This window comes from Tachysurus vachellii, chromosome 18, assembly GCF_030014155.1.
Source record: "Tachysurus vachellii isolate PV-2020 chromosome 18, HZAU_Pvac_v1, whole genome shotgun sequence".
Classification (NCBI taxonomy): Eukaryota; Metazoa; Chordata; class Actinopteri; order Siluriformes; family Bagridae; genus Tachysurus; species Tachysurus vachellii.
This window is the reverse complement of record NC_083477.1, coordinates 6,229,360-6,372,733: the sequence shown is the minus strand read 5'-3', so window position 1 is coordinate 6,372,733 and position 143,374 is coordinate 6,229,360. Positions and strand designations below refer to the sequence as shown.

Genomic DNA, 143,374 nt, shown 5'->3' with positions numbered 1-143,374 from the left:
AGACACGTCAGATTCCTCATGTGCTCTTCAGCACAACGGAGGCCGTGCACGCGCACACACACACACACACACACACACACGCGCACAAATATCCTCCGTTTAGCAAACGTTTCTATCTCACACAAAACGACCAGCGTTACTTTTCAAACGTTTGTATGATGTCAGGTGAGCTAGTGCAGCGACGAATGTCAACGTGCCACCAACACAGCTACCTAGTAATCCTCGTTCACAACAAGCTACAAGCTACTTAGCGTTAGCTATCAAAGCTAACTTAACTGGTTCCGCTTCCGTTTCGACCAAAAATAGAACAAAAACACAAAAAGTACGAAAGCTCACGAGCATCCGAAGCCCTGCGGAGACGTGTTTTATCCGTTGCTAGCTTGGTGTTAGCAGGTTACTTAGCTAAACACGTTTGCGTTAGCTTACCTTGTCAAGACAATTCACTTTTTCCGTTGGATACACGACTCGGTTACATCTACTACACAGCGGATTCATTTTTAAACAATCCTAGAGCGACAGATGAGATGAAAAAGGATTAGAAAAGAGTCCCGAGGTTAATGCTTCGTGATTGTATGTGAGCAAAATATCCAGTGCAGGCGGCGGCTTGAGATGTTTTGCACCGCTGTCTGTCACCGAACGAGAAGACTCGCGCGGAAGCGCGGGCACGACACTGCTCTATCCTGCGCTCCGCGTTCCCGCGCATGGCATACAGGACGCGGGAGCGCGCTGTGATTTTTATGCGTTGCCTTTTATATGTTCCTGAAACCTGAAACCTTCTTGACCCTAATCAAAGGCAAGGTGGAGGAGCTCCAGTTTGTCGGAGGAATATATATATATATATATATATATTTTTTTTTTCTTACAGTGAAAACAGTCTCTGTTGGTAAAGGTGGTTTAATGGTTCTGGAGGATTGTGAATTAAGCAGTCAGTAAATGTGTAGACAAGACTGTGAAAATATTCCTCCCAACACTGGAGCTCCTCCACCAGTTGGCACTGTTTCATTGCCACTGATTAAGCACCTTTGGTAAAACCCTACAAAATTTCTGATGTCTAATATACATTTGCCTAAAATTTTGTCTTAGATTTGTTTTTCCTTGGATAACTAGTAGTATGTTTTTATACCGATTATGGTATAAAATGTATGGGTACTTTGTGGGTATAAAATGGTATTTTACCCCAAAATTGTAAAGACGTTTGTAAGAACTGTAAGCTAACTTTCTATCTCAAATAACGAAAAAAGTATCAAAAGCTTACTTACTTATAGCTAAACTATCAGTTATGTCTAAAATCGTTCTCCCTATGTCATGGGTATAGTTCTGTGGTAGAGCATTTACCTGCAGATTAAGCGATTCAAATCCAGGTTCCCCCTTAGATTGACCTATTAGTCAGTCTTACATTCTAACTATGCTATGAATTACTAATATTATACTATGATACTGTGTAATTGACACTGGGAGCAAGCTAGAGAAAACCGGGGAATACAATATCGCCAACACTTTGTGGACACCTGACCCTCACAGCCGTGCACTTTTTGAGCACCCAATTCCAGATATAGTCCCTTGTTCCTGTTAAAATCTCGGATCTCGACTCTTACCATTCACTCCTAGCCAAGTTCTTCTCAGATGTGACTCCTGCCAAGACTTCCTTCTACAAGGAAAAGCTTGAGGCTTTGGCACAAGACCCTCTGTAGCTCCACAATATCATCTCTTCCCTACTCAACCCCCTGGCTAGGGATGCACCGATCCGATATTTTGGATCGGTATCGACGCCGATCCAAGCATTTTGAGTGGATCGGGTATCGGTGGTGTGTGACAGATCCAAATCCGATACCCGTGGTGGTTGATTAATGAACAGCAAACATCATAGACTATTGCTTGAACTTATAAGAAAAATACACTTATATATTAAATTGCATTAGTGAAAATAAATATAATAAATTTTCTAGAAAATATGTTGCACAACCACCTGTGACAGACAGGCAAGTTTAGCAGGCACCCTTTCCATTTACCTCAGCGCGTTAAACATGTCACTCATTTGGAAGTATTTTACGCTTGATTCAGCAGAGAGTAGCACTGCAACTTGTAATGTCTGTAAAGCCAAAGTTTCAAGAGGTGGATCTAGTATTTCAAATTACAATACGACAAATTTAATCAATCATTTTCAGAAGCATCATGCAAAAGAACACATGGAGTTTGCGCAAGTTAAGCGGAAAAAGGATGATCCGTCAAAGTAGATGACCCTGACGGATGCCCCGGACCTGCCCCCACACCTGCCCCCACACCTGCCCCCGGAAAACTACCCTGAGAGATGGAGAACCGGGTGCAGGACAAAGGGGGACAGGGAAGAGGGAGCGGAGGTGAGTGTCACCCGTGGACCCGGGAGGTAAGCGGCGAAGTCGCTGAAACAGGTTTATGTCATTGGTGACGTCTATATACTTAGACATGGTTGTTCCGTTGGTTGTTGCAATGTTGCATTGCACTTTTTTTGATGAGCGCAAGGTTTACTGTTTAATACATTTTGCATTGTGTTTCAAGAGTTCTAATTTAAGATTCACTTTAAAATATTGCCTTTTCTTCAGAAAATAATTTAATTTAATAATTGCAGTATATATGGTTTAGATTGTTATACCACTAACTGTTAAAAGTACTGTTTGCTAATGCATTAATACTTTTTTAAGGTTTCTTGTGTTTTCATTTTTCATCCAGTAATGGGCATTTTTGTATTTCTTTACCAGAAACAAATAAATATTAATAACTAAACGAGTTGTATACATTCTTTAGTTTTAAAGGTAGAAAAGAACACAGATATCGGATCGGTATTGGTATCGGCCGATACTGGCAAACTCTGGTATCGGAATCAGATCGGAAGAGAAAAAGTGGTATCGGTGCATCTCTACCCCTAGCTCCACCTGCTTCATCCTCTCTGACTGCAGAAGACTTTGCTTCTTTCTACCATGAGAAGATTGAAGGAATCTGCAGGACCTTCACTTCTGCCCCGACTGAACCTACATCTTACAGTCTGGATTCCTCCACTCCTTTGTTGTCACATTTCTCAACTATAGCTGCAGAAGAGATTTTACAACTCATCCAGTCTTGCAATCCTACCACCTGCCCATTGGATCCACTCCCTTCCATTATGCTCCAGACCATCTCACAAGACCTTCTGCCCTTCATTACCACTATCATCAATGAATCCATAGCATCTGGTCATGTACCAACTACCTTCAAGTGAGCAAGGGTTATTCCCATCCTAAAGAAACCTGCTCTGGATCCATCAGACATCAGTAACTACAGACTGGTATCACTTCTCTCTTTTCTTTGAAAAATACTTGAATGCATTGTCTATAATCAACTCTGTCTATCTCTCACAGAACAACTTCCAAGATGCCAACCAGTCTGGCTTTAAAGCTGCTCATTTCACAGAAACAGCCCTTTTGGATGTCTCTGAGAAAACTGTCATCCGTCCTTATCCTCCTTGACCTTTCAGCAGCGTTTGATACGGTCAACCACAAGACCCTCTTGTCTACCCTCAAGAGTCTACCTGGAAGGAGGCTCATATCAGGTAACATGGAGGGGAGTGACATCTGCTCCATGCAGATTCTCCACTGGTGTCCCTGCATAATGATCTGATCTCCCCTTCAGTCACAGCTCGTAACCATGGATAATCCACTGTCCTTTTCCTCTCATCTTGCTAATGTGACACGCTCATTTTGGTTCCTTCTCTACCACAATAGAAGGATTCAGCAATTTTTGTCCACACAGGCTGCTCAGGTACTTGTTCAGTCACTTCTCTTTGCTAGACTGGACTACTGCAACTGCTGGTTTGTCTACCTATTGTATGAATGCAATTTGTATTCTGCAAATGATCCAAAATGCAGCTGCACGACTTGTTTTCAACCTGCCTAAGTTCTCGCATACCACCCCCATGCTGAGATCCCTCCACTGGTTTCCGGTAGCTGCACGCATCAGATTCAAAACACTGATGCAGCTCCCTCTTACCTCAAAGCCCTTATCACCATGTATTTGTGGACCTCACTTTGTTCCCAGTGGCATTGTTGTGCTGAAACCTTTTTGTCAGAGGCCCTTAGTTCCAGGAAAGGGAAAGTTATATGATACAGCATTCAAATACCTCCTATACAAATTGTGTGCTTTTAATTTTCTGGCAACAGCTGGGTGAATTCTCATGGTCAGGTACCCACAAACATTTGGCCATATGTAAACATGAGTCTATGAACCTTACCTAGCCAGCAAGAATCTGGAGAAACTAGACATCTCCTTGTGTGCATAACCGTGGAAGTTGAAATCGGCAAAGTCATAGTGGCATATGATATGAAAAAATTCCCAGACGCTATCTAGTCAAGGGTATAATGTCTTTAAAACATGAAACCTTAGTGGTTATTCATGGTTGATAAAACCTCAGTTACACGCAGACCTCCTAACCAGCAACAGAACTTGCTATTGAACATTGTATACATAAAAAATGGGTACACCATTGTCCAGGTAAACAGTGAATAGTGCTGTCCAGGCAGTAGCAGAAAAAACTTCCAAGTGTGGCATCTTGGGGTGAAGGGAAACATCACATAGATTGCCATGTTACAGAAGCAGTAAAAACTAGCTACAGATGGACTGAAATAGAATAAGGCAGAAGTGATCACTGTTGTGTTTTTCAGGAAATAATGTACATAATTTAATGGTTTCACATATAGGTGGAACCTGAGAGGCACCTCATGCAGAAGAAAGCTAAACAGCATACTGTAGGTAGCTTCAAGAAGACGGCTAAGGAGCAGAACCAGCACAAGAAGTAAGAGAGGAAGATTTCAACTTTACAACTGCTTTCATTAAGACTAATAATGAAGTCAATACAATTTAAAGTATTTTGATAAAATACTCCATTTTTAATATGATTAATATCATCTTGTCTGAAGTGGAAAAGTGCAAAAAATGATGCCTCATTGTCTGTAACATAATACACAATAATATGAAGCTACCAGAAGGTGGCACCAGTAGAATAGAGTTTCCACATGTAGTTGGAAAGGGCACAACATTCAGTAGAATTCACCAGAGATAAACTGGTTATTAACTGTAGAGCATAGAAAGGAAGTATGCCACCATGTTTTTTGTCCTCCATTAGATATTGCTGTGATATGAATATCACTGGTTTTAACTGTTTAAAAATCCACTCTATACTGTCACGGAAGGCTTTTTAACAATGTTATTCTGATCCTTGCAAAGCCCTACAATTGCTCTTTAATAGCCTCACTTATTCATGGCATGGACTCCACAAAATGGTGAATTTTTACAAACATAGTTAAATTGTGGCCATGAAGGCATGCTAATGGTCAGCAATGACAATCAAATTATCTTTGGCTTTCAAGCAGTGATTGATTTGAGGTAAGGTGAACTAAATTGCTTTAGAAAGCTAGAAAGCAAGCTGAAACCTGTTGTCAGTCCAAGCTGCTTGAAGTTGCTTGAAGCTGATTGAAGCGGCTTGAAGCGCGTTGAAGCTGCTTGAAGCTGCCAAAATGCACATGGAAATACAACCTATGATGTTTTATCTTGTCTATAAAGTTGCAACTGTCAACAGGCTATATAAACAACACTCCCCCATAGCATGGAAAGACCTTTACTGACAGAGATTGGTTTCATTGTAAAAAATAGTTAGAAGACATGTAGTTAAGGATCTTGTCTATACACTTACTGACACAACAAAACCTCTTCCACCAGTAGGGATTGTTTTCATTGGTGCCCAGATGACTGTTAAAGCATTTTACTTCAGAGCCTAAGGGCTCCTAAATAACTCTACATTCCCCTTTCTGACTGATCAATGAGCCATTTTTCGAATATGATTATGACAAGTTAAATTGCTTTAGAAAGCTAGCCATTTAAAACACACCTGTTGTCAGTTGAAGCTGCTTGAAGCTGTTGCAACTGGGGGGTATAGCTCAGTGGTAGAGCATTTGACTGCAGATCAAGAGGTCCCCGGTTCAAATCTGGGTGCCCCCTACTGGCCTTGCAACATGGAGGCTTTGTGCTCCTTATACTCTTCACTGCCAAAATGCACATGGAAATACAACAGATACTTATGACTGCTTCATTAAAAACATACTATTCACTGCCAAAATGCATATGGGAATACAACATAAGATAATTTATCTTGTCTATATAGCTGCAACTGAAAACAAGCTTTATAAACAACACTCCTCCAGACCATGGAACCACCTTTACCGACAGAGATTGGTTTCATTGTAAAAATATTCCTCACACAACAAGACCTCCTCCACCAGTAGGAAGAGTTTTCCTTGGGGCCCAGATGGCTGTTAAAGCATTTTAAAACACACCTGTTGTCAGTCCAAGCTGCTTGAAGCTGCTTGAAGTTGCTTGAAGCTGATTGAAGCGGCTTGAAGCGCGTTGAAGCTGCTTGAAGCTGCCAAAATGCACATGGAAATACAACATATGATGATTTATCTTGTCTATAAAGTTGCAACTGTCAACAGGCTATATAAACAACACTCCCCCATAGCATGGAAAGACCTTTACTGACAGAGATTGGTTTCATTGTAAAAAATAGTTAGAAGACATGTGGTTAAGGATCTTGTCTATACACTTACTGACACAACAAAACCTCTTCCACCAGTAGGGATTGTTTTCATTGGTGCCCAGATGACTGTTAAAGCATTTTACTTCAGAGCCTAAGGGCTCCTAAATAACTCTACATTCCCCTTTCTGACTGATCAATGAGCCATTTTTCGAATATGATTATGACAAGTTAAATTGCTTTAGAAAGCTAGCCATTTAAAACACACCTGTTGTCAGTTGAAGCTGCTTGAAGCTGTTGCAACTGGGGGGTATAGCTCAGTGGTAGAGCATTTGACTGCAGATCAAGAGGTCCCCAGTTCAAATCTGGGTGCCCCCTACTGGCCTTGCAACATGGAGGCTTTGTGCTCCTTAAACTCTTCACTGCCAAAATGCACATGGAAATACAACAGATACTTAAGGATCTTGTCTATACACTTAATGACTGCTTTATTAAAAACACTTACACTATTCACTGCCAAAATGTAAAAATATTCCTCACACAACAAGACCTCCTCCACCAGTAGGAAGAGTTTTCCTTGGGGCCCAGATGGCTGTTAAAGCATTTTAAAACACTCCTGTTGTCAGTCCAAGCTGCTTGAAGTTGCTTGAAGCTGATTGAAGCGGCTTGAAGCGCGTTGAAGCTGCTTGAAGCTGCCAAAATGCACATGGAAATACAACATATGATGATTTATCTTGTCTATAAAGTTGCAACTGTCAACAGGCTATATAAACAACACTCCCCCATAGCATGGAAAGACCTTTACTGACAGAGATTGGTTTCATTGTAAAAAATAGTTAGAAGACATGTGGTTAAGGATCTTGTCTATACACTTACTGACACAACAAAACCTCTTCCACCAGTAGGGATTGTTTTCATTGGTGCCCAGATGACTGTTAAAGCATTTTACTTCAGAGCCTAAGGGCTCCTAAATAACTCTACATTCCCCTTTCTGACTGATCAATGAGCCATTTTTCGAATATGATTATGACAAGTTAAATTGCTTTAGAAAGCTAGCCATTTAAAACACACCTGTTGTCAGTTGAAGCTGCTTGAAGCTGTTGCAACTGGGGGGTATAGCTCAGTGGTAGAGCATTTGACTGCAGATCAAGAGGTCCCCGGTTCAAATCCGGGTGCCCCCTACTGGCCTTGCAACATGGAGGCTTTGTGCTCCTTATACTCTTCAACTCCCAAATGCATGTAAAAATATGACATGTAGTTAAGGATCTTGTCTATACACTTAATGACTGCTTTATTAAAAACACTTATACTATTCACTGCCAAAATGCACATGGGAATACAACATAAGATGATTTATCTTGTCTATATAGCTGCAACTGAAAACAAGCTTTATAAACAACACTCCTCCAGACCATGGAACCACCTTTACTGACACAGATTGGTTTCATTGTAAAAATATTCCTCACACAACAAGACCTCCTCCACCAGTAGGAAGAGTTTTCCTTGGGGCCCAGATGGCTGTTAAAGCATTTTAAAACACACCTGTTGTCAGTCCAAGCTGCTTGAAGTTGCTTGAAGCTGATTGAAGCGGCTTGAAGCGCGTTGAAGCTGCTTGAAGCTGCCAAAATGCACATGGAAATACAACATATGATGATTTATCTTGTCTATAAAGTTGCAACTGTCAACAGGCTATATAAACAACACTCCCCCATAGCATGGAAAGACCTTTACTGACAGAGATTGGTTTCATTGTAAAAAATAGTTAGAAGACATGTGGTTAAGGATCTTGTCTATACACTTACTGACACAACAAAACCTCTTCCACCAGTAGGGATTGTTTTCATTGGTGCCCAGATGACTGTTAAAGCATTTTACTTCAGAGCCTAAGGGCTCCTAAATAACTCTACATTCCCCTTTCTGACTGATCAATGAGCCATTTTTCGAATATGATTATGACAAGTTAAATTGCTTTAGAAAGCTAGCCATTTAAAACACACCTGTTGTCAGTTGAAGCTGCTTGAAGCTGTTGCAACTGGGGGGTATAGCTCAGTGGTAGAGCATTTGACTGCAGATCAAGAGGTCCCCGGTTCAAATCCGGGTGCCCCCTACTGGCCTTGCAACATGGAGGCTTTGTGCTCCTTATACTCTTCAACTCCCAAATGCATGTAAAAATATGACATGTAGTTAAGGATCTTGTCTATACACTTAATGACTGCTTTATTAAAAACACTTATACTATTCACTGCCAAAATGCACATGGGAATACAACATAAGATGATTTATCTTGTCTATATAGCTGCAACTGAAAACAAGCTTTATAAACAACACTCCTCCAGACCATGGAACCACCTTTACTGACACAGATTGGTTTCATTGTAAAAATATTCCTCACACAACAAGACCTCCTCCACCAGTAGGAAGAGTTTTCCTTGGGGCCCAGATGGCTGTTAAAGCATTTTAAAACACACCTGTTGTCAGTCCAAGCTGCTTGAAGTTGCTTGAAGCTGATTGAAGCGGCTTGAAGCGCGTTGAAGCTGCTTGAAGCTGCCAAAATGCACATGGAAATACAACATATGATGATTTATCTTGTCTATAAAGTTGCAACTGTCAACAGGCTATATAAACAACACTCCCCCATAGCATGGAAAGACCTTTACTGACAGAGATTGGTTTCATTGTAAAAAATAGTTAGAAGACATGTGGTTAAGGATCTTGTCTATACACTTACTGACACAACAAAACCTCTTCCACCAGTAGGGATTGTTTTCATTGGTGCCCAGATGACTGTTAAAGCATTTTACTTCAGAGCCTAAGGGCTCCTAAATAACTCTACATTCCCCTTTCTGACTGATCAATGAGCCATTTTTCGAATATGATTATGACAAGTTAAATTGCTTTAGAAAGCTAGCCATTTAAAACACACCTGTTGTCAGTTGAAGCTGCTTGAAGCTGTTGCAACTGGGGGGTATAGCTCAGTGGTAGAGCATTTGACTGCAGATCAAGAGGTCCCCGGTTCAAATCCGGGTGCCCCCTACTGGCCTTGCAACATGGAGGCTTTGTGCTCCTTATACTCTTCAACTCCCAAATGCATGTAAAATATGACATGTAGTTAAGGATCTTGTCTATACACTTAATGACTGCTTTATTAAAAACACTTATACTATTCACTGCCAAAATGCACATGGGAATACAACATAAGATGATTTATCTTGTCTATATAGCTGCAACTGAAAACAAGCTTTATAAACAACACTCCTCCAGACCATGGAACCACCTTTACTGACACAGATTGGTTTCATTGTAAAAATATTCCTCACACAACAAGACCTCCTCCACCAGTAGGAAGAGTTTTCCTTGGGGCCCAGATGGCTGTTAAAGCATTTTAAAACACACCTGTTGTCAGTCCAAGCTGCTTGAAGTTGCTTGAAGCTGATTGAAGCGGCTTGAAGCGCGTTGAAGCTGCTTGAAGCTGCCAAAATGCACATGGAAATACAACATATGATGATTTATCTTGTCTATAAAGTTGCAACTGTCAACAGGCTATATAAACAACACTCCCCCATAGCATGGAAAGACCTTTACTGACAGAGATTGGTTTCATTGTAAAAAATAGTTAGAAGACATGTGGTTAAGGATCTTGTCTATACACTTACTGACACAACAAAACCTCTTCCACCAGTAGGGATTGTTTTCATTGGTGCCCAGATGACTGTTAAAGCATTTTACTTCAGAGCCTAAGGGCTCCTAAATAACTCTACATTCCCCTTTCTGACTGATCAATGAGCCATTTTTCGAATATGATTATGACAAGTTAAATTGCTTTAGAAAGCTAGCCATTTAAAACACACCTGTTGTCAGTTGAAGCTGCTTGAAGCTGTTGCAACTGGGGGGTATAGCTCAGTGGTAGAGCATTTGACTGCAGATCAAGAGGTCCCCGGTTCAAATCCGGGTGCCCCCTACTGGCCTTGCAACATGGAGGCTTTGTGCTCCTTATACTCTTCAACTCCCAAATGCATGTAAAATATGACATGTAGTTAAGGATCTTGTCTATACACTTAATGACTGCTTTATTAAAAACACTTATACTATTCACTGCCAAAATGCACATGGGAATACAACATAAGATGATTTATCTTGTCTATATAGCTGCAACTGAAAACAAGCTTTATAAACAACACTCCTCCAGACCATGGAACCACCTTTACTGACACAGATTGGTTTCATTGTAAAAATATTCCTCACACAACAAGACCTCCTCCACCAGTAGGAAGAGTTTTCCTTGGGGCCCAGATGGCTGTTAAAGCATTTTAAAACACACCTGTTGTCAGTCCAAGCTGCTTGAAGTTGCTTGAAGCTGATTGAAGCGGCTTGAAGCGCGTTGAAGCTGCTTGAAGCTGCCAAAATGCACATGGAAATACAACATATGATGATTTATCTTGTCTATAAAGTTGCAACTGTCAACAGGCTATATAAACAACACTCCCCCATAGCATGGAAAGACCTTTACTGACAGAGATTGGTTTCATTGTAAAAAATAGTTAGAAGACATGTGGTTAAGGATCTTGTCTATACACTTACTGACACAACAAAACCTCTTCCACCAGTAGGGATTGTTTTCATTGGTGCCCAGATGACTGTTAAAGCATTTTACTTCAGAGCCTAAGGGCTCCTAAATAACTCTACATTCCCCTTTCTGACTGATCAATGAGCCATTTTTCGAATATGATTATGACAAGTTAAATTGCTTTAGAAAGCTAGCCATTTAAAACACACCTGTTGTCAGTTGAAGCTGCTTGAAGCTGTTGCAACTGGGGGGTATAGCTCAGTGGTAGAGCATTTGACTGCAGATCAAGAGGTCCCCGGTTCAAATCCGGGTGCCCCCTACTGGCCTTGCAACATGGAGGCTTTGTGCTCCTTATACTCTTCACTGCCAAAATGCATGTAAAAATACGACATGTAGTTAAGGATCTTGTCTATACACTTAATGACTGCTTTATTAAAAACACTTATACTATTCACTGCCAAAATGCACATGGGAATACAACATAAGATGATTTATCTTGTCTATATAGCTGCAACTGAAAACAAGCTTTATAAACAACACTCCTCCAGACCATGGAACCACCTTTACTGACACAGATTGGTTTCATTGTAAAAATATTCCTCACACAACAAGACCTCCTCCACCAGTAGGAAGAGTTTTCCTTGGGGCCCAGATGGCTGTTAAAGCATTTTAAAACACACCTGTTGTCAGTCCAAGCTGCTTGAAGTTGCTTGAAGCTGATTGAAGCGGCTTGAAGCGCGTTGAAGCTGCTTGAAGCTGCCAAAATGCACATGGAAATACAACATATGATGATTTATCTTGTCTATAAAGTTGCAACTGTCAACAGGCTATATAAACAACACTCCCCCATAGCATGGAAAGACCTTTACTGACAGAGATTGGTTTCATTGTAAAAAATAGTTAGAAGACATGTGGTTAAGGATCTTGTCTATACACTTACTGACACAACAAAACCTCTTCCACCAGTAGGGATTGTTTTCATTGGTGCCCAGATGACTGTTAAAGCATTTTACTTCAGAGCCTAAGGGCTCCTAAATAACTCTACATTCCCCTTTCTGACTGATCAATGAGCCATTTTTCGAATATGATTATGACAAGTTAAATTGCTTTAGAAAGCTAGCCATTTAAAACACACCTGTTGTCAGTTGAAGCTGCTTGAAGCTGTTGCAACTGGGGGGTATAGCTCAGTGGTAGAGCATTTGACTGCAGATCAAGAGGTCCCCGGTTCAAATCCGGGTGCCCCCTACTGGCCTTGCAACATGGAGGCTTTGTGCTCCTTATACTCTTCAACTCCCAAATGCATGTAAAAATATGACATGTAGTTAAGGATCTTGTCTATACACTTAATGACTGCTTTATTAAAAACACTTATACTATTCACTGCCAAAATGCACATGGGAATACAACATAAGATGATTTATCTTGTCTATATAGCTGCAACTGAAAACAAGCTTTATAAACAACACTCCTCCAGACCATGGAACCACCTTTACTGACACAGATTGGTTTCATTGTAAAAATATTCCTCACACAACAAGACCTCCTCCACCAGTAGGAAGAGTTTTCCTTGGGGCCCAGATGGCTGTTAAAGCATTTTAAAACACACCTGTTGTCAGTCCAAGCTGCTTGAAGTTGCTTGAAGCTGATTGAAGCGGCTTGAAGCGCGTTGAAGCTGCTTGAAGCTGCCAAAATGCACATGGAAATACAACATATGATGATTTATCTTGTCTATAAAGTTGCAACTGTCAACAGGCTATATAAACAACACTCCCCCATAGCATGGAAAGACCTTTACTGACAGAGATTGGTTTCATTGTAAAAAATAGTTAGAAGACATGTGGTTAAGGATCTTGTCTATACACTTACTGACACAACAAAACCTCTTCCACCAGTAGGGATTGTTTTCATTGGTGCCCAGATGACTGTTAAAGCATTTTACTTCAGAGCCTAAGGGCTCCTAAATAACTCTACATTCCCCTTTCTGACTGATCAATGAGCCATTTTTCGAATATGATTATGACAAGTTAAATTGCTTTAGAAAGCTAGCCATTTAAAACACACCTGTTGTCAGTTGAAGCTGCTTGAAGCTGTTGCAACTGGGGGGTATAGCTCAGTGGTAGAGCATTTGACTGCAGATCAAGAGGTCCCCGGTTCAAATCCGGGTGCCCCCTACTGGCCTTGCAACATGGAGGCTTTGTGCTCCTTATACTCTTCAACTCCCAAATGCATGTAAAAATATGACATGTAGTTAAGGATCTTGTCTATACACTTAATGACTGCTTTATTAAAAACACTTATACTATTCACTGCCAAAATGCACATGGGAATACAACATAAGATGATTTATCTTGTCTATATAGCTGCAACTGAAAACAAGCTTTATAAACAACACTCCTCCAGACCATGGAACCACCTTTACTGACACAGATTGGTTTCATTGTAAAAATATTCCTCACACAACAAGACCTCCTCCACCAGTAGGAAGAGTTTTCCTTGGGGCCCAGATGGCTGTTAAAGCATTTTAAAACACACCTGTTGTCAGTCCAAGCTGCTTGAAGTTGCTTGAAGCTGATTGAAGCGGCTTGAAGCGCGTTGAAGCTGCTTGAAGCTGCCAAAATGCACATGGAAATACAACATATGATGATTTATCTTGTCTATAAAGTTGCAACTGTCAACAGGCTATATAAACAACACTCCCCCATAGCATGGAAAGACCTTTACTGACAGAGATTGGTTTCATTGTAAAAAATAGTTAGAAGACATGTGGTTAAGGATCTTGTCTATACACTTACTGACACAACAAAACCTCTTCCACCAGTAGGGATTGTTTTCATTGGTGCCCAGATGACTGTTAAAGCATTTTACTTCAGAGCCTAAGGGCTCCTAAATAACTCTACATTCCCCTTTCTGACTGATCAATGAGCCATTTTTCGAATATGATTATGACAAGTTAAATTGCTTTAGAAAGCTAGCCATTTAAAACACACCTGTTGTCAGTTGAAGCTGCTTGAAGCTGTTGCAACTGGGGGGTATAGCTCAGTGGTAGAGCATTTGACTGCAGATCAAGAGGTCCCCGGTTCAAATCCGGGTGCCCCCTACTGGCCTTGCAACATGGAGGCTTTGTGCTCCTCATACTCTTCACTGCCAAAATGCACATGGAAATACAACAGATACTTAAGGATCTTGTCTATACACTTAATGACTGCTTTATTAAAAACACTTATACTATTCACTGCCAAAATGCACATGGGAATACAACATAAGATGATTTATCTTGTCTATATAGCTGCAACTGAAAACAAGCTTTATAAACAACACTCCTCCAGACCATGGAACCACCTTTACTGACACAGATTGGTTTCATTGTAAAAATATTCCTCACACAACAAGACCTCCTCCACCAGTAGGAAGAGTTTTCCTTGGGGCCCAGATGGCTGTTAAAGCATTTTAAAACACACCTGTTGTCAGTCCAAGCTGCTTGAAGTTGCTTGAAGCTGATTGAAGCGGCTTGAAGCGCGTTGAAGCTGCTTGAAGCTGCCAAAATGCACATGGAAATACAACATATGATGATTTATCTTGTCTATAAAGTTGCAACTGTCAACAGGCTATATAAACAACACTCCCCCATAGCATGGAAAGACCTTTACTGACAGAGATTGGTTTCATTGTAAAAAATAGTTAGAAGACATGTGGTTAAGGATCTTGTCTATACACTTACTGACACAACAAAACCTCTTCCACCAGTAGGGATTGTTTTCATTGGTGCCCAGATGACTGTTAAAGCATTTTACTTCAGAGCCTAAGGGCTCCTAAATAACTCTACATTCCCCTTTCTGACTGATCAATGAGCCATTTTTCGAATATGATTATGACAAGTTAAATTGCTTTAGAAAGCTAGCCATTTAAAACACACCTGTTGTCAGTTGAAGCTGCTTGAAGCTGTTGCAACTGGGGGGTATAGCTCAGTGGTAGAGCATTTGACTGCAGATCAAGAGGTCCCCGGTTCAAATCCGGGTGCCCCCTACTGGCCTTGCAACATGGAGGCTTTGTGCTCCTTATACTCTTCAACTCCCAAATGCATGTAAAAATATGACATGTAGTTAAGGATCTTGTCTATACACTTAATGACTGCTTTATTAAAAACACTTATACTATTCACTGCCAAAATGCACATGGGAATACAACATAAGATGATTTATCTTGTCTATATAGCTGCAACTGAAAACAAGCTTTATAAACAACACTCCTCCAGACCATGGAACCACCTTTACTGACACAGATTGGTTTCATTGTAAAAATATTCCTCACACAACAAGACCTCCTCCACCAGTAGGAAGAGTTTTCCTTGGGGCCCAGATGGCTGTTAAAGCATTTTAAAACACACCTGTTGTCAGTCCAAGCTGCTTGAAGTTGCTTGAAGCTGATTGAAGCGGCTTGAAGCGCGTTGAAGCTGCTTGAAGCTGCCAAAATGCACATGGAAATACAACATATGATGATTTATCTTGTCTATAAAGTTGCAACTGTCAACAGGCTATATAAACAACACTCCCCCATAGCATGGAAAGACCTTTACTGACAGAGATTGGTTTCATTGTAAAAAATAGTTAGAAGACATGTGGTTAAGGATCTTGTCTATACACTTACTGACACAACAAAACCTCTTCCACCAGTAGGGATTGTTTTCATTGGTGCCCAGATGACTGTTAAAGCATTTTACTTCAGAGCCTAAGGGCTCCTAAATAACTCTACATTCCCCTTTCTGACTGATCAATGAGCCATTTTTCGAATATGATTATGACAAGTTAAATTGCTTTAGAAAGCTAGCCATTTAAAACACACCTGTTGTCAGTTGAAGCTGCTTGAAGCTGTTGCAACTGGGGGGTATAGCTCAGTGGTAGAGCATTTGACTGCAGATCAAGAGGTCCCCGGTTCAAATCCGGGTGCCCCCTACTGGCCTTGCAACATGGAGGCTTTGTGCTCCTTATACTCTTCAACTCCCAAATGCATGTAAAAATATGACATGTAGTTAAGGATCTTGTCTATACACTTAATGACTGCTTTATTAAAAACACTTATACTATTCACTGCCAAAATGCACATGGGAATACAACATAAGATGATTTATCTTGTCTATATAGCTGCAACTGAAAACAAGCTTTATAAACAACACTCCTCCAGACCATGGAACCACCTTTACTGACACAGATTGGTTTCATTGTAAAAATATTCCTCACACAACAAGACCTCCTCCACCAGTAGGAAGAGTTTTCCTTGGGGCCCAGATGGCTGTTAAAGCATTTTAAAACACACCTGTTGTCAGTCCAAGCTGCTTGAAGTTGCTTGAAGCTGATTGAAGCGGCTTGAAGCGCGTTGAAGCTGCTTGAAGCTGCCAAAATGCACATGGAAATACAACATATGATGATTTATCTTGTCTATAAAGTTGCAACTGTCAACAGGCTATATAAACAACACTCCCCCATAGCATGGAAAGACCTTTACTGACAGAGATTGGTTTCATTGTAAAAAATAGTTAGAAGACATGTGGTTAAGGATCTTGTCTATACACTTACTGACACAACAAAACCTCTTCCACCAGTAGGGATTGTTTTCATTGGTGCCCAGATGACTGTTAAAGCATTTTACTTCAGAGCCTAAGGGCTCCTAAATAACTCTACATTCCCCTTTCTGACTGATCAATGAGCCATTTTTCGAATATGATTATGACAAGTTAAATTGCTTTAGAAAGCTAGCCATTTAAAACACACCTGTTGTCAGTTGAAGCTGCTTGAAGCTGTTGCAACTGGGGGGTATAGCTCAGTGGTAGAGCATTTGACTGCAGATCAAGAGGTCCCCGGTTCAAATCCGGGTGCCCCCTACTGGCCTTGCAACATGGAGGCTTTGTGCTCCTTAAACTCTTCACTGCCAAAATGCACATGGAAATACAACAGATACTTAAGGATCTTGTCTATACACTTAATGACTGCTTTATTAAAAACACTTACACTATTCACTGCCAAAATGTAAAAATATTCCTCACACAACAAAGACCTCCTCCACCAGTAGGAAGAGTTTTCCTTGGGGCCCAGATGGCTGTTAAAGCATTTTAAAACACACCTGTTGTCAGTCCAAGCTGCTTGAAGTTGCTTGAAGCTGATTGAAGCGGCTTGAAGCGCGTTGAAGCTGCTTGAAGCTGCCAAAATGCACATGGAAATACAACATATGATGATTTATCTTGTCTATAAAGTTGCAACTGTCAACAGGCTATATAAACAACACTCCCCCATAGCATGGAAAGACCTTTACTGACAGAGATTGGTTTCATTGTAAAAAATAGTTAGAAGACATGTGGTTAAGGATCTTGTCTATACACTTACTGACACAACAAAACCTCTTCCACCAGTAGGGATTGTTTTCATTGGTGCCCAGATGACTGTTAAAGCATTTTACTTCAGAGCCTAAGGGCTCCTAAATAACTCTACATTCCCCTTTCTGACTGATCAATGAGCCATTTTTCGAATATGATTATGACAAGTTAAATTGCTTTAGAAAGCTAGCCATTTAAAACACACCTGTTGTCAGTTGAAGCTGCTTGAAGCTGTTGCAACTGGGGGGTATAGCTCAGTGGTAGAGCATTTGACTGCAGATCAAGAGGTCCCCGGTTCAAATCCGGGTGCCCCCTACTGGCCTTGCAACATGGAGGCTTTGTGCTCCTTATACTCTTCACTGCCAAAATGCATGTAAAATACAACAGTAGTTAAGGATCTTGTCTATACACTTAATGACTGCTTTATTAAAAACACTTATACTATTCACTGCCAAAATGCACATGGGAATACAACATAAGATGATTTATCTTGTCTATATAGCTGCAACTGAAAACAAGCTTTATAAACAACACTCCTCCAGACCATGGAACCACCTTTACTGACACAGATTGGTTTCATTGTAAAAATATTCCTCACACAACAAGACCTCCTCCACCAGTAGGAAGAGTTTTCCTTGGGGCCCAGATGGCTGTTAAAGCATTTTAAAACACACCTGTTGTCAGTCCAAGCTGCTTGAAGTTGCTTGAAGCTGATTGAAGCGGCTTGAAGCGCGTTGAAGCTGCTTGAAGCTGCCAAAATGCACATGGAAATACAACATATGATGATTTATCTTGTCTATAAAGTTGCAACTGTCAACAGGCTATATAAACAACACTCCCCCATAGCATGGAAAGACCTTTACTGACAGAGATTGGTTTCATTGTAAAAAATAGTTAGAAGACATGTGGTTAAGGATCTTGTCTATACACTTACTGACACAACAAAACCTCTTCCACCAGTAGGGATTGTTTTCATTGGTGCCCAGATGACTGTTAAAGCATTTTACTTCAGAGCCTAAGGGCTCCTAAATAACTCTACATTCCCCTTTCTGACTGATCAATGAGCCATTTTTCGAATATGATTATGACAAGTTAAATTGCTTTAGAAAGCTAGCCATTTAAAACACACCTGTTGTCAGTTGAAGCTGCTTGAAGCTGTTGCAACTGGGGGGTATAGCTCAGTGGTAGAGCATTTGACTGCAGATCAAGAGGTCCCCGGTTCAAATCCGGGTGCCCCCTACTGGCCTTGCAACATGGAGGCTTTGTGCTCCTTATACTCTTCAACTCCCAAATGCATGTAAAAATATGACATGTAGTTAAGGATCTTGTCTATACACTTAATGACTGCTTTATTAAAAACACTTATACTATTCACTGCCAAAATGCACATGGGAATACAACATAAGATGATTTATCTTGTCTATATAGCTGCAACTGAAAACAAGCTTTATAAACAACACTCCTCCAGACCATGGAACCACCTTTACTGACACAGATTGGTTTCATTGTAAAAACATTCCCTCCTCCACCAGTAGGAAGAGTTTTCCTTGGGGCCCAGATGGCTGTTAAAGCATTTTAAAACACACCTGTTGTCAGTCCAAGCTGCTTGAAGTTGCTTGAAGCTGATTGAAGCGGCTTGAAGCGCGTTGAAGCTGCTTGAAGCTGCCAAAATGCACATGGAAATACAACATATGATGATTTATCTTGTCTATAAAGTTGCAACTGTCAACAGGCTATATAAACAACACTCCCCCATAGCATGGAAAGACCTTTACTGACAGAGATTGGTTTCATTGTAAAAAATAGTTAGAAGACATGTGGTTAAGGATCTTGTCTATACACTTACTGACACAACAAAACCTCTTCCACCAGTAGGGATTGTTTTCATTGGTGCCCAGATGACTGTTAAAGCATTTTACTTCAGAGCCTAAGGGCTCCTAAATAACTCTACATTCCCCTTTCTGACTGATCAATGAGCCATTTTTCGAATATGATTATGACAAGTTAAATTGCTTTAGAAAGCTAGCCATTTAAAACACACCTGTTGTCAGTTGAAGCTGCTTGAAGCTGTTGCAACTGGGGGGTACAGCTCAGTGGTAGAGCATTTGACTGCAGATCAAGAGGTCCCCGGTTCAAATCTGGGTGCCCCCTACTGGCCTTGCAACATGGAGGCTTTGTGCTCCTTAAACTCTTCACTGCCAAAATGCACATGGAAATACAACAGATACTTAAGGATCTTGTCTATACACTTAATGACTGCTTTATTAAAAACACTTACACTATTCACTGCCAAAATGTAAAAATATTCCTCACACAACAAAGACCTCCTCCACCAGTAGGAAGAGTTTTCCGTGGGGCCCAGATGGCTGTTAAAGCATTTTAAAACACACCTGTTGTCAGTCCAAGCTGCTTGAAGTTGCTTGAAGCTGATTGAAGCGGCTTGAAGCGCGTTGAAGCTGCTTGAAGCTGCCAAAATGCACATGGAAATACAACATATGATGATTTATCTTGTCTATAAAGTTGCAACTGTCAACAGGCTATATAAACAACACTCCCCCATAGCATGGAAAGACCTTTACTGACAGAGATTGGTTTCATTGTAAAAAATAGTTAGAAGACATGTGGTTAAGGATCTTGTCTATACACTTACTGACACAACAAAACCTCTTCCACCAGTAGGGATTGTTTTCATTGGTGCCCAGATGACTGTTAAAGCATTTTACTTCAGAGCCTAAGGGCTCCTAAATAACTCTACATTCCCCTTTCTGACTGATCAATGAGCCATTTTTCGAATATGATTATGACAAGTTAAATTGCTTTAGAAAGCTAGCCATTTAAAACACACCTGTTGTCAGTTGAAGCTGCTTGAAGCTGTTGCAACTGGGGGGTATAGCTCAGTGGTAGAGCATTTGACTGCAGATCAAGAGGTCCCCGGTTCAAATCCGGGTGCCCCCTACTGGCCTTGCAACATGGAGGCTTTGTGCTCCTCATACTCTTCACTGCCAAAATGCACATGGAAAATACAACAGATACTTAAGGATCTTGTCTATACACTTAATGACTGCTTTATTAAAAACACTTATACTATTCACTGCCAAAATGCACATGGGAATACAACATAAGATGATTTATCTTGTCTATATAGCTGCAACTGAAAACAAGCTTTATAAACAACACTCCTCCAGACCATGGAACCACCTTTACTGACACAGATTGGTTTCATTGTAAAAATATTCCTCACACAACAAGACCTCCTCCACCAGTAGGAAGAGTTTTCCTTGGGGCCCAGATGGCTGTTAAAGCATTTTAAAACACACCTGTTGTCAGTCCAAGCTGCTTGAAGTTGCTTGAAGCTGATTGAAGCGGCTTGAAGCGCGTTGAAGCTGCTTGAAGCTGCCAAAATGCACATGGAAATACAACATATGATGATTTATCTTGTCTATAAAGTTGCAACTGTCAACAGGCTATATAAACAACACTCCCCCATAGCATGGAAAGACCTTTACTGACAGAGATTGGTTTCATTGTAAAAAATAGTTAGAAGACATGTGGTTAAGGATCTTGTCTATACACTTACTGACACAACAAAACCTCTTCCACCAGTAGGGATTGTTTTCATTGGTGCCCAGATGACTGTTAAAGCATTTTACTTCAGAGCCTAAGGGCTCCTAAATAACTCTACATTCCCCTTTCTGACTGATCAATGAGCCATTTTTCGAATATGATTATGACAAGTTAAATTGCTTTAGAAAGCTAGCCATTTAAAACACACCTGTTGTCAGTTGAAGCTGCTTGAAGCTGTTGCAACTGGGGGGTATAGCTCAGTGGTAGAGCATTTGACTGCAGATCAAGAGGTCCCCGGTTCAAATCCGGGTGCCCCCTACTGGCCTTGCAACATGGAGGCTTTGTGCTCCTTATACTCTTCAACTCCCAAATGCATGTAAAAATATGACATGTAGTTAAGGATCTTGTCTATACACTTAATGACTGCTTTATTAAAAACACTTATACTATTCACTGCCAAAATGCACATGGGAATACAACATAAGATGATTTATCTTGTCTATATAGCTGCAACTGAAAACAAGCTTTATAAACAACACTCCTCCAGACCATGGAACCACCTTTACTGACACAGATTGGTTTCATTGTAAAAAATAGTTAGAAGACATGTGGTTAAGGATCTTGTCTATACACTTACTGACACAACAAAACCTCTTCCACCAGTAGGGATTGTTTTCATTGGTGCCCAGATGACTGTTAAAGCATTTTACTTCAGAGCCTAAGGGCTCCTAAATAACTCTACATTCCCCTTTCTGACTGATCAATGAGCCATTTTTCGAATATGATTATGACAAGTTAAATTGCTTTAGAAAGCTAGCCATTTAAAACACACCTGTTGTCAGTTGAAGCTGCTTGAAGCTGTTGCAACTGGGGGGTATAGTTCAGTGGTAGAGCATTTGACTGCAGATCAAGAGGTCCCCGGTTCAAATCCGGGTGCCCACTACTGGCCTTGCAACATGGAGGCTTTGTGCTCCTTATACTCTTCAACTCCCAAATGCATGTAAAAATATGACATGTAGTTAAGGATCTTGTCTATACACTTAATGACTGCTTTATTAAAAACACTTATACTATTCACTGCCAAAATGCACATGGGAATACAACATAAGATGATTTATCTTGTCTATATAGCTGCAACTGAAAACAAGCTTTATAAACAACACTCCTCCAGACCATGGAACCACCTTTACTGACACAGATTGGTTTCATTGTAAAAAATAGTTAGAAGACATGTGGTTAAGGATCTTGTCTATACACTTACTGACACAACAAAACCTCTTCCACCAGTAGGGATTGTTTTCATTGGTGCCCAGATGACTGTTAAAGCATTTTACTTCAGAGCCTAAGGGCTCCTAAATAACTCTACATTCCCCTTTCTGACTGATCAATGAGCCATTTTTCGAATATGATTATGACAAGTTAAATTGCTTTAGAAAGCTAGCCATTTAAAACACACCTGTTGTCAGTTGAAGCTGCTTGAAGCTGTTGCAACTGGGGGGTATAGCTCAGTGGTAGAGCATTTGACTGCAGATCAAGAGGTCCCCGGTTCAAATCCGGGTGCCCCCTACTGGCCTTGCAACATGGAGGCTTTGTGCTCCTTATACTCTTCAACTCCCAAATGCATGTAAAAATATGACATGTAGTTAAGGATCTTGTCTATACACTTAATGACTGCTTTATTAAAAACACTTATACTATTCACTGCCAAAATGCACATGGGAATACAACATAAGATGATTTATCTTGTCTATATAGCTGCAACTGAAAACAAGCTTTATAAACAACACTCCTCCAGACCATGGAACCACCTTTACTGACACAGATTGGTTTCATTGTAAAAACATTCCCTCCTCCACCAGTAGGAAGAGTTTTCCTTGGGGCCCAGATGGCTGTTAAAGCATTTTAAAACACACCTGTTGTCAGTCCAAGCTGCTTGAAGTTGCTTGAAGCTGATTGAAGCGGCTTGAAGCGCGTTGAAGCTGCTTGAAGCTGCCAAAATGCACATGGAAATACAACATATGATGATTTATCTTGTCTATAAAGTTGCAACTGTCAACAGGCTATATAAACAACACTCCCCCATAGCATGGAAAGACCTTTACTGACAGAGATTGGTTTCATTGTAAAAAATAGTTAGAAGACATGTAGTTAAGGATCTTGTCTATACACTTACTGACACAACAAAACCTCTTCCACCAGTAGGGATTGTTTTCATTGGTGCCCAGATGACTGTTAAAGCATTTTACTTCAGAGCCTAAGGGCTCCTAAATAACTCTACATTCCCCTTTCTGACTGATCAATGAGCCATTGTTCGAATATGATTATGACAAGTTAAATTGCTTTAGAAAGCTAGCCATTTAAAACACACCTGTTGTCAGTTGAAGCTGCTTGAAGCTGTTGCAACTGGGGGGTATAGCTCAGTGGTAGAGCATTTGACTGCAGATCAAGAGGTCCCCGGTTCAAATCCGGGTGCCCCCTACTGGCCTTGCAACATGGAGGCTTTGTGCTCCTTATACTCTTCAACTCCCAAATGCATGTAAAAATATGACATGTAGTTAAGGATCTTGTCTGTACACTTAATGACTGCTTTATTAAAAACACTTATACTATTCACTGCCAAAATGCATATGGGAATACAACATAAGATGATTTATCTTGTCTATATAGCTGCAACTGAAAACAAGCTTTATAAACAACACTCCTCCAGACCATGGAACCACCTTTACTGACACAGATTGGTTTCATTGTAAAAACATTCCTCACACAACAAGACCTCCTCCACCAGTATGAAGAGTTTTCCTTGGGGCCCAGATGGCTGTTAAAGCATTTTAAAACACACCTGTTGTCAGTCCAAGCTGCTTGAAGTTGCTTGAAGCTGATTGAAGCGGCTTGAAGCGCGTTGAAGCTGCTTGAAGCTGCCAAAATGCACATGGAAATACAACATATGATGATTTATCTTGTCTATAAAGTTGCAACTGTCAACAGGCTATATAAACAACACTCCCCCATAGCATGGAAAGACCTTTACTGACAGAGATTGGTTTCATTGTAAAAAATAGTTAGAAGACATGTGGTTAAGGATCTTGTCTATACACTTACTGACACAACAAAACCTCTTCCACCAGTAGGGATTGTTTTCATTGGTGCCCAGATGACTGTTAAAGCATTTTACTTCAGAGCCTAAGGGCTCCTAAATAACTCTACATTCCCCTTTCTGACTGATCAATGAGCCATTTTTCGAATATGATTATGACAAGTTAAATTGCTTTAGAAAGCTAGCCATTTAAAACACACCTGTTGTCAGTTGAAGCTGCTTGAAGCTGTTGCAACTGGGGGGTATAGCTCAGTGGTAGAGCATTTGACTGCAGATCAAGAGGTCCCCGGTTCAAATCCGGGTGCCCCCTACTGGCCTTGCAACATGGAGGCTTTGTGCTCCTTAAACTCTTCACTGCCAAAATGCACATGGAAATACAACAGATACTTAAGGATCTTGTCTATACACTTAATGACTGCTTTATTAAAAACACTTATACTATTCACTGCCAAAATGCACATGGGAATACAACATAAGATGATTTATCTTGTCTATATAGCTGCAACTGAAAACAAGCTTTATAAACAACACTCCTCCAGACCATGGAACCACCTTTACTGACACAGATTGGTTTCATTGTAAAAATATTCCTCACACAACAAGACCTCCTCCACCAGTAGGAAGAGTTTTCCTTGGGGCCCAGATGGCTGTTAAAGCATTTTAAAACACACCTGTTGTCAGTCCAAGCTGCTTGAAGTTGCTTGAAGCTGATTGAAGCGGCTTGAAGCGCGTTGAAGCTGCTTGAAGCTGCCAAAATGCACATGGAAATACAACATATGATGATTTATCTTGTCTATAAAGTTGCAACTGTCAACAGGCTATATAAACAACACTCCCCCATAGCATGGAAAGACCTTTACTGACAGAGATTGGTTTCATTGTAAAAAATAGTTAGAAGACATGTGGTTAAGGATCTTGTCTATACACTTACTGACACAACAAAACCTCTTCCACCAGTAGGGATTGTTTTCATTGGTGCCCAGATGACTGTTAAAGCATTTTACTTCAGAGCCTAAGGGCTCCTAAATAACTCTACATTCCCCTTTCTGACTGATCAATGAGCCATTTTTCGAATATGATTATGACAAGTTAAATTGCTTTAGAAAGCTAGCCATTTAAAACACACCTGTTGTCAGTTGAAGCTGCTTGAAGCTGTTGCAACTGGGGGGTATAGTTCAGTGGTAGAGCATTTGACTGCAGATCAAGAGGTCCCCGGTTCAAATCCGGGTGCCCCCTACTGGCCTTGCAACATGGAGGCTTTGTGCTCCTTATACTCTTCAACTCCCAAATGCATGTAAAAATATGACATGTAGTTAAGGATCTTGTCTATACACTTAATGACTGCTTTATTAAAAACACTTATACTATTCACTGCCAAGATGCACATGGGAATACAACATAAGATGATTTATCTTGTCTATATAGCTGCAACTGAAAACAAGCTTTATAAACAACACTCCTCCAGACCATGGAACCACCTTTACTGACACAGATTGGTTTCATTGTAAAAATATTCCTCACACAACAAGACCTCCTCCACCAGTAGGAAGAGTTTTCCTTGGGGCCCAGATGGCTGTTAAAGCATTTTAAAACACACCTGTTGTCAGTCCAAGCTGCTTGAAGTTGCTTGAAGCTGATTGAAGCGGCTTGAAGCGCGTTGAAGCTGCTTGAAGCTGCCAAAATGCACATGGAAATACAACATATGATGATTTATCTTGTCTATAAAGTTGCAACTGTCAACAGGCTATATAAACAACACTCCCCCATAGCATGGAAAGACCTTTACTGACAGAGATTGGTTTCATTGTAAAAAATAGTTAGAAGACATGTGGTTAAGGATCTTGTCTATACACTTACTGACACAACAAAACCTCTTCCACCAGTAGGGATTGTTTTCATTGGTGCCCAGATGACTGTTAAAGCATTTTACTTCAGAGCCTAAGGGCTCCTAAATAACTCTACATTCCCCTTTCTGACTGATCAATGAGCCATTGTTTGAATATGATTATGACAAGTTAAATTGCTTTAGAAAGCTAGCCGTTTAAAACACACCTGTTGTCAGTCCAAGCTGGTTGAAGTTGCTTGAAGCGGCTTGAAGCGTGTTGAAGCTGCTTGAAGCGGCTTGAAGCTGCTTGAAGCGGCTTGAAGCTGCCAAAATGCACATGGAAATACAACATATGATGATTTATCTTGTCTATAAAGTTGCAACTGTCAACAGGCTATATAAACAACACTCCCCCATACCATGGAACGACCTTTACTGACACTCCCTAATCACTTTTATAACATTTTTGTTCAGAGTTCGTGTTATGTTTCCAGCAATTAGCTCAGGAATGGGTGTTTTTTTAAAGTTTACTGTTGAAGAATTGGCTAACTCCTTTGTGTAGGGCTCCTGCAATTCTCCCTCTTCTCGTGGTTGTTGCTGGTCTGAATTTTCATTCACTCTTTTTTGTGTGCAATTTGTCCTCGTTGTAGCACAGAGATCTTAACTGGGTTGTCTCCCACTGGCTCCTTTTTCCTCGTAAAGAAGTATTTTGCACTGCAGGAAGGGAATGTACAAACTGCTGTAATATTTAAATACGGACTACGAATTTTACGGCTGTGAGGAGTTTTAATATGCTGGCGTTTGAAGGAAAGGGTACAACAGGGATTTTTCTTTCTGAAATTAATTCTCATGAATTGATTAATTGTGCCATTTTATTTTTTGATTATTTAATCAAACTAAATTAACAGTAGATGGACTGCCCCATATGAATAGGCTACATATATAGAGCACATGTTTTAAATTCACAAATCAATATCCCTAATATCCCTCAGTCTGAGCAGCTATATAGTTATAATTACTAACTAAACCATAGGCTACAGTTAAAATATTATTAAATGCAAAACAAAACATACTTACATGTAGGCCTAACAACGGGACTTGACCAGAAGATAAAATGACAGATGACTCTCCCGATCGTAGGTTTTACAAACTAAAACATGATGGCATCTATAGACTTCGCCAGCTTATCAGGAGCAACATGCATGTCTGCATGCATAATTAACAGGTTAAATGTAAGTTGCTGAATGTCTACTGACTTAGTCACACCCTGCATCCATAATTTGATTTTTTAAAGGCAGTAGCCCCTAGACAACCATGCACAAATGTATATACAAGTCTCTTTTAAAATCTAGAAAAAAGTTTTGTCTTCACACTTTTGCATGTATGAAGAAATTACACAGAATCAACATTATATTAATGAAAAGTATGCATTCTAAAAAATTTACATTTTACATTTTGGACAGTAACTTGATCTTTGTCTCCAAACAATAAGCAAGTGTGGGGAGAATCTGAATGTAACCTAGTTCCATACTGAAATTTGAAAGCTGTATTTAATTTCAGTTTTACATATTTTTTATATCATTTTAAAGGGGTGGTAATCCAGTAACATCCACATTACTAAAGGGATTAATTTTACTGTAATTTATTTCATTTAAACATTATGTAGTCTGTAACAGGCAATTAATGTAAACAGCAGTTGGTGATTCTCAAACTCTGGCAGTCTGCTGAAACATTCTAATCTATAGATACATTTGTATAAATTTCTGCTTATAAGGTTCATAGCCCTGTCAGAATAGGCAAAACTCATAAAAATGCAACATTAATTTTTATTTTGGACAGTCATGAATAAACAATTTCACATAATAGATAGAGAAAAAAACTCCAAAATACAAAATGTTTTTTTCTGAATATTTACAAAGTTATTCTGAAAAATCCTCCAGGTCCTGCAGATTCTCAGATTTTCCAGTATTTTCTTCTATCCAGCAGTGACTGTATGATTTTGAGATCCATCTTTTCATAAAGAGCAAAATTAAGGGACACTTAAATATTACAAAAGGTAAAACATTTACAGATGCTCAAGAAGGAAAGAATTCTAAAGTATTTAGATTAAGTTACAACACTGCTAAACTGGTGTAAGGTAATGAAACACGTTACAAATAGCTATTTAAAGCATATATTTTGTAATCTGTAGTAAAAATCAGTTTTAAAATATCCTTCTAAACACTGTCAAAATGACAGATTTTCCAAAAACAAAATGTTCCAGGGAAAAAAAATGGTATGTTTTGTTTTCTGGTTACAAGTTCTTATAACTTAAGTTATAAGTTCATTTATTTATTACAATTACTATTTCTAGCATTACATATGAAGACTTCAGATGCAAAAACCTCTAAGTGCCATCTCAACTTGTCTTATAAAATGAGCATTTTTATCAAGCTTGTATGTTTAGGTTTAGTAATTTTACTTTAATGACAATTAATAGGTCCTTTTCATTGCCATGAAAGTGAAATAAGTGAACATAAACACACGCTTCATAAAAATACTAATTTTAGAAGAAAAGTTCAGATGGCACTCTTCATATATTCTACAACCAATACATACAAGAAATAAAATAAAATATAAATTAAAAATTTATATTCAGTCAAGGCAATATCAGCGATGGAGGCAATGTCAGTGATGGTGGTGCCAGAGGTTCAGGTGCAAAACATCTCTCGTTCTCTTCATGTTCCAGCATTTTATAGACAATCGGACCTCTTGAGGTCATCTTCGGAATTTCTCTGAATTCTCAGTTTAAAGGCTTTTGCTTTTGTTCCCAGACTCTTCTCTTTTGCATGCTCCTAATAAAATCTTGAAACAACAGTTGTAGTGTCTTTCTTTATAAACTACATTCTTATTAAAGTACTTACAACAACCAGTTGTATTGTCTTTCTTTAATAAACAGTTATCTTATTAAACACTTTTACAAAAACATAGTTGTTTTGTCTTTCTTAACCCTGTAAAGCCCACTGTTGTAGAATTACAACATCACTTTTAACAATTTATTAAGAAGGCCTGCCATTTTTTTTTCTCAAGACTCCATTTACATAGTTAATGGGTTCTATTGTTTGTCCTCACAATGCTAATGGATAGAAGTGTTTATTTGTCCGGTCACCTGGCCATGAATTCACTCTACCTGCAAACTTCGCGTCAAGCTCATCTCCTTTTTTTGCATGACTGGATATGTCAAGATTCAAGTAAGTACAAATCCTTACATTTTTTTTGTGTTTATTACAATGTATAGAACACAGATATATTTAGTTATTTTGGAAAACATTAATAAAATTTGATTTAGAGCTTGTTAAGTCCATGTTGTAATTCTACAATGTTGGGCCAGAGTGGTAGTCAAAATAGCCTGTGCACCTTACACATTACATAACGACACTGCATTTCTCACATGATCACAAATGCATTTGTTCCTTTTAGTATGATAAGTAGATAGCATAATAGGCCATCCAGAGAGTATTGTTTGAATGTAGTAGTGGAATTTTGATTGGCATTTGCATTGAACTGATAATACTTTGATGGATAATACGTATATCTATCTTTTAGTTAGTCTATTCTTTCAGTTTATCTACTACAATATAAGACCCATATGTATTATTCACTTTTTATTTATTTATTTATTTATTTATTTTTACTTTTTCCATTTCAGAATCTCTGGCATGCTGTGTGACTTTGGTGTGGACCAAGGGAGTGTAGATGGAATACGACAAGCCAAATCTAAACTTGAACTGTCAGGTGATGTGATGAAGCTCGCCTCCACACTTCCAGAGGGTGTGATCTGACTTTGGGAAAACCATTTCCCCAAAATAAGTGTTGTGGTATAACTATCAGGACATCAGTGATGTGTGATCTGAGTTTGGTGACAGTATTATGAAAAATCATAAAAAATAAACAAAAAAAACATTTCCCCAAAATAAGTGTTGTAGTATAACTATCAGGACATAAGTGATGTGTGATCTAAATTTGGTGACAGTACAGTGTATTACAGTGAAGTTATTGACTGTTTTTTGTATTCGCTTTTCGGGTTTTGCACTTTGCAGACGGTCCCTTGGAATCTGTCTCTTAGGTGTTCGCACATAGAGACTTATGTATTTTGTCCAACGTGGAGGAAAGCTGATATTGAGGAAAATTGGGTTGTAGCTGTGTTGTAGCTGCCTCTCTACATTACTACGATAAAAAAGAGGTGTTATTTGTGTAATAAGAGCGTTTAGCTCAGGAGTTATTGACTCGGGAAACTCGAATCTGTGAATATGCAGCTTTACTTAAGTCTTTTGGATAAGAGGACAAAGATGTAAGGTGTTTAAGGGAAAAAGGGTAAACATGATTGATGTTAGACCCAAAAAATCGGATTTAAAAGAAAATGTTTGTTTTTGGTTTCATACCAATGTTGATAAGTTAATGTTTGTAAAATATGTGAGGATGCATTCATGTGAAAACAAACCTTTGAAGAATATAAGGCTTAAAGTTATCCAAATGTGGATATAACCTGTGCTTCAATACAAAGCAGACAAAAATAACAGAAAATGATTCATGATTGCAGATGCAAAGTTGAAATGAAGTTAAAAATAAACATAATCTGTGTTACTGGATAATGAGCAACAGTTGTCCTGCATCGCTGATTTCTCAGGAATATTTCTAATATTTTCAGTTTCAGGATTATCTATATATCTGTCAGTGGGGACCTAGCCGGGACCCGCTACACATTGATGTTGTGAATGACTGCTAAAGTGCATGCGCTGCTGAAGACTAGAGACCTAGCCTCCAGAACGGGACATGGCGGCCCTAAGAACAGCAAGGGTCAAACTGTCCTGAGACATCAGAGAAGCAAAGCATGCACAAGCCATCAGACACCTCAATAACTGAACTGAACAGTATCACAACAGTACAGAAGCACAAGACACACACACACACACACATATGCACATTCAAGACTGCAATGACCCACACCAATATCACCAATATCACTTTGCTGTCATATCAAACAGTTTACATGCTGTTTTGCACACTTTTTTGCTCTTTGCACATGCTGTCTCACATTTTATTTGATTGCTGATTTGCACAATACCTTACAATACCTCATGTAACTGCTGCTATAATACTAATGTGTTCCTTCCAGTATTTCTGCACACGAAATATTGATTGAATATACAGTATTTACACTGGTCACTGTTTTTTTTTGTATTGTCTTTTGTGTATTCTCTTGTATTTTTTGTTTGCACTGTCTTTTGTCCTGAACTGTATTTTTTGTCTTTTGTCCAGCACTGTCTTTTGTCCTGCACTGTCTTTTTTGTCTTTTGTCCTGCACTGTTTGCACCAGGTGCACTTTATGTACAGTATCTAGGACTAACTTACTAAGTCCTTCGCTCTGTCTTTGTTCTATGTAGCTCCATGGTCCTGGAGAAACGTCTCATTTCACTGTGTACTGCAACAGCTATATACTGTATGGTTGAAATGTCATTAAAAGCTTATTGACTTGACCTGGTGTCATTCTTCCTGTCACTGATCCTCCTTAACTGTATGCTACAGTATATAGAGACAATAAAACAGTCTAGAACACATTAGTGTGTAGGTTTTATTTCAGCATTTACACATTCATTAGACTTAGAATTAGATTTAGAACTGGATGTTTCAAAAATGTTTAATATTGCATTAAATTTTTGCCTTTGAAGCATCAAAGCATTACATTGTGGTTAGAATATTAGAAGTAAAATATAAACAAAATTAGCACTCAGTATGATATATGAATAATTACGCGGATTTTTTATTTTTTTTTTTTCAAAACACGGAGCAAATAATCCAAAACACTGTTACACTGTTATGGCCATAGTTACATTTTTCTCAGGTTTTAGTCTGGATGAGACAGAGAGCGATGCCTGCTCATATACAGTAGAGGAGATCAGCCACAGACGGCCTCTTTTAATCCTTGTTCAGGGTTACAGAACTTCCTGGTCCTGTCCTTTGAATGGAAAAAATAAAGCTCAGTTGACAATACATCAGTTTTAGATATTCTGTTTTCTAGTTGTTCATGTTCTTCTGTTTTTACATGTTAGCACATACAGTAAACTCAAATTTGGACTTTGGTAATATGTTAATTTTTTAAGCTAACAAGTATTAAAGTCTTACTCTCTGGTGTGCTGTTAGTACATAAAGTACAGTCAACACTGTCGGTATGCAAATGACCACGGTGACCAACATGACCACAATTCTGAAATCTGAGAGAGAGAGAGAGAGAGAGAGTGAGAGAGCAACTGCTCATATAAAGCAGATCATCAAGTAAAATCAACACACACAGAATGGGCTAATACACACGCTGTCCAATTTAATAGGAACACCTGGAAATATGTGGCAGCGCCGCAGCAGGTAAAGAACATCTCTTAATGTTCACCTATTGATCTCTATGACTTTGTTTCTCTATGGCATTGTTTTTACACCTTGATGAGAGATGTAGAGACTGTTGTATGTAAAATTCCCACAAGATCTGCAGTTTATGCAGCTCATCTGGTACCATCAACAATGCAACAATAAAAGTCAAAGAAATCAAACACATGATTGGCTGATTAGATAACTTCATGAATGTCTACAGGTGTTTCTAATAAAGTGGATGGTGCAGGAAAGTAAGAATTACTGCACAATAGTGATAGTGATATTTATTATTAAAGGTTTTACAGTATTAGATTAATTTGTTACTTAAAATCACAGACTCACCAGTACATTTCGAGAGTTTAATGGAATTTTGGTCACGACTGACGTCATTTTCGACATGACAGGTGACTGTATCATTATGCATTTTATACAGTACAAGAGTTTTGTTGTCATCTTCCAACCGAGTGAATGATGCTGAAGTAAAGGTCCAGCTGAAGTGCAGGTTGTCTCCATCAGCAGAACAGAACACTTTCATGACTCCAGAGAACAAGCAGCCGTAGGACAATTTCACTGAGAACACCTGAGCTGTAGGTTAGAGATAAATATTTCAGGATTAATTACTACAGACGCCATAATTAAACAGTGAATCAAAGCAAAATTATGAGAAGAAATAAGAAGGATTAAATCAAAGGTTCAATAAAAAAATTTAAATCATACATTTTGTTTGGTTATTATGTACATTTCTGCATTTTTTAATTAGATGGAGCCTCATTTGCATAAATAAATATTAAAATATTAAAATAAATTTTAATAGAGACTATAGTGTGGATGAATGTTTATGTTTTATACAATTATGAAATAACTTGTAGTGTGCTGTGTGATGTGATTAGAGGTTGTGTGGTCCTACCTTCAATGGTCACCTGGAAAGTAGAACTGCCTTTACTTTTCTCATCTCCATCAACGATGTTTAAAGTGTATGTTCCAGAGTCGCACCTCTCTGCACTGGTTAGTATCATAGTTTTACTATCATTAGCAAACTGCCATCTTGGACAATCTGTTGTTGGTGGGGAACTTTGGGTTTTTCTATATCTTAAAATTAATGTATCAGTCTTTAGGAGGTCAAACCCATCCTCCCAGGGCATTTGCAGTTGCAGTCGTTGTCCCACAGCCACATAACACGGTTTAATCTGATTAAATCTACAGACAACATGATCCTGAAACAGTGAACCTGCAGAGGAAGAAAAAATCTTCAGCATTCTGTTAATATTACAGCAAACTGAAAGACATCTCTGATATGTACAAACTTCAAAAGAATATATTCTCTGATTATTGACTTATTTGTTCAATTTTATCTACAATTAAATGGCAGGAAAATCATTCTAACAGCACAGCAAACATCATCCAAAAACTATTTTCATATACAAATTATGTAAAATGACATAAAATAGATGATGCACCATTTGCATAAACACACATAAAATAACCCCCACCGCCCCACCACCAAATTAAAAAATAAATATTGGATGTTGTAGAATCTAATAATAGTAGTAATAATAATAATAATAATAATAATAATAATAATAATAATAATAATAATAATAATAATAATAAATAATTCTGTATTACGTTTTAACAATAGACAATAGAATTTATGGTGTTTTTTTCTAAAACATAATTTGATTGAAGTCATTCACAGAAATTCTCTACTATTGAAGTGTTCATTAAAAGCTGACAGATTTACTGATATCTGATCTCACAGGTTTAAACTACATTTAGACCATTTCTCATTTCATAAAGCAGAAACTGTACAACTGCACATGTAGTAAATAAATGAATCATGCATTATTAGAAGATAAAACTTACCCATGACAACGTGGGTGTAAATCAACAGGACTCCAAAAATGACCTGTATTCTCATTTTGTCCAGAGAACAGTCCTCTCTCTGTACTTGATGGAGATCTTGGACCTGAGTGATGAACGACTACAAAAGCAAGACGGAGCTTCTTTTACAGAACTATTCAATTCAATTCAATTTACTTAAATTTAATTACATTTTTTTAGCACTTTTTACAATTGACATTGTCTCAAAGCAGCTTTACAGAACATAAACATAGAACAAAAGGTTATTATAAAGAATAATATAAAGATTAATAGAATACAAAATTCAAGATTAATATTAGACTATTAACTAATACCACTTTACTAAGAGACAGTTCATACACAATCTACACCCCTTGACTTGAAAGTGGTAAAGCAGCACTCTGGTTTGTTTGCCTTGTCTGAGGAAATATTTTTCTCACTCATACTTACATGGTCATACAGGGTCTAGTCTTGTCTTGTATAGTCCATGCTAAATGTATAGTATAGTGTTATTTATGTCTGTACTTTTAAGAGTCACAAACAACTGGAACTAATTTCCTTGTATGTGTCAACACACTTGGCCAATAAACCTGATTCTGAGGCTGATTCTGATTCCATGTTACCCTTTCTGATTGATCAATGAGCCATTGTTCGAATATGATTATGACAAGTTAAATTGCTTTAGAAAGCTAGCCATTTAAAACACACCAGTTGTCAGTCGAAGCTGCTTGACACTGTTGCATCTGGGGGGTATAGCTCAGTGGTAGAGCATTTGACTGCAGATCAAGAGGTCCCCGGTTCAAATCCGGGTGCTCCCTACTGGCCAAAAGTTGTCAGTCAAAGCTGCTTGAAGCTTTTGCAACTGGGGTTTAGCTCAGTGGTAGAGCATTTGACTGCAGCTCCTTATACTTTTCACAGCCAAAATGCACATGGAAATACAACAGATACTTAAGGATCTTGTCTATATACTTAATGACTGCTTTATTAAAAACACTTATACTATTCACTGCCAAAATGCACATGGAAATACAACATAAGATAATTTATCTTGTCTATATAGCTGCAACTGAAAACAAGCTTTATAAACAACACTCCTCCAGACCATGGAACCACCTTTACCGACAGAGATTGGTTTCATTGTAAAAAAATTCCTCACACAAGACCTCCTCCACCAGTAGGAACTGTTTTCATTGGGGCCCAGATGGCTGTTAAAGCATTTTAAAACACATCTGTTGTCAGTCCAAGCTGCTTGAATTTCCTTGAAGCTAATTGTAGCGGCTTGAAGCGCGTTGAAGCTGATTGACGCGGCTTGAAGCTGCCAAAATGCACATGGAAATACAACATATGATGATTTATCTTGTCTATAAAGTTGCAACTGTCAACAGGGTATATAAACAACACTCCCCCATACCATGGAACGACCTTTACTGACAGAGATTGGTTTCATTGTAAAAAATATTCCCCACACAACAAGAACTAAGCATGAATCCATGTTACCCTTTCTGATTGATCAATGAGCCATTGACAAGTAAAATTGCTCTAGAAAGCTAGCCATTTAAAACACACCTGTTGTCAGTCGAAGCTGCTTGACACTGTTGCATCTGCGGGGTATAGCTCAGTGGTAGAGCATTTGACTGCAGATCAAGCGGTCCCTGGTTCAAATCCAGGTGCCCCCTACTGGCCTTCTAACATGGAGCCTTTAATCCCTTTATACACTTCAACTCCCAAATGCATGTAAAAATATGACATGTAGTTAAGGATCTTGTCTATACACTTACTGACACAACAAAACCCCTACACCAGTAGGGATTGTTTTCATTGGTGCCCAGTTGACTGTTAAAGCATTTTACTTCAGAGCCTAAGGGCTCCTAAATAATTCTACATTCCCCTTTCTGAGTGATCAATGAGCCAATGGTCGAATATGATTATGACAAGTTAAATTGCTTTAGAAAGCTAGCCATTTAAAACACACCTGTTGTCAGTCGAAGCTGCTTGAAGCTGTTGCAACTGGGGTTTAACTCAGTGGTAGAGCATTTGACTGCAGCTCCTTATACTTTTCACAGCCAAAATGCACATGGAAATACAACAGATACTTAAGGATCTTGTCTATACACTTAATGACTGCTTTATTAAAAACACTTATACTATTCACTGCCTATACTATTCACTTATACTATTCACTATTAAATGCACATGGGAATACAACATAAGATGATTTATCTTGTCTATATAGCTGCAACTGAAAACAAGCTTTATAAACAACACTCCTCCAGACCATGGAACCACCTTTACTGACAGAGATTGGTTTCATTGTAAAAATATTCCTCACACAACAAGACCTCCTCCACCAGTAGGAACTGTTTTCATTGGGGCCCAGATGGCTGTTAATGCATTTTAAAACACATCTGTTGTCAGTCCAAGCTGCTTGAAGTTCTTTGAAGTTGGGTTCCATTTGCGCTTACGGGCCAAATGGCAGTGTAGAGTACCCAACCTTCTTGGCATCTCTGGGAGGGGTGCTGGAAAGTGCTCCGACCGGGGACTCCGCTGTTCTACTGGGGGACTTCAACGCTCACGTGGGCAGCGACAGTGACACCTGGAGGGGCGACAGTGACACCTGGAGGGGCGTCACCCCCCCCCCACCGACCTGAACCCGAGTGGTGTTCTGTTATTGTACGTTCCATAACGAACACTATGTTCAAGCATAAGGGTGTCCATCAGTACACGTAGCACCAGGACAACCTAGGTCGGAGGTCAATGATCGACTTTGTGGTTGTTTCATCTGACCTCCGGCCGTATGTCTTGGACACTCGGGTAAAGAGAGGGGCGGAGCTGTCAACTGATCACCACCTGGTGGTGAGTTGGATACGATGGCAGGGGAGGAAGTTGGACAGACTTGGCAGACCCAAACGTACTGTGAGGGTCTGCTGGGAATGTTTGGCAGAGTCTCCGGTCAGAGAGACCTTCAACTCCCACCTCTGGCAGAGCTTCAACCAGATCCCGAGGGAGGTTGGAGACATTGAGTCCGAGTGGACCATGTACTCCACCTCCATTGTCGACGCAGCCGCTTGGAGCTGTGGCCGTAAGGTCTACGGTGCCTGTCATGGCGGCAATCCCAGAACCCGGTGGTAGACCCCGGAAGTAAGGGATGCCATCAAGCTGAAGAAGGAGTCTTATTGAGCCTGGTTGGCTCGGAGGACTCTGGAGGCAACTGATAGGTACCGGAGGGCCAAGCGAGCTTCAGCCCGGGTGGTTGCAGAGGCAAAAATACAGGTCTGGGAGGAGTTTGGTGAGGCCATGGAGAAGGACTATCGGTTGGCCTCGAAGAAATTCTGGCAAACCGTCCGCCACCTCAGGAGGGGGAAGCAGTGCCCTGCACACACTGTTTACAGTGGGAGTGGGAATCTGCTGACTTCAACTGGGGACATCCTCGGACGGTGGACGGAGTACTTCGAGGATCTCCTCAACCCCACTGACATGTCTTCCACTGAGGAAGCAGAGGCTGAGGGCTCAGTTGTGGACTCGTCGATCCCCCAAGCTGAGGTCACTGAGGTGGTTGAGAAGCTCCTCGGTGGCAAGGCACCGGGGGTGGATGAGATCCGCCCTGAGTACCATAAGTCTCGGGATGTTGTGGGACTGTCATTGGCTGACACGCCAGGGAACAGTGCCTCTGGACTGGCAGACTGGGGTGGTGGTCCCTCTGTTTAAGAAGGGGGACCGGAGGGTGTGTTACAACTATAGAGGGATCACACTCCTCAGCCTCCCCGGAAAAGTCTATGCCAGGGTACTGGAGAGGAGAATTCGGCCGATAGTCGAACCTTGGTTTCAGGAGGAACAATGCGGTTTTCGTCCCGGTCGTGGAACACTGGACCATCTCGTATGCGGCATCAGTACAACCCACATGCTAAGACACTACCTAAGCTTGTTCCAGGATCCACAGTACACATGCAGACCAGACATGGATGGAAGCCTGCTGTAGTGGTGCACCAGAGAGTGGAGTCTTATACAGTGCAAACGCTTTTGCAAAGACTTTCAGGAGGAAAGTCTTTCAGGAAAGACTTGGAAAGACTTTCAGGAGGAATCGACAGCACTTGAGAAAGATACATCCAAGTCTCTGCAAAGGTGTTGATCCTGATGAACATTCGGATGACATGTCCACTCAGACACCCAGACCACATGACCTTCCACCTGAAAATTCTCCGGTGAGAATGGCTGAACATCCAACTCGCCACACTAGAAGTGGCAGGGAAGTAATACGTCCAACAAGATATAATGATTATGTTATGGACATGTGATATGGAAGTGTCTCAAAAAAAAATAGGGGTGAACAGTATTCTGTAACAGATTAAGCAAAATATTGTCAAAAAGAAATTTGAAGGGACTGATGTTTACAGAGAACACTTGTGAGTAAATGTTTACAATTGTGTTTTGGTTAGTTAAATTAGTCAAGTGTTTAATTAAAGTCTCGGTCTGATAGAGTTGAATATGCACATAAGTAGATTTGACTGGATCACCTTAAGTGTAAGTTCAATATTTTAAGTTTGGCTAAAAAAGGGGATGTGGTGGATTTGGTTCGACACTCTGTATTCGATTAAGTTGACTTGTGTGTCGGACCGATGTTCTATTGATTGCTTATGCCTGGCAGTTGTGGAAGTCAGCAAAGAAAGCACACGGCTCAAAAGCACATGTCTCGTGTCGTTCATTAAAATATACATACAGTATACAACACTTGCTAATGTTATGAACATCTGCTTCTCTTTTTCTACCCATTCCCAAGGCATCCAGAGATTGTACCAGCTCCAGTTGTGTTCTGTGCCATGAAGATTTTGGACCTTCATTGAGATTAGGCTAACCCTGTGAGGATCCTGAAGCATCTAAAGATGTACCAGCTTCAGTTGTGTTCTGTGTCATGAAGATTTTGGACCTTCATTGAGATGAGGCCAACCCTGTGAGGATCCTGAGGCATCTAAAGATGTACCAGCTTCAGTTGGATTCCACTTCATGAAGTATTCAAACATTCTAAGAGGAGATGCGAACAACATGTTTTTTGAGGACAACAACCTCCTAATTAATACACAGTTGTCGGACTGTATATTTATAATCACACCCTCCAGTGTCACCAAAATAACGATGAGGTTCCCCCTTGAGTCTGGTTCCTCTCAAGGTTTCTTTTTCATCCAATGGAGTTTTTCCTTGCCAGCGTCACCTCAGTCACCTCAGGCTTGTTCATTGGGGATAAATACAAACATAAATATAAATATAAGTGTAATAAGTGTTTTTATATTAATCTTTTTAGATTTTTTTTGTATTATGTTTATGTTCTGTAAAGCTGCTTTGAGACAATGTCTCAAATTGTTAAGTGCTATAGTGCTATACAAATAAATCTGAATTGAACTTAATAATAATAATAATAATAATAATAATAATAATAATAATAATAATAATAATAATCAGGCAATTTGGCAGATGCCCTTATCCATAACGAACAACAACAATAATAGGTTTGATAATAACAAGTCTGTGTCTTTGTCAGGCTTCGTGACACCGCCCTTTCCTTGATTATTTACCCATAAACTCAAAATAATTTAAAGTCTAAAATTATGTTGTGACTATTTTTTTCCTCTCACATTAATCACTTTTATACTTTAAAAATCCTCTTGATATGAGCCATGTATCATCGCCGGCTAACGTTAGCTCAGCTACACGCGTTAGCTTTCGGCTAGCTCTGTTAGCTAAACTACACGCCAGATCTGATCCTCTTTTTATCCTAGAAACACACAAAATAAGTAGTAAGTAAGCTTTTCCTACAGTGAGCAGCGTCACGATCAGCAGCTTGAAGATCTCTCACTTCTTCGTCGTCGTCGTCGCTTCTGGATTCAATCCTCACTATCGCTTTTCCCGTATTTATACATGTACAAAGGTCTAGAACGTTTTAAGAAGACGCGGTACATTTAAAAAAAAACAGCGCGAGCTTCATATTTTGCATATTTATATGTTAGCATTAATGTATCATGACACTATTGTATCATGAATGTGTTTAAATAATATGCTTTTGATAATAAAGGATTAAAAAAATAAGCTGTCCAGTAGAGGGTAGAGGGCAGTAGTTAGCCGCCGTTGATATGTATACAGACACGTCAACGCGTCCGCCATATTGGAAAGGGCAGTCTTACAGAATCTGATAAAAATGCATTGTTATTGCCTACCTTGCAGATGGCTATGTCAAATTATTTGCCAGATACATTACAGCTCATCATTTGGAACATACCTGAAAGTCTTTGTATGACTAATTCCTCTAGTTTACCAGTAAAACACTTCTTTGAAATTAAACCATTTAGACTGTTTATTTCGCAAACTTTATTTGTACAAAAAACAACCAAAAAATATAATATGATTAAGCAGCTTTCAATTTCAAAATGTCAATACTTGTTTATTGGAATTAGGTCCATCAAACACAAGTAACATCCTATTAAATATCTGAAGTAATGCTTGAAGCATAAAAACTGAGCACCAACATCCATAAGAATTTATCACCAAATACTATTGGGCTGTGCTTGGGCAGTGGTCCGTACTCTCAAGTAGTGTAGTTGTGCCACAGGCCAAAATTCACAGTTCTTTCGGATTTCATAAAATCAGTGCAAATTCTCTCACACTGGACAACACAATCTGTTTGTAATGTTAACAATGTGACCTCTAAAATGAAGACATAACTTGCACACATGTACATGTCAGTATAAAGACATATATGTCGCTTGTCCAGGGTTCAATCCACCTGTAGTTGAAGTTGTATGGTATGTCCAGGTGGTTAAGTTTGAATAGGGCTCTGAATAAGCCGCAACATCAACTCTGAGAGTTTGCTGACACTGTAGGCACATATGGGACAGAAACTCTGGCCCTGCAGAGTTACTATGAACTTCTTCCGGCCTAATTTGCTACAACCCGGGAACGCATCCAGTCCAGACTAGCTGGTAAACTAGAGAGGGGAGAAAAAACATTCAAGAAATTAGATGCCATACCATAGAAATAGAATCTAGGATAATAGGAAGATAGGATCTAGAATAGATACTAACCACACTGAAAATACTGAAATACATGCATAATGATGTTAAAAACCACTTCAATAACTGCCTGTCTTTACTCAAAGTCACGGTTATTTGCACTGATCTTACATCAATACCACTGACCAAAAAATAAATAAACAAAAAAATAAAAAAATAAAAAAATAAAAACACACACACTTACCCCTCTCCAGTTAAGGCACAGCAGGCCTGGACATGCCAGGAGTGAGCTGTGAGAGAACTGAGAGTAAGACTCTGGGAAATCTCTGCTGCTGTCATGCTGTTCTTCATGTCCTGCTTATTGGCTAACACCAGCACTGAAGCATTCTGCAGATCCTGGATTGGGAGTTTATATTTAATTTATATATTGGCAGTTAATCATGTCATGGCAACAGCACATCAATGCCATGAAGAAAATAGTGTAAATTAATCAGAGGTGGGTAGTAACGAATTACATTTTTTGGGTAACTTGTACTTTTTGAGTATAATTAAAGATGCGTACGTTTACTCTTACTTTTAGCGGATTTTTAGCGGAAAAACTTTACTTTTACTTCGCCTGATTTTAGTTTGAAATCAGGGTTTGTGCTTCATATCAATCAGATGAGAAGTAACTAGTAACTAACTACTTGAGTAGTTTTTTCATCGGATACTTTTTACTCTTACTCAAGTAACTATTAAGATTGTTACTTTTACTCTTACTCGAGTAAATATTTCCATAAGTACTTGTACTTTTACTTGAGTACAGATTTTGGATACTCTACACACCTCTGAAATTAATATCTGCTCACCTCATGCGCAAGCATTCTATGTAGTTCCTCTTTTGTAAGAGTCAAACGCTCCCGATCTGTGCTATCTACTACCAGAATCACAATCTGCAAGTTGGAAAAAGAGTGTAAGTCAATCACTTAGTTTTAGCCAAGCAAGAATTAAAAGGACTGATACATCTGTCCGTCTGTCTGCATGTCTGTCTGTCGATCACTTACCTCTGTATTGCAGTAATACGTGTTCCAGCTGGCTCGAAGAGTCTCCTGTCCCCCAATGTCCCAAACAAGGAAGCGTGTTTTCTTGACAGAAATTTCCTCCACATTACTGCCAATAGTAGGAGAGGTATGGACAGCTTCTTTAGTCAAACTAAAATGAGAGAGAGAAAGAGAGAGAGAAACATTTATACATACATTACATAAATCACCTAAATATTGTAGCTCTAAAACAATAGACCATTAAAACAAAGCTCTCTAAGTCATTTTGACTAAAATCTGAATATTTATTTATTGATAAAAAACACTTACAACTGGTAGAGAATCGTAGTCTTTCCTGCATTATCCAAGCCCACAATGATCACCTTGTGATCTGGAAGATATTACATTTACAGTTTACATTTATAGCATTTTGGCTAAAATGTATATCAATATGAATACTGAGCAATCAAAAGTCAAGGGCCTTTCTTATCCTGAGTTTCTAAAACCCACAACCTTCTGGTTGGTAGTCCTACACATTAGCCACTACGCTACCACATGGTTAATGTTTTGATCTCAATATTATGAATACAACTCACCATAGTTATGGTGAACGGCATAAACCTATGACTTAGTTTTTAGTTAGTTTGACTTAAACAGTAAACTATCATGCAGTTTCAATGTGACATTGTTATGTAGATAAAAAAACAATAACTTATGTAAGTGACTTGATTATCTGGGTTACACAGGTGAAGAGAACAGAACATCTTATCTGGGTTGCACAGGTGAATACAACAGAAAAATACCCTGTACTGATAATTGTGTATGACAGAACATTGCGATTGAGAAATGCCAAATAATTTTTACTGACAATGATTTACTAAAGTCTCCTGGTAGAGTTAAGGAGATTCAATTTAACTGGAAATTCCTCTGTCAACTTTATCCTTGAGCTCTAAACTTTAAAAATAGTTCAAGAACTAGTAGGAAATTGTCCTATAAATAAAAAAAAAAATACAATGATAATGACTACCACAACAACTATAAGTTTATTTAAAAAAAAAACAAACAAACAAAAAACTAGTTTATTGCAATGATGATGCCAAAAGCAGTATTTAATCAGTTTATTTAGTTTAACTTCTTGCAGCCATGGAGGGCTTTTAATTGTACTGACTGTATAGGCTCATTGTTTAAATATTTACTAATATGAATTAAATTAAATATGTAATTAAATACATAATAAAATTAAATTAAATATTAAATATTTTCAATTCCTGAAATCTAGTTGACTTATTTCTTCAAAATGAAACCAAATTATTTAATTCCTAAGAGCAGTCATCATATAGTTAGTTCAATTTTAGGATTAAATAAGAAGCACTTGGTAATGGTGGGTTGTCATCTACACTACTAGATGAAAAACAAACAAACAAACAAACAAACAAACAAGGGGACCCCTTAGCAGTGCTTCACAGACCTCAATCTAAGAGCCACCAGATTAAAAACAAACATTTAAAAGCCTTACCTCTGTCTCCGAACACAGCCATCAGCTTGGCAAAAAGAAGTCCCATTTTCTTGACAAAATTGTGAATCAAAATTGTGAATCACGATTCAGTTCCAATTTAAAACTTAGAGCTCTTTTGTCTAAATATCCTTCTTGTTAATAAATTCTTCAAGTCTGTTCGACGTCTGTTTCGATACAGACGCTGGTATGTTTCCCTGCGCTTCCAGGTCCAGTGTGATTAAACACACGAAAGCAAAACCAACATGTTACGTGGGTTTTGGTTTTGGTGACGAGAGACTCACCGATTTTCTACTGATTCATGAAGAATTCTTTCCATTTCTGTTGGGCGGGGGGCAAACTTGACGCACAACGTGACGCAGCGCACAGGATACGTAAAAACATCACGTCCGATTGGGCCATCTATGGAAATGACGCCCTGACTTCAAAGGGGAAAAAATCTACTTCCATTTATGGGCGGAGCGCCGGATGTTGATTATAAATTGTATGGGTTTTTTTGCGCACGTGAGGGGAATTCACGAGGAACTGAGAGTACAGAATAATCTAAAGTGAAAGAAGCATGTCCTGGGATTCCCGGTACTCTTAAAGAGTCAGGCATACATTTCACAGAATTCCCCATAAACACATTATGTTTATGATCACATCACCAAGGGCCTGTTTCAGAAAGCAGGTTAAGTGAAAACTCTGAGTATGTTAACACTGAAATGAGGGAAACTCATGAGGGTTTTCCGTTTCAGAAAGGGAGGTAAGCTAACAAAATAAAATTCTGTTCTTCCGGTTTCACCTCTGATATTATAACAGTTGGGAATTTACTCTAAAATAGTTCTTAACTAACTACAAATTACATCTTCAACCAGTCTGATTAGATTCATGTAATAATTACTATCTCTAGAAAGTATTGGTCTACTTATTAATTTGGTCTACTTACTTATTAATTACTTTCTATATCCCAAATCAACATCAACCACTTAAACAATAAGGAGAGACAAGAAATGAACAATATACAATTGCATGAATTATCCTTGAATTGAACAAATTAAAACATATAAACTTAGAACAAATTTCTTGTTTTATACAGCAGTGTTGCTATTTTTTTTTTTTTTTTTTTTTTAAATACGTGTTAAAATTCTCCATATGCTTGCATAAGCACTTCTGGTTCTGCTGGTGAGAAATATGCAGACTTTTCTTTTGTCTGACGCTTTTGCCATAGTGAATCGTTATATCTGCGATCCATTGATAATGGCTTTTTATAGTTGTGGTGCTCGCGCTTAACTGTTTTTGATGGGACGTGGTAGCCTAGTGGTTAAGGTGTTGGACTACTAATCAGAAGGTGATGAGTTTGAATCTCTGGTCAACCAAGCTGCCACTGTTGGGCCCCTGAGCAAGGCCCTCAACCCTCCACTTGTATAAATTGAAATAAATATGTCACTCTGGATGAGGGTGTCTGCTAAATGTTTGAGTTTACTGGTTCAGTTGAGATGACGAGTTTGATGTTCCTGTATCTGAAATGCTTGAGTTCTCACATGTCAGATGACTGCAATAGTCATCTTTTGACATACATTAAAGACATTCGGCCAATTCTGCCTTTAGTTGATTGTGATTACAGTAAATCCCCATTCCCATTTATTTTGTTATAGACTTGGCACACTTGCTGACTAATGAAACATTATTCCATTGTAAATTACATCGAGTTCTTGTCTTTAATTTTGGGTGTTATGTACCTGCTTAACCACAATGGTTATTCTGGGTGTGACAAATATAGGGGAGTGGAAAAACAAGATGACGTTCCTTGAAACAAATGTCAAACTACGAACTGATGCAGATTTTGATGCATTGCTTGATGATGAATGTCCTTTAAGTGGCATAGCTAAAATGTTTTCAATGTTCTATTAAACTATATGCACAATAACAATAATTGTTGTCAGAAAAAAACTGGCTGAACTAGAGTTTGAAGTGAAAGTACTCTGTTTGGAGGTACAGGGTTTCATAAGATGTTAGCTACAAGTTGCTCCACATTACCTCTATCACTTCCTGATAAAGAATTGGACGAGTTAGACAAAGCTAAGCGGGTGATATTTTTGTAACCTGCCAAACCCTTCAGTTATGCGCTTGTGGGAGAAGCATGCATTAGAAGGATGCTGGCCTGTGCTCTAACCATTGAGCTGGCCTCTCAGATCAGATGAACTGGGCAAACTGAAGAAACTGAAAGATGTGCATCAACAAAAAATGTGCATGTTTTGTCAGTTTTCGTCAGTGGAAAATTGAGAAATTTGGATTTCTCTTCTGTCCATTTACTTTCCATTTTGTTAATTTATCCATTTTACACTTCAAATATTTTTGAAAGCATTCTTAGATTACATCATTTGCAACACCCCTGTATACATAAAAACAGAATAATGCAAAAGCTTTAGGTATATTTGATACAAACATTTCTCTGCAACTGACACAGCCCATACACCGTGTGAAAACCACAACAACACACACACACACACACACACACACACACACACACACACACACACACACACACACACACACACACACACATAAACAAAACATGTAAACCTCAGACAGACAAATAAGACAGGTTCAAAACAGCACTGTGACGCAATGCTTCACCACTGTGTTGCCCCTGTTTAATCTGTATGGTTTACTAGAGACTGTTGTGGTTAACACTACATGTATGAACACTTGATGTAAAAATTTTTACATGTCAACATCACTGTACTAAATGTTCACTTTCACTAGTCTGAAAGATAATTGCTTCGCCTTTAAATGTGCTATTAAATCCTCTTTACATTAAATTGTTTTTGTGCCTAATCAGCACATGTGCTTTCTTATTGCATAAGTGAACCTCAAAACATTCCTGACTTGAGTCATTATGCAAAAACAAGATACAAAATGTTCAATAGACTTGACCGCACACAGTTTAAAAGTGACTGTGTATGTTTGTGGAAAAAAAGACAAAGATTATGCAGATAACAATCCCAGCCTCAGCATGTGTAATCACCCACGTCTGCTGTTTAAGCTGAGTCATGGAAAAGGTTTAAAATGATATCAATCATAATAGATTTTTTGTTTTGTTTACTGTTATGTCAGTGTATTACACTTTAACTGATCTCGTCTTGGTCTTGATTTCTTGTCATTCCACTTTATTTCATTCAAAAATTTTTATTGTCCACAATTGTTAACAAGATCTAAATTTTTAGATGATTTGGAGAAATCAAACCTAGATATATGACTATAAATGTATATAAACCTATATAAGATTATAAACACCTTTCCAGGATCCTTTACAGGATCTATGACAGGAGTAACAACAGGTAATTTATTATTTATTACAGCTATAAAGCTTTTCATTCTAAGCTTTCCACTGTGGGAACACCTTAGATCCAAGCTGACATTATAAATAGGCTTGTTGTACATTAGCTGTTTTAGTTTAACCCCAGTTGATCGGCAGACAAAAGGGCAAATAACTATAAAATCTTAAAAATAAATTAATTTTGTTAAGTTTGGGTTACGATTTTCACTACTTTACCTAAATAAAAACTTAGAAGATCCCAGACAGAATGCTTATACTTCATGGACACATGAGAACCACTGATCCAAGGTGTGAGCCTGTAACCTGGGAATGACTGTGTGAATTCACACATTCAGCAAGTTGACTTCAAAACACAAAGAATTGCTTCTTCTCCCTTTTCACACCAATCTATGCCTATTCTGGTTTTCAGTTGAGAGTACTTTTGTTCTTCTCTACAGGACTTTACACTTGTTTGTTCTCACCACCATGGTAACAGGACATGTTTTGTTTTGTTTAAATGAACCGTCTACTGTATGAGTCCCTTTAAACTTGTCCCCTCTACTTCCTCTCCATTACATATTAGACTCAATGAAACATTTCAAACGTAGAATTGAGTTCTGATTGAAATTTTTAATTAAAATACAGATTTACCCACAGATTAAAAACAGAAGGCAAAAAAGCAAAAAGGAGCTACAATCTTGCACCAAAGATTACATGATTATGTTTTGTCATATATTAACAATTGCAATAACGCAACAATAACATTCATTATTAAGCTATTTTCTGGTACAGTTTCTGAATTTCATCATTAGCATGATGTCCTTTTGCAACATGAATAAAAACAGGCTCATCAAAGATATTCACTGACACTCTTCCTGCACATTAAAAGCTGCTTGAGAGTCCCCCTTTACATATACACAGACTCATGCATGTGCTCAGACAGACAGATAGAAACACACACACACACACACACACACACACACACACACACACACACACACACACACACCCAAACCCTTTTCCTTTTTTTTTTTTTAAATGCCCACAAAGATAGTGACATAAAAGGCAGAAGCAGGAGAAAAAGGCAGTATAAGGTTTACCGTGTTTGTTTACACCTGTGTGTATGTGTTTTTGCCTGTGCATTTCTTTGTAAAATAAGCGTGATCAATCAGTCAGATTCTTAAAGCAACAAAAATAACGGTAGACAAAGAAAAAGGGTGACACTTCTATAGCACATCCACACAACAAAAACATGTGTGGCACAGAGTTAAGACAACCCACAATTTGTCGTGGGTGTAACTTTGTGAAATTTTCTGGCACTTATCATTTGTTATGTGATTGGCATGTATATGAGACAGCTTTTCGTTCCCACAGCAGTAATGCATCAGAAAAACTTTGATGAACACAGGAGTCAGGACAATGCCACATAAGAAATTCTACATGGCAAATATCAGAGTCTCCTTTTTTAGCCATTGATGGAGGTCTCAAAGTGCTTTAGACAATGAATTACCAACTCATGTCATGGAGGCTCATCACTCTTCAATGTTTCCCTACTGCTTACAACAAATAATCCAGAAAGGAGGTTGTGAGAAGGGAAACTTGAAATTGTTTAGGCAGCAAACCTCCAAGACCAAAGCGGGAAAAAACCCTGTTTTAGACCTTTGTTTTTAGTTGTTTAAGGTCATTCTCATTTGAAGGTAGGGAAAAAATCACATCACGTTTAATAAAGCGGATTTATAATTTAGTTTTCTTGCATAATAATACCTGTTATCACAAATAAGTTAACATTGGTCGGCTTTATTAATGTGTCAGCCACATTACTGAAACTGTTCGTACCACAAACGTGAGTTTTAGAACAGGTTACTGTACAGGCTGGAAAAACACGTAGCAGCAATAAAGCTATATCAGGCAAATGATGTAATACAGTTTCTAGCATTATAAGCATAATAAATAATATCTAAAGTAATAGAGAAAGTATATACATGAAGAATATTGGCAGTTCTTTGAAGAGAATTTTAGACTGGGAAATCCTGGCCTTTGTTAACTGGTGATACATTTCCTGAATCCATGGACATGGTATATCTGAAGGTTAAAAGTGTAACAATTGTTACTTTTAATCTTTAATTTATATAATACAGTTCCATAATAATTGTTTTGTATTGTATCCAGTCTAAGGAACGAAAGAGATTTGAGGCCCAGAATATTCTAACTGGGGATAAAGAGGCCCAGATTAAGACAGTAATAGGACATGTTACATACACCCATGCACTCACTCGCTCTCACTTCCACTCATACATACACACAAGTTTGTGGTTATATATTTTCTTAGTTTTACTGCATTGCCATTGGAAAAAGGAATTATCATTATAGTGATAAGGGTTCATGCAAGACAGCACAAAGAAAACAAGAAACAAAAATAAAATGGAAACAAACATGTCTTTGCTTCTCCCTCACCCTGAAAAAAGTTTAGCTAAATGAAATATGAGTGTAAGCTTGGTTGGCATAATGCGCATGATGGAAAATGAACTGTACAGCATTTGCCTGTGATGGTTTTTATGGATTGTAAACATATCCAGCTTTAGACATAAACAATTGTCAACCTAAATTTCAATCCCACTAAATCCTTCATGTAATATCCGTGTCTTCCCTGTCCTCCTCTCTGGGTATTGGCTCTAGCGGATGTACACGTCTCTGTTCCACTCCTCCTGGTTTTGGTTGCGGCCTACCATGGTCTCACCAGCCTCTACATCTTGACAGTAGCGCTCCCTCAGGTGGGCCCGCCCACGATGATGTTGATTGGTCATTGGAGGTGCAAGGTTGAGGTTCTCCTGATCTGGTTCTGCCCCCTCATCCTCCCAGGATGCCTGCCGTGGAGCATGGTGGGCAGGGTTTAACCGGCTGCGACAGGATTCTGGCTCCTCGTATGGATCCGTTTCCATGTCATCTGTGTAGGCCGAGTCACGACTGCCCTGTGTTTCCGAATCGAACGTGTCCTGTCGTGATAAGCCACGCCCCCCGGACTGTAACTGACTGCGTGAAGTGCGCAGTGGCTGCTTTCCACCCATCTCGGTATGATAGTCCTGGGGGCAGGCCCGTTCCACGACAGGCCCCTCTCTCTTTGGCTCACTGTGCACAAGAAAAGGCCCCTGTGCCAAGCAACGCCCCCAAATCACACAATCCAGGCCAATCAGCATGCAGAAACAAACAAAGCAGAGCAAGCAAGAAGTTAGTACAAGAATTAGAATTTGAGATCAAATGTCAAATATATTAAAACACCACATTCCCACCATACACTAGCATGCTTTTATGCTTTATTTGTCCAATGACACTAAAGAGCCATTTACAGAAAAAATATGTCCTCAGGTCCCCAGTGAAATATAACATACAATCATTAGTTGGCCTTCTTTATACGGGTTGATCGTGGGGAATTGAATAAGGCCATTAAATGTGTATTTTTAAGCAGCAGGAATGAACAAAGTATTCATAGTGCATTAAAGGGGCTCTTTGTATGATTAGCCATTCCTTCATGTAAAGAATTGTTTGCACCTAAAATATCAGGCCTTTGTTTAGTAACATGTGTAACAAATCACTACCTTATCTGAAATATTTCACACATTTGGTATGAGCGTCTGGATTATAAAGGATTTTGTATTGTTGCTTTAGCAGCAGGATTACAGCATTTGTAGTAACAACATTTAAAGCATCCTATTTAATAGAAGTACTTCAACCACAAACAAAACTTGTATTTAAAAAAAAGATTATTTTTATTTTTTTTAGGAAGTAAATTACCTGGGCAGTGACTCTGACTTCATCAGGTACCAAATGGATAACAAAAACTACTTAATGTAAGTTTGATATATCTTATATATGTTTATATCAGTTATTTATACTGTAAATCAATAAAAAAAGTTAAGCAGAATAGTCTCTCCCTGTTGTTGTACACTAACATTTTGTTTTGGTTAAGTACATATTGTTTAACTGCCAGTCTCAATGTTAGAAACGTGACATGCTCATGCACCTAATATGACTAGAATAACCTAGAGAAAATCATTGGTCTTACCAGACTTATATTGAAATATAGAAAGAAGAAATATAGCTAAATTAAAATTAATTAATTACTTAATTATGTTAAAAAATAATTATAACATTATTGGATAAGCTGCCAAGTTCATAAATGACACATTTGACTAATCTGAAATAGCTCCCTGTTTGAAATATAGTGTCATTTAAACGGTGTAAAAGGCATCAAGTAGTGCACTATTTTGGTAATAGGGATTCATTTAGGATTCAGCCATAATAAGATGCATGGACACAGAAAGACATAATGTCATTACTGTCCCCTTGTGGCCAGCATTTGTGAAACATGATTGGCCTGGAAAGAGAATTTCACCTTTCGGCTTTTTAGTTTTTTCCCCTTATACTGTACATGTTCTATACATGTTAGGAGTTAATATCAGGGTCTGCATATTTACATGATCTCTTGTGAAAGTGTGTATTTGCGTTCTCAAAGTATTTGTGTATGACTTTCTAATTTAAACCAAGATTGTTTGATAGTGATGTGTTGGTGCTAGATGTATATGATCACATCTAACATCCTTTATCAGAGGATTCACATATCTTGCTGCCATGACGACAGCTCTCCTGTCTCCTTGACAACTGTTAAGGTGGAGACTGGGCACAGGGCTTTGTTCAAACTGCAGTCAAAACACACACATGGCGATTTAACTTAGCAACATTGTCATCCACATGCAGATAAGACTGAAAACATGGTGTTAATTAGGTAAAGAGATAAGCATGTTTTGTAAGGCTGAAGCTATGGCAACTTGGATAGGGGCAGGGATCGAGTCCATGTTTCCCAGGCGGCAAAAGAACATTGGACAGTGGTTGGGAGGGGCAGAGAGATGAGAATTTATTGTTGTGGGCATATTTGCATGTATTTGGGGTACAGAATGGGCAATAAATGCATACTGATTGTAGGACTACATAGTAGTTCAGTGTTTTTGTGTGGGGGGTATGTGCATATTCGAGCGATATATGTCAATAAGATCCTGTGAGATTCATATGAAGGAAGCACAGATAATTACGATTGCACTTATAGATTCCTATCTGTTGAGCAGCTATCTGTACTTTGATCAGTGTGTACTTTTCTTCATGCCACTGAGGAAGAGACTGCTTCTCCGACCTCTCCTCACAGCTGTGTATTAAGCCCCACAACCCTTATTAAAAGGCATGTTCCTCCTCTTGGCCCTCCTTCTCAGGGTTAGAGCCATCCAGGAGCTCCAGGTTACGGCGGAGCGAGGTGAGCACCTGTACCTGCAGGTTGGAGACAGGCTCAGGTGAAGCAGCAAGTGCTGCGGTGGCCATAGTGCGGTTCAACAGTGGGTTTGGGGGATTGCTGCTTGGGGGGTGTGTAGCCTTCCAGTATGCCTCCAAATAATCCGCCAGGTGTTCACATGCATCCTCCAGCTGGTTTTCATCTAATATGATGTCAAACAGCTCCTAAGTGGAAAAAATATATTTTGTGAGAAGTAGAAACAAACAAATTGAAAGATGCATATTAAAAAAAAGACAGATAGAAATACTCACAGGGGGACATTGTGCTAGTTTGTCTGCTGCCACCATCTGAACATTGAGATGTTTGGCCTGAGATTTACCTCTGGACTTTATCAGCCTTTGCAGTACCTTAAAAAGAAAAAGCATGTACATAAAAGACAAGGAGAGAAAGGTGCATAGATAATGAAACATAAAAATGTGTACCAGTAAGATACAATTTTTGTTTGTGTTTGAATGTAGCTGAGAGAAATGTGAGTACCTTTGGAGAAGCAATCTTAATGTAAACTATTATAGGAGCCAGTGATGTTTTGGCAAGTTGAGATGGATGGTTAATAGTGTCGGCATCCAGAGCCACCAGCTGCAAGGTTCGAGCCAACTCAAAGATTCTCTCTATTTCACTCTGCACCTCGGCTAAGAGAGAGAAGGAGATTTTTAAAAATGCACATTCACACGCAGATCAACACACACCCACAACCCTACAAACACCTGTTAATCAAACAAAACATTTTAGTGGGAAAATATGGTAGTTGGTAGAGAAATATATCAAATATTTTCTACCCATACATTCAGAAACTGAAAAGTAGTGCCATGTTAGTATCATGCACATGAAGGTTATTATGGCTGTTAGATCAAAGGCCCCAGATGCTGTCCTCGGCAACACACAACACTGCTACACCTGTTCTTACATCCAAAACAACCAAGCCATATATATGTATGTGTGTGTGTGTGTGTGTGTGTGTGTGTGTGTGTGTGTGTGTGTGTGTGAGAGAGAGAGAGTGTGCGTGAGAGTGAGTGTGAGTGTGTGAGAGACCTATGAATGTGTTGCCTAGTGTTGGGCTACCAATCGTTTTACAATTGCTCAGTTGTATAAATATGAGATAATCTTAGTCGCTCTAGATAAGGGTGTCTGCTAAATGCTGTAAATGTAATGTAAATGTTGCCTGTTTACCATTTAAGAACAGAAATCTACAAAAGAGCCAAGCCACTAAAAACTCATGGAAAGTAAACAAAAAAATGCATACTCTATATTTCCAAAGTATTACAAACACATCCAGTGTGTGTTATTTAGGGTCCATATTGTGGAAATTCCCTCTCAGTTCAATACAATCAATATATAAAAACAGCCCTTTCCTTTTTCGATTAAGTGTGATGATCACTATAATAAACTTGTTATATATGAAGTTGGTCATTGTAATAAAGTAGATGTACATTTCAGTGTCCAAAAAGCAAAATGTAGTGTCAAGATTTCTTTAAAAGGTTTATATATTGGACCAATAGCAGTACCATAATTGTCCACTTTTTTTATACAGTACATCCTAACATTAAAATGGATATTTCTTATAATTCTGCCGACATAAAGAAAAGAAAAACAACAAACAATTTAAAGTTTTGTAGCATAATATACTATATGGTGCTATATATATATATATATATATATATATATATATATATATATATAAACTATATATAGTTTTAAATGATAAAAAAAAATAAAAAATACAAACAGCTAATTGGAGAAAAGGAAAAGTGTTTGATGAGGTTATTTAAAAATGTTTCCCGTATTTAAAACCCACACAAATATTATTAAAGGATGTCTAGGAGCAAAATAAAATGCAAAAAAGGTATACAATATGGACCCTTTACTTTTTTCACTCTCAGGTTAAGCATGCAGTAGACAGTATCCGAGCCTCAAATACAGTATAAGAGTAAATTGTTAAGTGATGTGGATGGGCAAAGGACGAAGTCAGAGGAAAGGTGAAAGAGATGAGAAGATACGTACCCAGTACGTCTGAAGTGAAGAGAGAAGGAAGGAGAAAGGGGTAGAGTGTGTGACGGAAAAAGAGACGTGCATGGAGAGAGCCAGAAAGATAGAATGAAAAGAAAGAAGAAGCCAATCAGGCACAATAGCTCACAGGGAAATGTTTCAGAGAATGTTTAGGACACATTGATAGAATGTAAACAGAGCAACCATGATACAGTCTGAAAACCATGAAAATGCTTTAAGTGAAAATAAACATAGAATTGAGACATTAACCGATTTTGCTGTCAGATGTTATGTGTGTGTGTGTGTGTGTGTGTGTGTGTCTGTGTGTGTGTGTTTGATTATTGTACCCAAACTGGATCTGGTGCTGGAACGCTCAATGATGGTGTGTTTGCTGGGATTGTTCAGGACAGAACGCTTGGCAAGTGAGATATCTGCTGTGACCCTCGTGATAGATATCCTGCAATACACAACAGCTAATAGTATAATTTATAGTATAATAGTCTAATAGAGTATTGTTTCATAAGATGTATAAAGTATCAAGTTATTTATAAGGCATGCCATCACTTTCTTAATATTCATGTTATCCAAAAACTTTGGCACTTACCTGCCCTCAAACTTGTGTTTCAGGAAGTCAAACAGAGCTTTCTGCATCATGTCAGTTACCTGAAATTGATTACACAAAAAATAAACAGAAAATAGTAGACAGGAGGAAATCCTTCCTCTGTCACATCTTAAGAGCAGCAATCTCCAACACGTATCAAGTGTTTCTGCTTTGTGGCCTGATTATTTGGAAACATTTAATTTTACCTACTAATTTTAGAGAAAGTGACAATGACAATGTCTTGTGACACTGACAAAAAACATTAATTTTTAATGGAGCTGTATGAGCTATAGCACCTTGGGGGCTGAATGCTGTGAGTCCTTACCTCATAGCCTTTGAGTGATGGCCCGACTAGTATGATGGGTCTCATAGAAGGTACTACATCATAAGGAGGAACATGTTCCATCTGATGGATTACACACACCCACACACACGCACACACACACAGCACACACCATTTAGGATTTATTATGATTTGGTGAATTAGGGCAGCCGCATATACAGTAGGAAGTTCCGTAATCAAATTAGTAGTTGAATGTGAAAATTACTTTTAATTTCTAGAAAATCAAAGTTTCAAGGAACAACCAGCTGTCTAGCAATCCTTTACAAAATATGTTGTGAGTCAAGTTCATTTGTTCAACGTGGCTAAAACATTCTTTCTATTAATAGCATTGTTCCTGCTACTGAAATACACCCATAGAGTTTACAATAAACCCCTCCCACTTCAGATACATAACAATCTTGTTTCAAATTTGGGTTCTTTTACATATGTTAAATTTTTTAAACTGGATTATTTCCTGTTTCCTCAGAACATTTTTTTTAATTTACTAGTTAAAAGACAGACAACAATTGTGCTCGGATACATTTGTTTTTCAGAGAAAGTTTTTTTTTTTTATGAGAAATCAAAAGGAAACATTTTAATGTGCACATACAGTACAGTATGCACATAAATTCATTTAAAAATGTAAAACAGGGTCTAAAATGACCAAGAAGCAAGCCACAACAGGGCTAAAATTACAGTATAACATTGTCATGTTATACCATACAGTATATACATAATTTTCATAATGGGTTAGCATACCAGTTAAAATGATTAATTTGTCTCAGATTTATCACAATCATTGCAGTGACAACTTACAAGTTTTTTCACAGAAATCCTGTATAACTAAATATTTGACAAGGCTGTACAGAATTTAAACACTTTTTTGCCGCTTACTATTTTTTAAATATTCACACCTAATTTTAGAAAATCTGAAAGTTGTAACACTTGCTTTGTCCAAAATGGTAAGTCACCATAATGGAGAATGGGAGTTCAAGTCAACAAATACATAAAGCTCCAAAACCTTTGCTACAACAGGAAAATAAAGCACACGGGGTTATAAGAAATGGGGCGGAAATGTTAAAGTTAATTGCTCTGATGACTCACCGACTTCTGTTTCTGTTTAGCTGGGCCACCTAGCATTCCATAAACACCAAGAGAGAACGTGCAAACACAAACAAAGAAATAAAGAGAAGCACAATGCAGGTGATGCTATTGACAAGCTGTTAATACATCCAGAGAATTTAAATCAGGTATTCAGATTTGTGTTAGAATTTTAGATCATGCTTGCATGTCCAAAACCTGGGACACAAAGAAGTGATAAGAAACAGGAAATGTGAAAATCTTGCAAAGGAGATATTTGGTTAGAAGAGACTTCAGGGTATTAGCTTGAAATGGTGAGTGGTATTTCCTGATGCACTCTGGCTTGAGAACTATCACTATGGTTACCTTCTTAAAGAAAGGCAGACGAGGTATATTGCCCTGAGGGGAGGTGACACTGCTGGCCACGCCCTTACGATCCCGGGCATCAATATGCTCCACCTCCTCAACATCCGATGTATCATCATAAAGTGCTGACATATCAGCTATACAGGGGGCCGAAACAATTGGAAGGCGAAGGAGATTTGGTAAAAAGGTGGAGAAAAAGAGACAGAGAAAGACAGGAAGGCAGAAATCATATCAGAGACAGAACAAAAGTGATGGTAGAAGGAGAGAAAACAGAAACGTAATGTACACTAAGTGAAGATTATGAGATAATAAAAAACATAGATGAAAACAGAGATTAAAGAAGAATAAAGAGTTACAAATCGAATTACCGTATAAAAAGGTATGACAAAATGTACAACTTAAAAGAGGTGTATCTGGAGAGAACATAATGTGTGAAATGGGAAATAGGGTAGGATGTAGGCAGATGATAAGATAATAAAGTAGGGCACAGTGGGCTATACAAAAGTCAGAACCCCAAAGATCGCCTTGAATATTTGTTTGCAAGGTAAAACTGATCCTGGGGGTAGGAAAGAAATGTACCAGCACAGAAGCCTAAACTGCGATTTCATTTCCTGTTTGAGCATACCTGTTCCAGGTGGAGTGGGCCTACGAGTTCCTGAGGCAACATCCAAACTGGAGCTCCCACCAGACTTACTGATAGAAGAATGAAATGCATTAGTTAAAAACAGTGACTGTGATGAAAGACATTTCATATTTTTATTAAAGGCTTATCTATGCTGTGCCTGTGAAATGTTGACTAATAAAATCCAGTATGAATGAAAGTAGCTGGCTACTATGTGGGGATGAGATTGTTTCCTGGTTGTCATGTATACCTGGAGCTTAAGCGGTTCTGTCTACTCCTCTGCTCCTGTAGCTGACGAGTGCTCTCCAGCTTGACTGGACTGGGGATGAAACCCACCTCACATCCTTCCTTCACCAAACGTCCTATCCACCAGTTATTATTATATTTCTGTCAGTAGAAACACACACACACACACACACACACACACACACACACACACACACACACACACACACACACACACATTACTTTTATCCCCTCTGATCAGACTTACGTATATGCAGACACTATTCAGTTCTCACTGAAAGAGAAAATTTTGGAATCAAATGTAGCTCACAATATTTTTGCTATATTGTGTTGTCCATAGCAGGGAACTATGCTAAGGGGAAAATAGGCATGTAACAACTCAGTACTCTCAGCTGGTATGCACTGTGTCATTTTGTTTATATTCATCATTGACCTTTTGCACATTATCTCTTTAAACATGATCTAATGATCTAAACTATGGGTGATCGAGCTTTTTCTTCTTTGGCTCCCAAACTGTGGAATTCCCTGCCCTCAGAGATTATGATATGCAGAATCCTTGGGTGTTTTTAAATCCCATCCTAAAACGTTTTTTAGGGTAGCTTTTATGTGAACTACTTTGTTTGTTATTTATTGGCTTTTTATTTTTGTATGGTTAGTTTTAGTGTCTGTAATATTATGTGTATCTTTTTAATTTCTTTTAATTTCATCTTTTATGTCAAGCGCTTTGAGAAACTTTTAAAGGCGCTATACAAAATAAAGTTTATTATTATTATTATTATTATTATTATTATTATTATTATTATTAATTTCCTACATTAGTGTAGTCAACCCCTTGTACTGTTTTAAAGGATTTTAAATTTAAGACTGGTAGCGTTTAAAAATCTTAACACTTGGGAAACAACCACTGAAGTATTCATATAAAATATAGTGATAATGGAGACAAAATCTTATTTGCTGTAAGTTGTTCCAATAAAATTGATAGAAAAATCTCTAATTGAAATTATAATTCTGTGCATTTTCCAAAGCTTTACGGCGCTGCCTTGCATAAGATTCATTTATAAATGGAAAAAGTGGAGCTGATTTGATTGCACGCCTAATCACACCACTTAGCAATTATTGCTGCACTATTATATTACCATGGTTACAATGGTGATGGAGATACCAACATGATGCAATGGGCTGGGTATATATCTTGTTTTTTGCATCTTGCAATGAACAAATACATTCCAGTTCATCCCAAAGACATAAATAGATGCTGGTGATGCCAATGTTTTTAAATGGAAAATCACATTCAAATCACACACCTATTCTAATTACAATTACAGGAGAACTTCATTAGAGTTGTTTTAGTATAGAAAGTGTAATTCACAAGCAACAAGCAATCAATTTGTTAAGCACTTCCATGAATTAAAGATTTACAGGACATGTCATCCCAGACGATAATCGGAAACTGACCTCTTTGATATGCAGGAAATCTTTGGCTTCAAATGAGATGGCCATGCCCTGCACTGGAACATCATCATTAGGACCCGGATTATAACCAACATTAGTCCTCACTGCAAATGCAACTGGCTTAGTCTAAGACAGAAAGTCAGAAGATAGTAATTAAAAAAAAAAGAACAAAATGTAATCGAATAAGGTTTCAAATACACATGAGTGATAACAGTGTCTAAAGATACTGCACAAATTCCAAATTATTTCCTTTATAAAATAATAGTCTGGATACTACAGACCTTTCTAACTAAATCATAATATTCAAGGACAACATAAAGGTGAATGAGGTTAAACATGAGCTGAGATATTTTGTAGTATCTCTGTAAATGATTTGCTTTACTACTGAAAAGGTTGTTGTTGGAAAATCCACTTCACATGATTTAACAGTGAAATTGTATCAGAGGAAGACGTCAATTTAGGCAACACATGGGAATAAGATTAGTCATAGGAACATTCATCAGAGAGAGAGAGGGAGAGAGAGAGAGAGAAAGCTGGATGAGGGAAAAAAGGACAACAGGAAAGGCAGTAGATTTTTGAGAAATTAGTAAAATATGGTGGGGAATGAGAAGAAAAGAAGCAATAAGAACACATACCTTGGCTTTTTCAAGGGTTGCCAGAGCCTGTCTGTCTGCCTCTTTTCTCAGAGCCTCTGGATCCTCCTCCAGAGACACGTCAGAGTCTGAGGGACGACTGGTGTAGGAGTCCGCTGAACCCTGAGTAAGAAAAGGAGAAAGAGGAGGCGGAAGGACAGAAGAGGTACATTCAGTACTGTGCATTCAAGCAAAGTATTCAAAGTTCTTTTCTTCATATACTGCATTAAATCAACAGAAACTTCATTCAATCAGAAAACAAAACAATGCTGCCAATCATCTTACTAATCAAATAACTACAATAATTGAAGTGATCTTTTACATTATTCACTACTATCAGGAAAATGTCTTAATTTTCGATCAATAAGCTATAAAATCAATCGTTTCGCAAGTTTCCCCCACAAGATGAGCTCAGCCTTTTGCCTTGACCGCTAGCTTATATTTTACATGTAGTTCAAATGGAAGCAGCTGCAAGGCGATCAGAATGTGGGCAGTTTCAGAAAGCGCTGTCGGCGGTGTTTTTTCCCCAGAGTTAAGCCATTCTTTCAAAAGTTGAAAGAAGTTAAACTTTTCAGGAGAGCTCTGAGTTACATTAAGCTGTTTTTTTCACCAGACCAAACCGACTGCAGCTCAGGGACCAGACGGAAGAGAGTGTGGAGAGTCAGTGAGAAAATTAGTAAGTAAATATTATCAGAGATTATCAGAGACTTACAGTATTATAAGGCAGTTGTGAAGAAATGTTGTAAAGTAAGTATGCTTTCAAAAATATATATTTTAAATGTTTATTTTGATCAATTTATAAAATCAAATCAATATTTGGAGTGATTACACTTTGGTTTAAAAACCAGCATCGATTCTTACACTTGTACACTCTGTACATACAAAGTCAGGGATTTTGTAGAGTCAGAGTCAGGTATTATTAACCAATTATACCAAGCAGTTGCTCATCATCATCAATTATATACTGTATGTAGATTGAAACACAGTCATTAACTAAAACAGAAACAGTTGTGTAGGAGCTTAAATCTGGTTGAGGAGCAGCAAAACTCTGCTACTAAGTTGAGGTTGTGGAAGCCAGTTGATATCACAGGTCATACACCATAGCAAGACTGAGCACAGCAACAAGACACATGCAGAACATCTGCAAGCTCTCTCCCAAGCAAAGACTAGGGTTTCAATATGTGCTATTTTGAAGAAGCACAAAGAAACCGCCAATGCTGAGGACCGTAGACACAGGACCGGCCTGCAAGGAAACTTAATGCAGCCGGCTGGCCAGAGGTTCTTCATGGAAGAACTGCGACCAAAACGCCATACCTCCAAAGTGGAAAGAAGATAAAGTGACTCGACTATGCACGGAAAGCTGGTGTGCAGAAAAATGGCAGCAGGTGCTCTGGACTGATGAGTCAAAATTTTAAATACTTAGGAGGCAGTAAAATAATAAATGCTTGCAGGCAACAGTAAAGCATGGTGGAGGTGGAGTTGGAGATTTGGTCAGGATTAATGGTGTCCTCAATGCTGAGAAAAACAGGCATATACTGTACTAGACTCCAAATTTATTCTGCAGCAGGACAACAACCACAAACGTACAGCCAATCTTAATAAGAACCTGCAGCAAAGCAAAGAACACAGAGTCCTGGAAGTGATGCATTTGCTGCCAGTGAGCACTGATCTTAACATCATAAAGTGTGTCTGGGATTACACGAAGAGACAGAAGGATTTGAGGCAGCCAACATCCACAGAAGAGCTGTGGTTCGATCTCCATGATGTTGGGAACAAACTACCTGCCGAGTTTCTTCAAACACTTTGTGCAAGTGTACCTAGAAGAATTGAAGCTGTATTGCAGATAAATGGTGGTCACACCAAATATTGATTTGATTGGGATTTCTCTTCTCTTCATTTACATTTTGTTAATTGATAAAAGTAAATTATTAACACTTCTATTTCTGAAAACATTCTTACTTTTTATGGCATTTTTACACACATGCCTAAAACTGTTGTACAATACTGTATATAATCAGAGATACTTTAACTTCAACTCTACTGCAACACACACAAACACAATTATTAGCCACGTGCTTGCATGTTTTTTGGGAGATGTAAGTAAAGAAACCACAGAGAACCAAGAAAAAAGAAACTATATGTAGATGGGAAGAACGATGACAGTAACGTGAGCACAAGTTCAAATTATTTTTATTCATGATAAGTGTTGTCTAGGTAACAAAACTATCTTCAAACAGATCTAAATGAGACAAAGAGATATTAGGCTTCAGGCTATTTCTCTGCACAAAAACACCTACTTTGTGTACAGTCAGACTACATGCACACACACTCTTTCTCACATACACACACACGCACACACACACACACACACACACACACACACACACACACACACACACACACACACACACACACACACTTACAGGTTTTGTATGTAATTTCCCTTTTAATCAGTATTGAGTCAACAGACAATAATAATTAACACAAATAATTTGCATAATTAAAACATGGTCATACTTTTTTGGTACTTATCCTCTACTCCCTGTTTTCCTTCTCAGATACATACTGCTGAGCTGGTTCTAATAGTTTTCAATGCAGCAGTATAGATCATGTACTGTAGTTCATCTTTATATAAGACACCCACTCCTCTGTTTTCCCTGTTAACTTCTTTTCCCCCTTTTTTCCTCTTGCTGTAGTCAGGTGTCAGGCACGCTCTAAACCGTGGGAGGTGCAGACAGGCATGAAGATATCTGCAGAAACTGAGTGAGTGTGACTGTGTTGAGGTTTAAATAGAGGTGAGAATTCACTATGATGACATATGTCAAATGAAATGTTGTTAAATTATTCATAGCAAAAAAGAACCACACAAGCAGCACTTAATTAAGATTAAAAAAAAATATGGTAGTATATATTATCTTATTAGTGCACATATTGTTTTGAATTTCATTTAGATCATTTAGAAATCCATTGAATTTCTGGACCGTTAAAAAGGTGAAAAAAAAATCTCTTCTTCCACAAAGACATCTTATTGATTAACTAGCATTGTACCCTTGCTCATACAAATACAGCAGCTTGTTTTATACAAATGAAAATTAGGAAAATATCTTTAAGACAAGCCTGACACATGAGTCATGGTCTTCAGGGTGGGGCAGTTAGCTTGCCAATGTACAGACAGTTTTTTTTTTAAATACTTAATTAAAAATCTTAAAATGTGTACTGATAACATGTTGGCCTTAAAATCTGGAGAATTGAAGAAGTTTCAAATTAATTTATTAGTCTTTGACTGAGGAAGATCCTGTTGCTCATACAAATTCTAATTGTTCTGGAAAAACACAGTTAACTTGGGATTACTGAAAGGCCTCATGCCAATTATTCCCGCAACTGCTTAAGACGTTCCATGAATTATTGTTTTAATAAATGCAATACTTTTGTTTTTTAATAAATGCAACAGCCCTCTGGAATACTAACGGATGTCTTCTGGTATATGTGGGCAATTTGCTGTTACCTTACTGATAATGGGTCATTTGCTGACACAATCATATTAATTAATTATGCATTGTGTACACTGTTTTTTGTTTTTTTTTATTATTCAAATGCATTGTGTTATATCTATTATTATCTATTATAAGGCATTTGAATAGTTATAAGTAGGGATCATAACACATTATATTAACAATATCAAAGAATCTGAGCTCATTTTGTATAGTGCCTCATGAGGCCTGTTCTTGTCAGAGTGTCTGTGAATGAACATTAAGCAAACTGGAGCTGAATGTATATAGCAATAGTATATTAATGTGTCATAATGGCTATTATATTTTAAGAATATATTGTAATGTCATGAATCTATTTGATCATGATAAATAGAAAATGTTTACTCTTATTTTTATACCAAGATTGAGCTCTTCATATTATGCAAAATCTGGATTAAGATTTGTGAATTTGTGAATAAATAATCTGTTTTAAGAGTTGTCTATTAATTGAACTTTTACAGACCACTGATGTCCTTGCTTAGCCTATTTGGTGACTTTGTAAAACTTTAAAAAAATGTCTGACTTAAACAAGATTTAAAATTATGAAAGCAGACAAAGATTTTTATATTTTTAAACTATATTATAATTTAGTAATTAATTTTTTTTAATAATGTTGTATTAGTTCTATTTGACTCAGTGTATTTATGCAAGTGGTTTCAACGGATTATAGCAACAAAGTGCGTTGTGCTTATATTATTTGGTTCACTTACTGAACTGCAACACAAATTGAAGTCTCAAGAGTGACAAAAAATTTACATGATCTCTTGAGAGATTACATGAGAAATTATTGCAGGTTCATTAGACAAATGCCCACAAAAAACTACTGATTATTTTACATTTATAAAATAGCGATTATAACACCAAAACAACCACCAGCAATTAATAGCTGCAACTATAAGTGTTATAAGATTCATTTTAAATGTTTTTTTAATTAAACAGCAGAATCTCTTAAAGGCACAAAACAAAAACACTCAGCGAGATTAGTGTGCTCAGCTATGGCCAACCAGTTCATCCGTATATATTTTAACTGTGAGTAAATATAGTCACAGAAGATGAATATGAGATGACAGATCAGATCAAATAAGATCAGATTGGATTATTATCTGATATTTATATCTAAATTCAATGTTAAACAACTTCAAACATCTCTTTTGGGTATTATACTTTTAATCCTAAATCCTAAACTACATTAAAAAAACACACACATAACATGCGGTCGCCAGTGACCCACTGACCTCACCAACATTTTATAGTCTCCTACTCAGAAGGCGAAAAGCATGCTCAGTTGTCTTAAACTCTGGTGATTTTCTTGTCTAGTCTAAAACCTTCCCTTTTTCCCCCCTGATTAAGTTGAGGGTGTGTTGGCAGTGTGTTTTGGGTAGAACTGAATTAGATTGGATGCATTTGTCTGTAAACTGGCAAGCAAGTATGTTAGTATAAACTTCTAAATTCAATCTGCACTACCATCATGATTTCCAACATCAATAAAGATTAGCCCAAGCCATCACCCAATCCCAATCCCAATCCCACTTCAGGAAAGTTAGGAAATTGAAGATATTTGATATTCATCTTTTGATCTCAAACCCAAATGTCTTCAGTGTATAGCAAATACAATATAACTATATATATACACATATCTGACTCTCATTCAGTTGAATGTCACTGTACAAACCGTAAAAATCTGATTTACATAAAAAAATTATAAATTATTTTACATTGTTATATAATTATTACATTTGAACAAAATACCATTCCACCATCTCATCTATTTTCTTATTTACACATATTTCTCTCCTTACACATGCTATTAAATATATCCAAGCCCTACAAATAGCAGATGTAGCATTTCACTTCACCAACCGTCATCTCTTCACACTACCACAGCCCTGCCAGGAACCCAGTAGAGTCAGTGTGAAGAGTGACGAACGGAGTAAAAAAGAAGCTAAAAAAAAATAAAAGATCATTTGCGATAGAAGGACACTGTCTAGAGTTAATACACACACTGACAGAAATATGATGGGAAAACCCCAGTGAACACCTGACTTTCTATTTTGGTCAACGAAAGTCAGGATCTAATTAAAAAAAATAAAAGGAACATTTAACAAATAGATAATTTTAATGTCAGAAACACAATGCAAAGGCTAGGGACAATCACTTAGGGCATTTTAAAGATTTTTTTTGACTCACATGAGAGCAATGGGGTCTTCTGATAAAAAGAACAACAGAAAAATTTCACATAAAAGAGATAAGGGGAGGAAAATAGGGATGACAGTTATGTGCCAAGTCACAGTTTGATTATACTAATCATCTATTACATCTGAACTCAACTCTCAATAACATAGTCAGTCATTTTCCATTCTGAACCAGTTTCAGTGCAATTCACAGAAACAGTAAAATACCAATCCATCAAAACAGGGAGCAGTCATTATTTTATCTGAACTTAACACACTCCACACTGTCACTTTCTATGCTTAAAACCATCATCATATCAAAACCATCACAGATGTATAAACGTGCTATTAATACAAACGCTTATAACTGAATCTTGTACTTCTGCAACATACGTAGTGACAAAAGTAAATCTACAGATTACAAATGATTTCATGACATAGCACTTAATTTGAATTACACATTAATGATCAGGTTACCAAGCTGCTATTAGAAAGTACAATAGAAATGTGGAGTTAGTGGTTTTATACATATACTGTATATATATATACACACTGTATGTGTGTGTGTGTCTGTGTCTGTGTGTGTGTGTGTGTGTGTGTGTGTGCAAATTGTTCCTGTAGGGACCCTGTGTAGAGCTGGAAGTCTAATTTAAACTCACAGGACCAATGCAGCTGCCCAGCCCAAAATGGAATCAAACGCACCAGCGAACGATAGAGTCCACGAGAAAGAGGAAATAGACAACAATAACTTGAATGTGAACCCTGGCCATTTCTTGGAAGCCATTTCTCTGATATCAAGCCATATTAAAAACCATATGTACACACCCACACACACTGAATCATTTCTAGATCTTTCTTACCACTATGGGCCTGTGAATCCGTTCATTTGTCTCCATGGCACTCTTTCCTCGCCACGGCAGCCCCGATTCACGCCCAGAAGTCCGAGTCCAATCCAAATGTGATATGTGTGTCACACAAGGGTATGTGTGCCTGAGTATGTCCAAAAAGTTTTAAGTGTGCTGGAGAGTAGGGCCAAAAGCTCTGCTAACCTCAAGCCCCCAACCCACATTCCTCTTCTGTCTTTCTCCTTCTCTCTCTCCCGCTCTCTCTCTTTCTCTCAACTCACATACACACACGCACAGAGACCTGGAACCTGAACTCAGTTCAGGGATAAAGATGGGGGGGGGTCGGATTGCAGGACTTGTGCTACATTTGCAAACTGGGGGTTAAATTTAGCTGTCACAGGCAGGGTCAGAACTCTCTCCCTCTCTCGCGCTGTCTCTTCCTCTCTCTCACCCCTCTCTCACAAATTTAGGAGTGGTATGAGGTGGTGTGTAGCAAAATATGACTGAGAATGCAGTCGTCAGCCTGAAGGGTGCATGTGTACGTGTTTGTGAAGTTCGGAGTTAGAAGGAGGAAGTGAGAAAACACCCATTTTCAGTGTTTGTCACAACAAATTGACAACTGACAGTGACATGTACTATTCTATGACCAACACAAACTCTCCTACTCAAATGTTCTCTCAGTGAACTGACTCACAATGTCATACAACTGAAAATAAATCCACAAACTCAATTTTACTCTTTTAATAAACAGACACAAATATGTAAATACCATCGATAAGGAGACAATACATTTTTTTCAAAACTTGACCAAAATAGGGGACGCATGTCCTACAGTTTTTATAGTCAGTGATCAAACATTATTATCATATAAGTATATATATATATATATATATACTTATATATATATATATATATAAGTATATATATATATATATATATATATATATATATATATATATATATATATATATATATATATATATATATAATTTATCATAAGTATATCCAGTTTACTGGAAACTTTATTCAAAACCAAACCAATAATAAGGATAATATCAACTTTAGTTTCATTGAGATTTCAGTGTAGTATTATATATTTAATTATTATGAATAAATATTGTTCATATGCTGTGAAATGTTTCAATACACTTTAACAGTCTAATTGGTTTTGGTTCTGTGTGTATAAAGTAGGGAAAAAAAAGGATAAAAAGCTCTAATGGTTTATATATGTGAATATAGTGGCTACACATTTGCATAATAATCTGCCTACTATTTGAATAACTGGATAATTTAAAAATCAATCTGGCCTATAATCATAAAGGGATCTGTTATTTCTAGGATTTGTCTTTTTATATGGAAATGATAAATTATATAATGAATTCTAGTAAAAGTGACACATACGTAGTACCAAATCAAGTAGGAAAGACATTTTGAAGTGCCAAGATAACAATACTGGATATTTAGTAATATTAGTAACATTGAAAACTAATCCTCACCATATGCATATGAAGCATTTTTATTAGATGGATTACTGATAAAGGATGCAAATGCATGAAATGTACCCTGAGCAAGAAAGAAATACCATGTAATTTTGATATTTGATATGATTAAATATGCCTCAAATATTTGGGATCTCCCAAATATCTTTTTAAATACACACAAGCATGAGCGCTGTTATTAAAACTGCGAGAGAAAATTTCTCACCTCTTTTCTCTGCCTCTGAAAATAACTCTGATCAACCACATGGGTAGTCTCACTTGTTTTCTTGTCCTTTTTCCCCAAGTCTTTTAGCCTAACTGTTTGCGTCTATCCATCTGTTTGTCTGCCATCTTTTTCAACATTCAAGACTTCAGTCTGAGACACCTCCTGGTGGGTGTAAATGTGCCAGAGAAATAAATATTACACCATAGTTAAGGCTACGCATTCTGGATAATTATCAGATAGGGATGCGTTGATACGCTGAAACGATGGTATCTCCTGATAAAAAAGTCTGAACTAGTTATGTTGATGTTTTGTAGAAAGGTATTAATTATATCATCACATATATATATATATGTATGATATAAGTGTGGATATTGAAATGTAATACAATAATGAAATATAATATAACATTATAGTAAAGAAAGAAAAAAAGAAAAATGAACAGAAAATCTAAATGAGAACATAAAAGAACAAAAATTCCTGCCAGAAATAATTATATTCATTTATATATAAATATTTCATTGTAGGCTACATGAAATTCTTTTAATAGTGGTGCTTTTAGTATATTTAAAGTACATTTAAAATATTCTGGCAATGCCTAATAAAACAATTAATTTCTTCACAATTAAATAATGACTAAGTTAAATTTCAATGTATTATAACAATAGTTATTTTAGAGTTTGTTTTATTTAAACAGCTGTAAGAAAATAAAGATATAACATATACCAGGATGCCCTGAAGTGTAGTTAATATCGTAATTAATATATTTTAATATTTTTATATGGTTACTTTTAAAAACAGGATAAAAAAATCTTTACAATATATATATATAGGATAATGTCATGATAACTTTTTGTTTTTGGTAATTGCAATTTTCCATCTTGTTTCTTATAAAATAGATTATTTTCGTGATGTTTTAATAAAAGCAGCATTGGACAATGTTGGATATTTTCCATCTGTGGCACTGCTGTTTCACTTCATAGCCTCAACAAACTAAGTAACCTCAACAAACTACATACACTGATATGGTATTTATCGAGTGTCACTATCTAAATATTCCTGTTAATCAACAACTAGAATGAACTTTTTTGATTTGTGAAATGTTCAGGGAGGAGCACAAATACAGTATATAATTTACACAAAACATTCTTCCTCTGCTCAATTTCTGGCTTTCTTTGACCTTACAATGGTCATGAACCAGAAGGTAATTTTGTGGTATCAGCTTTGCCTTGTGGTATAAACACGGACATGATATTTGGTTGTGCAGCTGCTGTTTAACGGCTGTAATTATTCAACAGCCTGTCCTTTATCTGTCTCTTTAGAAAACCTGTACCACTGAATAGGTGTGTATATATATGTGTGTGTGTGTGTGTGTGTGTGTGTGTGTGTGTGTGTGTGTGTGTGTGTGTATGTGTGTGTGTATGTGTGTGTTTATATCTTGGTGGGGACCAGGTGTCCCCAAAAGGATAAAATATATGACAATTTTGACTTTGTGAGAACATTTTTTTCTTTTGGTTACTAAGGTTATGCATGGTCAGGGTTAGATTTAGGAGTAGCATAACATTAATGACCTGCACTTATAATTATATCAGTGGGAGGTGTTCACAAGGGTAGTAAGAGACAAATGTTTGTGTGTGCCTTTGTGTGTGTGTGTGTGTGTGTGAGAGAGAGAGAGAGAGAGAGAGAGAGAGAGAGAGAGAGAGAGAGAGAGAGAGAGAGAGAGAGAGAGAGAGTGTCTTTAATTGTGATGTATAACCCAGGCTGTTTTGGGTGCCCAGAGACTTCCATGTCAAATTCATGGCTCATTGCACACACAAGAAAACACACACACACACAAGCTTAATTTCCCTTTGGCACTTCCTACAGTGCAGCATGGGGGGAAGGCCCTGTCACCATGGCAACCTGGGCCGGTATAGCAGCACTACGGTGAGTCTGTTCATCTCTGTGTACAGACGTGGGTGTGTATTAGACTGGGGCCTACACAATGTTTTTTCTAGGCCATTTGCTGCCAAAGATGGGGGAGCCGCATGTACATACAGTGCACATGCACTCACACAGATCATGAAAATCAATATCCATTGTAACTGTTTAACCACATAATAGTAGGTTTCAGGTCTTATGCAGGAAGAGCTCCACAACCTTCACCAAGCTGAACAAAGCCTTCTCGTATCTTATAAGTTAAGTTGATTATTTTAGATTCATATTAATCCACAGCATCTAAGGCTCTTTTTTATCTTGACAAGAAATGTATAAAACAACGGATTTATTCATGCAGATTTTATATCATTCTTATATAAAATGTCAGGCTATCACAGCAGGGCATCTTATTGATATCCTACATATATTCTACATCAGATAGCACATCAGATACAGTAGAACAACAGGTAGTTCTACATGTAACAACTTTTTAATAATAAATATTACAGAAATTCTCAATCTGTTGATCGAGTGTGAATCATCTGCAGAAGTCTGGTAAGACATATAAGGCATTTTGACTAACATTATGGCATTTCAGATAAACTCTAAGCATACACTGTGGTCATGTTTGTGACATAAGCAACGTAACATTAAGGACAGTCTTATGTATATAAGGTAAAATCAATTAAAGTCCCTTTTTATGTGAATAACAGAAATGTCTATCTTTATTGCAAGTTATGTTTATCCATTAAACATCTAATTGAACTTGTGAAGTTTCACCAGTTGCCATTAATACGATTAACACCAATGCACATAATACAGAGCTGTTCAAAAGATTTCTGTGAATATAAATCAGATAATGATTTAGCATTCTGGACTAATATGTCTTGGTTAGGTGCTTTCCTACATTTTAATCAGTTTGTCCAAAGTGTATTTCATGGCTAGCTCATTTGCTGTCTAGGGCCCTGGAAGATGTGCTACATGAATGTAACAAAATATTAATACGTTATATAGCAGTTATAAAATATAATATGTATTTTAATAAAAATATATATACAAACTGATGTTGGAGTGGTCGGCTTTGCACTCGGGTCTCCATCACTGAATATTTGATGGCATCGGCACGAAGAAATTAGTGTTAAATTAGTAATTCATTCAGAAATTCTGCTGTTTCACAAGATGCTCAAAAGCACCTGGTTACGAAACGTCACTTGACTCTATACACATTTGTATATAAAGAGCATTCTTTACAATTACACTCTCTGGTGTCACCCAGATGAGGATGGATTTCCATTTGAGTTCCTCTCAAGGTTTATTTTCTTATATTGTCTCAGGGAGGTTTTCCTTGTGATCCTTGCCCTAGCCTTGCTCATTTAGAAGTAAATATAATTTAATTTAAACTTTGTAATGTCTATATTTATATGAATTCTTTATAATTTTAAGTTTCAGTCGTTTTTTTAGAAAGTTTATAGAACCTCAAGTTGTGGCTAGAGGTGGGCATCCAGACTGGGATCACACACGTGGGAGGTGTTTTTTCTTTCATGTGGGTGCAAATAAGTTGTTAGTTATGAAGCTCACACGAAAAATACAAAGTTAATTAACGTGAGCCGATAATTGCTGGTCCCGGGTCTCAGTGGCTTTAAAAAGATTACAGGTTGTTTATATTACTGGAAGTGGAAGCATTTAAATTTGTTTTTAAGAAACCATATGTAGGACCCCTCAAAAGAAGACAGACCATGCTGCAAGTGCTGGATTTTTTCAGTGTTTTTCAGGGTTTCTGAGGATATAACGGAAAGGGTAATATTTACTACCACTACTACTAATAATAATACTAATAAACCCTTATTGTTAATATAAACCTGGGGACTAAATCCAGATACTGACACAGATGTCAGATGATACAGGGTCATTGTGTTCCACCCCTAGTATTAGTCACTTTTTAAGCAATGACATATCGTCGCTGTCGGGCGGAAATCTCGTATGTCCAAATTTGGTTAATTTCATATTTTTTCACATATCGATGCTATTGGTCAGTCCCCACGTGGGTCTGTTATTTTTACAAGTTATTAACCAATCTAAAGTCTTGAAAATAGCTTGAGCGCAAATCTCATAACTCCATTGGACACTTCAACTGTCCACCTCTTCCTCACTCCGTGTGAGAGCTTCGCAGGCATATTTCTCCTCAAGAAGAGTCGCAACGAATCAACACGTCTTCTGAGGTAAATGTCTTCAAAACACTGGGCTCAAAGAAAAAAAAATCTTGACCCCCGCTAGTTCTGGTGCTCGTCTGAGGACGGGAATTTAGCGCAAGACAATCCACTGCAACGCGGACTAAACCCTGTGCACTGCAGATAAGGTACGGTGTTTTTTTTTCCTGAAAAATAACGGTTTTGGAGATACGAGGATTCCGCCCGACAGCGACGATATGCAGCATTGTATGTTGATGCCCTGTATACACAACCAAACTTTTGGTAGAAATTGACAATTAACACATTTATTTTAAAATGTAGCTATAGGAAAAATACTCCAGTCACAATCACATATATTACTGAATGAACTAGAATTGTTTGTTGCTTATACTGTATTTGCAAGCAATTCAACAGTATAAATCTCTAAGGGAAATATTCAACTCCAGCATCAAAGGAATACAGCTTCTGGTAGCACAGTCATGGTGCCAAAGACTGCATCTTGGTGTGTTGATGTGTGCTTAGACTGCCATAACCTTTTCTCTTTGTGCATGCATAAAGGATGTAATGCTCCCTGTGCTGTCCCTGTATTAGAGCAGGAGGGAAACTTCTTAGTTTGACACCCCTTGCTGGCGGGCAAATGTCATGCAGCAGGGGCGTGGAAAACAGGACACATAGAAAGGAGGAAGCATTTCAGCATGACACAGGAACCTTTTTTAAAATGTCAAGTCAATGAGAGGGGCTGAGCTACAGGTGCACTCTGTGTGTGTAAGTAAAGGAACATGGTGTAATATGAAACTGAGCATCAAGGATCTGCTATTCAGGTGAATAGAGTAAACAGACATCACTATCTGCATAGACATAATACAGTACAATAAATTTAAACAATACAGTTAATCTTTGGGCTACTTTGATGTAACAATTCAATTAACTTATCTGGCACAAACACCTCTATTACCCCCAAACAATGCTCCTCATTGGCAGTACCAAATTAACACCCCTTGTGTGGTGGAGGGCAAAGGAGCACATGGCTGCAAGATGGGGTGGCAGAAGCACAGATGAAGCTTGTGCAGGTGAAGTACCTGACATAAAGAAATGACGGCCTCGTGGAACAATGCATCTAGACCCTCAAGCAGATGCTATGGAACAGTAGGTGGTGGATGAGGGCGAGAGAGACTGGGAGGAACCATATGTCCTCTTTGGCATCTGAGAGACTCAACCAGCATCAACTGGTCAAGGGATTCACCCTTTCAAGCTTGTCTTTGGACAGGTCCCTCATTGAATATGTGCAAGAAATGCAAGTGCAGATTGACTTAATGACTCTGATCATCCATGGAAGTGGCACACAGAGAGCAGCAAAGAGTTTGTCCAGCTCAGTCACAGGATTTCCAGCTGAGTGCTCCTCCTACTGCAAGATGCCTCCTGCAAGCTTCTGGCTTGCTGACAGAACCACTGACACAATCCTTAAGGGGGTTGGTCTGGTGAACAGTTACCTGCAACAGCCTGGAAAGCATGCAGACACCCAGCGATATCATATCAATTTGCTGAAGAATATGGGTAGAGCCATTGCAAGTGGTGACAGCATCTGGTTCACCTTGAGATCAAAACCCCGTTGGGAGTGGTGCTGAGATGGCAGGTCAACTGAATGCTCAAGAATAGAATCAAAGAAGAGTCTCCTAGCCACAGCCTGGTCCCATTGTCATGGTGTGAAACCTGTCATGGTGCCTTTTTTGTGGTTACAGATATCACAGTTTTTCCATGTTTTGATGTTTGACTGATTTTACCCCATTTTGATAAACTTGACCTGTATCTGCTTAATTTGGATTGCTCTGCTGCCACATAATTGGCTGAGAAGATAACAGCATGAACCTACAGGTGTTCCTAATGAACTGCATGGTGAGTAGATCCTTAATGAGCAAGCCACAGTGATAGTGGTAATGAAAACTTAATAAGACAACATCAGGAATGCAAGGAGATTCAAAAACAAACCCATCCGTTTCTAGGACAATGGATAGTGGGATTATAAATCCTTACTCTTCTACAACTGTATATTCTAAATCAAACATTAGTATGTGTGTTAAAAGGATGTTCAGTATGAGCATCTTATACATATGAACCCTGGGATGAATGCGGAACAATCTTTATCGTTTCCAGATCAACATTCGGAGGCTCTAATTAATTAGCAATTGCTCTTAAAAATGATAGATATTATGATAACATTTGATTATATGTTTGAAGGATACACCCATAAGTGTTTTCTTCTATCCACATATGTGACGCAACATAATCATACCAGGTTGTGCTCATCAATTAACAATTCACTATGTATTATTTTATGACCTGATTGCTTGTGTGTTTATCCAAGCTGCCGCAGTGTGAATATGTGTTACTGTGAAATAACACACACATGGGCAAGATCAATTGTGGAGAGTTTGTAAACTTACCTGCCGGACAAAGCTGTTTGAGGTTGTGTCAGATGAGGTGCTGCCATCAGATCGCTTAAAGCGACTCTTCCTCTTTGCATATTTCCCCTGCGAGACACAAGAAAGAGAATTGGTAAAAGTCAGAAATGATTACTCAACACTCAAACACACAAACACATGCAAAAGCACGGTCTGTACTCCATTTCCTGTCTCCATGTTCAGATATGATTACCCATGATTACTTATGTCTGCCAGTGCACTGTGGGACCCTCTAATCTGATTGGCCTGAACTGTGGCCAATGACCTGCTGGCCCTTGATGAGGCCATGTGCAGCGTTTGCGAATGCTAAGACTCTGTCTCCATGGAGACCTGAGAAAGGCTAATTGGGTTTGGTGGCAATAAAAGACCTTTATGGAACAGACAGTATTGTAGCATCTCTCTCTCTCTCTCTCTCTCTCTCTCTCTCTCACACACACACACACACACACACACACACACAATCACACTTAATAATAGAACAATTACACCATTGTTCTTTCGCTTCCTTCTGACACACTCCCACACCTTCTGGCTTGCTTTTGCACTTCTTGGAATGAATGACATGTAGTATTTATATAAAAATTGGTCAAAATACATTATAAAAGACCAGTAATTTTTAAATTAGAACGAAAAAATAATATTTGTGTCCTTAACTCCTCATGCTAAATCACCCTTAAACAAGTGCAGAACATCTTACAGATGTGATGAGCACACTTACTAGACAACATGCCCCATCGCCCTTTTCCCCTTTAAAATTAGCTTTGGAAGCAAAACACAATGAAGTATGAAATGTGCTTCATTATTAGTATTCCTATATTTTTCCTTTATTACTTTCCCTGCTTTTACACCTAAAATAGGAAGGCTCTTGTTGAGATGATCAGAAATTCTTGATTATCCTCATTCATCAGATTATGTTAAAGCTACACTAAACCATGTCCTTATTTCTCATTAAATAGGAATCTGAATTTATTATGAGATGCATGGTATGCTATATACTTAATGCAGGATGGGTGGAGATGGGTGCTATATATGCACATGGAGATCAGATGGGAAAAAAGGCCAACCAAATGTCAAAGGAAGGAGGAGGGATTTGTCACTATGGCAATAAGAGACTTCCTGTTGACAAACACCCATTGAGGCTATTTGGATAACTGGGAAAGAGGGATGTGGAATGATGGGGAACTTATTTTGAAAGTTATAATGTGAAAAACAGAAAAGACAAGACAATAGGGAAGGAAAAAGAAAATAGACAACAAAAGAAGAGAACCGGAAAACACTGAAGAGATGAGAGAACAGAAGACAAAAGCAGACAAAGGGATCAATTAGAGACTGGATAAGAGAACAGAAGAAAAGAGGAAAAGAAAGAACAGAAGAGGAGTGTGAGCAGACAGTAGGATAAAAGAGGAGTCAGAAGAAGCTCAGAATAAAAGCTTCTTGACTTGACTTGACTTGACTTAAAGAGATTGGAGAGGGAGAAAAATAAAGGAGTGGACAAAGAAACAGGTGAGGCAGGAGAAATAGAGCAGAGATGGGAGAATATAAGGGGTAGGGGAGAGGAGAGGAGAGGACAGGAGAGGAGACAGGAGAATAGAAGATAAAAGAAGAAGAGGCTAAAGAAATTGAAAGGAGAAAGGAAGCAAGAAGAGGAGAAGACAGATTGAGAGGACAAGAAAAGAAGAGAGGAGTAGATAGGAGACAGATGGAAAGTATAAGAAAAAAGGAGAGGAGAGGAGATAAGATGAGAAGAGAGGATGAATCCTACACAATTCTGTTACAATAAAATGTATTTCTTTAGATCCTTGCAAACTGGTCCAACTCCCATACAACAAACAACCCAAACGTAAATGAACATTGTACACAGTTCATAAATTTCTGTATGTGGTGTAAATTTGTAAATGGGACATTGAGGTGTAGGCAGAGAAAATGTGCACAGTGTCCCATTTTCTAATCTTTTATATCATAGCTCATACAGAACAGCACTTATGATTCTATCATCAGATTTCTAATCATGGTTCTTCTGATGATTACAAACCCATCACTTTACTAATACTGGCAATCACACACCACACACATTACATCTTATCCAACTACTTCACAACACACTCACTAATACACAAGCATACACACATACACACATGCACAACTGCGCACACACACATTAACACAACCAGCTTTATAGTTTTTACCACCTCCCCCTCATATCTATGTATAGAAATGATTCAGATGGAGCACCTCTCAAAACACACACACAGCATTATATAACATTTGAGGCATAAATATGGATCTAACAATCAGGGAAATCACTGAATTATGAGCTTATGTGCTGAAAACAGTGTAGTCAGAGAACTAATCAGAGAATCAGCACTTAAGAGGCAGAACACATAATAAGAACATTTTCTATAAACACATGTCGCTTTAGTCTCAACAGTCTCGCCTGTGCAAGTGCATTTTGGCAGTATCATTTTCAGTTCTTCAGACCTTCATTAATTAATGCACCTTTACTCACTTTGGTGGAGTGGAACGATAGGAGATACAGCTTTCAAAATTTAGGCTATGAAATATAATATAAAAGAAGCACTGATATAAGGGGACATTTGTACTTCTGTTGGGTAAATGTGAAAAAAACTCACTGGATGTTTTTTGGTGACACTTAACAGCAGGATCTTTAAGAAAGTGACAACCAAGAGCATCCTGGGATCTGTCAACAAGTAGGAGTCATTATCCGTACATCACCGCCCTTGATCACACAAGGCATAATATTTAATTACGAATCTGCCCATACCCAGAGGAATCTAAAATTTATTCATCACCATTGCTTTTCTGAAGACTTGTTATCTCATGCCTCTATCCAAGCTCCCAATGGCCCTGGAAACAGCAGAAGCTATTTTCAGCAAGGTTTTTTTATGCACTAAAAGAAAATACTCTACTAAAATACTGTTCAGTACATTAAGTTCACTTTGCATGTCTGGAAAGCCTTCTACCAACAGTCAAGCATCAATGAAAATGTCTTCTCAGGGTGTCACATACAGACAAATGGTAAGGTAGAACGCTTGAACCAGGTCATCTTGCTGGGTGTTTTTGAAGTAGTACTAAAGTGAAAAGAAAAAAAAAAGCCAGCCTGGAGTTGGAATACACTTAACATTCGCTCAGTTCTTCTACAGAACTAACTTCATCCCAGTATATTTTGGGGTAGCATCCTCAAAACTTTTTCCATGGTCTGGAGAACTAAGCAAAGTTCCTGACATCAATGAGTGTATAATGAGTAGTAAGCAAACGTTGGAGGCAGTACATGTCCAAACACAATGAGCAGTATGATATCACAAAGCTGATCTGTCACACCAGCCCTGGACACCTTCCTGCTCTAGCTGTCTACTTCTGGACCACTTCCTTGGTTTTAACATTTATTAGATTAGAACATGCAACATTGTAATAGGAAATTTTGTCATTGTTAAGCTCTGATTACCAGATAACATATTTTGACCTTTTTGTTGTTCACTCATCCTTCAAGCTAATTTTTCTGGGTTGTTGTTTCATGCTTTACCATTTTTGTTTTGACTCTTTTCTCCTCTACCACTCTGAGTTTTGGATTATGTTTGTGTGTACCTTGACATAAATAATTTCTTCCTGCACGCAGATCTGAATCTGAATGGATTACTGTTTGTTAAAACCTTTCATAGTGTAATTACAATGAGTCACCTAAATGATCATTTCAAAATCACATTATAATGTGACGGAAATGTATGAAAAGGCTACTTAACATTTTTCTAAATACAACTAATTGAATTATATTTACTAAAATCCAGTTGTTAAATTGTTACAAATCCTCATATTTGGGATGTTTTATATTACTAACAAAATACCAGCAAATGAATGAATTGCCATCACAGAGATGAGAACTTGTCAAGAAATAGAAAAACCTGAACTATCGACTGAAAACGAGAAACGGTAATTACAATTAAATATATTTTTTACGCCTGTTTGTGATACATTGTGCTCAAAAATATCTGTGTGGTTGATTTCAATTAAACAATTAAAATCGAATCTGTGATATATGAAATAAGTTGGTGAATAAAGACATTTGAGTGTATTTGTGAGGCATATTTATGTATATTCTGATTTGCCATTTTACAGGAGCAAGTATTCATTACCTAGTTATTACCGTCCAAAACACTTTGCTCAGGCAGAGCAATCAAAACACTGCTGTAAATTATGAAGAGTATTATTTATTTAAATAATGTATAAACAAAGAGAAGGTGAAATTTTATTATTTGAATGAATCTCAGAGGAGTCACTCATGGACAATGCACCAAAAAGGTGGATGAAGTTGTGTTGTACGTGTGAATCGTGTGTCTCGCTGAGCTGGTGTGGATTGAAATGATGGTTTAAATGAGAAGATTCATTTTACAAAGTGCAATTAAAATGCTTTAGAAACAGTTTGAATTGAATTAGACTTTCTTCCATTTTGTCCATATTCATCATTGACCTTTTGTCTGTTTTCTCATTTATGCCTTTGTCTCTCTCTGTCTCCTGATCCTGGTCCTTTTAAACACATTTCAACAGCCGTGAATTTCGGTCTCTTTAAAATACAATTGCTTCTACTTGTATGCATCTCAGTGTGTTTCTGTCTCTACCACTAATCTTTCTACATACAATCTCAGTGACAGATAAGTACAAAAAAAATAATAAATAGTTAGATGTTAATAGCAATAAATAGTTAATTTAACTGGTATTGTGTCAGACCGCCAGTCATTTCCACTAAAATATCCTCAAGCTTATTGCCTTGTATGAGTGTAAACATCATGGCACGCTACAATTTAGGTCCTTTAGGCAGCAATTCAATATTTGACTGTACCACTGACTCTGTTACAATTTGCCAGGCTCATAAGGTGACGATTCAGTATTTGATGATACCTCTGAATCTGCTACGATGCGATATAATACAATACAATTTAGTATCCTATGATCAATATCTGAACAGGCTATGGGTTACAGGGTAATGGTTACAGGCTAATAATCTAAGCATCGACCCTAATCATCTGCCATCATCAATGGACAAGGAAATATTTTTTTGTGCTTGTGCCATGATCTTTAATAATACAGACTAGGGCTGATATTGAAACTTTCAGAAAATTTTACATTAGTATATTTTTATTAGGTGGTGATATAGGACTGTTGCTTGTCTATGTTAGAAAGCTGGAAAAAGTCAGATTTGGGATGGCAGGTAAAAAAAAAAAATGCGTAAAGTTTTGGTACGTCTCTGTGTGTGCGCGTGCGTGTGCGTGTGTGCGTATGCGTTTGCGTGTGCGTGTGTGTACACAACTACGCTTTCCGGTGCACGTGGGCGTGGTTATAATGAAGCCGAAATAATGAATGACATCATTTCTCTGTCTAGAACAACCAGAATCTCCAAAGGACCATTTACAATATTGGAAAAGGACAAAAAAGTGGAACGTGAAGATCCACATAACAATATGCAGATTTAGATGATAAGGTTTAGAATATCAGCTTGCATATAATAGGCGTATATACAAAGGCGTATTCTAAATATATTTATATATAAAGTATATATATATATAAAAACATATATATATACACACATATACAAATACAGGTTATAAGGAACTGAAAACACGTTGGTTTATATAACGGGTTATGCAACAGGAACCCGAAAAGAAATTAGGAAAAATCTCCACAACTAAGATTTGTAATATTACAATCCCATTTTAAGCATCTTAATATACATATTGCACCACTTTTAACAGATCTGAGTTAATAATATTGGGTGTAAAACACAATGTAGTTTATTTTACACACACACCGTGGATAGTGACTGACTTGACTGACTAATGTCTACCAATATTTTTTGGTTATAACAGCGTATTAAAAGTAAACGACGGATTTAACCCTATTATAAAGACATAAAGTGGAGTCTTTATGCACACGCAGCAGGTGTGATGTATTTTATTCCTGCCCGGTTCCTTCTCACCTGCGCGTGCGATCCGTGGTGGTCGAACATGTCCATCTGGATCTCCTGTGTCGAGGTGGAAGGCGTCCTGGACATCCCTTTCTGTACCATTGATTTGAGCGTCAAGAACGGAGTCTGATGTTTCGTTTACAGTGCGCTACGTTGCCTTTCTTTTATTCATTGTCAAAACATGTTTGTTTTCAGGATTAACCGATGCACTGTATTAGGTAGCTATATCTCCTCCTCCTTATCCTCCTCCTCCTCCTGTAGACTCTCTAAGCTCGAGCCTGCCGTTGTTAGGAGGACTGGCCACGCCCCGTCTTTTCTCCTCCTGTCAATCAATCAAGATGCTCTTCCATCCCTAAATGCACACTGTAGAGATGATGTAAATGCGTAGTGGGAAGGGTTTTTACCGATGATTGGACTCATATAAATTAGATTTGATTCAACTTTATTGTCATTACACATGTACAAGTACAAGGCAACGAAATGCAGTTTAGGTCTAACCAGAGTGCAATAGCAGCAAGTGCAGGATATACAGTTTTTACAAGACTTAGTTAAGTTAAATAAGTTAAATAAAATGGTAATATGAAGTGATTTACAGATGTGTGTGTACTATGAACATAATATACAGATGGCTATAATTATAACTGAAATTTACAGAAGGATATAACAAAATATATGGCTATTGCTATAAACAGTAATTTACAGATGTGTATGTATTATGAATATAATATACAGGTGAATGTATATGTACTATGAATATAACAGGCAGATGGCTATTAGTATAAACTGAAATTTACAGAATGGTATGTGCTATAGACAATATGCTTTATATTTTGACCAATGCTGTAAATGTAAATGTAAATATTTATTTTATGTATATATGAATTTTACACATTAAATCATAGGCAATTTAGCTTCTGATAGGCTAACAACAAGGCTCAAGTTGGTTGCTGGTGACCAAACGTTTGAATCTGTTCTTTGATGAAGGATGTGAACCCTGATGCTGTCTTCTAGTGTTGTAGCCCATGTGCACTAAGGTTATAAAATACTGCTCATTCTGTGATGCTTTTCTGTTCACCACTGTTCCAGCGGTGGCTATTCATGTTACTGTAGCCTTCATAGCAACTTTGGCAAGTGAGTTCTCATTTTCTCATTGTAGACCTTTCTCATTAACAATAATGTCAACAATTAATCTTGCTTACAAAGCAAGAAGTGTCTCTCACTGGATGTTTTTCCCACTTCACCATTCTGTATAAAGTCTAATAGACTTAGGATGACAATCCTAAGGTGTGCACCAGGTACTTAAATATTCACACAAAGTTATCTGAAAGTGGGAGAGGTATAAAGCACATTTTTAAAAATGTGTCTGGAGAAAATTCTGGAGAAAAGGTGTAAACTCACTGAGAAATCCTCTCAGTTCCTCTGAGCTACACCACTCTCATAATTTGTGTTGATTAGATTTTGTTTGTACATCATGTGATATTTTCCAAGCAGTTACGAAGATTGGATGAATGAACATTGCAGATAAATGTAATGAACACTATCTTTTTTTGTGCCTTATGAAGATTAAAATATGACTATATGTGTTATATATAAACAAATTATATATATATATGTATATATATATATATATATATATACATATATATATATATATATATATATATATATATATATATATATATATATATATATATATATATATATGTATATATATATAATTATATATATACATATATATATAAATATAAACAATCAAGATCCATTGAAATACACCATGCTGCAGTATATAAATTTAAATTCTAACATATTTTTCAAATTTTTTTATAAAGATTTATAACATCTTTTTTATAAGACATTATAAAAAGTATAAGAAAAAATTATAAGATATACATGGTCTAAAAATTGCTCCTTTCACATGTATTCAAATTTTAAAAATGGTAAATGTTTTATAATGATATTGGGTTTTCATGGAAAAACTGTAATTTAAAACTGTTAAGAGCAAATATCTCATATATAAAAAAAACATCAACCAAGATCAATTCAAATACACAATGCTGGAGTATATAAGTTTAAAGATGCCCTGCCACACGTATTTCATTACTTTTGTGGTAATGTCTGAAGTTTACCATGGACTCTGTAACATATTTTTGTGGAAAAAATGCCTTGGTTACCTTGTTTCAAGCCATTCTAGTGTGGTATAGAAAGCCTGCAGGAAGACTCAGCTCGATTTGCGCCAGTTCTCATGAATATTCAAATGAGCTATGCTGCTTGGCTCCGATTGGCTAACTGCTAGGATATGAGAGCATGTCTATTCATTCACCCAGCGCAATAGGTAACCTAGGCTAGAGGAAATTTGTTTACAATCACCTTGAATTGCGGCAGAATGGCTTCTTCACAAGCCCGTTAACGTTCAGCCATCCTTGCCGTATAGGAAACTCACTGAGCTACACGAATTCTGGGGGCGCGGTCTCAAGTGGGAGAGCTCATGAATAGTAATGAGCTCAGTCACTCTGACGTCAGAGTGACCAGCTTTTCCAACTGACCTGATTTCTCCCCTTATTTCTTTTAAGTGGCTAGAACTGACCGGGGACAGAGGTAACAGGTCGTTTTCAAATTCACGACACAACACAAACACATATGGATCTAACACATATCAAAAAATACAAGTAAAAACGGTTTCGTGTGGAAGGGCACCTTTAAATTATATTTTCTGGACAGATTTATAACATCTTTTTCATAGGACATCTTTACACCCTTCCACTCACCGAGCAGAGCAAGTGTAAGCGCGCTCCCTACTTTAAACTCACTTTCCCATGATGCTTCACGGCAAACGTTTACACCATTCGTTGTTTGTCTGGGGGTTAAATAGAATTTTCAGCATTTATTATCAATATTATTTTAAACGTGTTCTTTTACGACTTCATCCAGAATAAAAATAGTACAATTTTATCCAAGCTGAGAGTGTTTTTTATTACAAACACAGATATTTAAAAAAGTTCTGAAATCATTTAGGTTTTTCTCCTTACCTCTGGTAATGGTACGGTCTGAGTTCCTGACGGTTGTTTGTTTACGGTTTTGCGCTTATCCTGAAGTGAGAATGAGGTGAGAATAAATATTTTGTAAGATTTGTATGATGTTAAATAATAGAAAGCAGGATGTATAATAGTCTGAACACTCGACTGAATTAGGATTAAACTCCTAAATATCTAGTATAGGACAATTTTACGGGTTCCTGCTGTGTAGTAACTACAACGTCGCCATTTTGTTAGCAAGTCAGTCGTTGCATTGCTTGTTATTGTGCCCTAAAATATATGAACATCAAGTTTCTTCCTGAATTGTTTACTCATGTAGTTAAAAATACTTTATTTATTTTATATTAATCATTTTAATGTTGTTCTATTGTTTTACCAAGATAAATCTAAGCTACAAAACTAAAAATAAAGGCTCAGGCCTTGATCAATAAGTAAACAAAAGCAACCTGATGGCCAACTCAAGGAATTGGCATAAATAAATAAGTGACATTATTACCTTTTGGACATAAGGTACGGTTTAGGTTTAATATCTAATGGCTTCAAAATGATTCTTTGAAGCATTTTTTGAAGAGCAAGAAATCACAGCACTGACAGGCTTCCTGTAACAAATTCAGAGAGCCTTGTAAAGGATATTAGACCCCCTTTTCTTCATAAAAACATTTCTGACTTCTTTAAATTCTTGACTTAGTTAATTGACTTAAAGTCTTATTTGTTTCAAATGAATCACTTAATTCATGTCTTTCTTCAGTATGCTCAGGCTTCAGAAGAGGTTGGCATCCAATGTCTTGCACTGTGGCAAAAAGAAAGTGTGGCTGGACCCAAATGAGACCAATGAAATTGCCAACGCAAACTCCAGTAAGCAAGTCAGACCTTAGATGACTAGTAGATGAATATCCTCACAGTTAAGTGTTACAAGTTGTTACAGCTTAACTGCCTTGTCTCTTTTTTCAGGGCAGCAGATTCGTAAGCTGGTGAAGGATGGCCTGATCATCAAAAAGCCTGTAACAGTTCACTCTCATGCCCGCTGTCGCAAGAATACTCTGGCTCGGAGGAAGGGCCGGCACACAGGCATCGGTATGCCATATTGATAATTTTTACACTGTGTCATAGGAAGCAGCAATTCTGTAATATATGTAGTAGCCTAGTTTTCTCATAAATTTAACCAAACTACAGAATGTTATCTTTAACTGTGCTACAGAGCACAATGTCTTCATCTAGTGGTCATTAAACGCAAGTTCAGGTGATGTATATTAGCACCTGTGCTGTAGGGAACTGACAGATCATCAAAAGGGACCATATGGTGCATTTATATATTATGTCTTTCACTGTGTCTTAAAATGCATAAGTATAAGTTTGAGATGATGTGTAATGAATAGGTAAGAGGAAGGGAACAGCAAACGCTCGCATGCCAGAGAAGCTGTGCTGGATGAGACGGATGCGAATTCTGCGCCGGCTGCTCACACGCTACAGAGAAGGAAAGAAGATCGACAGACACATGTGAGTCTTATTTTATACTGCGAACTAAAGCTCAAACATTTTTTAAATTACTTGTAGTTAAGTTAAAATAGCTGTTTGTTTACATGGGTGAAAACTATAGATCTAGCAGTCAGGCTCTGAAGTGTTTTACATTTTACTGGAATAAAAAAGGATCTTTTAAGATTTTTAATCTAATATTTATCATCATATTTCACGTGAAAGGCTAAATAAAATTCCAGTCAGCTGATTTATATTAAATATCATACAACAGTTAGTTTTCAAATACTTCAAATACTTGTATTGGTTAAAGATGACATCTTGTTGCTTATTTTGGGATTATTCTGAAGTGGAGCATGACATAATAATAATTAGTATTATTGTTATTATACCGATCTATAATTATACCGAGTAATGTTATGACTTACAGTTCATGCTACTTTAAGAAAGTTTATGGCAAACTATCCTTTTATGTGGTAACGTATCATGCATATAATTATTCCTGCCGCTAGATGGCAGACAAAACTAAAAAAAAAAAATTTACTTGTTTTGATGAGGAGGGGATAATTGAAGGAAGCTACTCTACAGACTTGACAAAATGTTTAATTTCCTACTTTTATGCTAACAAGATTGTTTAAGTTTTCCTTTTTTTTTTGTTTTTTTTTAAGCAATTCTCTTGTATGAAAACTATTTTCGTGGAGGGAAAATTGGGCAGATATTAAATATGAGATAGAGGAAATATTTTTTGTAGTTTCTTTTCTTGAATTGACACTTTAAATAACATGAAATATGTTTGCCCTTTCCCCCCTTACACACTTCCTGATTTACTCTATTTTTGTAAAAAACCAAAAAAAAAAAAAACAGGAACATTTGTGGTTTCAGTTCCTTAAATAAAATGTAATTTAAGACACGTAATCTCATTGGGGCTTAAGTCAGATCTTTGATTTGAGCCTCTCAGTGGTGGAGTTTCTCTTGTACTTAGGATTATTTTCTTGCTGCTTGAGCATACGTTCACATACTGATTACTGTGTCTGACTATTGGTGTGATTTTCTTATTGTGGAACGCTGTGTTAGCTTTATGCCAGGATTAACGGGACCCACAGCTTCCAAATTGTTCCAGTATTGACTTCTCAGTCCATACAACATTATCTCTAAAGGCTTGTCTTCAAATTTCTCATGGATACAATTTTTCTTGGTGGACTCATGAACACTGACCTGATCTGAGGTGAAGAAGGCTTTCAATTCTTTTGATATTCATCATGTTGGGTCAGATGGCTTGCCATTGTGCTTGCAGGACCAGTTTGGACTGAACCGCTCTTATACTGAAATTATAGATTTCTTTCAAAAAATTCAAATTATTATCTTTTAAAACTGTATATTGTTTTGTGTTATTATTATCATCATTATTATTATGCAACTGTATGACAATCAAGAAGGGAATAAATAATTTTGCATGACACTGTATACAAGCAGCAGAACACAAGAGGGAGTGTTTTATAAAAGCTAATGTCATGATTGTGGTCACAGACAAGCCAAAGGCACTAACACACTCTGTACCGTGTTCTGTTGCTTAACGATACTCTTAATTTTCTCATTTATCTCAAAGAAATGACCTTATTTTACTTTTCAATAATACAGTGCCTTGCAAAAGTATTCATACCTACTGAACTTTTTTTCACATTTTGACACGTTACAACCACAAAGAAAAATGTATTTTATTGGGATTTAATGAAATAGACAGAAAGAAAGTGGCACATAATTGTGAAGTGGAATAAAAATTATAAATGGTGTCCAAATGTTTTTTTACAAATAAATATCTGAAAAGTGTTATGGGCAGAAATGGGCAGAGCCAAATACAGGGCAATCTTAGATGAAAACCTGTTAGAGTCTGCAAAAGACTTGAGACTGGTACGGAGGTTCACCTTCCAGCAAAACAATGACCCTAAACATACAGCCAGAGCTACAATGGAGTGGTTTAGATAAAAGCATATTAATGTGTTAGAATGACCCAGTCAAAGTCCAGACCTAAATCCAATTGAGGATCTGTGGCAAGACTTGAAAATCGCTGTTCACAGACGCTCGCCATCCGAACTGACTGAGCTTGAACTATTTTGCAAAGAAGAATGGGCAAAAATTTCACTCTCTAGATGTGCAAAGCTGGTAGAGACATACCCCAAAAGGCTTGCAGCTGTAATTGCAGCGAAAGGTGGTTCTACAAAGTATTGAATCACTGGGGCTGAATACAATTAATAATTTTAATACAATTATGTGCCACTTTGTGTTGGTATGTAGGATCACATAAAATCCTAATAAAATACATTTTTGTTTGTGGTTGTAACATGTCAAAATGTGTTCAGTGGGTATGAAGAGGCAACAATATAAATAACCCTTCCTCTTTATTTATAGTATAACCTTTACTCTTTCCTCCCTCTGTTTTCTCTTGCAGGTACCACATTCTGTATATGAAGGTAAAAGGGAATGTGTTCAAGAATAAGCGGATATTGATGGAACATATTCACAAGCTCAAAGCTGACCAGGCTCGCAAGAAACTCCTTGCGTAAGTTTGAATTCCAACAGCGAGAGTTAGATAGAGAGTTAGAGATAGACATGTTTGCAATGGTTTGCACATGGTGGTTAGACACTGGTTACAATAGTGTTGTTACACATTGTAGAATTAAATATTTAAAACTTTTTTTTCTTACTGTACACTTTCAATATAATTTATTCTTATTTTTATTATAAAACTTTATTTTATATGTTGGATCTAATGCAGCTATCAGTAGTAATACTTAACATACAGTTACATAATATATGGGGCCAACAAATTCCCAAGCTATTTTTATCCTAATAAGTGTTAACAGAAGACTAACAGGCAGACATCAACATATAAAGCTATGACGTCTACCATAAAGCCAGATTCCATATTCTGTTTTCTAAAATAGTAACCACATTTTTTGACTATATAATTTTACAGCTTCTTTCTCATTCCCTCTTTCTTTAGTCACCAAGCAGAAGCTCGTCGCTCAAAGACGAGAGAGGCCCGCAAAAGGCGAGAAGAAAGACTTCAGGCCAAGAAAGAAGAGATCATGAAGAACCTATCCAAAGAAGACGAAACCAAAACCAAAAAATAATCTCGGTATCACTTACATTCAACATTTATTCACCTATTATATAAAATAAATCGATTAAAGTAAACACATTTGGCAACTGTTTTCATTTTGGTCTTCAGTTTTAAACGTGAGACTCATGCGCTCGTGTCTTAACCAGAAGTAAAGTTCTAGACTTTAGAAATCTGGTCCTGCTTAGAAATGAAAAGCATGATAAAAAAAGTTAAAGCTTTCAATCCATTTCCACCACATGATTCCACGTCTACTTTGACATTTTTGACCAAATATGGGATGCACTTATTTCCAGGGATTTCAGAACAGCGTAACAGATTGCATCATCGGGGAGGCGTGGCCTATTTGATAATCTAACCCTAACCGTAGTTTTTGGTTTTTTATTTGTTTTCTAAAATAAATCTACCTGTATGACCGAAACCCCTGGAATTTAGTGAATGCCGACCAAATATACTTAATGGAAAAAATCTTATTTCACACTTCCTGTTTGAGCAGAGCCACAAGTTAATTTATTGCCTTACCGTGGCTGTGTGTAATAGCAACAAATTAATCAAATGAACCCTCTAGAAGGAGTATTATAAGCTTGATATCTGTCAAAATACCTGATATTCCACAGTCAGCTTCTTAAATACTCTTTTTATGATTTCTGAGCCATCCAGTCAATCACTCAAGAGTTTGACCAAAGAGCTTGACCAAAAAATCCTCTTTGTTTCAACAATTGAACATTTATTTTTTGTTACCTTTTTTGTACTCTAAAGGGAAAAATTATATAAAACTGTACAATCAGAAATAAACAAAAGCAATAGTAATAAATTGCCCTACAAAATATTTCAGTGCATTTCACAATTACATTCAGTGGTACATAATACTGATTCTTATTTATTTATAGTTCTAACCATTTCCATATCAGTAGTTTATATAAAGGCTTAGTCGGTTTAAGACTGAGCTTAGTGGAAATTTAACAGTTATCCATTAAATTGCACTTCATTCCCTCCTGCTACAGTTACTAGACTATGGTACATCCGCTATAAGAAAGCGGCAAGATAATAAAATAATTTCTCTCTTCAATAATTACACTCCAATTATGCTGATGTAAGAATATACAAAACCTATTGTAGATCACTTACACTTAAGAGCTTAACCACTTAGAAAAGCTGTTAAAATCAAACCCATTTTGGTCATCGCTCTTGATTCCAACTTTTGCTTTTTACATTCAGTAACTTCCTAACTGAAAGGGTTTCATACTGTTCCACAAACCTTCTGCAAACAGGAAATAAACATAATATTGGTTCTATAATAAAACTATTATTGATATACTGTTTCTGAGAAACAAAGTCATATATCATTCATTCATTCATCTTCTACCGCTTATCCGAACTACCTCGGGTCACGGGGAGCCTGTGCCTATCTCAGGCGTCATCGGGCATCAAGGCAGGATACACCCTGGACGGAGTGCCAACCCATCACAGGGCACACACACTCATTCACTCACACAATCACACACTAGGGACAATTTTCCAGAGATGCCAATCAACCTACCATGCATGTCTTTGGACCGGGGGAGGAAACCGGAGTACCCGGAGGAAACCCCCGAGGCACGGGGAGAACATGCAAACTCCACACACACAAGGCGGAGGCGGGAATCGAACCCCGACCCTGGAGGTGTGAGGCGAACGTGCTAACCACTAAGCCACCGTGCCCCCAAGTCATATATCCTTCATCTTTATATAAAGTCTTTAGACCTACCTTCTTCAGCTTTGGTTAACTCGTTAAATTTCACCAGTGATCATTAGGTTGATATTATTAAAGTCGATATTTTTTAAAACGTGTGAACCCCAAAATATACAAACATATTATTCAGGTTTTACAGTAAATCATAAATCACAAATCCAGATCGGAGAAAATGGAGTACTGTTTTTGCTTTTTAAGAAAGCTTGCCAACAGGACAAAACAAACAAACAGAAAAAACAGTTTTAAAGAACAGCTGTGGAAGCTCAATGGGAGGGTTTCCCCTACACCCTAACTACAACAGTACAATAACTAACCCAAAAAATATCAACACTTCAATTTTTCATCTGTTACACATTAACAAAATTTGATTAACAATATTTTTTTCTAATCAGTTTTGAATGATCAATATCAACAATAATCAGGTTACCATTATTCACCTCATTCTATTCTCTTTATATTCTTTAATATTCTCAGACAGTTTCTGTAATATAACGACCACAAAAACACTGTTGTAATACCGTTATTTTGAAAAACAGTTCGTTTGCTCACAATTGATAGAACAGTGCTGTTAAATTTTATTTAGAAATGCCGTAATTGAACACGAGACCCATATGTTGGTGTTCATTAATCCATTGCCGTTGTACAGGATGTCGTTATTTATGCTGTAGCATTAGGAAGCCCATACGTGTTTCAGCATGACAACACCCCTATATACAAAGTTAGGTCCATGAAAACAGTTAGTTATGGTTGCAGTAGAAAAACTTAAGTGTAGGGCACAGAGCCCTGACCTCAACCCCACTTGAACAACACTGGGATGAACTGGAACATCACCTGTGCCCCAGAACTCCTCACCAGCTATCAGTGCCAGATCTCACAGTGCGCTTATGGCTGAATGAGCACAAACCCTCACAGCTGCACTCTTATCTAGTGGCCTAGACTCTAGTAGCGGGACTCTAGCTAAGGCCTTCCCAGAAGAGTGGAAGTTAGGTTTGATGGTTAATTGTCCACAAACCTTTGCCCATATTGTGCAGTTTTATTTGTGCACTCCCCTAGGTGCAGACGGACCACGCCTTGGTTATGGAGCCCTATTAAGGCTTCCAACTCCGCTAACATCGAATGCATTTTCTTATTTGCTGGTTTATCATCATAGTAGTGGTTGCTGAGCTGTTGGTGGGTGTACGGATGTATTCCAAATGGCCAGAAGCCGTAGAGATGGACCTGGTTGCAGAGCTCCAGTGCCAAGCTGACCATCATGATCCCGGTGCTGAGGCGGGCTTCCCGAATTCCATGCTTGTGCCAAAACCCTTTGAGAGTTTTCAGGTAAATCGGATTAAAGAATATAGTTTGTAAGGCACTGATGTTGATTTCCTCCAGCGAATAAACGGCACGCAGGGACACAGCCGTGCTCTGCCGAAATGAGAAGGCAGGCACAAAAACTAGAGCGTCCCCATACAGCTTCATATCTTCCACGAATGGCCGCCTGCGCTCACTTAGCGATTGGTACCTTTAGAGACAGAGAAATAAAGTTTCATGCGTAAACATTGTCACAAAGTGCTTGTGAGTTCTGATCAGGTGTGTGTGTGTGTGTTATGAGCAGAGAAGACAATGCAAACACCCAACGTCTAAAGCCTGCGATCAGCTTTGCCCTGGCTGAATGTTTTTCTCTGTGCTTTAGTGAAGGGAAAACTTTGCTACCTTGCAATGATGATTGTTAAATGTTTAATACTCATACAAATAATGTCCATCCAGCACCATTACTTGTTGGAATTATCTATATTTTCTTTAACTGTTTTCTGACTAGTTTTAAAGAGCTACTGACAGAGTTAACATTATTTCTGGAAATATGACTCCATCCCTCCATCTATCAATTCATCCTAAAAATGCCCCATCAATGGATTTATCAGTTGACCAGGGACCGACTATGAGACACTATTCACGTTAGATTCTATACTTTAAGCCGTAGTTTTAATCTAAATGTTTATCTGTTAAGACCAGTAGAAGAAAAAAAGTTCATATTGAATTCTATTCCACCCTGTGAAAGCTGAACCCCACTTATGAAATAAAGTAGTGTTTATGGAAATTATGTAAAGCGGGTAGCCTCACATACAGTAATTTCCATAAACACACACAAAGAACTGAATGTACAACCGACTCACCTTTGCATAAAGATGCTGGGGTTGGCTGTAACAAGGCTTGTTTTGTTTCCTGTATCTTTCTCATGTCCATTGCTCAGTGGAGGAAGATTACACCTGAGAAACAAAAGGGAGAGATTTGATGTGTAATCGTTGATGTGTCATTTGGATTAGAGTCATTAGTTCATTTGCTGTTTTTTGCTGTGTCGACACTAGACTCTGGGTAAATAGTTTTTTTTCTCCAGAAATGGCTTGTGATAAGAAACAATCAGACCTGATGACATATGAGGAAGAGTCGATTTGTGTTCCACAGCTGCTTTTGGCTAAAATTCCTCCGTTACCTACAACAGCACACGAATCCCATGGTGCTTTTTTGAAGGGGCTTTCCTAAACACATGCGTATACACACATACACACAACACAACATATATTTCAACACATTGTACAAGCCATCATATAAAGTATTTTATTTCTATGATACCATACCTTGGGAAATACTCTGTACAGATCTGGGTTCACCTTCATTATCTTTTTATCTGCATCAAAACTAATATTTGACCCCAATGGTGAGTTTTCCTGGGTAACCACTGCATTGGAAATGGCATTACAACTGCTGCTGAGCAATGACCTGGAAAAAAAAACAAAACACTTATCTCTCTCACTCACTCATTTTCTACCGCTTATCCGAACTACCTCGGGTCACAGGGAGCCTGTGCCTATCTCAGGCGTCATCGGGCATCAAGGCAGGATACACCCTGGACGGAGTGCCAACCCATCGCAGGGCACACACACACACTCTCATTCACTCACACACTAGGGACAATTTTCCAGAGATTCCAATCAACCTACCATGCATGTCTATGGACCGGGGGAGGAAACCGGAGTACCCGGAGGAAACCCCCGAGGCACGGGGAGAACATGCAAACTCCACACACACAAGGTGGAGGCGGGAATCGAACCCCGACCCTGGAGGTGTGAGGCGAACGTGCTAACCACTAAGCCACCGTGCCCTCAATTAAGAATTTTAAGGCAAAATGAGATATTTGCTCTTAACAGTTTTAAATGACAGTTTTTCCATGAAAACCTGATATCATTATAAAAACATTCAACATTTTTAATATTTGAGTACATGTGAAAGAAGCAATTTTTAAAACCGGTTTCAATAACGACACTTACTGTTATTACAATATTGTGTAAAAATGTATAGTGTCACTTGAAAGTTTGTGAACCCTTGTGACCCAAAACAACATCAGATTTAACACGTCCCAAAAGGAGACAAAGTGAACCCAATCAAACAGATCGGACTGTTTTTTATTTATTCAGAAATATAATTTATTTATATTTACCTAGCAGTAAAATAACTAAACTGTACATACAATATTTATGTCTGTAATATGTTCATTTTAAGTATGATTTGGACACAGTTTATGAAGAGGTACATTAAAGTATTTCTAAACCCAGATATTAGCACCTAAGCTTTTTTCTTTATATCCACTCAGATATTAGCTTTTTCTTTTCTTATAACCCTTATGGTATCATGTGTTGTGACCTGTGTGTTTGTTACCTGAAGGATTTAAAGTTCTCCTCCTGCTTTGTCCATTTGTAAGTGTATTTTGATATTAGTTTTTCAATAGTGGCAATTTCCCTGAAAGACAATGCACACACACACACCCACAGGCACGCACACACACACATACACACATATACATACACACACAGACAATAAGAAAGAAGCAACAAGTGACAGAAAAAATACTGGCATTATTTTTGCCTGTAATATTTGTGTGAACAGTTTTTGTATTCTCACTTGCTCGTTGCAGGATTTTGTTTAACTTTGTCTGGATCACTGTGAAGAGACAGACAAAGAATCAAAGTGATTTCTAATGTTTATCAATTCATTAAAACTTTTGAAAACATTTTAAATAACCACAACATGATTAGATTAGATTTAAAACTCTCACAAAATGATTTCTAAAGTTTCTTAATTCAGTACAGATGTAATAATAGCCATTTCTCACTTCACATTATACTTATTCTTGGTTCAATTTTCAGATTTTAAAGAATTTAAAAAGACAAATGTTTGTGCAAACAGTGTTTGTATTCTCACTTGCTCTTTGCAGGATTTTGTTTAACTTTGTCTGGATTGCTGACAGCTGCATCACTGTGAAGAGATGGACAGAGAATCACTTGATTTTGAACAAAAACTATAAGTAAAAGACTCAGAGACAGAACATTTTACTGTTCACTGTCAAAGGTTACAACCAGTGAGATGTAATGAAAACCGTTAGTTCATTCTGGTGTAAGAAACAAACAGCCTATATACTATGAAAATGATAGTTGAAACTTTTTTCAGTCAAAAAACTGCTTTCAGCTGAAAGTCTGTAACCTACTTGTGAAATCTTATTTTGCCTGTAATGTTTGGGTGAACAGTTTTTGTATTCTTATTTGCTCTTTGCAGGATTTTGTTTAACTTTGTCTGTATCGCTGGCAGCTACATCACTGTGAAGAGACTGTTTCACTCTGTTTATTTTTGTCAGCATCATAAATGTTAAAATGGTATATAACTTATCAGTTATATAACTCTTTAATTGTTAAGGCTTAGGTTAAAGTCAGTAAAACGTTATGAAAGCAGTGACAAGTGTCAGCAGGAAATGGTGGCATTAACTACCTCTGTATAAATCAGTCTAAAGGTCAGATATATAAAACTAATACCTTTTTGAAGGCTTTAGTGTAGCTTCTTGTGTAATAGTAACTCGTGAAATGTTTCTGTGAACCATGTTCTTTTGTGTAACATTGTGTAGATTGCTGCCAGCTGTATCACTATGAGCAGACAGACAGACAGACAGACAGACAGACAGACAGACAGACAGACAGACAGACAATCACATAAGAATACTGCATATAAAGAGTTAAAGACAGCATTAGAATGAAATATTAACTGTAAAGCCCATGTGTGGATGTGTTAGATTACTAACTACTCTAGACTGGAACTTGACCGGTTTTGTTAATAGTAAAACTGTCATTTGTATGTCAAAATGTGTCAATTATTATCTACTCCCAACTTATTCTCTTAAAATAGATGTATTTCTGCAAAGTTTTCCCTTATTGTGCATTCTCACTTTATTCGTGCAGGATTTTGTTTAACATCAGGTATAGGTCTGAAAGGCACATCACTGTGAGGAGACAAAAAGAACATCACTTTACGTTTTTCCAGTAATAAAACATAAACCAACAGCAACAGCTTCTGTTTAAAACAATAGAAATCACAATCACTGACAAAACACCACAATTATATGAAAACTGCTTGCTTTCAGACACTAACGAGACTCTAAATGTGTTCACTAACTAAATGTAGAAAAAAATTGTCATTATAAATGTAATACATTTTAATATTTCAGAATGTAAGCAACAAAAACACACAACCATAAAACAACTGTACAGCTCAGTATTCTCAGTCACAGTAATAAAGGATCTCAAAAATAGGATCTTCTTTCTGAGATAGCTCTTCCTATAAAAAAAATAAAATAAAAAAAAAAAGTTCCAACAAGTGAAGAAAGGAGGAGAGAAGAGAATGGAGTATGCAAAGGGAGGATATTTCCTTACATGGTCCCTAAAGATGATATAATCCCTAAGCATGATTGTACAGTAAAGCTTTACAGACAACAGCTTTACAAAGAACATTTTTGTGCTTATATTCTGTCTTGTTTCGACTTGTCTGCACTAGGCTGCACACTACTTAATTAACCGTTAGTCCTTGGCTCTGAGTTTTATGTGGCTCGTAGTTGTTTTTGTAGCACCATGATCCTGGAAGAACGTTTCGGTTCGTTTCACTACGTATTTCATCAGCTATGGATGAAATGACAATAAAAGCTTATTGACTCTTAAAAATCTGCAGTTATGTGCAATAAAACATCATCAATCATTATATGTGAGTGACCGTGAGAACTTGACATGTAAACAAGACAACTTTCTTGTCAGTTGTGCTTAAATATACAGCAGCACAGTTTTTATTTCCGTTCTTGTTCTGCTTCAGGAAACTGTGGAAGACAAGCACAGAACTTGAAACCTGAACCTCTCTGTTTTGAACTAGGTCTATTTACTGAAGCAAAAAAAAAAAGGTCATGTAAAACATGACACATGGTCATTGAAAAATACTGATAAAGATGTGCAAGTGTGCAATTCCTTCCCACTGCTTACATTCTGTATGTAGCTTTATCTACTCTCAGGTTAAAATGCGCGCGCACACACACACACACACACACACACACATACACATACACACACACATACACACACACACACACACACACACACACACACACATACACACATACACACACACACACACACACACATTTTTTTTAGTATGTACAAACATTTAATTTTAATTGCTTAAACTTCAATGAAACACTTGTAAATACATTAAACATTTACATTAAACTAAAGTTAATACAATAAAGTAAACCAGAGTATTTTCAACTTACAAGGCAGCACTCAAGCACTCAAAACAGAACAAACAAACAAACAAACAAACAAACAAACAAAACAAAACACTCACTTCAGAACAAACTTGTGCCAAATCAGCATGCTGATGAAGACGAAAAAGAAGATAGACAACAGCCTTGTGGTAAAAGTCTTCATATCTTCATGTGTTTGTGTTCTGTCAGGCTTCGTAGCTCAACACACAGCTGTATAAAGACGTGAGATTCATTTTCTTTACATCCACGCTTCACTTTTCTTTGCTCTCCTTCCTAAATTTCATTAGATTAAGGGGCGGGACAAACGTCTCTATTGGGCCACTGGATCATAACCGACAGACCTTCGCTAGCCAATCAAAAAGGCGGGTGTAGATGACGTCACAGACGCGCGGCTGCTCTCTCCTTTAGAGGTAGCAAAGAAAACAAAAACGTTAGCAAACTGAAGCGTGAAAAAAAAAAACAATGAAAATGTGTTTTCTGTCCTACTTTGTGTCCTTTCTTGTTGTTAACTTTCTATTCAATTCTATGATCCGCGCATATTTTGTTAGTTTTTAGACCTCGATACTTATGACGTCATATTGACTCCATTTTATATACACTTTTGTTATATACACATTTTATATACACATTTTATATACACTTTTGTTATATACACATTTTATATACACATTTTATATACACTTTTGTTATATACACATTTTATATACACTTTTGTTATATACACATTTTATATACACATTTTACATACACATTTTATATACACTTTTGTTATATACACATTTTATATACACATTTTACATACACATTTTATATACACTTTTGTTATATACACATTTTATATACACATTTTATATACACTTTTGTTATAAACACATTTTACATAAACTTTTGTTATATACACATTTTACATACACTTTTGTTATATACACATTTTATATACACATTTTATATACACTTTTGTTATATACACATTTTATATACACTTTTGTTATATACACATTTTATATACACATTTTACACACACTTTTGTTATATACACATTTTATACACACTTTTGTTATATACACATTTTATATACACTTTTGTTATATACACATTTTATATACACATTTTACATACACTTTTGTTATATACACATTTTATATACACTTTTGTTATATACACATTTTATATACTACAGTTTGCACCCTGATCTCTTCCTGTGTTTGTCCTTCGTTCTTATACTTACTTTAGCCTAGTTTATTTTACTAATTTGTGTATGAAATTAAAATCACCCACAATGCATTAATTATTTATATATATATATAAAATATTTTTTAATAATTTTTTAAACTAAAATTTCATTTTAACTTTTTAAGCAACACTTATACAAAAAAAAAAAATAATAATAATTGGATTGTCAATGTGTAGAGATGTGATCCATGCTGACCCCTGGCCACTGCCCGAATCGTGCTATCTTTTACGTTCTGTAGTCGGCCAGGTGCATGTGTATCACTTACCTGGTGAAGATGTATGCGCCAGGATGCATAATGTAAAAAAAGCAAGCTGAAAGAGACAGTGTGATTGAAATCTGGGGTATTCGGATGCCAGGTTAAGAGTTTGAAGTCTTTGTCATGTTTCTCAAACCATACCAACAATTTTTGCAGTGTGAGAGGACACATTATCCTGCTGAAAGAGGTCACTGCCATTAGCAAGAACCATTACCGTTAAAGGGTATACTTTCTAGCAGAAACATTGCTCAGAGCCTGCCTCTGCTGGTTTGCCTTCTTCCCATAATGCATCCTGGTGCCATCTGTTTCTTAGGCAAGTGACACACATGCACCGGGTTTTCAAATTGATGTGAACAAAAACACAAATAAACAGAGACTCATCCAATACACACCCACTTTCCCATTCACTCCCAAAGATGCACAGCTTCAGGGTGAGATACGTAATGCCTGTTGTGCAGTAAGCATTAAAATGTGATCACATTAAAACAGCATTGTACTAGCTATGTAAAAATTTCAGTGGTACCAGTGATCAGTTACTTCCTTCAAAACATTTTACAGCTTAGAGAGGTCAGTGAGAGTGATAGGGTTCATGCAGTATGGATAAGTGGACGATAGCAGACAAATAGCATATGTTTGAGATAGTTTAATGTGTCCTGAGCAAGATTGTGGCCTAAATAAATCAATAAGACTGTGTTCTATACAGATGAGAATAAAGATTAAAAAAAAAAACTAATTTAGATTAAATCCTTACAACAGGGAATGTAGCTGAAATCACAATTTTATATCAGGGAATGAAATTTCAGTTGTGGAGTACCTTACAACGGACATGTTTTATTATTATATAAACTTATTGGTCATTTAATTAGGGATAGCACACTAATATTGGATCAAACCCAACCTAGGCCTCAGAACATCCTCAGTTCTTCTTTGTATAGATTCTACAATGTATTTGAAATTGTAATTTGCATTGACATGACTGCATTACATTTTTCCATTCTGCCACATCCCAATAGTGCACCGTTGTATTCAGATCTGGTGACGGGGAGGCCACTGAAGTACACTGAACTCATTGTCCTGTTCATGACAGCTCACTAGTTTGAGATGACGTGATTTTCATGGTGCATTATCATGTTGGAAGTATGGGTAAAGAGATGGGTAAAGGGAAGCATGTGGTCGGCATGAATGCTGAGGTATTCTGTGTCATTCAATTGATGCTCAGTTTGTATTATGGGGGCAGAGTGACAATCTGAATGGGGCAGCAGAAATCAAGATTCATCAAACCATTTAATGGTAATCTTCTCCTGTTCAGTTTCAGTGATCCTGCAGCATCCAAAAACAAAAACTGCAAACAAATCAAAAGTATCAAAAGATTCATCTTCTTTTAAACTTGGACTCAGCATGCAGACTAAATGGTGTCAAAGTACTCTTATGCTAAACAATTCACATGCATAAAAAATAGAAAGAATTAAGCATTTTGAACCTATTTTAAGTTCAATCAGAACAGGAAAATAAAGTAACACTTTTCCAGGAATTATAAAACTATATACACATAAGCAGAGTTGTTTTTAAAGCATTTAAAAAGTCATTTTTACATTTCAAAGCTTTTTGATGTAAAAAATGTTAAAAAATAAATAAATAAAAAAGTTTTCATATCTCATATCTTCATATGAGTTCACAGTTTTTTAAGGACAAATTTCCAGTGTGAAATCAACCCTGTCTTTCTCCTTTACCTGTCATGTCTGCAACCAATCTGTGCATTTCTCCCAAAATCTATCCATACGTCCCATTCTCTCTACGGTTTATAAATTCCTGTCCTACTGCACATTATGGTGTAAAATTTACGTCATGCATATTATGGTCATGTAACAAAAAAATAAAAAAATAAAAAAATAGAATAATAATTTCATGAATTATAGAACTGAACACACAACTCAAATGTAGAATAAAAAAACTAACAAAAATTAGAAACTGTAATTAAAATATAACAGTAACAAACCTTATATTCATTCTTGTAGTAATATCCAATAACATAAAAGGCATAAATAAATGTAGTGTCTTTTTTACAGCTATTAGTAAATTCACTACATACTCTTTCCAGAAACTGCTGTCCCTTTCCATATGAAAGTCCATGCAGAGAACTCGTTAAGTCAGAGAAGCCCACTCACTTTTTGCAGTCACGATTGATTTATTAAATGATGCTTGATTATGTCCACAGTGTTTACCTTATCAGAGAGGGTTCCATACTAGAACTTTTACAGGAAGCTAATAACCCATAATTACAGAAAGTATCCAGTGAAGAACCCATTTTCTAAGAGTGCAGGAGTTAAAGATTGATCAGCAGCTGTATAAACACAAAGTACCCACGTCTGCTGCTTTCTGCAAACTGAAACTGCTCAGTAGTTTGCTGTTGGACATTGTTCCACAGTGTGATCTTCATTAAACAATACATCAGTACATAAACAGTGTTTCCTTTTTCCATAAAACTCATCGCTGTAAAATCATATATACCAGATTTGATCATATTTTCCGATTCTTTATACTAACAAGTACCTTGCAAGCGTAAACTGCATCAACAATTATTATTATTATTATTATTATTATTATTATTATTATTATTATTATTATTATTATTATTATTATTATTAAGGTAGGTTTATGAAAAAAGGTAGTATAGTTAACCTGAGTTCATTGTAAAGTTGAAGAACAGATTTTTAGGAAGTATACATGGTTTAATTCATACACTCTCCTATATGCAGATGGATCACAAACTTTTTATGAAGATTCAGCAAGGCATCAAACTCAGCTGGCATGGCGTGCACTCTGTGGTTCAATGGTTTGTCATCATAGTAGTGGTTGCTGAGCTGTCGGTGGGTGTACGTGTGTATTTCAAATGGCCAAAAACCATACAGGTGGACGTTGTTGCATAACTTTAGTGCCAAGCTGACCATCATGATACCATTGCTGAGACGCAATGAGTGAATTCCCTGAGCACGTAAAAAATTCTGCCAGGCTGCTCAAGTATCTCAGGTTATAGAAGAAGGCCTGTGAGCCATTGTAGCCAAAGTCCTGAGTAAAAGGCATGCTGGGACACAGCTGTGTTCTGCTAATAGGAAAAGGCAGGAATCAAGATCAGAGCATCCCCAAACAATTGACGCTCAAAATAGGGAGATATAATGAGCTGCACACCTAACATATTCCTATGAAGTACCTATTGATGAGCTGATATTTTTGGGTTGTTTTGGGTTTCATCAGACTCAACACACAACACACACTCACTTTGGATTTGATCGAAAAGATTTGATGTGTCACCGTGAGTGTTTTAGATTATTAAGTTAAATTCTGTTTCCTGGTTTTGAACATCCTGTGTAAATCAAAATCAGACCTGATGACATATGAGGGCGAGTCGATTTGTTTCCCACAGCTGCTATTGGCTAAGATTCCTCTGTTTCCTTCAACAACACAAGAATCTCACTGTGTATTTTTAAAGGGGCTTTCCTAAACACATGTACACACATTATACAGCGTATTAACACATTTTTTGCATATTCATTCATATTTCTGTGACATTATACCTTGGGAAATAGATTGTACAGGGCTGGTGCCACCTCCATTACCTTTTTTTTATCTGCATCATAAGTAATATTTTTCCCAGTGGGTGTGTTGTGCATGGTAACCACTGCTGTGGAAACAATTGCCCAGCAATGACCTGCAAAAGAAAAAAAATAAACAACATCACTTATCCTCCCTTTACTTATTTAATTTATTCTGTAATCTCAATTCTGATATCTTACATTTATCCACATGTATCAGATTACTTAAACATGAGTTTTTACTGAAGCTTGTGCTCCAACTTCCTTGACTAAAACCATAATGTTTACTCTTTATGTTAATATTCTAAATTTAAACAATCTCAAATGTCTCTTCTTCCCTCATCCTCCAAATGATTGTATTCTTTGCATCGATTACATGGGCTCCGATGCAGTCGTTAATGCTACAGCTAATTGTGTGCATGTAAAAAAAAAGTCACTAGACAGCAATGTGGAACTTTAGCATGAGAGCTTCAGGCATAAACTCCATCTAATTAAAAAAAGCACGTTGAGGTAAGATTTTCGTTAATTTTAATGAATGTTAGTGTGGTTATATTGGAGGAAGACTGTTTCTCTTCTTTGCTAATGAGAATCTTAATTTCTGATGAATTAATTATGCAAACTATGTAGTGTTCAAACTTACAGAGAGATGTTTTTTTACAAAGAGATGCATTATGTTTTAAGGCAAAACGGTTTCGTTTTACACAAGCACTAAAAGTTCTCATGCCAGAACAAGACATTAACGTTAAATTCATCTGTTAAAGACCTTCACATTTTTCTCCAGTAATACTCGAGTACTCAGATTCAAAACACTGATGCTGGCCTACAAAGCCAAAAATGGTCCAGCTCCCTCTTACCTCAAAGCCCTCATCACTCCGCGCACTGCACCCCGCACTATCCGATCTACCAGCACTGCTCGACTGGTTCCACCATCTCTCAGGGTAAGAGGCAAGTATACTACAAGACACTTCTCTGTTCTGGCACCAAGGTGGTGGAATGAACTTCCCCTAGAGGTCCGGACAGCTGAGTCACTGGATATTTTCAAGCGGCGGTTGAAGACCTACTTATTCAGGAAACACTTCAACTAGCACTTCTTTCCTTATCTTTTGCATTTAAAAAAAACAAAAAAAAAAACCACAACCTTTGACACTTTTTCATTGTAACTTTGAACAAATGTTTTAAACTCATGGTATCTTAAGTATGTAATCTAGTGAGCCAGCATTAATGTATACAATGTTAGAGATTTAAGCACTTACAGTATGTATGTCGCTCTGGAGAAGGGCGTCTGCCAAATGCTGTAAATGTAAATGTACATGTTAAATGATCAGTTTTCCCTAGTTACATTTTGTTCAGATACTTTCACTCTTAAATGAGAAAGATTTCCAGATATCATTTACACTTTCACTGAGGTGTCATTTCTCAGAACTTCTACCTGATGGACACTTTTTCTTATGCTTTCATGTGCTGTGACCTGTGTGTATGTTACCTTTAGAATTGGAGGTTTTTCTCATGCTTTTTCCAGCTGGTAGAGTAACTCGCTATCACTCTGTCAAATAAGTCATTTTTCCTGCAAAGCAAATCCAACAAATGCACAATAAGAAAGCAATGTTACTGCCTCTGTAGTCTGATAGGCAGGTTTGTGATGCTAACACTTACTTCGGTGGTTTTTTAGTTAAACCTTTCTATATAACAGAAATCGGTGTGATGTTTCTGTGAACTGTATTGTATTCTCACTTTGCAGGTATTTTCGCTTTGCAAGATATTTTGGTTTATGATTAATGCTTTTTTTATGATCATTGAGGTCACATTTTTTCTTATGGATTTACTGAGAAGTCAAGTAATACATAAACATGTATCTTGTTGATTATGAAGAAAATATTCAAAAAGACCATCAATCAGTGGTATAAACTGCATCATTTCCAACCATCCTTCAAACAAAATCATTACCAACTTACAAGCTGAAAAAAAAAGCAATTCAATTACATAATTGCCAACATATTATGGGAACTCATAGAACTCAACAGACCTTATTCATAAAAGTGTTTCTACACTTGTGCAGAAACACTACTACACTACTGTGTAGTAGATTGTTACTGTGTGCAATCAAAAATAAAATTTGCCAGCATGCCTAAATGCTTGATTTGCAGTTGAATCATAAAAAGCAATATCAGTAATTGTAGCAAGCACTGTATAAACAATAAAGTAGTATAAAATATAGTAAATAGTATATAGTGAAATAGACTCTCAAATAATAAAATAGATAATCCCAATTATGCAAATAGAAACTTCTTACAAAAAATGTATGTGTTTGGGTTTAGTGTCAATGTGTATTTTTGTGAATACGAATGCAAATGAGAATGCAAAGGAAAATACTTTTTATCAGCTAATTAGTCCTTCACTTATAAAGGATCATACTAAGTTCTTTTGTTCTTTGCTGTGGGAGAATCACTTGAAGGTTGAAAACAACAGTTATAGTGTCTATGTATTTAAAAACTCAGGTTGTTTTAGTTTTATTACAGTATAATTCCTATTATTGACACAGACTTAACTCAAAGATAAAGAAAAGCAATTAATGAGGAAAGATAGAATTTATTACTTCCACCTAAAGAGGCGAATGAACTTTAATTGAATGCTTTATTCAAGGTGACTTAATCAGGTTAAAATCATACACAGAACATTTATATTAGGTACCTATAGTAGTACCTAATTACAGTGATAAAAATTGGACCAGTTATTGATTAGATTACATCTAGGTTGTTCAAGCCATTTAATAATATATTTTACATTTCTAGAATATGGATGTTTAACTTTTTTAAAAATGATAAAATTGGCATTCAAAATATATACAGCCATGCCCAGAATAATTGGCACCCTTGAAAAAGATAGATAAAAATGTTTAGCCACACACTGAAAATGAAAAAGAAGGGAGGAAAAGGGATTGCTATGCACTGGTGGAAGCCTGGTGGAAGGCAGCCATGGACTTTTCTCATTCAGATGCAGAGTTTTCTTCAGTGCAGTAGGTTTTTCCTCACTGGGACTATAGACGTGGCTGACCTGGCTTTTTTCCTGAAGGTACTCCAATGTGAATTTATAGAATCTTCACGTATCATAACAAATATAAATAGGTACTAAGCAGTAGAATATGGTACAGCTGCTGTGAGTGATTACATAAGAGAAGATCCAAGTTATAAACATCTACAGTGCCTTGGCTCTGAAACATAGACACACAACAAACAAAAGCAGTCAGACAACAGCGCTGCTTCCATTCAGGGATTGTTCTGTCCACCGTTCTGTTCACTGCTTCTGGGGAAACAACTCTGGGTTTGTCATGTTCCTTTTTCAGCCTAAGTCTGTGACACACTTTTTCTTACAGCTTAGTTGAACAATGGATAGGATTGTTAACAGTCTGAAAAAATGAATAGAATGACAACCAAGATTTCTGTATAAAGTAAAAGTTAGTCGTAATGTTTAAAAGCACATATTATATGCTATATAACATTATATAGTCTGATACGCTACACAAACTAAAGATAATCAAGGAACATCCTGGAAAAGCCAGTGTAGTGATTTCACAGCAAATGTAATATTTACGGTACTACTTACTGTAAGTCTGTTATCATCAGTGTATCTACAAACCCTTGTAAAACATACCTAGACTCACAACCAAATGTCCTTTCTTTAAAAAAGTTTTCTTTAAAAAGCAAAATACATAAATAATAATAATAATTACAAAATACTGTGCCTCCTGTACGGATCTGTATATTTTACATTACATTTACAGCATTTGGCAGCTGCCCTTATCCAGAGCAACTTACATTTTTATTAAATTTTATACAACTGAGCAATTGAGGGTTAAGGGCCTTGCGTGGGGGCCCAGCAGTTGCAGCTTGGTGGACCTTGGATTTGAACTCACAACCTTCCGAATTTTACTTCAACACCTTAACCACTAGGTGCCTTAACTTGTGTACCTAGGGAGCTGATTGAAACACACCACAAAATCCACCAGGCTCAGACTACATAAGAACACAGAATTACATGAAACTACACAAAATGTACTTGCGCTACAGACTTACACAGGACTTCATAAAGTACACAGTGTACACAGATTTACACAGGACTACATAAATCGCACATGTGCAAAATGTTAAAACTGAGCAAGACAAATTTACGTTCTCCCTCAATTAAAATAAGGTTCAACTTATTTCCGTATATTCAATCACTCACCTCCAATTAGTGCACATGATATTCAAGCAAGTTGAGTAAAGATCACTGTTGCCAAATACTTTTGAAGTAATTAAAGCCTGCATGAAATGCTACTTCAGCGCTAGTGAGATTGTTCATGACTTCAACACGTTGCACCTAGTATCAGCCATTTACACGCGTTTGCTTGTCTCCTACTCTTTGCACTCACTTGCTGTATTCAAAGCTGTAGTTTCTGTTCTGTTTTATGAAATACCTGAAACTTTTTCATTTTAAATGTTCACAAGCGGTAACTTCTGAACAATTTCCAAACTTAGGAAAAAAGTTTGGAAGTATGATGTTATAACCGCGATGTCGCCTGATTAAAATGTTTGCCTACGTTGAGTTTGCACGAAAAAGTAATGCCTGATAAGGAATAAAGCCCGAGAAACAGTGACAGAAAATGCAACACACTTCAAAACTAACATGATCAATATAAAGTTGGTCTCAGGTAAAAATTACAACTAGCAGATCAAGACTACATGCTGCCAAAGCAGGCGAAAAGAAGAATCAGCCTTAAGATAAAACCCTTCATGTCTGTGCTATCTAGCTCAAACTTTTCAACACATAGGTGTGTACAGTATGCTCGTTCATAATTATACTTGCACTGACAGCGCTTTTCTTCTTTCTGAATCAGAATCAGGTTTATTGGCTATGTGTGTTGACACGTACAAGGAATTTGGTTCCAGCTGTTTGTGACTCTCAAAAGTACAGACATAAATAACACTATACTATACATTTAGCTTGGACTATACAAGACAAGACAAAACAGACTATACAAGACAATACAGAAGATGTGAGACAATATAGACAGTACAGGTATTAAATATGAATACAGAATATTTGACTGATCAGTTATGTACAGTACATAAAGTGTGAGAAGTGAATGGTAGTGCAAATAACAATATCGTGCACTATTATGCTTTTGTACAATATACAGCAGCAGTAGTGTGTGTAACATATATGGATGATGTGATGACTGACAGTTCTGATAATGCAGTACTTATACTGTAGATATGAAGCAGGGAATATAATTATGGTGACATAATTATGAATAAACTGTTCCTGTGTCTGGCAGTTTTGGTAAACAAAGTTCTGTAGCGCCTGAGAGAAGGGAGGAGCTGGAGCTGAAAGAGGTTGTGTCCAGGGTGTAAAGGGTCAGTAGTGATTTTTCCTGCCCGGTTTCTGGTTCTTGTATCTTAAAAGTCCTGGGGAGTGCGCAGGGGGCGCCAATTATTTTTTCTGCTGTTTTTACTGTGTGTTGCAGTCTGTTCCTGTCCTGTTTTGTTGCTGCTCCAAACCAGATGGTGATGGATGTGAACAGGACAGATTCAATGACTGCAGTGTAGAACAGCATCAACAGCTTCTCTGGCTATGATCATCCTGTCACACCAATCTCATTTGTTTTCTCTTTAATCTTCTCTCTCTCTCTCTCTCTCTCTCTCTCTCTCTCTCTCTCTCTCTCTCTCCTTCTATCTATCTCTCTCTCTCACTCACACACACATACACACACACACACACACACACACATGCACGGCTCTTTGTACAGTTCTGTCCTACTCTCCTCTGTGCACCCTCACTTTAAGGCATGCTCTTTTTACCATCTTGAAAAAATTTATCTGTTATCTATCAAATTGATCTATTCCCTGTTTTTGTCCCTTGTTCTTCCTTTATGATCTGATAGTGTTTCTGTTCTGCTTTTTTAATGACTTGGCCTGCCTTACTATGTTGGTATGCTCCTGTTGAAATCGTAAGCTGTTGCTCCCTCTACCCCATTTTAAGCTTACAGCTTCATCTCTCACTTCAGTAACATGAGTGCTTGAGACTAAATTAGCTCACGGGAATCACTTTTTACTAGTAGGGGGAGCATGTGTTGGCTGAAGACTATCTTTTACATAAAGTAGCCAATAAGGGGCAGCGAACAGAAGGGGCTACTAGCCTCAGCCAGTCAAAATCAAGTGTGTTGTTATGAGGGTCCACAAGATAAGGACAACTGTCAACAACATTTGGCTGTATAGGAATTTAAGTCAAGTAACACGTATTACAGGTTTATACTGGATCAGTCTCCCAAGTATATACTTAGATAGTTTGCAGAAGTATGCCAGGGAAGCCAGGGTTGTGTGTCAATAGTCCAATCTCAAGGTGACAGGCCAGAACAAGCACACGAGTGACCTCTGTAAAGAGAAATGGCTCATCATTGCTAATGTGAAGCAGAAATCTACATGATTGAAGCAGTTTTACAATAGGAAGACAGTTAGTCAGGTTTCCCTCCCTTCTCGAAATTTCTCTCTCTGCATTGTATTCTTGCTCAGTTTAATGACTCCCTGGTAAGACATGGTGTACCTTTCACTACTGAACTTGCCAAGTTAGATGAATGGCTAACACAGCATCAGTGTTATCATGGAAATTTTACATCCTGTTATACAGAGTGTAGCACACACCTGAAATACTTTAGCATTGTTCTCACTGCAGCCTGGTTTATGCAAAATGCCAGACAATTATAGAGCTGTATTCAAAGTTGTGAATCTAGTGTGAACAAAGCAACACGAAATGTGGCCCCATTAGGTCACAGCAGCATGGTCTCCATCTACAAAGGCTCTGTTGATCATGTACGAGCCCTAAACAGGGGCAGGCACTGTGCAGGCCTCAATGCTTGGTCTCATGATGAACTCTGTGCTGTCCTCCTATCTTTGAAATAAATTACGTAGTTAATTTATCTGAAGTTAGTTAAAAGATCCTACCACCTCATTACTCTACCATGAAGCAGAAAATATGCATTCGGAAATCTTGCTGGAGATGCTGGAACTACTGATTAGTTCCACTGAATGCTGGAACTAAGAGACTTTCATAGTCGGTTATCAGCCTGTGGCTAGACTCCAAATACCACAAGCAGAGAGACACAGGCTATAACTTGCTGGTGACACAAATTTTTCATAATGAAAGAGATTACCCCTTGGGGTAGTTAGAATGTGGTTGTCCACATTAGCATTCTTCCATAAAATGTGATTGGTTTGTTCCCATGTAAAAAAGATTAAGACAAAAGGATTGCCTTAATGTCTTTAACCTAACGTAATCTAGGTTTAATCTAAGATTATCTAAATCTAAGTAGTCAAGTCTGCACGACTGTATATGGGTTAATTGTTCAATTTCTTTTTGGTTGGTAAAAATAAGCCTTGGATTTTTCCCATGCAGATGCTTTGACTTTGTTTTGCCTTTTGAGCAGGTCTTTTCCTCACTGGGACTATAGATGCAGTTGTACTTTTTTTTTTTTAGAACTAAAGATATTTCAGTGTTAATTGTCTCAAAGGTCTCCATGTATCATTACTATAATTATAAATGGCCAACTGCTCTTCATAGATGTTTTGCTTTTTATGATATATATGATATTCTTAGAGATTTTGACTACTCAAAAGAATTTGAGTAATACCAATTACAAGCAAATACAAACCTGGATCTGAAAACCAACCAACCAACAAACCAGACAAAGGCATTCCAACACTTTCCCTTTGACCATTCACTGCTTCTTGGCTGCTGGAATCAGCATTGGATTTGCATGTCAATTCACTGGTAGCCTGACAAACAGAGAGAAGGTCAGAGCTATTATCTTGGCAAGTGTTTGTCCTAGCCTGTTGTATTCCCTTAAAAACACGATTTCTTGAGTTGTCATAAAAAAATTCATATTAAATTGCATTGAGCAATCACTGTAGTCTCAATAGCTAATGGAATTTTGGTATCTACATTCTTTACTCTTTATAAAGTGTCTTAGTGCCTTAACGGGAAAGGAGCCTATAAATCATCTAACAACTGAATTTAATGACATCTGTTACTGTACAGAGTGATGAGTCAAAGCTGTGATTGCTGCCAAATCTGCTTCTACAAAGTACAGAATAAATGACCTAAATACTAAATGAGTAATACGAAATTTTTTCCACCTTCTCATTACAAGTCACACAAGGTCAGTGCTTTTAAAGATATTGTTACTCTGTCATAATAATCATGAAGAAAAAAAGGAAACATTCAGGCAGTAAAGTACATACAGTGTAAACATAACACAATTCACACAAGCTAGAGGTGTTTATTTTCATGATGGCACAGCCAACCAGTAAGACAGGACAAACAGGCCATTAAAATGAATTTATGGCAATGATGCATTTACAACATAAACAGCAACTACATTACATTTACATTACAGGTATTTAGCAGATACCCTTATCCAGAGTGACTTACAATTTAAAATATATACTGCATTTAGCAGACACCGTGATCCAGAGTGACTTCCTTTTTTTTTATTTCAATTTTTACAACTGAGTAATAAGGGCCTTGCTCAGGGGCCCAACAGTGGCAACTTGGGATTTGAACTTATGACCTTCCAATCAGTAGTTCAACACCTTAACCACTGAGCTACTACTTCCCTGCAAAGTTAGAGTTATGTTAGGTTACAACTATAAAGTTAGAGTTATGTTAGGTTACAAATACAAAGTTAGAGTTATGTTAGGTTACAACTACAAAGTTAGAGTTATGTTAGGTTACAACTACAAAGTTAGAGTTATGTTAGGTTACAACTACAAAGTTAGAGTTATGTTAGGTTACAACTACAAAGTTAGAGTTATGGTGATTAAATTAGACTGCTAGTTTGTCTTAGGAAAAAGGATTAAAACACATCTTTAGTTAAGACCAGTTATACTGTACATATTGTGTTCTTCACAGTTTCTAGATGCATAGTGGTAAGGTTCAGATTAAAATTAAAAAGCCTTCTGGATTAGATCACGCCTATTTCAGGCCTGATATAGATATTTGTCAAGATACTTGATTTGTACCTCTGATGATATTTCATATTTATATTTTTTGACATCCCACTACAGGATTAGACACACTCTTCTGTCTGCTCCTAAAAAGGCATACAGTACAGTAATGTACAGTTAGTACATGCTAGTGGGCAGAAATGTGGGAAATTCTTCATTGACTGCTAACTTTGTCCTTCTTTTGCAGATAAAGCAAAATCTTTCTTTCTAAGATAAAGACTCTAAGATGTCTGGGGGGTATAGCTCAGTGGTAGAGCATTTGACTGCAGATCAAGAGGTCCCTGGTTCAAATCCAGGTGCCCCCTAGCGGTTTCACCTTTTAGGTGAATTAAACTCTACACTGCAAGATGTCTTGGGTCTTCCTGGATCACAGGATTGTTGGGGACTCCATGGGCCTGAACCACAGAACTGTTGATTAATTTAGCATATTAATAAGAAAGAGCTCCAGAAAGAATGCAGAAAGGAAAAGGAATTTGTGGCCTCTAATGAGGCCACAAACAGCCTTGATCAGGCTCAATACTTCAGTTTACACCAACTTGTCCAAGCTGTCATGTTACACCAAAATGACAGAGCTGGGATTTCTGATGAATTTTTTTTTAATTTTGTTTGTCTGGTGCAAATCTGGTGCATAGAAACAGCATAGAAAAATCACACTAGCCACCACTGCCTGGTAAAACAAAAAATCTGCAAAGCCACTTTTGCAGAATCTCAGCATGTTAAAGAATCTTAGCAGCCCAAGAAACTAGAGATGTTTATTGTCCAATTTCCTGTCGAAATAAACTTCCAGATAATTGTTTTCTTGGAATTCAAACCTCTGGGAAACAGATGTCAGAATATAGACGTTTTCTCATGAAACTAAGCTTTCTTCTGACTGGAAATGCTCAGTTCATTATTTGTTACCTTTAGGTTGGATTATTGTAATGCTTTTCTGTCTGGATGTTCCAGCAGCAGCATAAACAAGCTCCAGTTAATCCAAAACAGAGCAGCTAGAGTCCTAACTAGAGCCAGAAGATATGAACACATCACTCCTATCTTATCCACACCGCATTGGCTCCCAGTTAAATTTTGCATTGGTTATAAAAATTCTATTACTAACCTATAAAACAATTATTGGTCTCTTGCCACAGTACCTGACAGATCTTTTGTTTTTTATGAGCCTTCATGCCTACTTCGATCAAAAGGTACAGGCTGTTTGGTAGTACCTCAAGTACAAAAGGCTACAGCAGGGGGCAGAGCTTTCTCAAACCCCGCAAACAACCTTCCAATTAGTGTTTGGGACTCAGACACTGTCTCAGTGTTTAAGTCCAGGCTGAAAACACATTTGTTTATTCTAGCAATTTATAAATAGCCTTTCTTAGGTAAAAGAGCAGATCTGGAAGGTTTATGGGCATAGAGTGTTTTGTGAACTGGGATTTCTGGATGCTTTGTCACCAGGTATGCTGACTGTTGAGTGGTAAAAAGCTTTACGTCCCAGGAAGCCTTAATGTCTGTGTCACTTTCTGGCTCTCCATTTTAGTTATGCTGTCATAACTAGTCTTGCCGGAGTCCCTGTCTGCACTTTGCACATAATGTAAATTGTCCATCACATGATTACAATCATACCTAATCTGTATCTCTTTATCTCTGTTTATCTCTATACTGTATCTCTTTATCTCTATCTTCTCTCTCTCGCCACCCCGAGCTCCTAGTGTTATGAGTTCCTTGCAATTTCTAACACTATCAGAATAATTTATAAATTATTTTTCTTTTACACACTACCCATAGTATATATGAAGGTTGACTTCAAACATTCAGTCACATGTGTAGCAGCAAATACGGTATGACCATTTATCACTAAGCTGGTCTTCCTGCTTGATCTTCAGTGGTTTTGAGAGGGAGAACAGTCCTGGGGTTTACATGTAATAATAACAAATATGGAAACGTCTAGATTTGGGGCAGTTCATTGACGATTTGGGGTTCTCTCATGATATGATGAATATGTATAATAATTTTTCTTCTTGACTCAATGATAGCATTAAGTAACATTTAGATTTAGACATAACAATTAGCTTTTTGATTTGAATAAGCCTTGTTAAACAAAAAGGTAATGACAGACAAACAGTTTGCATTCACTTTTATTATTCTTTGTCATACCTATCCTATGTGCATAACTATGTGTGGGTTAGTTATTGGAATCTCTGCTGAACTACTGGAAATCAGCCCTGAAATTTTTTTGATTTTTTTTTGGCTCATAATTCCAGCTATTTCTAATGAGTTTATAGAATCCATATGCTGTAACATTACAACTATAATAGATCTTTCCTTCTCGTGAGAAAATGATATTTGCAATTTTTGACCTGGCTTTGAATCAAAAACACACCCAATTCTAACTAGGCACACAGCAGCACTCCCTCACACTAACACAATGTGAATATTACATAAATTCAACAAAAAGATTGATTTTACATTTATATTTATTTATTTGATGTGAGTGGGGGATATTGCGTGATATTGCAGACTGTGGTTCCATTTAATACAGTGTGGAGATCAGTGAATCAGTTCTTTGTGTTGCCCTGGCACTTGGCCTGAAGCCAGGGGAACCCCAGGATGATTGGATTAGCAGGAGATGAGATGACCGCAGTAAAAATAAAACAGCTGGAGCCTTCTTCGACATTGGTGCTCTTCCGTAAGCTCCCAGGTTTTTGGACTCTTCATACATATGTATGTGGGCTGCTCATTCTGTATGAGATTATCCACCCTGATAGCAATCTGATGTACTGAGGTAATGTAAAATCCGACTCCTTGCACACCAGTTATGGATACAGTCCATCACAGAAAATTGCTCACAATGCTGTGTCGTTCCAGCCACTTTGCGCCACCAAGGTCAGAAATTTGTACTGACGTATTCCGCAGCAGAATCGAACCCGAAATTGTCCCAGGACCCAAAAGTGGCTCAATTTTCTGGCTCCCTCTGGTGGAGAGGTGGTGGATTGCCCCAGAATCTGTTACCATTTCAATGATTTTCTTTCACTATATGGTTTTCTTTTACCTCACTAACAATTGTACAGTGTGTCCTTTAGTAAAATTAGGCTGGAAGGCCACAGCATTAAATTGTCTCTATTTATAGATATTTTTACAGATAAATATCTATGCTCTTTGAGACAAATTTGTATTTGTATTTGTATTGGGGGCACGGCGGCCTAGTGGTTAGCACGTTCGCCTCACACCTCCAGGGTTGGGCCTCCACCTTGTGTGTGTGGAGTTTGCATGTTCTCCCCGTGCCTCGGGGGTTTCCTCCGGGTACTCCGGTTTCCTCCCCCTGGTCCAAAGACATGCATGATAGGTTGATTGGCATCTCTGGAAAATTGTCCGTAGTGTGTGATTGCTTGAGTGAATGAGAGCATGTGTGTGCCCTGCAATGGGTTGGCACTCCGTCCAGGGTGTATCCTGCCTTGATGCACAATGACGCCTGAGATAGGCACAGACTCCCCGTGACCCGAGGTAGTTCGGATAAGCGGTAGAAAATGAGTGAGTGAGTGAGAGTGTATTTGTGTTTGTACCTTTTCATGTTTCTGAAACGCAACAACTCTTGATCGCAAGTCTTCTGAGAGTTCTTTTTGTGAGGCATGGTTCACATTAACAAATACTTTTTGTGAATTTTAAACTTAAAATGTTGTAGTGCTTTTTATGCTTCAAAGTTGCTTTAATCCTCACCTCCAATCTTGTTTCATTAATTAGATGCCAGATTTGCCAATTTCCAACTCTAATGAGCTTAGGCTAAAGTCATTAGCTTAAGTTTTCATACGATGGCTGAGAAGTGCAAAACAAAATTAATTGTCCTTGTGTTTTCTAATTTGATATTTTGTTTTCGAATTTGTTGTATTGATTTCTGATTTGTTATTTTGTTTTGCACATCTCGGCCACTGTAGTTTCACATACCTATACGTACAGTTAACTTTAGGAAATGTTTTCATCTTCTCACTTACATTATCTACATCTCTTTGTTCTCTGTCAAAGTAAAATTGTTATGAAACTGCAATGCAAATGTCCTTTGTCCTAAAGACGTTCCTGTGTTGGAAAGTGTTAAATATACAGTATGCCTTCTAGAAAGCTTCACCATACACCGATGATATATTATTCTTTGTAAAATAACACCATTATTTAATTCGATTATCTTATGTTTATTGTCACAATACAAATAGTAATATGTAAATCTATAAATATAAAACATAAATAAATTACAGCAGGAACTGGAATTATTAAAGCTTCAGTTATAGAAATTTAATTAACACTGCCTGAACAAACGGGGGGCACGGTGGCTTAGTGGTTAGCACGTTCGCCTCACACCTCCAGGGTTGGGGGTTCGATTCCCGCCTCCGCCTTGTGTGTGTGGAGTTTGCATGTTCTCCCCGTGCCTCGGGGGTTTCCTCCGGGTACTCCGGTTTCCTCCCCCGGTCCAAAGACATGCATGGTAGGTTGATTGGCATCTCTGGAAAATTGTCCGTAGTGTGTGAGTGAATGAGAGAGTGTGTGTGCCCTGTGATGGGTTGGCACTCCGTCCAGGGTGTATCCTGCCTTGATGCCCGATGATGCCTGAGATAAGCACAGGCTCCCCGTGACCCAAGGTAGTTTGGATAAGCGGTAGAAAATGAATGAATGAATGCCTGAACAAACATAAATCAAATGCTACACCGGTACAAATAAAATAACAGCTTTAATTATCTACTCTGAACTGGTTAGACAATCCATTTCCTAATTCCTAATTCCTAATAGTTTGTAAAAGGAATGAAATAGATTATAGAGAAACAAATGAAATAGGATTCATAGTGTAAAGATTTTAATATTTCTCCAAACTCTTATCAACACATGCCTTTGAGTTATTTTATTAGAACCGTAGATAATAAGTAAAATGTATGCTTGTTTTTTCTTTTCTTGTTGTATCTGTATTTATTGTATATGCATAAAACATAAAATAAACCAGGAACTGAATATAAATACATTACATGGAACAAACAGATTCAAATATAGATATGAGTAGGAAGGTCTGGATTTTTTTTTTTTGTTGAGATTTTGCTTTATTAGGCAAGGAAGTAATATGCTGATAAGCTGTTGCATAATCACTAGAATGTCTTTTCCAGAGTGTCTATCTAGATTGTACTGTTTGTAATACAAACTGTAAAAAATCCAACTCGCAAAAACTTTTAAATAATTATTTTTTATTAGTTAACTAATTAGTTTTTTTATTATATTGACTGTCGTTTATATATATTTTTTTATTTATATTTTTTTCTGTTAAGAAGTATGACTATTATTTATTAGTTTATTATTTGTTTGTATTTATTTGAAAGTTCAGAAAAATAAACAAAACTTGAAACATGCATTTAGTTTTATTGTATAAGACTGTGTAAATGCAAACTAGAACATAACATCTTTGTCTAATGAACTAAGAGAAAAAAGTTCACATAACATAATTTATTGAGTTGTGTCGAAAAGGAATATATTTATAGTTTATTTAACTAACAAAACTGAGTTAGCTAAACAAAAAGAGACATTTGACTTTACTCAGTGATTTTAGTTGATTGAACAACTTTTTCAAAAAAGCTGTGCAAGAAGTTGCCTTGAAATTTTAAGTTGAGTCAACTTTTTATTTTTTACAGTGCAACAAAGACATCAAAGAAATATAATGTTTGTGAAGCTGTAATATCAGAATACATTATGTCTGTAGCCCAAGACTTAATACAGCACCATTGACAAGCTGTGACGCAACAGCTATGCGGGCTTCCAGGCTTACTGATAGACAATGGCGTAAGTCTGATTTTGTACATTGGTGGGGACATAATTTATTTGTCATTGGTGGGGACATAATTTATTTGTCATTGGTGGGGACATAATTTATTTGACATTGGTGGGGACATAATCTATTTGTCATTGGTGGGGACATAATTTATTTGTCATTGGTGGGGACATAATTTATTTGACATTGGTGGGGACATAATTTATTTGTCATTGGTGGGGACATAATTTATTTGACATTGGTGGGGACATAATTTATTTGTCATTGGTGGGGACATAATTTATTTGTCATTGGTGGGGACATAATTTATTTGTCATTGGTGGGGACATAATTTATTTGATATTGGTGGGGACATAATTTATTTGTCATTGGTGGGGACATAATTTATTTGTCATTGGTGGGGACATCATTTATTTGACATTGGTGGGGACATAATTTATTTGACATTGGTGGGGACATAATTTATTTGACATTGGTGGGGACATAATTTATTTGTCATTGGTGGGGACATAATTTATTTGACATTGGTGGGGACAACATTCCCCGTGTTTTGTGCATAAAACTGTTGTTATAAGAATACTTTCTTACTCACATGCCGGTAGCTGCATAATCACGTTGCATATTGCTTCATACAAGGGAATATAGCTGCAGCCTCCGACCTCAACACATTAGCGAGAAAGACAAAGCCGACATGGGTTAGAGAGCAGGACTCAAAAAAGGCAAAGGCCAATCCTTTTAGAGAGGTGAGTTACAGAGGCGGGATTCATTACAGGGGTAGATCTGTTAAATGTTTGTGTTCCACAAGTTGCGCTATTTTTTACAGAATGCTGTTGTAAAATATTTTTCACCTTATTTAATGATTCCTGGATAAATGTTAAATGAAATAAGTAAAAAAGCACAAGACACAGACGGACATCAGTGGTTATGTATAAATATATATATAGGCTTGGTCGAATTATTGCTAGGGACAATTGAGTGTTCCCTGGATATTGGTAGGGACATGTTTTTTTTCTTGATTCGAACCTGCAGATACAGATGGTCTTCTATTTTAAGGGATATCTTCATTTTAAACTTGAAGTCATTAATAGAATATTTAAAAGATTTGAGAAGTGATGCCCTGTCATTTTATGCTGAAATTAAAGTTTCATAACCATTTAAAATATGCATTTAACTTCAAATAATAGATAATAATAGCAACTGTGTTTGGTGCAGGTGGAATGCAGTCCAGTGGCAGTCAGATAGAAATACAGTACTGTATGTGCCTGGCATGAAAAATGACCCCAAGCACATAAATAAGAAAACACAAAGTTAAAGCCCATACTTATATTCAATTGAAAAGCTGTGGTATGATCTGAAAACTGCTGACTACCAACAATCTTTATATAATTTGGAAGAAAATTGGAGAGTTGGAGAAAATTAGCCTTAAGATCATACCGACATATCCAGGATAACTCAAAGCTGTAATCGCTGCAAACATTTTGCCTCCGGGATAAATGCTAAACACTAAAAATTTTTTACATTTTTGTAAATGCATTTTATGTTATTGCTATAGAGAGTCACATTAAAAGGATGGGGGAAAATTCTAATTTTCATTAAAATATACATAAATATATTCCTTAATCTGATTTTGCACCACACAGGAAAAAGAGACGTAATCACAAGTAGGTAAATACTTTCTGGAGGTAATGCATGTATCCAGAATAAAACTTTTTAAGGTCTATTTAGTATTATTAATTTAACTTAAATATTTTTTTGATCATATTCCTTTTATTTAGCTTAATTTAGTCCTATTAACATTTTGTAAAAAGCTGTGTTTTTTACTAGCTGTGTTTATTAAAAGCATTTCAGACTCTAAATTTCTGCATTTCTAGACTCTATAGTTTCACAGTAGTGTTATTAGTATAAACTGTCAACTATTAATTGAAAATGCTTTGAGTATTGCTATGAGTAAATGACATTAGCAGATGTTTTGTTTGCCTAATAGAAGAATCTAGTTACAGAGCTAACTACAGAGCTAGTTACAGAGCTTTCCCAACAGTGATTAAGCAAGGGAAGAAATAATGAGGATAAAAGAATGAGACTTCTTGTCTGGTTGGTTAGATTTATGGTGTGTTTTTGCTTCACAGCCAGCTCTGTAACTAGATTCTTCTATTAGGCAAACAAAATATCTGCTAATGTCATTTACTCATAGCAATACTCAAAGCATTTTCAATTAATAGTTGACAGTTTTTACTAATAACACTACTGTGAAACTATAGAGTCTAGAAATGCAGAAATTTAGAGTCTGAAATGCTTTTAATAAACACAGCTAGATCAGCCACGGACATATATCTATACTCCATTGTTGCTTTCCACTGGACCAAAATAGACACAGAGACAAATACATTTTTAATGCATAGCTTTCTTTAATGTAATGTAAATGTAATAAAGAAGGACTTAATGAAGGACAACCACCACAAGAAAAAGACAACACTTACAGTGAAGAAATAAATCACTATTTGTCTGAATGATATTGTGGTTGACCTGAACAGTACAAACCCATTTCCCTTATAAGTATTGCTCGCAACACTTATAATTATTTGAAGGTACAACTTTTTTTTTTTTTTTTTACACACAATGTGCCTAACAAAAGAAATCTTGAACATCGTGACAGCCTGCTTATCATGGCTTACTACTCTGACCAAGCAAATAGACTTAATAATGTCACTCTGGAGTTATTAGAGCTTGTAAACATCACTATTTCTTACCTAATAAGGAATTCATGAAAGTGAAGCCTTTATTGTCAGACATATCTAGAGTAATTTTGGTAGCAGGTCCACGGAGCATCCATGACAAACAGGACATATATCCAAATACAAGGCGAACATAGTTACATAACCACAATTGGTACAATTCATAAATCAGGCTGCTAGTAGAACAGTTGTTAATGTATTGTTGGTGTTTTCCATAACATGTTAAGATTTTGTTCAGATCTAAAGAGTTCAGATCTCTGTCATGTGATATAATCAGTAGTAAGAATGTTTCCCAAACCAACCTGTTTGTTGCTCATCATACTAGATTGACATAAGACATAAGAATGAGATTACACAAGAATGAGATCACACTGTGAAGAATGGAACACACTGTGTGGGCTCTGTTCCAAAATAAACAACTTTGCGTGAGTTATTTCTAACACCAGGTCATCCATATTGCCTAGAAAAAAGAAAATGACTTTCTTACTCTGTTCTGTTTTAGTTGTTGTGATCGGATGTGTAATTTTTCTGATATTTTCAGTTTGCCACGTTTGTGTTAAAATGATTTGTATAAAAATATACTTTACTTTACTTTTCTTTACTACTCATCCGTGGTAGTTTCTCTTGTAACTGTGTTTTTGTTCTTTTTTATGTACCTGGTTTCTGTATCTTGTTTTGTATTTTGTTGCCTAGTTTTCCCCTTGTGTTTCCTGTGTGGTTTGTATCTGCCTTATTTTTTATTTTTTAATCAAACCCCTGTCTTTTTCAATTCCTGCATATGGGTCTAGATTTTGTCCCTGCCTGAGCTACCTGTTTTCTGACACTTGAGCTTTACTACTTTTCCTCTTATAATAATTCATTGTACTAACCACTCTATAACAAGGTTTAATTTATTCATTCATTTCAGTAACTGCTTCTGGTTAGGGTCACTGGATCTGGAGCCATTGGTCACGTGGGAGAATTCGACCATCGGGTGCAATTCATCACAGGACATCATACACAAACACACACACACACACACACACACACACACACACACACACACACACACACAAATGGGAATTTTTAGCATAGTCAACACTCATATTTGTATTTACTTTTAAGGTATTTGGCAGACACCTTTATTCATAGTGACATTACATATATCTTATTAACAGTGGTTAAGTCTTAAAGCCTTTTCTCAAGGGCCCAGAAATAGCAGCTTGGCAGTACACAACCTTTCAACCCATAGTCCAACAATCTAACTTCTGGAAACAGGAAATCCCAGAGAAAACGCAAAAAAACACAATTATAGTTTCATTGAGACCATCATAAGTGCATAAAGCAGGAAATTATTTTGCTATAGAAAGCTATAGTATAGAAATAGTAATGAATCATTAATCATCTGCCGACTACCCTGTTGTATGTGAACTATATATTTTATTTCTATTTTTGATGCATGTAATTGTAATTGTTATTGTCGGCCTAGATGTGATTAGCTTGATGTGATCTTCTTTTTCAATTAGTTGATCATAGAAATTTTTTTACCTCAGAAATCAGGTTTATCATTTGCTCATGGCATTCCTACTATTTATTTTTCAACACGTGATATTTAGAAAAAGTTCAAATTTACATAATGTGCAACTGTAAGTAATTTTACTTAAAACATCTAAAGAATCTGGATGTGTTTTGTCTACGAATTAATTTATTCATGTCAGGGTTAATTATGCTGTTTTGTGAATGCATATGTCACTCATGTAAAAACATGTCTAATGAGCTAAGCTACTACAAACTGTTACAGAACGATGATTTATTTTTAAGAAAAAATCTTTTCCTAATAAGTGTATGGACATGTTGCTCCTCATATTGAGAACTACATTAGGTACTTTGCTACGCCTCTCGGTCAAAATTGACTTAATTCAGTCTCAAGCACTAATATTAGTGAACTCAGAGACGGCAAGGTTGAGGGAGGTCGGAATAAAGAAGGAGCAACAGCTTATGATTTCAGAAGAAACAGACAAAATTAGTATGACAAGTCAAGCCGTAAAGGAGGAAGAATAGAGACAGTGTCATAGAATAAAATAAGAATGAGAGAGAGAGCAACAAAAACAGTGAATAGGTCAGGTAGGTAAGCTGAATGCCTTAAAATGAGAAGGCACAGTGGAGAGTAGGACAGAACTGTACAAAGAAGCAACAGAGAGAGAGACAGACAAACAGAGAGATAGACAGATGAGGGGTGAGAAAGGAATAAAAGAGATATACAAAGAGAGGGACAGAGACAAAGGGAGGGAGAGGGAGGGAAGGAGAGTGAGTGAGAAAGAAAGAGTACAGAGACATGCATCACACATGGAAGACATGACAATTTGAACACTTAGCGAAAAGAGGGGCGGGTGTTAAACAAAGAGAACAAGGAATAAAAAAACAAGTTGACACACTTAGTGTCAGTGCGTGCAGACTTATGAGCATGCATACCAACAGTTACAGAGAGATAACAAGTATATGTATCAGAATGAAGACTTTTATAAGGCTGCTATCTGTCCTCTTTGTCACCTCTTTCTTCAGTGTGTTACTTTGGCACTACTTTACACACACGTGAGTGTTTGTTCCTTCTTCTGTATTTGCATTTCCTCAATTTGTCACAGAATTGACATCTATAATTAACATCTATGATCACCAACCTGTTCTTTTTTTCCACTATAAATTAAATAAGTAAACAAACAACAATTGTTTACCACATTAGAAAATCTGCTGTTAAAACTGAACAAAAACTGTTCTGTTATTATTAATTGAATGAAAGAATAATTAATTAATTAATTGTTTTCTTATTCTTTTTTTCCTTTCTAGATTTGAACAAATAGGGCACTTTTACACAGTAAAACTTACTTAATAATTCAAAACTTAAAAATAATTCTTACTTATAATCCACGAGTTATTCATTTTAAATACTGAAATACCGTCAATTCTACTAAAAACCACCAGCATTGTGTGTTAGCCTCAGTGTCATGATTTGTCTGTCTGAGAACTGATTAGTTATGTGCATGGTTTGTGTAATATATTTATTATTCTTTTAAAACCTTTAGACGTTCTGCTTTCCCAGAGTCAGGGAATCTTGTATTACCTCTTTATACCAGTTTACTAATAATTGTACATTGTTTAAGGTATGAATTGTATACACACAACAGATTGCTGCATTGGTGTATGAGTCTGTTTGTGGATTTAAAACGAATTCTATCTATCTATCTATCTATCTATCTATCTATCTATCTATCTATCTATCTATCTATCTGTCTGTCTTTCTGCCTTATCTATCTATTTATAAACTAAGTATTTATATTCAGGATGATCATAATTTCCTGTTGAATTAGTATAAAGGGATAAAGTTTATGACACCATCCAGACCTCCTATAAAGTACATAGGCAAGATTTGGAGTTAGTGAACGTCTGCTTTAGTTCAGTTGAAAGGTAACAATAAATAGTGTGATAGCTACATCCTCTACTCTTGCACCAATTAACTTCATGTCCTCTTTCAACACATCCATATATCTCCTCTTTGTCCTTCCTCTTGACCTCTTACCTGCAGCTCCATCTCCAACATCCTTCTACCAATATAACCATCTCCCTCCTCTGTACATGTCCAAACTATCTCAATCTAGCCTCTCTGACCTTGTCCCCAAAACAGCCAACCTGAGCCGTCCCACTGATGTGCTCGTTCCTAATCCTGTCCATCCTCGTCACTCCTAAAGAGAACCTCAACATCCTCATCTCTGCTACCTCCATCTCTGCCTCATGTCTTTTCCTCACTGCTACAGTCTCTAACCCATACAGCAGAGCTGCTTTCACTACTGTCTTGTTCACCTTTCCTTTGAAGTGTGATATCTGCATCATTGTCTTTATTTCACGAAAGATGAGTGGAAGCTCTGTGGATATGGTGTTGGACTACTTCTTGAGGAAGTCCATCAACTGCTCATTTGTATAAATGTACATCGCTCTAGGTAATGGTGTCTGCCAAATTCTGTAACTGTAATTTCCATTAAACACTATTTGTGACTTCATTTGAGAAGAAATCAGAAAATTTACTGAAATTTTCATTAATAGTGAATCTGTTGAAGTCTTTCGGAAGTTTTGTCTTTGAGGTCTAAAAATTAGCTCTTATTCTTCTTATAGGTAACTGGTCAGAGGCAATAATTTGGTGTTTTTCATATATCATTCCACAAATTTATTTTCTTTCAAATTAAAAACACATTTTTAAAAAAGGAGGGAAAATCTGAGAAGTGAGGTACTGTACCTCAGAGATAATGTTACTGAATTTTAGACCCTGTTATTTATAGTTAAAATTTGATATTTATGTAAAACAGTACTTTGTTTAAAGCCAAGAATCAATCCAAAAAGCTATGAAATTAATCCCAACCTTATAATTATTATATGCTTGAGTGGAAATGAACACAGATTTAAGGTCAAGAAATGGTGTACAGTCAGATCTTAGTCTTATTCATGAAATTGTTGTATGACATCAAAACTCTAGCACTGACTTGAGAGCAAATTATGCCTCTGAGTTGACACAAGCCAGCACTAAGATTTAGTGACCCTCATATACACCAATCAGCAATAACATTTAAAAAAATCTGTCAGGTGAAGTGAATAACATTGATTATCTTCTTACAGTGGTACCTGGCAAAGGGTGGGATATATTAGGCAGCAAGTGAACAGTCATTTCTCAAAGGCGATGTGTTGTAAGCAGAAAAAAATAGTCAAGTGTAAGGATCTGTGTGACCAGATGACTAAACAGCCAGATGGCCTGGTCAGAGCCTCTCCAAAATGGCAGGTCTTATGAGTTGTTTCCAGTATGTGGTGGTTAGTATGCATCAAAAGTGGTCAAAAAAAGGACATCTGGTAAATTGAAGAATTATGGGTCATGGGCTCAGAGTTTTAGAGTGCCCATACTGACCATGCTGTTTACTAACGAAAGCATTCATTATGGACTCACAGCCACCTTTTATACACACAGTAAACACTCAGCTTGTTTGCTCATCTGAACTTTACCAAGCCATGAATCACTGGGGGAGGCACAGTGGCTTAGTGGTTAGCACATTCACCTCACACCGCCAGGGTCGGGGTTCGATTCCCGATTACCTTGTGTGTGTGGAGTTTGCATGTTCTCCCCATGCCTCGGGGGTTTCCTCTGGGTACTCTGGTTTCCTCCCCCGGTCCAAAGACATGCATGGTAGGTTGATTGGCATCTCTTGGAAATTGTCCGTAGTGTGTGATTGCGTGAGTGAATGAGAGTGTGTGTGTGCCCTGCGATGGGTTGGCACTCTGTCCAGAGTGTATCCTGCCTTGATGCCCGATGACGCCTGAGATAGGCACAGGCTCCCCGTGACCCGAGGTAGCTCGGATAAGTGGTAGAAAATGAGTGAGTGAGAGTGAGTGAATCACTGTATTGTTGTTCCAGTTCCTTTGACTTTTACTTGTGTTTTGACCTTCGTGTTCTGCCTTAGCATGGGTTATTCCATTTGTGCCTCGCTGACCTTGATCAACAACCTTGCCTTATGTATTGGATTTGTTTATTGTGTATTTCATTCATAAACTGCAACTGCATCTGTCTTATGACAGGTACATTAACCAACATGTTAATGTACCTGTCATAAGACGGTTGAAGACCTACTTCTTCATGAAATACTAGAACTAGAACTTTCTCCCGTTTGTTGTTTGTGTGTATTTAAAAAAAGGCAAAACATTTTTTTTAATCAATAAAAATATTATGATGGAGTATTAAGGCTGTGAATAATGGATACATCATGTATATTTTTGTTTTGTTTCTAGTAAAGCATAATAAACCTCAGTCAAGAGAATAAAACAATGGCAAATACATGTTATATGTTACCTCGGTAATAAAGCCTCATTTTTCACTGAGGTAAATGTTTACGTTTTGTCTGTAGGTTTTGTTTCAATTCATCTGTCTTTTGCTTTCTCTTTTCTCTTTCAACCCTTCCCACAATCTCCAACTCACAAACCAGTTCTGCGGGTCTTCGAAGGCCACATGATACCGAGGAATTGGCTAACAGGTAAAACAAACCTGTCCAGCTGCTGGAGATGATCCAAAAAATAAGAAATCAGATATGAGAATAGGAGCAGAGGAACGTTCAGGCCAAAAACAGGCTCTTTATTTATTTTCAAAAAACTGCTCTGTGTGTGTATGTGTGTGTGTGTGTGTGTGTGTGTTAAATCTGTGTCACGTTTAAGCCAAACAGAATAATCTTACTTAGGCTGCTAAAATGGCCACTAATATAATATCAACTGAGTAAACTTTTTTTTCACCTACTTCTTTGAAGGGTGCCAATATTTCTGTGTCATATTAGGAACTGTTTATTCTGAATACCCTGAGTATACTTATCTTTATATTTTACAGTTAATATTTCTATTTCATCTTTACATTTTACTGGGTCATTTACCTATAGCTTCAACAGTTTTTAACAGGTTTACCCTTTAATTTTTCTGCATTTAGTAACGCGCTCATTCTGTGTCTCATTAGTATTAAGTAATAAGTCCACAAACATTAAGATATTTTCATGTAAATACTTTTTTATTTAATTAGCATTGTGTTTAGTTGGTCAGTAAATGATGATTCTTGATGAAACTGTAGTAAAACATAAGAAAACAAGGTGTTTCAAAATCATAGACGTTTTTTTTGTTGTTTTAAATTTCATTATTGGAAAATCTTCAAGTTATTTTTTCCCTTTCTTCTCACAGTTCTGCAGCTCTCAGAAGTTCGCTCAACATTAAAAACCATGATGCAAAGCCGAAGTGAGAATGCAGCACAGTTCATGTGTCGCTCAGTCAAATAATTCACATTCTTTATCACTCTAATCAGGCACATGCATAACACCACATATTTTTGTTTCACAGTTAATACCAATGCATTCTGTGAGTTTCTGTTTAGTTTTGGCTCATCATCAAGTGATTCTCTGTCTGTTTCTTCACAGTGATGTAGCTGCCAGCGATCTAGACAAAGTTAAACAAAATCCTGCAAAGAGCAAGTGAGAATACAAAAACTGTTCACACAATCATTACAGTCAAAATAATGCCAGTATTTATTCTGTCACTTACTACTTTCTTAGTGTGTGTGTGAGAGAGAGTGAGAGAGACACTGATATACAGCACATCATTTTACATAATATCTGATAACAGGAAAAGACAAGCAGTAAAAATCTTATCTTAATCTAGTGTACTTGTGTATAGTTTAAAGCTGTTTAGTACGATAGATTTTACTCCCATTCTTTGGGTAAACAGAAGGCATAGAAAGAATAGTGACGGGATTACAAACGTTTCCTTAAAAAAGTTTTGGAAAATCGAAAAAATTCTACATAAGAGTTTCTTTTTTGTTATAATTGATCAGAATCTTAACAATAACCGAAAACTTGACTCTCTTAATAAGTCGAGAGTTATCTAAATGATGAGTTATCATTTATGCTGCTGACAAAAATAAAGAGAGTGAAACTACTGATCCTCTCCCCAGACACTTCCTCCAGCTCTTCCAGGGGAATACCGAGGCGTTCCCAGGCCAGCCGAGAGACATAGTCCCTCCAGCGTGTCCTAGGTCTTCCCCGGGGCCTCCTCCCGGTTGGACATGCCCGGAACACCTCCCCAGGGAGGCATCCAGGAGGCATCCAGAACAGATGCCCGAGCCACATCAGCTGACTCCTCTCGATGTGGAGGAGCAGCGGCTCTACTCTGAGCTCCTCCCGAGTGACCGAGCTCCTCACCCTATCACTAAGGGAGCGCCCAGCCACCCTGCGGAGGAAACTCATTTCGGCCACCTGTATCCGGGATCTTGTCCTTTCGGTCATGACCCAAAGCTCATGACCATAGGTGAGGGTAGGAACATAGATCGACTGGTAAATAGAGAGCTTCGCCTTGCGGCTCAGCTCTTTCTTCACCACAACAGACCGGTATATCGACCGCATCACTGCAGAAGATACACCGATCCGCCTGTCGATCTCCCGCTCCATCCTTCCCTCACTAGTGAACAAGACCCCAAGATACTTAAACTCCTCCACTTGAGGCAGGAGCTTTCCACCAACCTGAAGGGGGCAAGCCACCCTTTTCCGGCTGAGAACCATGGCCTCGGACTTGAAGGTGCTGATTCTCATCCCCGCCGCTTCACACTCGGCTGAAAACCATCCCAGTGTGCGCTGAAGGTCCTGATTTGAAGAAGACAACAGGACAACATCATCTGCAAAAAGCAGAGACGAAATCCCGTGGTCCCCAAACCGGACTCCCTCCGGCCACCGACTTCGCCTAGAAATCCTGTCCATATAAATAATGAACAGGACCGGTGACAAAGGGCAGCCCTGCTAGAGTCCAACATGCACCGGGAACAAGTCTGACTTACTGCCGGCAATGCGAACCAAACTCCTGCTCCGGTCATATAGGGATCGGACAGCCCTTAGCAGAGGGCCCCGGACAACATACTCCCAGAGTACCCCCCACAGATCACCACGAGGAACACAGTCGAATGCCTTCTCCAGATTCACAAAGCACATGGACTGGTTGGGCAAACTCCCATGAACCCTCCAGCAACCTGGTGAGAGTACAGAGATGGTCCAGTGTTCCACGACCGGGACAAAACCCGCATTGTTCCTCCTGAATCCGAGGTTCGACTATCGGCCGAATTCTCCTCTCCAGTACCCTGGCATGGACTTTTCCGGGGAGGCTGAGGAGTGTGATCCCCCTGTAGTTGGAACACACCCTCTGGTCCCCCTTCTTAAACAGAGGGACCACCACCCCAGTCTGCCAGTCCAGAGGCACTGTCCCCAGCCGCCACGCGATGTTGCAGAGGCGTGTCAACCAAGACAGCCCCACAACATCCAGAGGCTCAGGGCGGATCTCATCCACCCCCCGGTGCCTTGCCACTGAGGAGCTTCTCAACCACCTCAGTGACCTCAGCTTGGGGGATCGACGAGTCCTCAACTGAGCCCTCTGCCTCTGCTTCCTCAGTGGAAGACATGTCGGTGGGGTTGAGGAGATCCTCGAAGTACTCCTTCCACCGTCCGAGAATGTCCCCAGTCGAAGTCAGCAGATTCCCACTCCCACTGTAAACAGTGTGAGCAGGGCACTGCTTCCCCCTCCTGAGGTGCTGGACGGTTTGCCAAAATTTCTTCGAGGCCAACCGATAGTCCTTCTCCATGGCCTCACCGAACTCCTCCCAGACCCGAGTTTTTGCCTCTGCAACCACCCAGGCTGAAGCTCGCTTGGCCCTCTGGTACCTATCAGCTGCCTCCGAGGTCCCCCGAGCCAAGCTTGACAGCTTGACAGCATCCCTTACTTCCGGGGTCTATGGGATTGCCGCCATGACAGGCACCGGAGACCTTACAGCCACAGGTCTGCGTGGCCGTATGTTTGGGTCTGCCAAGTCTGTCCAACTTCCTCCCCGGCCATCAGATCCAACTCACCACCAGGTGGCGATCAGTTGACAGCTCTGCCCCTCTCTTTACCCGAGTGTCCAAGACATACGGCCGGAGGTCAGATGAAACAACCACAAAGTCTATCATCGACTTCCGGCCTAGGGTGTCCTGATGCCATGTGTACTGATGGACACCCATGGACACCCATGGACACACATGGGTGTTTGTTATGGACAAACTGTGACTAGCACAGAAGTCGAATAACAGAACATCACTCGGGTTCAGGTCGGGGGGGGCGTTCCTCCCAATCATGCCCCTCCAGGTGTCACTGTTGCTGCCCACGTGAGCGTTGAAGTCCCCCAGTAGAACGACAGAGTCCACGGTCGGAGCACTTTCCAGCACCCCTTCCAGAGACGCCAAGAAGGTCGGGTACTCTACACTGCCATTTGGCCCGTAAGCACAAATAACAGTGAGAGACCTCTCCCCGACCCGAAGGCGCAGGGAAACGACCCTCTCGTTCACCGGGGTGAACTCCAACACATGGCTGCTGAGCTGGGGGGCTATGAGCAAGCCCACACCAGCCCACCACCTCTCACCACGGGCAATTCCAGAGTAGTAGAGAGCCCAGCCTCTCTCGAGGAGTTGGGTTCCAGAGCCCAAGCTGTGCGTGGAGGCGAGCCCAACTATATCTAGTTGGTATCTCTCAACCTCCCGCACCAGCTCAGGCTCCCCCCCCCCCCCCCCAATAAATAATTTCTCTTCTATAACTGTATATATTTTATATATATTACATATTGTGAAAAAGTGCAATTGTATTTTTTAATTCAATGTTTTAAAATGAGCTGTTCTAAAACACGCACTGTTACTCTTGTTTTTTATATTTGAAATTTGGAAAACCTTTAACCTTGATGTTCTGTCTGTCTCCTACTAGTATTGTCATTCAACAAAAAAAAACAACACACTTTCTCACTGTTTCATAACAAGTGCTTTTTTATTTTTGTTTAAATGACATCATTTCAAATTTTGAATTAGAACAATCTAGACTTAATATCATCATACGCGGTCAAAATCATTAAACTAAATCATAAAACTAAGGCTGTCTTTGATGTCTTTGGGTAATTCTCTGTCTGTTTCTTCACAGTCATGTGGCTGCCAGCAAAATGAAAGAAAATCCTGCAAAGAGCAAGTGAGAATACAAAACTGTTCACACAAACATTACACCTACTGCTGTTGAACAAAAACACCCAGTTTAGCATTTTTTTATTCAGTCACGCCATTTTAAGTTCTCTAAAATTTCAAACTGAACTAAGGAATAAGTATAATGTGAACTGATAAATGGTTATTATTGAATGTTTATTGAATTGAGAAATGTTGAATCTAAATCTAATCTTTATCACTCTAATCAGTCACATGTATCACACCACATATTTATGTTTTACAGTTAATACCAATGCGTTCTGTGAGTTTTTGTTCTATCGTTTTGGCTCATCATCAAGTGATTTTCTGTCTGTCTCTTCACAGTGATGTTGCTGCCAATGATCCAGATAAAGTTAAACAAAATCCTGCAAAGAGCAAGTGAGAATACAAAAACTGTTTGGCTCTAAAATTTGAAAATCAGACCAAGAATAAGTAAAATGTGAACTGAGAAATGGTTATTTTTGAATGTTTTGAACTTTATAAATCACTTTTTTTTGCAAGAATCTAAATCTAATCTAATCCTTTTGTGGCTATTTAAATGTTTTAAATGTTAAGTGATTCTCTGTCTGTCTCTTCACAGTGATGTTGCTGCCAATAAAGTTAAACAAAATCCTGCAAAGAGCAAGTGAGAATACAAAAACTGTTCATACACATTACACCTACTGCCGTTACACAAAAACACCCAGTTTAGCAATTTTATACTGAATCAAATAATTCACATAATTGAACCCAAGAATAACTTGGTTCAATCTTTATTGAGTAAAGAATCATTTTGTTGTTTTGTTTTCTGATTTGTTGTTTAGCTTTACACTTCTCGTCCACCATAGAAATGATTAATATTTGCTTGAATTTAAATCTAGTCTAATCTTATAAGATTCAGTAAGATCATTTTTAATTGTATATCGCTTTTAACAGTAGACATTGTCATGAAGCAGCTTTACAGAAATATTAGATTTCATCAATTTAATATCAGCAGGCCGGAGGTGACGGTGGTGACAAGATTTTTTCCTCAGATCGTCTCAAGGAGTTTTTCCTTGAGACGATCTGAGGAAAAAATCTTGAGAGGAATCAGATTTAAAAAGAACCATTCATCATCTGGATGACACCCAATAGTGCCATTATAAATAATTTCTCTTCTATAACTGTGTAATATATTGTGAAAAAGTGCAGTTGTATCACTCTAATCAGTCACATGTATCACAGCACATATTTATGTTTTACAGTTAATACCAATGTTCTATACTTTTGGCTCATCATCAAGTGATTCTCTGTCTGTCTCTTCACAGTGATGTTGCTGCCAGCGATCCAGACAAAGTTAAACAAAATCCTGCAAAGAGCAAGTGAGAATACACACAAACATTGACTTGTACACACAAACATTACACCTACTACTGCTAACTAACCTCATTTTTAATTGTATTTTTAAAAGTATGACATTAAACTGAAAATTGGTTATTAGTATGAAGTTACATATAATTTTTTTTTTTAATCTAAAACTAATCTTAAAATAGCTAAATGTCTAATTACTTGTAGCACAACACATTTATGCTTTACAGTTAATACTAGCAGTGATTATGAGTCTTTAATCTTTGGTTTTGACACACCTTTAAAACTTAAAATTGATTCCAGTGTATTTCAGTTTTACACTGAAAAGTTTTAAAACTGAAATTCACTGGAATCAATTGAGAACTGATTATTACATGTAAACAGAAAGATTTGCTTTAAAGATTTGAGTTTCTCCTATTGTTTTCTTATTGAGCATGTGTGAATTTGTGTTTCAGAGAAAATGAAATTATTCAAAGCCTCTTAGCAATTTACACTTCCAAATGGAAAAAGCAGGAGGACAACATTAAATTCTTCAGGTAAAAAGCACACCAGTGACAACACATCACAATAAAAGTAGCACTTAAAAATCTGCTTTTATCATGGTTTGGTTGAATTCCCAAATCTGATTTGCCAGACATTGTGGTTTTTTTTTTTTTTTTGTATAACAGCATGGCTCAGGCAGTAGGTCTGGCTGTAACTATTATATAAATAGCTGTTATTTATTGTTCATCAAAGTAGTCTAACTTTGTAACAGTCAAAGTTCTCCAGCAGGAAAATCATCTGATTTCTTGCTAAACTAATAAGCTGTCCTTTTTAATTCTTTTTAATTTAATTTAATTCTTTTTTTTTTGTAATGGGGGTTACATTGGGGGTATGTAATGGTACAACTGTGTAATGGTATTGGTAATGGTAAGATGGTAACTGGGCTAATGGTAGGAATAATAGTAAGATAAAGGAAGAGAGAGAGAGAGAGAGAGAAAGAGAGAGATGAGGTACTGTTGGAATGATTTTATTACAGCTACTGTATAACGTAGGTGCAAACATGAACTTGTCTCTCAGACATTCCACAGTATTAAATTTAACTATAATGCGGTAAAATTATACATTGGAATAACACACTTGTCTGTCTTTAGGACAGAGAATTTTTCTGGATTCTTGGTTAACTGATAAGCTGTGTCTTTTTGGAGAGAGAGAGAGAGAGAGAGAGAGGGAGAGAGAGAGAGAGAGAGAGAGAGAGAGAGATTGGTGGAAACATTGATGTTCCACTCTTACACCATTAAATTTAACTATAATACGGTAACATACTGTATGTGTCATTCATTATGTTGGCTTTGTAGAAGCCAACATTCTGTTTTCTTATTTAAGCTTAGACAAAAATTTATAAAATATATTGTGGCCTAGGGCTTTCGAGCGACATGCACCAAATTTGGATATGTTGGAGAACCTGGACTGAAGTTTGTTGCTATTACTTTTCTAAGTGATCTGAGTACCGGTACTTCCGGTACCGGGTCTCAAATTGGCCTTTTTTCCCATAGACTCCCATTATAAATTTTGGAGGTTTATAACTCGGCAAGCTTTCGAACTATCTACACCAAACTCGGCCAGCTCCTTTAGGGTGAACAAACTTTTAAATTGGTGTATTGACTGGCCTTCCGGTTGTGCTGCAGCCCTGCCCCCAAAATATGCAAGATCAAAAAACTTTTTACAACATGGACATGTGACATATCAAAACAATCAGAACAATGAGGGGAACTTTCTCATGTGTATTCTGATGATGTCACCCTATCTTTTGTCACCCTATCTTTCTGTCCACTTGCCTCCAAAAGTAACACGTCCACTTGCCTCCAAAAAGCACCAGCCTTTGCGAATACTTGCCTCGTCAAAGCCAACATCAAAGTTTGTCGCGACAAACTTTACATATCTAGTTACAAGTTAAATGTTATCTCTGTGAAATAAGCAGAATAACACACTGTGCTGTTTTACAACGTAATGCACTCTGGCTAAGCGTTTTACTGCATCATTCCACTGCATTAATTATATTATATATCAGTTTGATCTGAAGTGTGTTATTCCTTAAATAAATATCAATTTAGACTTTTTAGATGTATTTAAATAGTAAGTAAATAAAAAAATAATACTAATTTTTTTTAGGTCACTTCTAAGAAACAATAGCGATGCTATTTCCAATGCAACGGTTACACAAGACAACTCACCTGTAGGCAAAAAAATTACTTATGATGGAGATTTTAAAAGAACACAAGAGGTGACTCCAGCTCTGTTCAGGCTATTTCCCAAGGTACTGTGTGATGTATGAGCATAAATTACAATGTTTGATTAATCTTAAAAATGTGTTCATTCTAATACGCTTTAAACTGTGTACATTTGTGTAGGAAAGTCCCTTTAAATATGCACCATGGGATTCATGTGCTGTTGTAGGCAACGGAGGAATCATAGCCAACAGCAGCTGCGGAAAACAAATCGACTCTTCCTCATATGTCATCAGGTCTGATTCTGATCGTATCATGCGATTGAAGGAACACGTAGTTATTGAGATCAATTCGCATTTTAAGAGCCAAGAGTTGACTACACAAGGCATCATATAAAGCGAGAGAAATTAGTCAAATCTCTCCCTTATTTTCTCAGGTGTAATCTTCCACCACTGAACAATGGACATGAAAGAGACACGGGACACAAAACAAACCTTGTCACAGCCAACCCAAGCATCTTTTTTGAAAAGTGAGTCTCAGTTGTACATACAGGTGTATTTGTGAGTGTTTATTGAAATTCTGGTAGATTCTTTTATTGCGGGGTTCAGCTCTAACGTGTTTTGTATACTGGGGAATTGTATACTGTTTATTTTGCATGTATTGATAGCTAAATGGTTGTATGGATCACTTATCCATCCATCTATCTATCCATTCTCTACACTGCTTATCCTACTGCTGTCCTACAACAGTCAGAATCATCAACCGCATGCAAAGAATCAGACCCCAACCAAGTGAAGCACAGCTTTAACATAAATAATATACAATTACTTAAGATTTACACCAAACATGAGACAAATACAAATTGAATAACAAAACATAACAATGATATATAGGAACCTGGAAACACATCCGACCTTACTGGGCAAACACAAAACAATGAATGACAAAGACAGATACAAAAGGGCTAATATACAGTATATAGGGCAAAACATTAGGGTAAATGAGGAACAGGTGACATGGTGGGAACGCGGAACAATAGGAAGGGCAAAACAACTCATGTGTGGATCAACAAACGGAAAAGCCGGCTACGGAGAAACGCCTGCCATCACCTTCTGGTGATCTTGCAGGCAACTGTCCCAGTAGCTCCTAACAAACATTTAGCACCAACAAATTTCTGCCGTCAGAGAGAGGAAAAACAGAAAGGGTAAAAAAGTTTTGTGGGGTTTTTTATAGTTGGTGGTAAACAAAGCAGAAGTTACACTAAAAATATTGGCTCTTGTATGCAGACAAAATTGATGACAGGTTGTAGATTAGATGTCGTATCTGTTACATGCACAAATCAACAAGCACTTATTGACACTACAAAACTGAAACATTTAATTTGCAGGTACCATGCATTAAATGAGCGCCGGCGGTCATTTGTGGAGGATATTCAGATATACGGGGATGCTCTACTATTTCTGCCTGCATTTTCATTTAGCCGGAACATGGCTGTGTCCCTGCGTGTCATCTACGCTATCGAGGACATCAATATCAATGGCCCACGGCCTGTCTTCTTAAACCCAATGTACCTGAGAAGCCTGGCAAAATTTTGGCGTGCTCAGGGAATTCATTCATTGCGCCTCAGTACTGGTATAATGATGGTCAGCTTGGCACTGGAGCTCTGCGACAACGTCCATTTGTATGGTTTCTGGCCCTTTGGAATACACCCGTACACCCACCAAAAGCTCAGCAACCACTACTATGATAACCGCCCGGTAAATAAGAGAGTGCATGCGATGCCAGCTGAATTTAAAGCCTTATTGGATCTCCATAACAAGGGTGTGATCCGTCTGCACCTAGAGGAGTGCAAATATTAAAATATGTGGAGTGACCTCTATTAAACTGTGCCTCAATTTTAGCATAAGTATACACTTTCATTTCCTACTGAACTTCCTAACAAAAATAGTTCAATAGAAGAACGAACATTGAATTACTCAATGAAAGCTGAAGCAGGTACGCCTTAGTATAGAGTCTTTGTAAAGAAAAATAAATCAGAGAGAAATTCATATTTCAGTGGATTTATGGTAAAGTAAATACTATTTTTATTTATTATTTATTGAAGGTCACACTGTGAAACAATAATAATAATAATAATAATAATAATAATAATAATAATAATAATAATAATAATAATAAGGGGGGCACGGTGGCTTAGTGGTCGGGGTTCGATTCCCACCTCCACCATGTGTGGAGTTTGCATGTTCTCCCCGTGCCTCGGGTGTTTCCTCCGGGTACTCCGGTTTCCTCCCCCGGTCCAAAGACATGCATGGTAGGTTGATTGGCATCTCTGGAAAATTGTCCGTAGTGTGTGATTGTGTGAGTGAATGAGAGTGTGTGTGTGCCCTGTGATGGGTTGGCACTCCGTCCAGGGTGTATCCTGCCTTGATGCCCGATGACGCCTGAGATAGGCACAGGCTCCCCGTGACCCGAGGTAGTTCGGATAAGCGGTAGAAAATGAATGAATGAATGAATGAATAATGATGTGAAACAATAATAATTAAACCCCTTGTAGTTTTATCTGTGTAACTATGTGATTATCCAGCTGCTGGTCAAATGTCAACTCCTGAAGAAATTGGTGTTCATTTGTATTAATGTATTTTTAAGATTGACTTTAAAATGCACTTTAAAAAGGGTTTTGCATTGGAACACTTTCTGAAGTAGTTTTTTTTTTTTTACAAAAAAAAAAACATTTTAAGGTGAAATTCAAGTTAGATTTGAAAGTTTAGTTTTTAAAGAGATTTGTTTTCCTAAGCAAAAAGTTTAGGAAAGCGTAGGCATAGTTTATATAAACCTGTAAGATATTCTGAGATATTAGTTGTGCTCAGCACAACAGCACATTATTGAATTATTTAATAAATGTGTAGCAGGACATGATGTATTGTTTGATAAACAATTCAATCTTTTTGCTAATGAACTTTTTCTATGTTGCCAGTTACTCAAAGATGCCAGTTAGCTCAGGGTGCTTGAGTTGAGCTCAGGGTGCTCATAGAAAGTTACAGAAAATACACACAGAAAGATACAGATTCAGTAGACTTTCTGTATAGAATAGTCTACATTGATATATAACAATGTACTGATAATTGTGATATACACTGTACAATGAGGTACATGGTCACATGGACATGTTCTGGGGATCAGCATTTATAGGGAATGCATTTCCTCACTATCTGCCTAGACTCAAGTATACTACAGCATAAATTGTGTATTTTAAAGGATGAATTTATGTTCCTCGAATGAAGGTTATACTTGACCTTTTTTGTCTATTTTACTTACAGTAATGGCTGTGATAATATCACTCCCTTCACAAATGTGGTGGTTGGATTTTGTTTTATTTCAAATGAACAAGTTGTAAATTTTTGTATTAATGCTAAACGCTTCTTTAACCATGATGATTTTTTTTGTTTACTTTCAACAAATTGTGTCGATGTTGTCTTAAACATTCCATCACCTGTTTGAACAGTTAGTTGTTGATGTTTGCCATTTTAAAAGGAATATTAATTACTGTAAATATTTTCTTAAATATATCTAGAACTATATATAAAAGATACTGTGTTTCATCAGCCACAACCCTAAACCTGGGCATAGCGGTGACCTAGGTAGAGCTATCTGGGTATAATTCTAAAAGACGGTGCAAAAACAAAACATAATACTAAGCTTATCACTCAGTGAGTGATAAGGGAGAGAGAGAGAGAGAGAGAGAGAGAGAGAGAGAGAGAGAGAGAGAGAGAGAGAGAGAGAGAGAAATGTGAAAAAGTTGCTATGGATTAGGATGCTGCCAAATTTTAAAATGGATCAATCAGAGCCCAGCTATCAAAAACATGTGGTATGCCTTAAAGAGGTCTATGCGCAGGATATCCACTGACAATCTTATAGATCTGGAGCATTTATGCAAGGAAGAGTTGGATAAAATTGCCAAATCAGGATGTGATAAATTGGTAGACTCTTACTCATAAAGACTTCTTGTGTTCCAAGCAAAAGGTGCTAAAAGTTAAGGAGTGAGAATGTACGTTTTTATGTTTTTGCTTTTGTCCCATTATTTGTTTTTCACTTGGTTGGTTTCTAAATCACATTAAAGGTGGAATATGATTTATTTCCATTCAGTTTATTTATATATTCAAAAAACTCTCTAATTGTAACAGGTGTACAGAGTTTTTATATCTACTGTATAAGATCAGATGTACATCTGTATCTGTGGACCACTAGGTGTCATTTTTGAATCACTAATTTCTCAAGCATGCTTTTATATTTATAATAATGGGCTTTTGCATTAGGCTTGTAAATCACAGACTTGAGATTTCAGGTGAAAAGAACATAATTTGATATTTGATTTGTTTTGAAAAAAAAAATTGATTTCTCGTACATATGATCTCGTACAGTCGGACTATTCTAAGGGTCAAGTTTCGTTCAAATCATCTTGGTAGCCTATAAACATGTCTCTCCTATATTGACGTTCTCAGTGACATAAGAGTCTCATTATTTACTGCTGCCTTTCTCGTAGCTCTAAATGCCGATACCTCAAAGCACTGACCTACTGAAACCTAAGAAGCAATCTTTGTGACTGAAGCCTCAGCTACTATTGCCTCAACAAACCCTCAGTCAAAAATGACGAAAGTCAACTGGTTTGTGTCCCCTGTGTTTGTCGTTCATTCAGATTGCTCATGTGGACCCGTGTCCTCCAAATGGTCTCTGGCCTTCTGGCTCTCTCATTAAAAAGAAAATCATTCTCCAAAGACGTTTCAATATTGTTATTATACAAACAGAGCTTTCAGTAGACTAAACAAGACGCCTCTGTATTTAAAATGGTGATAATAAGCACTGGTAACTGTGAACATTCGTAGAGAACATGAAGTTCATTGACATTTACATTTACATTTACTGGGATATATAATGGGGTAGATGTCCTTATCCTGAGTGACTTATAGAAGTGTTTTTGAAATCTCTACCGATAAATACATCCTGCTACTGATTTCCTTGGTCACGGTCTAGGAATACCATCAGACTAAAATTCTTCTGAGAGGAAATACAGCAAAAAGAGTATTTAAAAAAAACTAAATTAAGTAATTAATAATTAAATAATCTTAGTTAAGTGTTTCAGGAAAACGTATACAGTAAGACGTCATACTCAGCTCACCGCAGTGCTGGAGGATTGGACAAAGCACGGTGCGGTGCAGGGTGTGATAAGCGCTTTGAGGTAAGTACATGATGGTCCATTTTTTTGCTTTGTATGCAAGAAGTACTTTTACAATCTTACCTGGGAGCTACCAGAAGCCAGTTGAGAGGTGTGAGAGAAGTTACTGTAGGAAGGTTGAAAACAAATTGTGCAGCTGCACTTTGGATCAAGTTCATTTTTTTTAAGCTGTAAACTGTATGTCATTTGGCAGACACCTTTATTAAGAGTGACCTACATTTTTATCTCTTTGTATACAAGTGAGCAATTAAAGGCCTTGATCAGGAGCCCTGGCAGCTTGTCGGACCTGGGATTAGAAGAAATTTATTATAACAGAGCAGTGACAGGCAAAGTGGTAGCTCAGTGGTTAAGGTTTTGCTCTATTGCTTGGATGGCTATGAGGTCAAATCCTAGGCAAACTAAGCTGCTGCTCCTGAGCCCCTGAGCAAGGCTCTTAGCCCTTGATTGCTCAACTGTACAGTATAAGTGAGATAAATGTACGTTGCTCTGGAGGAAAACGAGTCTGTAAATACTGTAAATACAGTGAAAATTTCCATGAAGTTAAAAAGAGCTCATGACAGTTCCTGCTCAAACATTTTATACTGTTTTTCCCTTTTTGTAATTTAAATGTTTGAGTTTTGCTTTAATTGCAAATTGACTGTAAGAATTGACTATTTCCCATTAGCCAGGCAGTGCTATTGATCGTAAGTGCAATCGCGGTCATGTACAACTTTACGTTGTATTGTTACAGTCGTTATCACCCAAATGGTCAAGTGAAACTGATGGACATTTTCGTGGTGGTCACGTACCCCTTTCCTCAGGGATGGTCCTTGTTGGTTACTGCTGCTCCGGTGCTAAAATTGATTAATCTAAAAGGTTATTCATTTAACATTCTACACATAATCCTTTATGATGTATGATTTATGAAAGCCATTTGGGGCATGAGTTCCTTCTGACATACATCTTGGAGTGGAATCTGTGTTGAGGCAGTAATTTCTATCGTCTATCTTACTTTAATTGATCACACATCTGATCAATAAATGCCTGAGATATTTTAATAGCTTTATTGTTGTGTTATTACCTTTAATCTTGCATTAGTACCAGTCATTCAGAAGCTGTTTCCTTTCTACCAGCTGGCTAAAGCTGGACTGACTACCAGTCTGACCAGCTTGGATGGTGTTATGATTAAACTGGCTTATTTCAGAAGGAAGTCATAAATGTGACACCATTCACACATGTTTAACAAAAACCCAGTGAGCTAAACATTTAATATTACCCAATGTAGACTCTGTTTGGTTAACCTAAAAACCTGAATAATTTCAATCTGAACAGCATCTGAATGAAAAAAATGTGATTGTTATCAATTTCTTCTTAGTGACTTTTTTGAGGATGATTTCACACATATACATGCAGCTATCAGGGATAATATAACTATTTATATAGCTCAGTTTGTGATCCAACATGGGATCCAGAGAACCTATTATTAATGTGTATGTGTACAGGTCGGGCTCTGTGGTTGGAACAGAGCTAGACTCACTGGTGACAGTAGCAGAGAGAAGGACCCTTGACAGTCTGCTCTTCATTTTGGACAACATCCACCCCCCTGTGTACAGCATATTCATCAGGCAGAGGAGTGTGTTCAGTGGCAAACTGCTGTCTCTGTCACGCTTCACTACAAGACTGAGGAACTCTTTTGTCCCCCTGGCCATTAGACTTTACTCTATCTCTCAGGTTTGGCAGGAGTGGAAACATACTGTACAAACTGAGGTGTGAATTAGTACAGTTTTTTCATCTGTATTTACTTGTCCTCATTTGCTGCCTATCTATCTATCTATCTATCTATCTATCTATCTATCTATCTATCTATCTATCTATCTATCTATCTATCTATCTATCTATCTGTCTATTCTGTCTGTCTGTCTGTCTATTCTGTCTGTCTGCCTATTCTGTCTGTCTGTCTATCTGTCTGTCTATTCTGTCTGTCTATTGTCTGTCTGTCTTTCTGTCTATTCTGTCTGTCTATTCTGTCTGTCTGTCTGTCTGTCTGTCTATTCTGTCTGTCTATTCTGTCTGTCTGTCTATTCTGTCTGTCTGTCTTTCTGTCTATTCTGTCTGTCTATTCTGTCTGCCTGTCTATTCTGTCTGTCTGTCTATTCTGTCTGTCTGTCTGTCTGTCTGTCTTGTGTATGCACATTTTTTTATCTATCTATCTATCTATCTATCTATCTATCTATCTATCTATCTATCTATCTATCTATCTATCTGTCTATTCTGTCTGTCTGTCTGTCTATTCTGTCTGTCTGCCTATTCTGTCTGTCTGTCTATCTGTCTGTCTATTCTGTCTGTCTGTCTATTGTCTATCTGTCTTTCTGTCTATTCTGTCTGTCTATTCTGTCTGTCTGTCTGTCTATTCTGTCTGTCTATTCTGTCTGTCTGTCTATTCTGTCTGTCTGTCTATTCTGTCTGTCTGTCTGTCTGTCTGTCTGTCTTGTGTATGCACATTTTTGTGCAAGCTGTTTTTGGAGTAACTCATCCCACACTGGAATATCTCAAACTGAGAAAAGTGTTTATTCATTTTTCATGTTTATTAACAAAATAGCTCTGGACATGCATTTTCAAGAAATCCAAAAACAGAGGTTTCCAAAAATGGAAATAATTGTACTTATTACTGTTACTGGTCATTACAGATTGGCACGTTAATAAAACAATAAGACATTTTTTCTCTTTTAAGTACAATAGATGTATTTTTTTAGATCATTTACCAAGAAGACATCAAATTTAAAAAGTCAGAAAAAGGGGCAACAAGACAAGTAAGGGGAGAATAATCTAGAGATATCGTACAGTTTTAAAAGCCATATCCTAATTGAATAGAAGGAAGTACAAGCACAAGAATATACACTCTTCAGAGTAATCAGAGTGTACAGTGCCATCAGTTGTTATGACCCTGCTGAGAAGATGTGCTGGCTAAGCACTGTGCCAAGAGCCTTCACACAAAAAAGTATCTTTATGGAGTTTATGCTTCCAGAGTCTAAGAATAAATACAGACACAAACCCAATATATGGGACACCATGATGTTATATGTGTATTTCTGTTCCTTGGAGCTCATAAAAATGAAAACAGCTGCTCTAAAACTGGTTTTGTGGCGTTTTCCGTCCCTGCTCTCTCTGTCGTAGGAGCCTGATCATACACAGTTAAATGTTTTTTTCCCACAGCTGCAGTTGGACTTTCTCCAGTAACGGTTGGAAATTTGCCACCATCATTTCTTCACATTCTTTTTCTCCCCAAAGTGCAAATACAGATTTATCTTTGTCAGTCGTGTTTTCCGTCAAGATTTCAAGATTGGAAGATATTGTGAATTACTGCCAGTCAAAAGACAGCAAACAGGAAGCACGGGACACTGAATAAGCAATACACAGTTTAAAAAGTAGGTTTCATCTTTAGCTTCATAGAAAAAAACAAGCTTTTTTTTTTTTAATCGACGAAATAAACTACAAAACAGTCTTAAACAAAAAATGTATGCGAAATACTGAATTGAAGTCAACAATACAAAAACACTGATTAAAAAAACAGAAATATCTGAATACATCAAACAAGCCAAATCTTATGAATCTATATGAATTTTAACCCTCAATCGACATACAGAAAAGTATTGCTGAAATAAAGGGTTTGTCCTCGCCACTTCTCACAGGTTTTTTTTTTTTTGTATTTATATATGGCCTTTTATGCTCCGTTAGCATGACGGCGTAGCAGCAGGATGAATCCATGCCAACAAACAGTATTTGGTCTCCCAGAGCATTCAGGTTTTGCCGTCAGACTTATGCAGGAAAAAAAAAATCTTGGAATGTGGCCTTATGAGGCAAAATGGAAGACTTCACACAATACACAAGCTTTTCAAGCATGAGTGCACGTGTGGGCATAAAAATATACCAGTGACATCACAGTGACTGGATATTAGACTCATTAGAGTGAATAAATATGTAATAATGATACAATTGAGGTGACTGTAATTGCGGACCAGATCTACACCTCTCAACTGCTTGGTACCAGATCTACGCTACTGGTTGACTGAAATAACTATTCTTCAGCAGAATGGGAACTTTTTTTTTCACAAATATGTCAGTTCTCTATGTGGACACTGATATCAGCAAGAAAATGAACTGATGTTGGGTTTGCATGCATCTTTACATTTATGGCACTTGGCAGACTAACATTTTTTTTTAAATTATATACAGTACAACTGAGAGTTAAGGGCGTTGTTCAGGGGCCCAGTGGTGGCAGCTTTGGTGGACCTGGGATTCAAACTTACAACTTCCAATTGTTACAGTGTGACGTCATGGCAGTGTGATGTTATAGCATCACAGATAAAAATCACTTTGAAATGTGACATCAGCGATCTCATAATAGATGTATATTATTGTCCTAAAACGCTTTTTAATATTAAAGTTAATGTATTTGCCAGTAGCACAAGTTCTGTTGAATGACCAAAGACAGAGCTCGGACATGACGCATGACACCATGACACCTCTGACGTTTCGCATATAGTAAATCTATATGTATAGAAAATGTGGCATCGGTGCATCTGTTGATGTTGGAGACCCAGTTTAAAGAAATATTTTGGTTTGGAATTACCCTGCCAAATCCCAGAAAAGCACGGGAGCTTCTCAGACCGGTATCATCAAAGTGCTTTTTTAGCAAATACATTTCTAGAAAAAATCGTTATGGCCAAGCGCTCATAAAGAAATGAGTTCACGGAGTTCAAACATCAGGAAGACCAGGAGATCAGTTCAAAGTATACTTTCAGTCTTCCAGAATTTTCTGGATCATAAGGCACACAAGATATTAAAAAAAACTACAACATGCTATGCCAAACAACAGTATACTGTACATTATGTGTACAGTATACCTAAAAACTGTAATACGTGTGCATGTGTGTGGTTGTGTTTATGTAAACAGGTAAGGTTTTGCAAAGAGGAACTCTCTACAGATCGTGTCAGATCCATACAGA

General features: G+C 37.5%; 7 protein-coding genes, 1 long non-coding RNA gene and 26 other non-coding genes across 44 annotated transcripts in view; 29 read left to right on the top strand and 5 right to left on the bottom strand.

The window, feature by feature from the left end:
- lasp1 (LIM and SH3 protein 1) overlaps nt 1–696 on the bottom strand; it is a 14,465-nt gene extending 13,769 nt beyond the window's left edge. Inside the window, exon 1 of one of the 2 annotated variants that reach the window (XM_060892088.1) lies at nt 427–696. In XM_060892088.1, coding sequence (XP_060748071.1) covers nt 427–495 — 69 coding nt within the window. In that variant the 5' untranslated portion in view covers nt 496–696. The remainder of the gene's footprint in view (nt 1–426) is intronic. The other variant, XM_060892089.1, reaches the window with a different exon arrangement.
- A 5,235-nt stretch (nt 697–5,931) lies between these two features.
- Nucleotides 5,932–6,003, top strand: trnac-gca (transfer RNA cysteine (anticodon GCA)). Its single transcript has one exon. It is a non-coding gene; the product is annotated as a tRNA-Cys (tRNA).
- An 838-nt stretch (nt 6,004–6,841) lies between these two features.
- trnac-gca (transfer RNA cysteine (anticodon GCA)) lies at nt 6,842–6,913 on the top strand. Its single transcript has one exon. It is a non-coding gene; the product is annotated as a tRNA-Cys (tRNA).
- A 731-nt stretch (nt 6,914–7,644) lies between these two features.
- trnac-gca (transfer RNA cysteine (anticodon GCA)) lies at nt 7,645–7,716 on the top strand. Its single transcript has one exon. It is a non-coding gene; the product is annotated as a tRNA-Cys (tRNA).
- An 854-nt stretch (nt 7,717–8,570) lies between these two features.
- trnac-gca (transfer RNA cysteine (anticodon GCA)) lies at nt 8,571–8,642 on the top strand. Its single transcript has one exon. It is a non-coding gene; the product is annotated as a tRNA-Cys (tRNA).
- An 854-nt stretch (nt 8,643–9,496) lies between these two features.
- trnac-gca (transfer RNA cysteine (anticodon GCA)) lies at nt 9,497–9,568 on the top strand. The gene has a single exon. It is a non-coding gene; the product is annotated as a tRNA-Cys (tRNA).
- An 853-nt stretch (nt 9,569–10,421) lies between these two features.
- trnac-gca (transfer RNA cysteine (anticodon GCA)) lies at nt 10,422–10,493 on the top strand. The gene has a single exon. It is a non-coding gene; the product is annotated as a tRNA-Cys (tRNA).
- An 853-nt stretch (nt 10,494–11,346) lies between these two features.
- Nucleotides 11,347–11,418, top strand: trnac-gca (transfer RNA cysteine (anticodon GCA)). The gene has a single exon. It is a non-coding gene; the product is annotated as a tRNA-Cys (tRNA).
- An 854-nt stretch (nt 11,419–12,272) lies between these two features.
- Nucleotides 12,273–12,344, top strand: trnac-gca (transfer RNA cysteine (anticodon GCA)). The gene has a single exon. It is a non-coding gene; the product is annotated as a tRNA-Cys (tRNA).
- An 854-nt stretch (nt 12,345–13,198) lies between these two features.
- On the top strand, nt 13,199–13,270 carry trnac-gca (transfer RNA cysteine (anticodon GCA)). Its single transcript has one exon. It is a non-coding gene; the product is annotated as a tRNA-Cys (tRNA).
- An 854-nt stretch (nt 13,271–14,124) lies between these two features.
- trnac-gca (transfer RNA cysteine (anticodon GCA)) lies at nt 14,125–14,196 on the top strand. The gene has a single exon. It is a non-coding gene; the product is annotated as a tRNA-Cys (tRNA).
- Nucleotides 14,197–15,050: 854 nt separating this feature from the next.
- trnac-gca (transfer RNA cysteine (anticodon GCA)) lies at nt 15,051–15,122 on the top strand. Its single transcript has one exon. It is a non-coding gene; the product is annotated as a tRNA-Cys (tRNA).
- Nucleotides 15,123–15,976: 854 nt separating this feature from the next.
- Nucleotides 15,977–16,048, top strand: trnac-gca (transfer RNA cysteine (anticodon GCA)). Its single transcript has one exon. It is a non-coding gene; the product is annotated as a tRNA-Cys (tRNA).
- An 854-nt stretch (nt 16,049–16,902) lies between these two features.
- Nucleotides 16,903–16,974, top strand: trnac-gca (transfer RNA cysteine (anticodon GCA)). Its single transcript has one exon. It is a non-coding gene; the product is annotated as a tRNA-Cys (tRNA).
- Nucleotides 16,975–17,706: 732 nt separating this feature from the next.
- On the top strand, nt 17,707–17,778 carry trnac-gca (transfer RNA cysteine (anticodon GCA)). Its single transcript has one exon. It is a non-coding gene; the product is annotated as a tRNA-Cys (tRNA).
- Nucleotides 17,779–18,630: 852 nt separating this feature from the next.
- trnac-gca (transfer RNA cysteine (anticodon GCA)) lies at nt 18,631–18,702 on the top strand. Its single transcript has one exon. It is a non-coding gene; the product is annotated as a tRNA-Cys (tRNA).
- Nucleotides 18,703–19,542: 840 nt separating this feature from the next.
- trnac-gca (transfer RNA cysteine (anticodon GCA)) lies at nt 19,543–19,614 on the top strand. The gene has a single exon. It is a non-coding gene; the product is annotated as a tRNA-Cys (tRNA).
- Nucleotides 19,615–20,346: 732 nt separating this feature from the next.
- Nucleotides 20,347–20,418, top strand: trnac-gca (transfer RNA cysteine (anticodon GCA)). The gene has a single exon. It is a non-coding gene; the product is annotated as a tRNA-Cys (tRNA).
- Nucleotides 20,419–21,273: 855 nt separating this feature from the next.
- trnac-gca (transfer RNA cysteine (anticodon GCA)) lies at nt 21,274–21,345 on the top strand. Its single transcript has one exon. It is a non-coding gene; the product is annotated as a tRNA-Cys (tRNA).
- Nucleotides 21,346–21,897: 552 nt separating this feature from the next.
- Nucleotides 21,898–21,969, top strand: trnac-gca (transfer RNA cysteine (anticodon GCA)). Its single transcript has one exon. It is a non-coding gene; the product is annotated as a tRNA-Cys (tRNA).
- Nucleotides 21,970–22,521: 552 nt separating this feature from the next.
- On the top strand, nt 22,522–22,593 carry trnac-gca (transfer RNA cysteine (anticodon GCA)). Its single transcript has one exon. It is a non-coding gene; the product is annotated as a tRNA-Cys (tRNA).
- An 840-nt stretch (nt 22,594–23,433) lies between these two features.
- trnac-gca (transfer RNA cysteine (anticodon GCA)) lies at nt 23,434–23,505 on the top strand. The gene has a single exon. It is a non-coding gene; the product is annotated as a tRNA-Cys (tRNA).
- Nucleotides 23,506–24,359: 854 nt separating this feature from the next.
- Nucleotides 24,360–24,431, top strand: trnac-gca (transfer RNA cysteine (anticodon GCA)). The gene has a single exon. It is a non-coding gene; the product is annotated as a tRNA-Cys (tRNA).
- Nucleotides 24,432–25,285: 854 nt separating this feature from the next.
- On the top strand, nt 25,286–25,357 carry trnac-gca (transfer RNA cysteine (anticodon GCA)). Its single transcript has one exon. It is a non-coding gene; the product is annotated as a tRNA-Cys (tRNA).
- Nucleotides 25,358–34,954: 9,597 nt separating this feature from the next.
- Nucleotides 34,955–35,026, top strand: trnac-gca (transfer RNA cysteine (anticodon GCA)). Its single transcript has one exon. It is a non-coding gene; the product is annotated as a tRNA-Cys (tRNA).
- A 786-nt stretch (nt 35,027–35,812) lies between these two features.
- trnac-gca (transfer RNA cysteine (anticodon GCA)) lies at nt 35,813–35,884 on the top strand. The gene has a single exon. It is a non-coding gene; the product is annotated as a tRNA-Cys (tRNA).
- A 4,663-nt stretch (nt 35,885–40,547) lies between these two features.
- Nucleotides 40,548–44,096, bottom strand: arl5c (ADP-ribosylation factor-like 5C). Its single transcript, XM_060892974.1, has 6 exons — nt 43,739–44,096; nt 42,553–42,613; nt 42,247–42,394; nt 42,052–42,135; nt 41,448–41,599; nt 40,548–41,178 (listed from the first exon to the last, which is right to left on the bottom strand). The coding sequence occupies exons 1-6, from the start codon at nt 43,782–43,784 to the stop codon at nt 41,130–41,132; spliced, it is 540 nt and encodes a 179-aa protein (XP_060748957.1). The 5' UTR covers nt 43,785–44,096; the 3' UTR covers nt 40,548–41,129.
- A 3,550-nt stretch (nt 44,097–47,646) lies between these two features.
- On the bottom strand, nt 47,647–80,702 carry cacnb1 (calcium channel, voltage-dependent, beta 1 subunit). Of its 4 annotated transcripts, none has more exons than XM_060892442.1 (14): nt 80,474–80,702; nt 74,470–74,556; nt 59,679–59,798; nt 59,047–59,169; nt 57,596–57,732; nt 57,349–57,416; nt 56,724–56,860; nt 55,281–55,361; nt 54,959–55,017; nt 54,702–54,811; nt 52,849–53,000; nt 52,623–52,718; nt 52,350–52,535; nt 47,647–50,182 (listed from the first exon to the last, which is right to left on the bottom strand). In XM_060892442.1, the coding sequence occupies exons 1-14, from the start codon at nt 80,561–80,563 to the stop codon at nt 49,709–49,711; spliced, it is 1,920 nt and encodes a 639-aa protein (XP_060748425.1). In that variant the 5' UTR covers nt 80,564–80,702; the 3' UTR covers nt 47,647–49,708. The 4 variants fall into 4 exon arrangements, with proteins under 4 accessions (XP_060748425.1, XP_060748426.1, XP_060748427.1 ...); XM_060892443.1 differs by lacking the exon at nt 56,724–56,860 and adding an exon at nt 56,382–56,410; XM_060892444.1 differs by lacking the exons at nt 74,470–74,556; nt 80,474–80,702 and adding an exon at nt 66,237–66,442.
- LOC132861084 (uncharacterized) lies at nt 50,814–62,471 on the top strand. Its single transcript, XR_009649892.1, has 4 exons — nt 50,814–50,881; nt 59,730–59,841; nt 60,289–60,351; nt 62,372–62,471. It is a non-coding gene; the product is annotated as an uncharacterized LOC132861084 (long non-coding RNA).
- Nucleotides 80,703–83,408: 2,706 nt separating the features above from the next.
- rpl19 (ribosomal protein L19) lies at nt 83,409–88,161 on the top strand. Of its 2 annotated transcripts, none has more exons than XM_060892834.1 (6): nt 83,409–83,563; nt 84,242–84,348; nt 84,445–84,567; nt 84,870–84,990; nt 87,413–87,523; nt 87,968–88,161. In XM_060892834.1, exons 1-6 carry the CDS (start codon nt 83,496–83,498, stop codon nt 88,095–88,097), a joined length of 660 nt encoding a protein of 219 aa, XP_060748817.1. In that variant the 5' UTR covers nt 83,409–83,495; the 3' UTR covers nt 88,098–88,161. The 2 variants fall into 2 exon arrangements, with proteins under 2 accessions (XP_060748817.1, XP_060748818.1); XM_060892835.1 differs by lacking the exon at nt 83,409–83,563 and adding an exon at nt 83,711–83,733.
- Nucleotides 88,162–88,790: 629 nt separating this feature from the next.
- On the bottom strand, nt 88,791–96,691 carry LOC132861248 (alpha-2,8-sialyltransferase 8F-like). Of its 4 annotated transcripts, XM_060892669.1 has the most exons (10): nt 96,507–96,691; nt 95,068–95,121; nt 94,661–94,768; nt 94,056–94,109; nt 93,756–93,794; nt 93,513–93,593; nt 92,435–92,576; nt 92,223–92,335; nt 91,973–92,065; nt 88,791–91,320 (listed from the first exon to the last, which is right to left on the bottom strand). In XM_060892669.1, the coding sequence occupies exons 1-10, from the start codon at nt 96,587–96,589 to the stop codon at nt 90,813–90,815; spliced, it is 1,275 nt and encodes a 424-aa protein (XP_060748652.1). In that variant the 5' UTR covers nt 96,590–96,691; the 3' UTR covers nt 88,791–90,812. The 4 variants fall into 4 exon arrangements, with proteins under 4 accessions (XP_060748652.1, XP_060748654.1, XP_060748653.1 ...); XM_060892671.1 differs by lacking the exon at nt 94,661–94,768; XM_060892670.1 differs by lacking the exon at nt 95,068–95,121.
- A 14,086-nt stretch (nt 96,692–110,777) lies between these two features.
- trnac-gca (transfer RNA cysteine (anticodon GCA)) lies at nt 110,778–110,849 on the top strand. Its single transcript has one exon. It is a non-coding gene; the product is annotated as a tRNA-Cys (tRNA).
- A 10,641-nt stretch (nt 110,850–121,490) lies between these two features.
- On the top strand, nt 121,491–135,876 carry LOC132861128 (alpha-N-acetylneuraminide alpha-2,8-sialyltransferase-like). Its single transcript, XM_060892506.1, has 13 exons — nt 121,491–121,620; nt 125,043–125,090; nt 125,776–125,829; nt 126,009–126,062; nt 129,571–129,615; nt 129,951–130,004; nt 130,207–130,251; nt 130,913–130,966; nt 131,408–131,488; nt 133,104–133,248; nt 133,343–133,455; nt 133,596–133,688; nt 134,547–135,876. Exons 1-13 carry the CDS (start codon nt 121,493–121,495, stop codon nt 135,016–135,018), a joined length of 1,386 nt encoding a protein of 461 aa, XP_060748489.1. The 5' UTR covers nt 121,491–121,492; the 3' UTR covers nt 135,019–135,876.
- A 6,103-nt stretch (nt 135,877–141,979) lies between these two features.
- Nucleotides 141,980–143,374, bottom strand: part of gjc1 (gap junction protein gamma 1) — a 24,361-nt gene continuing 22,966 nt past the window's right edge. For all 3 annotated transcript variants that reach the window (XM_060892746.1, XM_060892745.1, XM_060892744.1), the window contains one exon: nt 141,980–143,374. This exon is cut by the window's right edge and continues 1,449 nt beyond it. In XM_060892746.1, the coding sequence (XP_060748729.1) occupies nt 143,360–143,374 (15 nt within the window). In that variant the 3' untranslated portion in view covers nt 141,980–143,359.

Excerpts from the sequence above, each read along its gene's own strand:
- arl5c (XM_060892974.1), bottom strand. The coding sequence starts at position 43,784 with ATGGGACTTCTTTTTGCCAAGCTGATGGCTGTGTTCGGAGACAGAG. Across the intron at positions 42,614-43,738 it reads GGCTGTGTTCGGAGACAGAG|ATCACAAGGTGATCATTGTG; the intron begins GTAAGGCTTTTA and ends AATATCTTCCAG. Across the intron at positions 42,395-42,552 it reads ACTACGATTCTCTACCAGTT|TTTGACTAAAGAAGCTGTCC; the intron begins GTAAGTGTTTTT and ends CTCTCATTTTAG.
- cacnb1 (XM_060892442.1), bottom strand. The coding sequence starts at position 80,563 with ATGGTACAGAAAGGGATGTCCAGGACGCCTTCCACCTCGACACAGGAG. Across the intron at positions 57,417-57,595 it reads CAGAACCGCTTAAGCTCCAG|TAAGTCTGGTGGGAGCTCCA; the intron begins GTATACATGACA and ends TTCTTCTATCAG. Across the intron at positions 55,018-55,280 it reads CATCACTCAAAGGCTATGAG|GTAACTGACATGATGCAGAA; the intron begins GTAAGGACTCAC and ends AATCAATTTCAG.
- LOC132861248 (XM_060892669.1), bottom strand. The coding sequence starts at position 96,589 with ATGAAGACTTTTACCACAAGGCTGTTGTCTATCTTCTTTTTCGTCTTC. Across the intron at positions 93,795-94,055 it reads CAAAATCCTGCAAAGAGCAA|TGATCCAGACAAAGTTAAAC; the intron begins GTGAGAATACAA and ends GTCTCTTCACAG. Across the intron at positions 92,577-93,512 it reads GAGAACTTTAAATCCTTCAG|GTCATTGCTCAGCAGCAGTT; the intron begins GTAACAAACACA and ends TTTTTTTTCCAG.
- LOC132861128 (XM_060892506.1), top strand. The coding sequence starts at position 121,493 with ATGCATACCAACAGTTACAGAGAGATAACAAGTATATGTATCAGAATG. Across the intron at positions 126,063-129,570 it reads CAAAATCCTGCAAAGAGCAA|TCATGTGGCTGCCAGCAAAA; the intron begins GTGAGAATACAA and ends GTTTCTTCACAG. Across the intron at positions 133,689-134,546 it reads CCAAGCATCTTTTTTGAAAA|GTACCATGCATTAAATGAGC; the intron begins GTGAGTCTCAGT and ends TTTAATTTGCAG.
- rpl19 (XM_060892834.1), top strand. The coding sequence starts at position 83,496 with ATGGTACGGTCTGAGTTCCTGACGGTTGTTTGTTTACGGTTTTGCGCT. Across the intron at positions 83,564-84,241 it reads TATCCTGAAGTGAGAATGAG|TATGCTCAGGCTTCAGAAGA; the intron begins GTGAGAATAAAT and ends GTCTTTCTTCAG. Across the intron at positions 84,568-84,869 it reads GGGCCGGCACACAGGCATCG|GTAAGAGGAAGGGAACAGCA; the intron begins GTATGCCATATT and ends TGTAATGAATAG.